Source organism: Eucalyptus grandis, chromosome 5 (genome assembly GCF_016545825.1).
Source record: "Eucalyptus grandis isolate ANBG69807.140 chromosome 5, ASM1654582v1, whole genome shotgun sequence".
NCBI classification, from domain to species: domain Eukaryota; kingdom Viridiplantae; phylum Streptophyta; class Magnoliopsida; order Myrtales; family Myrtaceae; genus Eucalyptus; species Eucalyptus grandis.
In genome coordinates this window covers 23247880-23392058 of record NC_052616.1, presented here as the reverse complement: position 1 = coordinate 23392058, position 144179 = coordinate 23247880, and the positions used below count along the sequence as shown (strand labels likewise).

The 144179-nt window shown below is 38.9% G+C and overlaps 3 protein-coding genes, 3 long non-coding RNA genes and 2 pseudogenes across 8 annotated transcripts; 4 read left to right on the top strand and 4 right to left on the bottom strand.

Annotated features, from left to right (window-relative positions):
• The first annotated feature begins 13850 nt into the window (after positions 1-13850).
• LOC120293296 lies at positions 13851-14335 on the top strand. The gene is made up of 3 exons (XR_005551049.1): positions 13851-13933; positions 14020-14118; positions 14211-14335. It is a non-coding gene; the product is annotated as an uncharacterized LOC120293296 (long non-coding RNA).
• A 419-nt stretch (positions 14336-14754) lies between these two features.
• On the top strand, positions 14755-18270 carry LOC120293743 (annotated as a pseudogene).
• Positions 18271-20086: 1816 nt separating this feature from the next.
• Positions 20087-21291, top strand: LOC120293742 (annotated as a pseudogene).
• An 8638-nt stretch (positions 21292-29929) lies between these two features.
• LOC120293184 lies at positions 29930-31038 on the bottom strand. Of its 2 annotated transcripts, none has more exons than XR_005550886.1 (5): positions 30923-31038; positions 30741-30835; positions 30605-30652; positions 30081-30196; positions 29930-29975 (listed from the first exon to the last, which is right to left on the bottom strand). It is a non-coding gene; the product is annotated as an uncharacterized LOC120293184 (long non-coding RNA). The 2 variants fall into 2 exon arrangements; XR_005550885.1 differs by having other exon boundaries at positions 30605-30655; positions 30923-31036.
• A 19906-nt stretch (positions 31039-50944) lies between these two features.
• Positions 50945-52765, bottom strand: LOC120293397. 2 transcript variants are annotated; one of them, XR_005551163.1, is made up of 4 exons: positions 52025-52765; positions 51427-51541; positions 51200-51305; positions 50945-51003 (listed from the first exon to the last, which is right to left on the bottom strand). It is a non-coding gene; the product is annotated as an uncharacterized LOC120293397 (long non-coding RNA). The 2 variants fall into 2 exon arrangements; XR_005551162.1 differs by lacking the exon at positions 52025-52765 and having other exon boundaries at positions 51427-51686.
• Positions 52766-55224: 2459 nt separating this feature from the next.
• LOC120293082 lies at positions 55225-58142 on the bottom strand. Its single transcript, XM_039311812.1, has 3 exons — positions 57470-58142; positions 56151-56251; positions 55225-55340 (listed from the first exon to the last, which is right to left on the bottom strand). The coding sequence occupies exons 1-3, from the start codon at positions 57566-57568 to the stop codon at positions 55238-55240; spliced, it is 303 nt and encodes a 100-aa protein (XP_039167746.1). The 5' UTR covers positions 57569-58142; the 3' UTR covers positions 55225-55237.
• Positions 58143-68441: 10299 nt separating this feature from the next.
• On the top strand, positions 68442-103348 carry LOC108959523 (disease resistance protein RPV1). The gene is made up of 4 exons (XM_039312186.1): positions 68442-68765; positions 68858-69944; positions 102228-102598; positions 102684-103348. Exons 1-3 carry the CDS (start codon positions 68548-68550, stop codon positions 102510-102512), a joined length of 1590 nt encoding a protein of 529 aa, XP_039168120.1. The 5' UTR covers positions 68442-68547; the 3' UTR covers positions 102513-102598; positions 102684-103348.
• Positions 103349-110791: 7443 nt separating this feature from the next.
• On the bottom strand, positions 110792-118120 carry LOC104444584 (glutathionyl-hydroquinone reductase YqjG). The gene is given in 8 exon segments (XM_039313467.1): positions 110792-111053; positions 111055-111102; positions 112419-112516; positions 112519-112642; positions 112750-112773; positions 112775-112918; positions 112999-113178; positions 118025-118120. Coding segments are annotated over 8 exon segments (813 nt in total). The 3' UTR covers positions 110792-110954.
• Positions 118121-144179: the final 26059 nt, after the last annotated feature.

The window sequence follows — 144179 nt, the reverse complement described above, 5'->3', positions numbered from 1 at the left end:
AACTGAATCCTAATTCAAATATTTTTAGATTTTTTTAATGATTCTCTAAAACAAGCCATTATCAACTAAGCGGTAAATCTAAACAATCAAGATATGCAATCATATAAAGATCAAATATGAAGAAAAAATAAGTTGTTTCACGGGTCAAATTATGTCTAACCCCATTATCACAACAAAAGAATTCAAAATAACCAAAATGCGATCAGTGCTTACGGATCAAATTAATAATTATATTGATTGACAACAACTCTTATCAATAAATAAATTATTATAATAAAAAATGATCAGAGAGATCTGAATCCAATTAGTAATTACAATAATTCTAGAATATCCTGTGGATAATGCCTACAAAATCCATAAAATAAAGATCACTCCTGAACTTAAAAGAAATAAATAAAATAAAGTAAATAGAAAAGAATAAAACTTCCTAATTTCCCTTTCCTTTTCTTTTTTGTTTTCTTTTTTCCTGTAAACGTGGGTCTCAAGGGCAGCGGGTCAATCGGTCAGCGAAGGAACTCCGGCAAGGGCGGCAGCAGGCACAGCTGGTCACGGGTCAGGGCGAGACAGGGGCGGAGCAGCAACGTGGGCAGCCGGCGTCCGGGTATTGGCGCGGACTGGGCGGCAGCAGCAACGGAGGCGCGGCGTCGGTGGCCGGCGAACAGCGGGGTTGCGGGTCGCAGCGGTGTTGTCCACACGGGTGTGTAGCGGCTCGGCGTTCAGTTCCGGCGTCGTGGGTCAGCAAGCAGAGCAGCAACGGCGACGGGGCACGGGCTGAGGCGCGGCGGCGGAGCTGCGGACGTCGTGAAGCGCGGGCGAGGCGCGGCGTGGCGAAGCAGGCAGACCAGTGGCGGTGCGGAGGCGCGGCGGAGCTCGGAGATCGACGGGCGGCGTCGCGGGCGGAGCGGTGTGCAGCGGCGCGGCGTCGGCGGCGGGGGAGCGCGGTCGTCAGGGCGCGATTCGAGGTCAAGAGCGGCGGTGGTGCAGTGACGAGTGGCGCTCGGCAGGTCAGGAGCGGCGGGCTTCGTCGGAGCTCCGGCGTCGGGGTGCGTTGGAGCAGCAACGTGGGCAGCAGGTTGGGAAGACGATGAACAGCAGGTCAAATCACCCTTTTCCTTCTGCCTTTACCCTTCTCCTCTCTGCAGCCGCACTCCCTTCATTACTATCTCTCTCTTTTATTTTTCTGCAGTTTTTCCTTTTTCTGCTATTCTTTTTGCAGAAGCAAAACCTCTCTTTTTTACTTTTCCGACGAAAACCCCCTTCACATGAACTCCGTACGCATCCTTTTATAGACGAAACAAACACAATCTTTTTGTTAATATTTTTCCATCTCTGAATATTACTACCTCTTGATCACAAAATCCTATATCATGAATATTCTTGATTTCATCATCTATTAATAAAATAAGATTAACATGGATTTTCTTAATTTTCAAAAATGCTCATAATATCTCATCAAATCTAATTTTCACAAGATAATTAATTAAACATGGGCCAGGGTTAATTTTGTCCTTTCATGGGCCTAGCCCGGCCTATTAATTTAAAATTCAAAAAATTGGCAAAGCGCATGTGGCACGTCAGTAAATAAATGCAAAAATATGCAAACTAAATGTAGCTATCAATTAATATCTTTTTTAAGGATAAAATTACTTCTAATTTTCTTTGATAAATGATAAATGGATCGCCCAAATTTAGTGTCAACATAATACAAGAGCGGTCAGACAAATCAATATCTTCTTAAAACACCATAACAAATCAAAAGATCAAACAATCGGAGAGATTCGAAACCGGACTTTCATAAAATAAAGAGAATTCACGGTGCTCATAGACTGAGGCAACCATTCGGTTTAAATAGTCACTTGCGAAAATCAAGATCCTCACGAACCTACTTCATTTAGGGATTCAATTAGATGCTAGACTTCTACTAGTCCAAAGCAGGAATAACATATGAAACCTTGGAAGATTAGCCAACCACTAAATTCAGCAGAAATATCAACTAGAAAAGGGATCAAATTCAGCATATGTGAGTGAAGGGTGAACTAATTAGTGGTAGCTCCAGAAGTAAAATTGTTACTTACTCGTCGGCGTGAGGCGAGACTTGCAGCAGCTGGCGAAGGAGGATGCAGGAATGTGTGAGAGGTGGACGGGGGTGTCTTTAGCACCCACAGAGATGACCCGTCTGTGAGCGCGATGGAGTTGCGGTCTTCAAGGTGAAATCGTACTTCCGGCGCAGTTCGTGGCGAGGTCTTGATTGGGGCGTTGCTTGTCTTAGGGACCCAATCGGGGTGTGATCTCATCGTGTGGTACAGCCAGGAGCGACACGAGCTCACGTCGGGCACCAACATCGTCAAGCCCTTGTCAGCTTGGCGGCCGTGCGTCTTGATCTTGCTCGAGGCGAGAGGCGCGAGCGTCTTGCACCGTCTTTCTCGGCGATCTTATCACCACGTGTCGTAGCCAGCCCGTGCGGCGGTGGTCGAGAAGAGACTAGGATGGGTATTTGAGGCGGAGATGTTGTGGGGATGCCTTCCTGGCTTGGTTGTGTGGTGAAGCTTGGACACAGGAGGCGGCAGCTGCGAAGCCCACCTTGCCTTGGAGGTCGATGATGTTGATGAAGCCGATGTTCTTTGGGGCGTTCCGGTGTGAGTGTCACGGGGAGGAAGGCGACGGTGGGTGAGCAAGCGGCGAAGGGCGGCACTCGGATGGATCGGCGGAGGTGAGAGCGGCAGCGTGAGAGTAAAGATAAAATGAATAGGGTTTTGGTCTTTTGGACTTTTGGTGCCTTACCGATTCTCAGCGGTTCCCAGAGCAGGTCCAGTTGATCCGATTCGAGTGGATATTCCCTTGGAACGATTCATTTGGTTCAAAGTCTGAACTTTGGGAAGTTCCGGGGCCAGTTCAGTTTGGAACCGGTTCCAACCACTTTTAGGGTGGGCGATCACAGGAGCAGGTTGGCGATCGGTTACACACCTACTAACCGCATTATATGGGAGTAGTTTGTTACATAACAAGTTCCTCAGGAATTGTAGTAAATAGTAGATTCATATGATAATTTGAATTTCGACTATCGATCTTTTTTCGTTTGAATATAGTCACATATCTGTTAATAAAAAACGAGTGTATGATGGTCTTTGATGTACCTTGATTCTAATTTTTTTTTTTGAGCTCTAGAAGTTTGCCATTTTAGGGTAACTTTGAGATTTTCTATGGATCCTGTCATGTATTATTTTGATAATGAATGAAACTTTTGAGCAAAAAAAATCTAATATTTTCTAAAAGCTAAAGTCAAAACAGCTTTTATTATTCATTATATGTAGGTTATGCAGTCCTTCACACCCAACATCAATTTTCAGATTAAATACCTAGGTAGCATGATTTTTCCTTCATCCAAGCTTAAAAGTAAATTACTTTTTTTTTTTTTGGTGGGTAAAAGATGAAGCCACGGTCCAAATATCATTGCATTTCTTCAAACTATTGAATATACCTAAGGATAAGCACGCAATTATTTGGAATAGATCTTTTAGAACGAAAAACAAATTATATGGAACAAAATGTTTGGTTTCAGAAGTTGTCAGTTTCACGTAATTCCCGCTTGAATGGACTCTCCAAATAAAGATAGGATTGATTTGGCTTGAAAATCTCCATCTTTCTCCTTGTCGATGTCGATCATATCATGTCAAATGACCAGCATTTACATAAGCAACGTATAACCAAATGAGGAAGGGCTGTATCGGTAAATTGTCAGTTTGTAACTAAATTGCGACAATTTAAGGGTTTATAATCAAATTGATCACCTTATGATAGGTTTAGAACTTTTGAATAATTTTCTTGTATTTTTCCTCTTTACATCCTAATCACTAAATAAGAAAAGTTACAAGTAGAGACTATTTTATGCTAATATGGCCAACACCCTAAGTTCCACGGCATTTCATAGCACATAGAGTTATAATTCTATGGAATCCATGCCCCTCCGCGATTGCTTTTCGCGTTAAAGTTCTCAATGTTGGGTGGCGTGGGATCTCCATGTGAGCATTTTATCGCGATGAACGTGTCTAATTGACCGATTATTCAATGCTCGAAATCCTAATCATTGCCATCTTTTCGATCGGCCTGATTGAAAAAGACAGATTGGGCACGGATTTAGTGGTATCATCGTCCATCGCTCTTGTCACGTTGCCGTTAGTGCAATCGTAAAGGCGTGATCTTAGTGTCGTGGAAAGAAATGGGTTCCCTTTTAGCGAGACTTTACAATTAGTTTCTTCAACCTTGCTCGGAGACAATTCATAATGGCAGTGAAAATCAAAGATTTGATTCGTTATTATAAATGGATTGATAGCAATTTAGAAAAAGGTGGCTCATAGTCAAGATTCATTATGACACTTAAGTGTAAGATCTTTACCCTCTTGAAAATATTCACAAGTTTGCTAGAGCGTCGATACTTAAAATTAGGCCATAGGCACCAGATTGTAAAGCCAACAATGTGGCTCATTTGTCTGCGATAGATTGAAGATGTTGAATCGCTAGCTCAACTGAACGAAGGTAGACTTAAAACCCAAAAGGGGATAAGAGGAAAAAAGCAGTTAGAAGTCTTGTGAATTTTAAATACGATGCTGTTTATCTTAAGCTTTTTATCAGATCACTTAAGTTCAAATAAAAATAAAAAAGCTACTGAGTACCTCCACGACAAATTTCGGCAAATTCTTACGTGACTTAAAAGAAAAAATCAAACGTGGCTTTTCTTTTAAACATCAATATGGAGAATGAGCTTCGGATTTTCTCTCTTGTTCGCTGTTCGCGCTCCTTTGCTCAGTCACTCCTTGTCTCTCTCGCACTCACCTTACTCAATCCGCGTCATCACTTCTCATTCGCTCACTCAATTGGCGTAAAAGAAAACTTAAAGGCTCGGCTCGGTGGTTGAAGGGAAAATTACGGCTCGGAGGTTGACTGGTTGGTGAGAAAAAGATTAGGGTTCGGTGAGGAACCCGAGCTCAAAGCTTCCCAATGAGGGACTTCCCTTTCTTTAGGAGACTTCCAAGGTGGAAGTGACTGGTTCCTTTCCATTCCCAGAGAAGTCGCCTAGATAAAAAAATTATTATTGCCCCGTAGAACACCTCACCTTTTAGAGGAGGATTCAAACTTACTAACTTGATGGTTCTTCTCGATAATCATTGTTATTCCTCATTTTTGTCTTCTCCGCTGGAATCACGATGGTGAAGGTACTGGGTGCGTTGCATAATCCGAAAAGCATAACCAAGTTGTAGCAAGAAGCATTCTACTTGTTCTTACATTCGTCTTGGCTCTGTTGATATGGACTTAAGCCACTTTTGGTTATTCTTCTCTCAATGTAAGATTTAGATCTTAATTTTGCCGCCAAAATCATCGGTTTAAATTAGGGTTTTCAGGATCGGTGAATTTTGGGATAGATCGCTAAGTATTCTACTCATTCTCACCTTCATCTTGGTTTTGTTGGTACGACCTTGAGTCAGCCTGCTTAGTTTCCTCTCCATTGTAAGATTCATATCTTAATTTTGCCCAAAAATCTTCGGTTTGAATTAGGGTTTCAAAGAGAGATGATATTGGGACAAATCAACAAACATTCTATTAGGGTTTGAAGAAGAGGGAGGCTTTCCTAATGTGTAACAATGTCATTTGGGGTTTTATCAATAATTTTGCCACATCAGATTTTTGACAAGTCACATAGGTCTGAAAAAAATGTTTAGATATTGTCATGTCGAATTTTCGGTATCCTAAATCAAAGTTGGCACTTAAGTTAACTTTTTTTTTAAGTGTCATGTAAATAATAATATGAAAAGTTTTGATAATGAAGTGAGTGTTATACAAAAGTTATGAAACTTAATGTTTTTGAAACAAAAGCATGCTCACTTTTGCTCGGACTTCCAAAATCCATCGTGATCACACCATGATAATCCTTCAACGGTCTAGAATTTGTAAACATTTTTATATCTCTAATAAATTACATTAAACATTTAGTAATAATTTGATAATCGTATTGAGCAGATAAAAAGTCTACGGATGATATGTTACAATAGGTTACGGTTTAGATATCGCGCATGAATTAAAATTTCAAAGATAATTAAAGTTCGGGTCTATTTATGCCATTATCTCTAATTTACGGCGCAGAGCAGTCGGCACCAATTCATGGGCGTGTATGGACACCGAATCGCTCCGCGACTCGCTTTCACATACGCGTCGACGGCGTCGTCGTTCCGAGGAGATTAGTCGCTTTTGTCATGTGGCTCGTGGCGCCTGAATTTCTATTCTTTTTACTTTTTTTCGTGGCTCGTGGTGCTGAATTTCATTGTCTTTTATTACGTGGCCACTATTCTCGCGACGTCCACGTCGAGGTGGTGATGCTCGGCATATGTACAGGCACGAGACAGGTTCCCTCCCCACAAACGTTTGGATTCTCGAAGAGCGGTGCTCCTTCGTCCTTGGGTGCCACGTCAGCCGTCGCGTCGTTTTCCGTCCGAGAATATTCTCGACACGGATTACATCCACGAGGGCGCGCGCGAGGTATATTCTTTTTACCTCCTTTCAATAATTTATGTTAATATTCTAGAAAAGAAAAAAACTCAATGCAAACAAGTTCCCCTTCCGGCACGTTTTAATTCCATGACGGGTATTTCATATCCGAAGAATCTCGTCCTTTTATGCTCGGTTGTTGTCCGATTGCCAATGAATGCTCCCCATCGGCGACGGTGGTGGACGCACAAATTTCCACGACTAGTGACGAAAGAATATGATGGTGGAATATATCTTCGGCAATCCACGGCGAAGTCAGGCAATGATTGTCGCCTGTGACCGGCAGTGAAATACGGCCGTCAATGGCTGTTGACCGGCAATAGGGCGGAGAATGATGACGGTGGCGGAATTGAGTTTGCGGTAGCTTCGTGATTGTGAAATATATGGAATGAAATCTCAATCTTAATTATCGTTTGATAATATTATTTTACTTTTTTTAATATTTTATTTCATGAGAATCAAAATCCATATATATGGACTTAAAAGACAGCAAAATCCGTAAATCGGAATCCACCGTACTCTGATTTGTCCAAACCATTGAAAATTTATAGAATTGGAATCGTGTTGCTTGAGGAATGTGATTCCCAGCATTAAAGCTAACTTAGGCGCAGCCAGCAGAAAGTGCACAACAGTATAGGTTCCTCTTGTCTTGTCTCCAAAAACGAAGGATATAATTGGAGAATGCATCAGTGGCGGACTGCCTAATTTCCATTACATGTCACGTCTGCTAGAATCGAGGCCTAAATCCGTCACGTTCATTTTCTTTTACGAGACTTTTTTTTGTTGAATATTATATATTTTGTTAAACACTTCCCATCGATGCAATTAGTGCAATCAAACAAATTTTGGATGATGTGAGTAATTTGATAGCATAACACAGATAGTGTCTGAAAGACATGTGATAATAGAAATAGGTTGAGAAATATATAATTTGATGAAACATAAAGTTAGTGGACTTTTTAGAGTGCTTTGATGGGAGCAGAGAGTTATGAGAATAGTTTGATTTTACATCCTTGTCCTAACTCTATAATTGGATGAGGTTATTTTCGGAGGTCATTATGGTGAGATTAAACCCATTTTTGACCTTGATATATACAAAGAGCAATATTATTATCCACTTCTTATATGATTAATTCCACTAAATTTTCACCAAAAATATAAATTTGTCCCCGATAATTCAAGTGCAATTTAAAGTGGCAAACCCCAAATTTATATACTTTCTTCCATTTTCAGCTTTTATATTTCCACGAAGGAACTAGTTGTCGAATTAAGAATTTTGCATGATTTCATTGTAGGCATTACATGTATTTAAAAGGCATTATGTTTTCTTTTATTTATTTTTATTATGCTTCTATAGAAATTAGTTTTGTTGATAAAAGAAATTTTTAAGAATCCTAATTCTTTAAATTCGTTAATTAATTGTGAAGTAGAATCCAAATTTCTTTTAACAATTTTAACGCTATCACTTGTTTATCAACTCTTGTGCACAACAAAAGTGAAAGTTTATAAACATACATTGCGCTAAAAAAGCGTCTAAGTTAAAATTTATGTAGATTCTACTCTATAATTAGTCCATAAATTTCCTCAGTAACATAGGAAAGAACTAGGTTTTTTGAAATTTCCTCTTTTTTGACAAACTTATTTCAACGGAAGTAAAACATATAAAATAAAAAAAGAAAATATAGTGCTTTTAATGTACATAGCGTGCCACCGTAAACAAAAACAAAACTAGCGAAACGTTTAATTATGACACTAGATAGAAAATATGGTATACGTCTGCATCTATTGTCAAGGTTTTATAAAAAAAAAAAAAGAGAACTGGGCCTGGAAGAGTAGGAGTTCGGGTTAGACCGGGCCAATGAAACACTGATTTATATTTCCTCCTTCATTACAATGGGCATAATTTTGCAAGCGTTCAAGCCTTTGAGGTCAAATTAGAAGGCTCGGATTGAAGATTGGGTTGCTTTCGGATTGGGCTCGCACACCGCCCCGAAGAAGCAAGGCAATACTATGTTTGCTTTTGATCTTTAACAGGGCCTGAAAAGCGTGTTCGATCAAAAATGGACGGCAAAATGTGTAATCTGAGAAGGGCGAGCCGAAAACTTTAATAGCTCAATGTAGGCCCTTGTTATTTGAGCATAGATCGCCTTATGGCTCCTTCCCGTAATCTAACAAGAGCCACCTGCTTGGAGTCCTCATGCCCGATCGAAACAGACCCGCGTGCCGTGCCCTGCCGGGTAACACAAAGTCGAACCTGTGGTTGCAGCCTTGCAGGAGTACTCTCTCTGGACTAGAAATATAACAGACATGCCATTTGGTCCATAACAAAACCGATCCGTCTTTAAGAATCAATTGTACGAGATCTTAGATGTGCCTTTGGACCGATACACTAAAGCCATTTCCATATTGTCGAGTTTCAAATTCAACTTGGCTTTGTGGCCCGAAAGGCTTTACGGCCCATTCGGTTGAGCATGGATGGGCCTTCGGATTGCCAGCTCGGTGTCGGATATCTGCACTTCTAATGCTATGCCAAAAGAAATCTCGATTTCCCAGCCTGTCCATGATTGAAGAAAAAGACATTATAATTCTGATCTAATTTGTTGGACTCGAGAAGGAAATGGTTAGCCTAGGCCACGCTATTCGCACTCGTGTATCATAATGAAACTTTCCTTTCGTGAGAAGAAAAATCAGACTTATCGGTCTGGCCCCGTGCGTGATGCTTGTATATAAATGATCACGGATGGATGATCATGGGTACGGGATATTCTAATTGCAACTCACATATAAATATTTCAAAGCCAAAGGGACGTGCTTTGACTTGAATATATCTTCCGGACCATCAACTGTTGAAATGAATAATCTGGCTTCATGAAGTCCTTATTGTATGTCTTTGGAAATTGCAATCCAACGCTTGATATTGTCTCGGCGCCATCGTGCGAGGGGTGCATGCTCGATCTGCAATAGGTTCATGGTATACCCCTCATCGAGATATTAAAAAATAAAATGTCAATTTTATCAACAATCATCATTTGAATCTTAATGAATTCAACCAATATTTCTTCAGTGGGGCAAACGCAATTTAGCAATAGGCTGGAGGAATCAATTTGGCAACTATTGGCTTTCCTAAGACACGAATTAGATTCAAGAACTTCTAATCAATTCAATTAACCTTGGGCTTACCTAAACTTAATAGGAAATCGACACGAATAGTTCATGAATGTTGACATAATATGTAATACAGTCCATGAAATTTAAATATGTAAAAATGTGGTCCATGAATTTTATATAATGTTTAAAAAGTGGTTTCTTAACTTGTAATTTGTTTAATGCAATCTTTAATTTTTGTACATATTCAATGTAGTTCTTGAATTGTATGAAGATGTTCAATAATATTAATTATTTTGAATGAATGGAAAAACAATATTGAACATGTATAAATAATTTATAATTATATTGAATAAATAAAAATTAAAATTCAGATATCATGAATTATTTCTGTCATTATCTCTAACTAAATTTCTCCTCCCTCTTCACATACAAAACCCCCAGGGCGGAAAATATTCAGCGGTTTGTTCTCACCATGTCATCAGCCGATGCAGTGAGCATTTTTGCTTCCATCCAATAGCAGCTCGACACGTGTATGATGATGCGCAATTAATGTCATTGAAAACTTCATTTCTCTCTTCCTCGGCCATGGCGGCCACCGCCCCAGCGTGATCGTCGCCGCCGCCTAAGCCTGCAACCTCCATCCTCGAGCCCTCCCCATCGTCGTGGCTGTCGCGCCCTCGCCGTCAAGGTTCGCGGCCATGGGCGATTCACGGTGCCAGATCCGTGAATGAGGGGCCTCGAAGCCATGGACAACAAAGCTTGCAGCCGTGGATGATGGAGAGTCCTTATGGCGTCGCTCGTGGTCGGCTTGAGCAGCCCCTCCAGCTCCGTCTTTTCTATTTTTCTCCAACCTCCAGATCTGGGACCGCGTCCCTTCATCCATAGTTGTCATCACTTTCCGCTGGCCTCGTTCTCCAAATCTCCATATCTAGCCATTCATAGCCGGAACGCATTCGGGCATCGAGGAAGGTGAACAGTGGAAGACGAAGTTGAAGAGAGAAACGAACGAACAAAAGGCAAAGCCAAAGACAAATAAAGGAAGACAAAGCTGAAGACCAGATTTGGAGCCACAGTGACAACAGCAAGCCAAAGCGACCAGATCTGGCCGGTGACCCGAAAGATGAAGACGAGCGGTGGCTGGGAAGAAGATGAATTGAGGAAGACAACGGAAAGGGCGACTTGGTTTGGATGTGCAGTTGGCCTGGACACGGCGTTGACGCTGGTGACGGTGGGAGGTGCGGGGTGGTGTGGATGAAGGAGGAACGGAGGAGAGAAGAAAGTGGTGGAATGAGAGAATTTTTTTTTTTTGAATTCCATATCAGCAATTATGTGTCGAGCTGTAATTGGATGGAAGCAAAAATGCTCGCCCGTCAGCTGCTGACGCGGGAGAAGCAAACCACTGAATATTTTCTCCCCAAGGCGAGACTCGCCGATCCCCGTCCCGTTCACGACCGTCCGATCTGACCATTGACCGTACCTCCCCACTCCCAATTTAACGGCATCGATCTCAACGCCCGAAAACCAAAAAGACCACATGCCTCATCGGAAGGTGAAAGGGCTCGAGGGGCACCCGCGTCATTCCACACCCCCTAGATTTCCCACCTTCTGTTCGCGCTAATTTACCCCCCTCTCTCTCATGTGCGAAATACGCGAGCGGAAGCTTTTAATCCACGACGATGATAATTGCTTCCCCAAGTGGTAATGATGGTTTAGGTTCTGCCCTTAATCGACCGCCGTTCACTCAAGCATCCCTCAGCCGCAAATCGGATCCGCTTCTCCCTAAAGCCCCAAGAGGGCCGTCATTTCGTTTCTTTATAATGGAATGTACAGTTCAAATATATCACAATCATACCATGTTAAATTTCACTTGATATACTACCGTGCATAACAGCCGCGGGGTTAGGAGGACTTCATGAAGCCGCGAATTTAATGCTCTACAGATATATTGGACCGTGGTCGAGGATGGGTGTGTCGAACCTATAATCGAAATCCTTTTTGATGTTTATGTTGTCTTTGATAAAATTGATCGAGTTTAGACAAGCCGAGACATTCTTGCCCATTTCAGTGGCGGTTTTCCAAGCCCAACCTTAGGCATAAGAAGTTTCCACACCTTGACATTGGCGGTGCGGCGATGACAGTGCAGCCTTACAAAATCGCAAAAGATGGAAACCCTCTAACATCAAGACTTTGCAAGGAGGAAAATCTATCATAGTTCGAATGAAGTATTCCTAAAGTTGGTGTTAACATTGTCATTTTACACGCCAATACCAAAAAAAAGAAAAATTGGGTCATCCACAATCACTTTATCCGTCATTTAATATATATCTGCAAACCATTCGAAGATATATAAACTAACCAAATTGGACACATTTGCAATATTAAAAAAAAAACTATCATGATTACGACGTAGCCATTAACGTGGTAGCAAATAATTTATAGGAAAAATGTCGATGATACGAGGAGAAAGGTAAAAATAAATCCAGTCTATAAAATTATGCAAGGATAATGAAAAAAAAAGTAGAACAGGATTAAAGCTAAGAACGGGGGTGCTAATGCAATTACATGATTGGGATGAGAAGGAAGGGAAGGTGGGGGAACTACAGGACAAAGGGAAGAAAGGCAGAAGAAAAGAGGAAAGAAAATGAGAAAGTCACCCTCCCTCCCCATTGGGTGTTTTCAGCTCTCCCCTCTTTCTCCCTTTTCCTTAAGAAGAGCAGTTTCGTTCACAGTCATTTGGTTTTCATCTCCCTCCTCCGATCCTCCTCCTCGATCCTCCTCCTCCTCCTCCTCCTCAAATAGCAAAAAGCGAAACCCAAATCCACAACGCCACACCACCACACCACACCAGTCGGAGTCCAGAGTCGAGTCGGAGTTGAGTCCTCTTCCGCTGGAGAAGGTTCCGTTTCCGGGGCGATTGATCGGTCGCGTCGCCCGCCTTCCAATGGTCGAATCGGAGGCTTCGCAATCGCTCCTCTGAAGTCCTCTCTCCGTGCGTGCGGGGGCGCGTGCGCCTGCGGGGTTGGGTTCCTTGCGAGTGGTGCGCGAAGGCGGGAGCTTGCTGTCAGGTGTGGCGGCGGGTGGGAGCGGATCTCCGATGCTGAGAGTGATCTCCGGCCGTCGATTCGGTCCCCGGGGCGTCGATTCCTCTCTGTTGACCGTCGGTTCCGGCGATTCCAGGCCCTTTGGTGAGGGTGAGGAGGAAGATGAACAGTGGCGATGGTCGCGGCAGGCCCACCGCAGCCCTCGAGTGGAAATTCTCGCAGGTCTTCGGCGAGCGCTCCGCCCGGCGAAGAAATCAAGAAGAGTAATTTGGACACCAAAAAGGGGAAATATCGGGGGCTGAATGTGGGCGTGTGCCTGTGTGGATGGGGGCGTGGGCGTAGGGTTTTGCCTGCTCGGATCCGATCTGCGCGGGGTGTCTTGGTGCGGATGCTGCTCGTTTCGAGCGATTTCGATCTGTTTTTGTCGAGTTTCGAGGACTGTCGAATTCGATTCGCGCGATTTGTATGGGTGTTAGTGAGTTTCTGAGGTGTGATTGATTCGGGACTGCGCATGCCCTGCTTCAATGGAGCCTGATTTAGTTTAGTTTTCTAGTTTGATTCAGATGGGAATGTTAGATAAAACTGGGGAAGTCAGTGAGTTGCATGCATTTCTTTTGCAGTCAGGATGGGTTCTTCTCAGCTCTAAAGATCCTGCCTTTTTAAATAGTTCCTGTGTCTTATAACTGGGCACTATGCACTCAGATTGGTCAGAGTTGGCTTCCTCAGTGCGTTAGAAGTTGTTGTGCAGTTCTTAACTTGTATTGGTGTATCTCTCACTGGTTTGATGCGGTGTGGCTGGATACTAGTATATGGCGTGGTCAAACGGGGGAATGAGAGGAGTACCTGAGGAGCGAGGCATAGCTATTTGGTCAGGGATTTAAGATTTCCTCTATCTATTACCTTTTGTAATGACAACTGTGCATACTATATAAGTTCCCTAAGCTTCATCAGTTTTTTGGGTATCTCCTACATTAACAGAAATGAAACTATCGGCAGAAAATATATGCTTTGGTTAGCATCAAGAAGAATGATTCATGACTGTGCATTGATGAAGGATTACCGTATTGTCTCATGCTCACCATTACACATTTAACTTGTCGATGTGTGCGATGATCATCATGGACTTTGTAATATGTCTGCAGTTGATATCATACTGTTGTATTTGAGTTTGATAAAACCGGTGATCATCTTGCCACGGGTGACCGGGGTGGTCGGGTGGTTCTGTTTGAAGGACCGATTCAAAAGATGTGAGTATCTCTGTCCTAGTGGGGTTTTGTCACTTAATTTTATCTCCGTCCTGTGCACGAAAGCCATTTAATGTAATCAATTTTAGGTTGGTGGATCCAGAAGGGATCTGGAAGGAATCGACCATACTGTTAGTAGACATCCGGAGTTTCACTACAAGACAGAGTTTCAGAGCCATGAGCCTGAGGTAGCAGTCTTTAGTACATTCTGCTGTCTCATATTAGTTTGTCTGCCTTTTGGAATTCCTGATCTGTTTGTGGGGTTGGTTTATCCTGTCAGTTTGACTATCTGAAGAGCTTGGAAATAGAGGAGAAAATCAATAAAATCAGATGGTGCCAAACAGCCAATAGTGCTCTCTTTCTCCTATCTACCAATGATAAAACTATTAAGTTCTGAAGGTAGGATTGTGGTTCTGTTGCTTCCTTCTTTAAAGTTAGGATTACTTTCAGTAGATGAGTATGCAACAACTCATGTGGGCATGATGTTTTAAGTTTTATGAAGTGAATTTTTTTTATTTGTGGGTTTTTGTTACTTGCTAATGAAGTCTGTATGCTGACTTGTCTATTCTCATTCTAAGTTCATAGAATTTTAGACAGTCACTTAGCTCTCTCTCTCTCTCTCTCTCGCTCTCGTGCGCACGTGGGAAGATGTCTCATCTAATGATCCTGCAAGAAAATTTATTTGTAAATTGTAATCATGATGCTCTTTTGGAAGTTGTATATTATGCTTCTGACTAGGATGGCTTCTCATGTGCTCATAGTGTAAGGATCTTCTCATTCTTTGCAAATTCTCAACTACTAACATTCTTTAGTAAGTGTTTGTAATGGTAGGTTCCTTACAGGTAAGCTGTTGAAGACAAACCCTGTTTTTATTGTAAACAGTATATACTGGGCATGAGTTAGAAGACATGATCTTGTCCAAATTGTTCAAATTGTTATATTATTGGCTGTCATGGTTTGAGCTTTCTTCAGCTTGGTTTTCCCCATCTGAAGTTGTTTTCTGCTGGCTTCTTTTTGGAGTTAACTTCTTGTAATTTCTATTGAGAATTGACTAGGTCCAGGAGAAGAAGATCAAAAAGCTTTCTGAAATGAACGTGGACCCTTCTAAAGCTGTAAGCAATGGTACTATTGCAAGCTCCAGCAGTTCAAACAGCCACAGAACGTGTCTGGAAAATGGTGGATCACCAGAGAGATACAATTCGCTTAGCAATGATTTCTCATTTCCTCCAGGAGGCATCCCTTCACTACGCTTGCCTGTGGTAGTTGTGCTCAACCGCTCTATTCATATTTCTGTAATTTCTGAAATTTTCTCCTTATTTTTTAGTTTCTCGTTTTTGGTGATCATGTATGTTGTTTGCTTTTGGTTGTCTCTTTGTGGTCATGTTGTTTGGAATGTTTGAACCACCTGTGGCTTGATCCCCCTGGAACTCTTTTACAGGTGACTAGCCATGAGACTAGTCTGGTTGCCAGATGTCGAAGGGTGTATGCTCATGCTCATGATTATCACATTAATTCCATTTCAAATAACAGGTATGTTGTTTTAAGGTGATACTTTGACTTGTGTCCTCATGTATATTAACTCTGCTTTTTGCATTTGATACATTATGCCCTACTCAGCTTTATTAGGGCATGAAAATAAGAGATGAAAAATTATCCCTAGTGCTTCCAATTAGAGTTCTTTTCTTGACTGATGTTGACATGGTGGAAGTGTAATGTTGATCTCATTTTATAGCAAACCTTTTAAATTTTTAGACTGGTGAAATGCTTTTTGCTAGAATATAAATGATGAGATGACATTCATTCTTCACTTAAGTTGTGAACAGCCAATTGTTTTATGACTTTAGATCAAAGTGAATCTTTCTGTAGGCATCTCTTTGTTATTGCACTGAAGCACAAAATTCTGTTTGTCAATATCTTTTTAATGGTATGCAGATTATCTATTTTGGTTTTTAGCTGGTTTTATTGATACTCCTCATTCTTCATATTGTTCAGTGATGGTGAGACATTCATATCTGCTGATGATCTTCGTATAAACTTATGGAACTTAGAAATTAGCAATCAAAGCTTCAACATCGTTGATGTAAAGCAAATAAATATGGAGGACTTGACCGGTAAGCTTTATTTAGTTTCTCTCCAGATCCTCGTTTTCTTAGTTGCCTTCGAGAATGAGATACTAGCAATTGGCAAAGGTTTTCGAATGATAAAGCTAATTGTGGTGTTGTTATTGTACATTACTATAATGAGTGATGTAGAAGTTGGTTCCATCTGACTTTTAGTAAAATGCATATAATCTTTTATAGAATTGTCTCTTGATTCTGAATGGATAGGTTGAGCTGTGAAATATTTCAGGCTTGGCCCTGAGTTATGCTTGATGATCAGTTTTCTTTTTGCTTGCTTTCACTGAATTTTGGATCTATACATGAACTTCACAGAGGTGATAACATCAGCAATTCCACCCTACACATTGTAATCTGTTGGCATTCAAGGGCTGCATCCGCCTCTGTGATTTGCGACAATCAGCTCTGATTCTCATGCCAAAATGTGAGTAATGCCATTAGTACTTTGATCTATGTACTTTACATGCATAGAACTTCTGTTATGGAGAATTGCAAACCATAACATTTTACTTAAGATGAGCTGTTAAGAGTATCATTTCTTTCGGTTATCCAGTTGCTGATTTGTTTCTTGTGGGATCCTTAGTGAGGATAATTTGAAGAATTTCATGGTCGGTCATTGTGGACTTAACGGATTTTTGTGCCTACAGATTTGAGGAGCCGGAACATGCTGGATCTAAATCATTTTCACGGAGATTATTGCTTCAATTTCAGATATTAAGTTTGGAAGGACGGGAGATATATACTTAGTCGTGACTATATGACTCTAAAGGTTGGATGGCTGTTTTTTTGCTTCTGTTCTTGTTTGGCATGGATTTTCTTTGATATGGCAGCTAGAGATCAACACTCTTAGTGTGATTAAAGCATCCCTTCATGCTTGTGTGGTTAACTCCCTGGTAATCTATATTAAGCGCATAATAAGCACGCACATGCTGAAGCTAAATTTTGATCAAAATATGGAGTTCCAGAGTGCTTCTTTTCTACTAGAAAACAAAGGATCCTGAGATGACCTGCTCTAAAGGTCAGCTGAGTGCAGCAGTTGAAGTTGTGTTCCTACATGACTATTTAAAGCTGTGTTCTCTCTTAGCGAGGTGGAAAGTGAATAGGTTTACCTACATGACTATTTAACTAGCCTAACACCATAACATCGTTGTCTGCTGCTGGGCAATTGATCATTTTGCAACTTGTATTTAGTTTTAAACTGATCTTCTCATGCTTCTGAATAAGTTGCTTTTACCCCCAGTTATGGGATATCAACATGGATTCAGGTCCGGTTGCAACCTTCCAGGTCCATGAATATTTGAGACCCAAGGTGACATTTTCTCTTTAAGAAACTAGTCAGGAAGTGATCAGTGCATTATGCTGTTTAGTTTCTAACTTACTATTTTGTCTTTTCAGCTGTGTGATTTGTACGAAAATGATTCAATATTTGATAAGTTTGAGTGTTGTCTAAGTGGTGATGGGAGTCGAGTAGCAACAGGTTCATACAGGTTTGTGAACTCTGCTCATCTCTTTCCATATGAACTGCATACATGATTTTTGGTTTTCAGATGGATATTTCTTCATGTCCAGTAATCTCTTCCGTGTCTTTGGTTGTGTGCCGGGGAGTACTGAGACAACAACTTTGGAAGCCAGCAAAAATCCAATGAGGTAAATTAAAATTCATTTAATGAATGAAGAATATAGACGGATTTCTTTTCTGGTGGCACATGGAGATAGATGTCAATTTAATGACGCTGTATTTTTGCAGAAAACCAGTTCGAACTAACTTCAAGGTCATCCAGGTCCTCAGCGCACTGTTAAGGTAGTCGTGAGTCTGTCATATTTAAACTGCTTTGTTCCTTTACTTCAGTGGTGTTCAGTCTCTTCTAATGCCCAGCAGCTGTTGTTTATTTATTGTTGTTATTGCTCTGCTGTTGTTTCTTCATGACAATAAGGTTAACATTGTTTTGGAGTTCAAAACCAGGGCAGAATCACCCTCAGTCGATGCAAACAAATTCCATGATTCCACCACCACAGTTATTGCACTGCATGGCACCCGTCTAGCTCAATTGCCTGTGCTGCCAAATAAAGCTTGTGCATATTACGCATAATGATGGGACAGTGACAAATGCTCTTGATGGTATTGGCTCGGGTTTGCTCTTGGAGAAGAAGGCTGCATTGCTGATGCGCTATTCTGGGGATCTGAATAGCATCTCGCCTCCCAAGTGCCTGTTAGATTTGTAGCATGTGGTTTCGAAAAAAAAGTTAAAGCTGTATCACAGGGTCTTTGCCTGAAATCAGTGAGGAAGCAACTCATTTTGGTCCTGCTGTGGGCAGTTTGCTTAACTTGTTTCTCCATCCACTGCTCTTTAACCTCTCTGGAATTTCCTCTTTTCTCCCCCAATTATTTGTTCTTTCTTTTTGGCACCTTTTTCTCAAAGTGAAGGTGCCTTGTTCTGTTCTAAATTTGTTTCTGAGTTGAAGTCGAAAAGGGAATGTGATTGTAGCCCTCCTGCAACCAAAAAAAAAAGGAAAAAGAACTGAAGAATGTTCTATAACTTCCACTAGGTTTAAGATTATAACTGTAGCTTTATTCAAATTCTGGTGGGAAGGAGCTGTTTAGTACACTCACTGCATCCATTTTTTAATTGATTCTTTTGTCTTGGCTAAAGATTTCATAAAAGGGCAGTTCTTGACTTTTGATGTTGTATTTTGTCTTTGTTTTTTGCAGTCCCACAGTTGGAAGCTTTCTCCTTCATTGATCATTTCTATTTTGTTTGGGCCAAATTTCTAGTCCATCAGAGTTTTATTCTAGCCGTATTTGCTCAAACCTTAGGGAATAGATATGGTCAGTACAGATACATAAGCTGAACAAAAATGTTATCTGACCATCGAGGATTCTGTCCTGAAATACCTCTTATAATGATTCAGACTTTGTCTGTAGGTGTGTGGGTTTTTTCGCTCAACTGACCCTTTGTCAAATGGTTTATTCTGCATGTTATGTGTTCATGAAATAAGGGTAAATGTTCGTGTACTGCGTGTTGACATTCATGCATTTAAGACTAAATTTTATGAGAAACTGATGATTGACAGAGAAAAGAGGACAGGGCATATTTGTGTTTATTTGTTGGGGGTGTATGTCTCCATGTGGTCTTTAGTATCTACCACCAACATGTGCCAAATCTCGTCCTTGCAGCTCTATTCACCTGCCAAAAATATGTTTCGAAATGCCTTTTTCGGCTTAGGTAAAAACACGGGTAAATCGAACTCTAAAGTCATATTAACTCGGCTTAGATGACGTGACGAAAGAAAAATATCAAACCGGTTGAAACAGATGACGCGATTGGAGCATGAGTCAGGTTCGAACTAGTGATGTTACTCTCCGGACAAATTTTGATTTTGTTAAGAATGCACGCATCAAAGTCTCATGCAACGCCAAGTAAAAAATGATACAAAGTGTCTATACTATGCTGGGTAATTATCACGGTACAAAGCGCTAAAAAGTGATCCGTGAACTGAAACGCTGCCGTTTTGTTCGGCGAAGTCAACAGTCAAAACCCTAACCCCTCTGTCGTCTCGTCGGTCTAAGCTCCGTTTTCTTCTTCTTTTTCACGTAGGGAGGAGAGAAGAGCACGCGGTCACCAAACTGGATCGAGGTAACGCCGTCGATCTCACCCTTGTTCGCTTCTTCCCATCCTCAACGCATTCCCGCGATTCCGTGTCCGCCGCCGTCCGTCCGTCCGCCCGATTCCGTGTTCCGATGATGATCTAGTGAAAAACGGTCGTCTTCCGTATGCGAATTGTCGAAATCCCGACCGATCATAGTCTCCTCCGAGCTGCGGAGGTTGCTGCTCTCCGTTTCGCCGGTCGCCGCGTGATGGCGGCGTACGGCTTCTTTGCGCTTTATTCTGATGGGTTTTTAGTCGCGACCGCGAGCTCCGGTGCCGTGGCGATTCTCGCGATGTGCCCATCTCATTTCGAATGTTCTTTTGTTTTCTATAATTGGGTGTCGGTTCATCTAAACGGCTGGGTGTGCTCATGGCAAAATGTAGAAGAAGCGATGGCGTCGAAGTTGCTTCAATTGCAGAAGAAGAAGGCAGCTGAGGCGACTGGGTATGCTGACGAAGCATACTAGGAGATACCTACTACAAGCAGTTGATGGAGCAGAACAAGCAATACGTTCCGGGAGCCGCCCACTGTGGGGGAGAGGTGCCAACTGTTGTCCCAGCCAGTTTGCTTTACGCTCGTCTTGCCAGGTCCTTACCAGAGCTTTAAACGAGTTGCTACATGTGCACTTTTGCGGTTGTTAATGGGATTTATGCGATCGAATCGGGCTTCGCTCTGCAAACCTTGGTTTATGCCCCCGCCCTTTATGTCCCTTTAGTTTGACATCTAAAATGATCGATTGTGATTTCCATCTAGGGTGTTTCTAAGGATTCTCGGGAGGGATCCCCAATCCATTGATGGTCGTCGTATGAAAGAAAGAGTAAATTGCCATTTGATTGTAAATTTTTATGTTTTTGTGCGTTACGGTTACGGCATTTTGTATTGAAGTTACGGAGAAACTCAGGTAGATATGACAAGTTATGGCTGGGGATCCATCCTGGGGACCATAGAACTGCCCTTTATCTGATCTTTTGAGAGCCAGAGACATTGATATTGAAATGCAAAGTTTACTTTTCGTGTCAATTAAATAGTCCATTCTGCCAGACCTTTCATCTATGAATAGTCCACATGTCACGGACGTGCACAGAGTACTTCAGCCTTCATCTAATATTCATGATGGGCTTGTAAAGGCTCTGATGGTGTGCATGGTATAGGATGAATTTCGAATTGTTGAGATCTGAGGCATAACCTCCGACAGCTTATCAGGGTTTAACAAGCGCTTTTTGTTAAAAATTTTCAATTGCGACATGGTAGAACTCACGTGCAGAGTCATGGTGCTAAATTCATTTGAACAGCTGAGTCACTAACATTTGGATCTGCAGTGCAAATTTGCAGAAATGTATTCTGCTTATAGCACTTGTCAGTGATGCTATTTGTAATGTTGAAATTCATTTCTCTGTACATTGTCTGCAGCATCCCTGGTAGACGTGAGGCATTTTGGAAGGAAGTGGATTACCTCAAGCAACTATGGAAGAACAAGGAGGAGCTGAACATTGAGAATGCTGGCATAGCTGCTTTGTTTGGTCTTGAGTGTTTCGCCTGGTTCTGTGCCGGTGAGATTATTGGAAGGGGTTTACTATCACAGGATATCATGTCTGAGATATTGCTTTGATAATAAAGGATCTACTACTTTCAGTTTAGATTTCCATAAGTGGGTGAGTTAGGCACCGATAGGGTTTCCAGTGCGAGATTTTTCTTTTATATACTTTGAGCTTTGGTATGGACGAATCTTTGCTGAGGCACTAACCCATAACTTTAGTCTTATGTACCCATCTCAAATTGAGTTGATTCATTTCTTTTCTTTTCTGCACGCTGCATTGATGCTAAAGACGTTACGAGTTCAATCCTAAATACCTGGCTATATTTTTACTGGACACCACGTTAACAAAGGCCATATTTCTCATGGGTCTTTATTCTGGCGAGATCACATAGAGTGGTCACCAGATGCAGATAATTGAACCATTGCCCATTTGATTGTCATTACTTACCTATTCTCTATTCCTTTCTTTCTTGAAGTCTCACTAGCTGACCTATGGAAATAGAAAACCAGCTCAACTAGACTGATTTCGTGCCCAGCCCACTTCAACTCAACTCTGTAAATCCGCACATTTTGGAGCATCTCCTCTGATTTTTGTTGTCTGAGTGAAGGTTGCCCTTGTCATTACTTGTTGCTTTGAACTCCTTGACTTGTTGAATATGGCCTAGGCACCTGATGTTTAGTTTATAGTATTTACCAATGTGGTGGCAATGACATCTTGAGGACATTATAAAAGGTGAAAGGGAAGTGATTCTGCTGCTGCTGCTGCTGCTGTGTCACCATCAAAAGCGACAGAAAGCATTAGAATTGTTGTGATTCATACTCATGGAACTTTAGCGAAGTTCGGCCGGTGCTTTCTTGGAATATATAATGGAAACTCTCTGTCGTGGTTGTCAACATGTCATTTTACACTATCCGGCAGTTGGCTTGTGGCTCTGGTATTGTGACTAGCAAAATGTTTTGGTTTCTTTTAGATTATTCCCATGTACTAAAGGCCAAGTTCACTTCGCCAGCCCAATCACCGTTCGAAAGACCCATCCATTTTAGAGACTAAAAGAGTTAATTGCAATTTCGTCCCTCGGCCTTGATCTGAAGAAGTGAATGCCGAGTCAGAATGAAACTCGGCATCTAATCTTCGGAAAGCATGAAATCCTATCTTTTTATGAGCTCGACCAAACCTGAAGGGAGTTCCTGCTATTAGAAAAGCCCCAGTCCCACACTAGGTTCTCCAGCAAAATGAAAACGAATGCATCCATGGGAAGACTAATTCTAGACTAGAACTAGGAGTATTCTCTATCTACAGAACCTGGAGAAGTGAATCTCCGAGTACAATCTTGTGCCAAAGCAAATTCAGAAGCTGAACAGAATTTGGCACGATTTGTTCCAGTTTGGTTTTACTTTTTTCTCGTGCCCTCTCTTAATATATAATAGGTGCCGGGATTTGATTGCTTTTTCGTACTGTCTGAATCTCGAATTGATGAAATGATTTAGCCTCGACTTGTGCACAAAATGTTTTTTTTTTTTTCTAGATTAACAAATTCAATATTATAATTTGTCAAAGTTATGGGATAATTCATACAAACCATTTAACATCTTAATATCCTAAATAATAGAAAATAAATTTTTCAGCAAGTCATGAATTGTGTCTGTATATGTTGTGTAAGCCTCCTCCAAGCAAGCAATCAAGGTGGAGGCTCATCAGCTTATCCCCGCCGCCGCCATATTTACACGTAAGATGATGATTACGTTAATCTTATCGAATTCGATCTACCTATCAACAAATATCACATTATTTTCTTTTTTATTTATATTTTTGCGTATGTTTTCCTTGCTTGCCTCTAAAAAGTGAATGACTAATCAAGTGGAAGCAAGTTTATGCTGGTTGTAAGTGGGCATGCATGCAATAAGGGAAAATCGTTCAAAGAGTCCAATATCTATTGCATTTTTACAAATTTAATCATAAACTTTTCAATTTTAATCAAATCATAATTTTTTTCTTATATTTCACTAATTGAGTTATTTGATTAATTTTAACAAAATTTGATAATGTAGATGTTGGCCGTCTTATGTCCTACTGCTTGCTCACTTGAGCAGCGATAGTGAGAGCTTAGGGCTTGCAAACTCAAACATGAGATATGGATTGAGCTTCAAGCTATGGCTGGCCACTTGATTGCCATTTCTCAAGCTCCTAGCCATGGTCGTGTGAGCTTAAGCCGCTATAGGTGAGGGCTGCACGACCCTTGCCTATGACAGGCAAAGGGCGTCGTGGCTTTCATCAGGTGGTCGATGTGGGTCCAGTGACCCTCTTCGGCCATTAGTAAATAAATAAAGAAGGAAAAGAGAAAAATGAAAAAATAAAATAAAAAATATTATTAAAATTGTTCATTAGTTTTTAGATTTAATTGACAAAATATGAAAAGTTTTAGGACTTAATTGGTAACATCAAAAAAGTTTAGGACCGAATTAGTGAATGTGTAGTAGATTTTGGACTTCTTGAATAATTTTTCTCATCGAATTCAAAAATGCACAGAATCTGAAAAAGACTCGGAGGAATTGGATTCTGTTGATGGATTTCATATTTGACCGACTAAATAGATAAAGTCCGATTTTGGGAAAATAATCAGTTAGTTGACTGGCGTTTAAACATGATAAAGAGGTATCGTATGGTTCCGAGTGCATTCTGACCTTTCGTAAGCATGCAATGTAAGATCATAAAGATGAAACATGGCATTCGAAGCGGAGATCCTACGTTATTTACGCAGGTAAATTCTCGAGAAGCAAGGGTATTGAGAATGAGTTGGTCCAAAAATTATTGGTAATATATCTTCTTTTCTCTTCTCTTCCGAGTCTTGTAATTTAGTAATTTCCCAACTCCTTATTCCGTATCGAGGATCAACCCCAACTAGGTAACTCTTGCCGCTCCGGCCTAAGCTCCTAGCCGGTGGGACGGCGAAGCACGCCCCCACCTTGCACTTGGGACCAAGATTAACTAGGGTTTTGGCTACTGTTCCTAGGCAACATAACAGCGTGGAAATTGCCAGTGGCCAAGCGAAAGAACATGTTCTAAGAGGGTGTTGATGTTGCTGCTTAAAGATGAAGATATCGTTGCTTCTTCCTGCTGTACTCTCTCTCTCTGTGGCTTCATGTTCTTTCGGTCAACAGAGCTTAGTTGAACAAATCTGGTGGCCGAGAATCTTGATTGAACAGTGAGGAGAGAACTGCTGCTCTCTCTCTCTCTCTCTCTCTCTCTGTGGCTTCATGTTCTTTCGGTCAACAGAGCTTAGTTGAACAAATCTGGTGGCCGAGAATCTTGATTGAACAGTGAGGAGAAGTTCTCTAAGAAACCATTGCTAAACGACGAATTTGATGATTCATTTTGTAATTTCGGCCTTAAAATATTGTTCGAGCACAGTCCTGAACAACCCCGAATTCCATCCTTTAGCATGGATGTACCATCTTACAGAAGTCACCTTTTCGTCTAGCGCTGCGCATCCAATTGAACTATCAATAATATTTTTTATGAAGCATCAAGTTGATCAAGACTAAAAAAAAAAAAATCAAGCCCATGACATCGGCCACGACAGATAATTTTGTTCTCATCTGCCTACCAGAGGAGGGGAGTGCCTTTCAAGTCAACTGGCCCGACACAGGCGCCGGTTACAGTTTGTAAGGAGGGGTCTAAATCAACGTCATTAAAGAAATACCAGAACTTCTGCGAAGTATGTTGGTCCAGTCCAGTCTTTGACCATTCGATGTGGTGAAGAAGTATCGCGAATAGAGAGAGAGAGGGGGCCACAGGGGAGACTTTCTCTCCACTTGAAGACAGATCCAGACAGTCTTAACTAGGACTAGAGGAAGAGAACAGTGGTTTGGACTCGTTTTAATACGTGCAAGAGATGATGGGGATGATGGGGACGGTAATGACAATGACCAGATATACAGAACGCTCATCGAGACCATAATCACGTATCATATGGACCTTTGCTATAAAGATTGTTCATCATGGACGAATCGCATTTCAAGAATTCCAGATCCATGACCTCTTCCTCCTCATCTTTGACTATTGTGGGATCTCACCTCCTAGATCAAAACAGCATCTTGGGCTCTCTCCGTTCGTTCTTGAGTGGAATTTGAAGGTGTTAAAGAGTCCAGATCGGTCGAACGTTCATCTTCATCTACCTTTCAACCAAAACAGTTTCAGTTCAGTATTTTGGGACCAAACCGGTTCTCTGTCTGCAGCTTGGAGCTCTTTAATTATTCGTGGTGGTGTTGAAATGGTGTATTCCATTTCCACAACTTGGACCCAGAAATATCCAAACCTCCTTCTGTCTTTATCACTTTGATCGTCTCTCTCTCTCTCTCTCTTCTCTGCCTAAGGACTCCTCAAATTCACGTGTTGCTGACCGAATTTGATCTGCTCGTCCTACCCAGTTCTCCAAATTCCCTTCTTTTCTGGTCTCCAGACTTGGCTTATCGTCAGGATCTTCACTCCTACCACTTCAAAGCTCAGTAACTTATCACTCCTCGTGATCTCAAAACCGAATTCGTCACTGCCATTCATCGCAAAGTTCCAGGCTTTCGTGGCGCTGTCAGTATCGCGACCAGAGAGATGCAAGAGACGACAGCGTTTCAGAGCACGAAGCTACTGTTCCCAGAGCAAGAGAGGCTGATATGCCCACGTTGCGATTCGACCAACACCAAGTTCTGCTACTTCAACAACTACAACCTCTCCCAGCCCCGCCATTTCTGCAAGAACTGCAAGCGCTACTGGACCAAAGGCGGCTCTCTCCGCAACATCCCCGTCGGCGGCGGCACCCGCAAGAAATCCTCCACCAAGCGGGCCTCCAACCCGAAACGCCAGAACCAGGATCCGGATCCTGACCCGAGACCAGTAAGCACGGGCTGCAGCTCCAGAGTCGGCCACAGCCGACTCCTTGCAGTCTAACGCCACAGAAGGGGCCCTGTTGGAGGGTCCGAACTCGAGCGGATTGGGGGCGGGATCCGGTGGATATGGGGTTAGCCTGAACCCGGGCTCGAGCTTGGGTTTGGGTTCTGTCATGGGGCCTGAACCAGAGCTTGACTCGCGACGTGGCGGCGGAGGGCGGGAGGATCATTTTGGACATGCAAGATGGTCTTGCTATCTAGAGTACACCAACTTCAAGACTACTACGGAGGAGAGATGGTGACGTGCGATGAACGGTAAGCTGGAAAGGAGTTAAAGTGAAAGTGCCAATTCGAGAAACAAGAAAGAAAGATTGCCTGGAGAACCGCAAAGATTGTGAACGACGACGACAGCATCCTTATCAGCAGGCTGCACTCACATTCAAAGGCCGAAAGACCGGCAAGCAACTAAGGGACGACAGATGATTCCTAGAGTGATTTCTGATTTTATGTAGGTTCTTTCTTTTCTTGCTTAGCGTGTGATTTTATGTAAGATTGTAAGATGATTATCACACGCTCGCGAGTACTCGCTTTTCAAACATCATGTGAGGAGAGCTGATTCTGAAAATAATAACCAAAAACCCGCGATGTAATAAGAACAAAATGAGTAGAATTTGTAATCCATGTCTTGTCTTTATGATCTAGACTCTACAAAGTCCATCTATGTCTTAACCTAAATGATCATGCAGCGAGTACTGTCATGAGCAAACTTTCTCCGTTGCAGAGAAGAGGGGTCGGTTCTCGGGTCGGGCGGGAAGCCTGCGCGCACGGTTTTGCTTTCTGTAGGCATGTGAACATGTCTAAAGGCTAGGACGAGTTGTCGCTCTTGGGACAAAGAAAAGACTTGTTCGACTTGAGGGACTGAAAGCCGCTACTCTTCCAATGCAATCTTGCCTCCTCACTTGCTTCCGAGGACAAGACAGATTTCTTATAGCCCTGGCTTTTTAGGCTTTTCCATCTGATTCCTCTTTTTTTTTCTTTTGAAATTTCAACTGTCCAGCAAGTATTTCTCACGAGATTGCTCTTTCATTTGCTGCGAATCTTCGAATAAAATAGAAAGAGACGGGTCTGTCAGATATGCTATAAACCCGACTTTAGGTCGTAAAGATGACCAAATTTACAAGTGATTAAAGTTGCAATGAGTAAGGTTACTGATACATAGATTACAAAGCTTTACAAAGTGTAAAGAAAATTAAGTACATTATTAATCTTGTGGAATAGTACGAACCATAGGACTTGGAGAACTCACGGCCTTCATAGGTAGAAAAAGAGAAACTTACAATCCATTTGGTGATTACCAATGCGAGGAAAATAATTTTTATATTCAATTTTAAACAGATGTCTATATTTTTGTGGAATATTATGAGTCACGAGAATCATAGAATTACGATGGTAAAAGAGAAATTATGACCGGGAAAAGAAAATTCCATAAGCATATAACCGATAAATCACTTATGCAAATGTCAAAGGAAAGTTAGGATAGATTAGGTGGGTTTTGGTCCCCATTTTTCTCGAGGGACTCTAGATGGGCCCTTTTTAATTTTGTCAATCCTTTGCATCTCGTGTGGTGTCGATTGGAGTTGCCTCTTGTTCAAAGCACAGTTTCGGCATCTCTCATATGCATCGACTTGGAAATTTGAATAATGGGCATGCCGTTTCAGTTAACTGTCAAATCAATGCTCTGCGAGAGCTAGAAAATAGTTTGGCCCGAATGATTTTTTCTTCACCTAGAATTAGAGGGATGTTCCATCGGTTGGTTGGTGGTGCATCGGATTCGACCTGCATCGTTTGGTCTTTGATTGATGTGTCGTTTAGCCCCCCACGGCTCCTCTCTCAATAGTTGTGAATTGGACCGCTTCAGGAATCTCATCGTCAGCTGCGGACCTAATATGTTTGTGGGACTGTCTATCTAGCACGAGGAGCGATAGATTTGAAGCATGAAAATTAAATATCAAATTATATCTTCATCTAATAATTTTAAGTTTTAGAATAATTAACATTAGTATTACAAAAATTTACATGATATTAGAATTGAAACTTCCAAGTTCAAATCTTTTCAGTTCCATTTGTCTCCCTAATTAAATATGTCCACGTTTATTAGGTTAAAAAAACTACAAAAGTTTACATAATATCAAGTTGGAATTCTTGAGTTTAAATCTTCATGCATCATTTGTTTCCTTAATTTAATATATTCACGCTTAATACTAGAGAAAAAGACAAATTAAGCATGAGAGGGAGTATTAAGTGATTAATTATTAAATCAATACTTCATCTAATAAACTTAAATTTTAGAGCAGTTGACATTGATTCCATAAAATATCGTGAAGAGGTAAAGATGAATGGCTGAGCCGCAAGGAGGAGGTCGTGATTGGCGATGCTGAAGATTTGCTTCATTAGAGCGCGAGAATCTTACTCTCGTTGGAAGATCGAGTCAAGGTCAGCACGCTCAACGAGGGCGACGCTTGTTTCCGTGGAATCTAGGGAGGTTTGGTGCCGCAAATGTGGTTGGACTTTGGTCTCGATTTGATTCCTGACCATTCATTTTATATCGGCTCATATGTCCGTCGACATCAGCCTTGCATTCGTCTGAAAATGAGAATCACGCGTCTATTGCGTCATAAATCAGAGCCCCACTGCACTTCCCCAGAGGGACTGTTGACTTTAGACTCTGCTGCAACATAAACCTATTTTGGCTTCTTGAAGGAATTTACTCGGAAATTGGATAGAAAACGACCATATCAGACAGCTCCCTCCAATAAATGAGGCCCTACTAGGACTAGTAGATCAAGGCCACTTGTGTTCACACGATGATGTCTGGACGCGTCTTACCTCGGTAGAAATGAGAGGACGCAATTTCATCCGAATCTTTCGCTCCGGGAGATGGACAAACTAGTACTAGACCAGGTGTCGTACGCGATTTCATCCGGATCTTTCGCTTCCGGAAATGGACAAACCAGGTGTCGTACGTCACTATTTTGCCCGTGTCGGCAGTTCCTAGTGGTTAGTATGAAGTATTTCACTGTATTCGAGCCAATCTAGATTCGTTGTAATGTGAACCAGGTCGAATAGGAGCAAAACCGTGTTCTTTAATCGACCGTGATTGTCTGCCCTAGGGTTTTGCTAGAGTAGTAGCCCTTCCTCGTTTTCTATGGTTTCACACATCAGGGCAAAGAAAATTGGCAGCCTGCTGGTCACCGTTGCGTTTGACAAGTACGTTTTTCAAGTCCCTATCAAAATTCCAATAATCAATGTCGGAACCATCCATGCATTCAAGATTTGAAACGTCTGGGTGACTTGGTGTTGAACATTTCCAGCATTCTCCTCTATAAGTGTGGATGCTACATGGCCAAACGGAGCCACACACCTTCATAAGGTACAAATAGACACCGACTGTCAAAGACTTTCTGCAGCTATTTTCACGGTTCTCAACAGCTACCACAAAGTTTTTCTAGTAATATAAATCCAAGGATGCTCGGAATCAACTGTTGGACGACAGAAAATAAATGAAAGAATCACATGGGAACAGCTCGAGCCTTGTACATGCATATGTACGCCATATGCCAGTCGCCTGAAAAGGAAGAAAAAAACACCAATGAAAATAATATCTTTTATAATCTGGAAAAGAGGATAGACCAAGAGCACCCCGGTTCTCTTTGCAATCGCACCGCATGGGCACACAAATTTAAAGACTCTGGATCAGGTCCTTAGTAAGATGGAATAATCCGGATGACCCCCCCTCCAGACAGTTTTGTGATGTCCTCTTGCTGAGGAATAGGATTGTCATCATCAAACTCAATCCATTTACCTACAACCGACATAAACCCTTGATTCAAAATTACATCGAACAGAATGAGTACCAAGAGTGTAACAGATATCTCCTGGCTGGAAAGTAAAATAGCAGATAACTAACCACTTTCTTGCTTGACCCAAGCCACATAATGTCCTGAATCAGCACTCCGGCCTTGTGAGTCAATACAGCAACCAAATCATAGATTCCAGTCAACTGTTTCTCCTCAACTGGGGCATCTAAAGGTAAGAATGAGAGAAAGGGGCATCACCAGCTGGAACTAGTACCAGGGAAACACAGAGAGAAAGCACATGTATGCACTTTACAAAGATGATCACATCTTCTCTTAGTATAATGAGGCAATCTCCAATTACAGAAGTTCTTTCTTTTGGCTGAACAAATTATAACCACAGCAATCTTTAATAGGGGATAACCACAAAGAGTAACTGTCTTGTACCAATAAACCGTTTAGAAAAATCTAAATATCTAAGCAATCAGCATCAGCATGACTTGATCCCAAAAATACAAACAGCGATTGCATGCACTAAATCACGAGACAAGTATTAAGACTGGCTTAGGTACTAAAAGCTCATATATATATATTTTGCCAGCTCATACAGATTTATTGAAGTGTCAGAAAGACTTACCATCCTGGGAAGTAGTTAAAGATGATTCCTGGCTAAATTTGATGAACCCTCCTGTCCAGTAGTTGATACATCAGACAACCAAAAGTAAACTCCCACTTATATTTATTCATTTCCATGAGTATCACCATTCACTTACATCGGCATCGGACATCTTCACGTCATTGTCTTTTGAAGTAGAGCTCTTCTCTGCTACTTTCAGACCAAGCTTTTTCCTTCTTCATTCCTAAGAAGCTGGTGCTCAAATAACAAATGAATGATCAGTAAAGATAGACTAGAACACATACAGGGATTATAGTTGAGACCAGTAACAGAAAAAACCTGGCGAGGAGCTTCTAACTTTCTGTAAATCATCTGAACAAAAATCATAAACATCCAACTCCAATGGATAATCTACTTTCTGAAAGCAGGTAAACTTTAGTTAGTCAACTTGTGCAAGAGATCTAATACACCCAGCAATAAAGGAAAGGTTCTTAAACTAATGAATCTCCAATGACACGGAAGAAACTAAGGAATCCTCCAAAAGCAAGTGTGCAGAACATCGTACCCATAATATCTTGGCCTTCTGATTTGACTCCTCTTCCAGAAAAAACGAACAAATTGAATGGTCAAGTATCTGAAAGAATGCGTTCTATTAGACTGTAGATATCTCAAAGGGCAAATTACAGCACAATACATAGTTAAAAACCAGAAATCAATTACAATCATTATATAAGAAAATCATGCCAAGCCACCTTGGTAAGCCATCAATACGAGACTCTTTCAAATAAATTGCACTCCTCCCCAGGGATGGGGAAGCCTTCTCAATTCTGATTTCAACCCCTACATGAATTAAAATGATTATTAAAAACTGGTCAGTATCTGCTTTCTCACTACTGGAAAAAGAGCACAGCAACTCATTAACATGTTAAGTTTATTACAAGTGACAATTCATGAGCCTTTTTTATTAAATCAGCAAGATCAGTCTCTAATTTGGTTAAAACTGTAAACTGTAGCTACTTACAAGCACAGGCCATCAACCAAATTCTCCAAATCTTTCAAAACATTTAGATGGAGGTATTCAAAAGACAGAAAAAGAAACTGAAGTTCTTCCAAACAATTAAGAATAATTTCCAGCTAAGTTTCTTTCAAACATTGTTCTCACAGAGTAGGCAACTAACTCTATACTATTCTTTTTGGCTTGGATGGAGTAACACCTAAGTTTGCATAGCCAACATAACAATATATAAGAAGTCAAAGCATAAATTAAAATACTATGAATTTCTTTTCTAGCTGAGTTACAAACTGATGGGTACAGTTATTTTCGAATGGAGCCAACTGTGAATATATGAAAGGTGGAACAAGACCCAAGCCCAGGAACAGGCCTAGTAACATACTGGGTGGTCTCTATGCCATACAATAATTGGAAGTGTCTACTAATAACCAATTAACGACAATTGCAAAAGAATATTCCAGATATACTGTAAACTTACAGTAAATTAAAAATCATCAAAGAGTCACATCCAGTGATCTACAAGAACAATTTTGTCTCATACTCCAGAAAGGAGGGGGGAGACCACTTACATGTCTTAGCCCTTCATGCAAATGGTTCACCTCGTGTGATATATGGCATTTAAGTGAATAAACTGTCTCTGATTCTGAGCTTTCTTCACAACTTTCTTGGCAATGGATCCTAGATATCCAACATTATAAATACATATTTAAGTTCACAATTTAGGCTTCAAAAGTGGAACAGAGGAAGAGTTGCCAAGCACTAAAGAATATCCATTTAGAATAGAGTATTAATGTGTGAATGACATAATCCACGCAGGGTACTTCCAGAGTCAAATTCAAAATAAAGGCACAAGCTAAAGCAGAAGGCGCAAAGTCTATCAATAGAATATTTCCCGACAATGGCATACTCAATGAAACTGCTAATAATGGAATACCTCAGCAAAAAATGGTGAAGCCATAAATTATATGCACAAAATATGCAATTATGGGAGCCACAAATCTTTAAGCACGAATTTATGACTTTAAGAAAGTTCATTGCATACCTGCTAACAAGTTCAACTCCAAAAAGTTGCTTCACAGAATCTGGATTCTCACTGCAACCAATGGTGAACTTATCATGAAATTATTAATAAACACCTAAACCAGTATATGCTGGTCAACAAGAAAGAGTCAGAGTGATAAATCATCTGAGTAAACATGCTGATAAGAAGCATCTTAGAAGTTGTCAAGGATGGATTTAAGAAGGCGATGGCCATATTTTTCCTTTGCACATTCCAAAGCTAATAATGTATGATATTTTTAGATACGTTAGAAACATTAATACTGGGTTCTCTGGAGTAACTCCTAGTTTTACTTTTTTTTTTCTTTGTCCAATTCTTACAGCTCTCATGATGACTTTTATCTAACGCACAACATTTGAAACCTCTTGAAATATACAAATATTGACAGGAATGATTTCTTCAATACTTTTTAAACTCAATTACATTTCTTTTCAATCTTTTGGAGGAAAGTAGAATGTAGGAATAATTACTAGTGTGGACAAACAGTAATGTCAATGATTCGATAACTCTACTTATTGACATTAATTTAATAGACTCTTATCATTAGTTAAGTGATCACAATTTGACTACACTATAAGGGTCTATTTGTTAACTGGCCAAATAGTAATTGATTTTATTCTTTTATTCCCTGGAACAAAAAAGAATAGAAATCTGTTTGGTAATTTTTGGTCCCGGGAATAGAAATCCGTTTGGTAGCTTTTGTTTCAATGAACAGATTTGTTCCCAGAAATAGATTTGAAGCAGAATCAAAAGTAGAATAAAATTGCTTCTTTATTCCAGAGAACAATTCTAGACTCTTCTTTTCTCTTCTTCTTCCTCATTGCTAGTCCCCGACCATGGCCGGTGACTGGCTAGGTGAGTTCCGACGACCTCGCCGAGCCTCCTGGGCTAGGGCAAGGTCTGGCAAAGGTTGAGCCTTGCTGATGGCCACGAGGTTGCCCAACCATCGGCCCCATCACCAGCCACCATGAGACTTGGCCTCACCCAGCTGGATGCCAGCCATTGTCGTGGCCAGCGACCAGCTAGAGAAGAAGAACAGGGATGGAAAAAGAAAAAGAACAAAAAGATAATAATAATAATAATAATAATAATAATAGCCATGCTTGACCAACTCTAGTTGGATGTCCATTAACTAAAGTTAGAAATTTGCAAAAGTACAATTATTTTTGCTTTGTACAATTTAAATCACAATCAATCGAATGTAAAGCCTATGATAAAGATGACTTCCAAGTTTTTTTTTTTCAATCTCAATAACAGGTAATAAGGAAAAATTATCAGGAAATACTTTCAATGACCACTAAGAACCTATCTTATGGCCATGTAAGATTACAACCCGAAGCAAGCTACCTACTTGGCACCTGGTGATCTAAGGGACTGAGAAAGGGTGTATAATAGTTGAGACCAGCATTCTTCAGCATCCTGTTAGGTAGAATAAAACACATTTCAATAATCTCTAATAGATTTAATAACAAGACACATATCAAATTGTTGTTGCGAATACCTGCTGCATGAAGACACCATTATGTAGCTGGCCAAATTGAGGATACTTTTTCATAACAACTGCATATATGACAGAGATGAAGATGATGCCTGTTTACTTATCCTAAGCAATGTGAAGACATACCAGCTATGTAAAGCAGCAACAGAGTTTGCATCATTCATACAAAATTAACTTTTCTATCAAACGGCAAATTGAGCAAGTACGAAAATTGTGATAATGTGATACAATGATGCTATCTCTATTTAACCCATGTTCTAGCTGTAGTAAAATCAAAACAGAGATCTGAAGAAAACTCTACCAGCATTGGAATCACTAGTTCCAGCTCTTTTTATTTTGTAGAGAATGGCATTTTTATGGGATAGAACTCAACCTTGTCTATAAAACCACAAACTCCAAAAAAAAAAAAAACAGGAAAAAGAAAAAAGAAAAAAAAAAGAATAAGAACATTTTGCCATTGTGTTATAAAAAAGTCTATCGGAGCAGGCGTATGCTTCTTTCAGTACCCTATAACTAGCTACAACACACAAAACATCATTGAAGCAATTTCTTTCACAGAAACAGATCAAGTTACAGCTCACCATACATCGCTGTTTCGTTTTCTAAAAGTATGGGTACCTATTGCAAAACATGACGGATGACGACACTCAACAGTCAGTCAAAATATAGGGCCAGAGAAGGATGAAGAGAAAATAAACCACAGTTAAAGGATCAAGTCCAAACCATCCAAAATTGCATGGGTGCAACTGCTTTGGCAGTTTTATCGAGCTCATTGAACAAATCACGGGTTGCAACAGTCAACATGTGAAGGGTGATCCAAATCATTCCTTCTTTCAGATTGGGGATACCTAGTGATGATTTACACAATGAAGAAAAGAATATCAGTCAGGCTCAGCGGTCAAAACACAGATACAAAAGGAAGAGTAAAAAGAAAATTTAGAGGAGTAGATGACAAACTGAAGCAAAGCAGACTTCAACTCTGGAACCAAATGCAGGCATTGAATGGTAGAGTTCATGTAGCAGGTGTTTCCTAAGTTGATCAAACCTGCACTATGACCCTGGAGAAAAAATATTGCACAGTTCAGGGGTAAGACCAAAATTCATGCTTATACCAGAGAGCAGAAAAGCACGCACCAATATTACTATTTTTACCATGGAAACAGCAACATGTAAATCTGGCTTAGAAAAGGAGCAAGCAGAACGATGCAAGTCCGATTCGAACTTTTCATATGAGAATATGAAGGAGCAAAGGATGGTATTCATTGGCCAACTACATCTCATAGGCAAAATGGTGGGAAGATTTAACCATCCCAACCCCCAAAAAAAAAAATATATATATATATATATATATGTATAATAAAAATAAAAAAAAGAAAGAAAAAGAAAGAACAAACAAAAGAAACCAAACCAAAAAAACACCAACAAGAAGAAGGAAAGGAAGGAGAGATGCAAAAGTGGATATAATGGTAGACAAAGAGGGTTACAGAACCATGACACACTTCTAATCCAGAAAAAGTAGTAATGGTTCCTCAAGGTCACAACGGATGCATTATAAATTTCCAAGGACATGGGATGTCATGTAAAAATTTGAAAGTGCACAAGTGATTATCATTTTGCTTAATTGCAACTAGAAGCATGCCAGCAAGCTAAAAAATTACCACCGCAACAGCTTGCTCTTCCTCTGGAAGATCTTCCATGAAAACAGGACCCTTTTCTGGGGCCTACTATCACCTCATCTGCCGTTCCCATCATCATCAATTTTTGGCCCTACAAAAGTTTTCTGACGAGTCAATAGCCAGAAAACTAATTACGCAACAGAGGCTTTTGTAAAGTTCCTTGACATGAGCTTGGGTCTTCAAATAAAGAAATTGAATCTAGGATGTGAAGACAAACATCAAAGGATAGCGAATAAGAGAGGTGCTAAATCAAAGAACTCCCGAACTAGTACACCTGCTAGTTCTCAAAGGATATATTCATACAAATCTGACATTAACGCAGCCTTTTTTTTTTTTTCATGTTGAAATGATGTTGACAGTTTATTTTCCAACTTCCCATCTTAATTTGGCTCGTCTACTCCATCTCTAAACTTGTTACCACCATATTCATAAACAACTTAACAAGAAGGAAAAAGGATACTTGGTTGATTTAAGCTATTCTACCCAAATTGATAGACATGGAAAATAATTTTCTCCATAACTAATTAGTAAAATAACATTGAGAAAGTACAACTGCTTACTTCTACTGAAATTATAGTGGGCAAACAGTCTCCAGGATAAAAAAAAAAAAATGCAACAGAAATAGAATGTGCCTTAAAGTAGCGAGAGTAATATACCTCATATCCCCATATTAGGAAACCTATTGCTTTGACCTAGATGTATGACAATAGATAGTTGTATATTCTAGAACTTTTAATGAGTGAAAAATGGAGTCCTCTTTCACCTTTAGATCCCGATTTCACCAATTCCTTCCATCTAAACAAACAAAGTAACTGGGCAGCACGCATTATCCACCAATCACAAAGAAAAGACTAAAATTCATTGGACTCTCTCATTTGGAAAACAAATCCAGAAGGAAAACATAATTAAGCTTATTACCTGCTTGAATCCTAATGTACCCCAGTCGGCATCATCCTGCATAGCAGAGTATTTTACTTTCAACCATATGTTGTGCAGGGAGTAAAGGAAAATATACATGAACAAACAGCGGATCTACTAAAATTGTATGCAAAAAAACCAAAATACCTTTAATAAACCACCCTTAACCATGATCTTCTGCCTCTCAGGTGGGACTCCTGTCAGATCATATAACTGGACCTTGAAAACATAAGGTGGCTGGCTAGTGTCAATTTCAACATCTGGGAAGACCTCCTTTTGCCATTTAACACTCACTAGAGATGACAGAAAAATTCAAGTGTCAGAACAGCGAGAGGCATTACGTTGATTGGCTTTAGTAAGGAGCTAATTAGGTGCAGATAGTTGACAAAAAGAGAATCATTAACAGCTCCTTGGATAAAGACAAATCTGACAAAATCTCAATATTCTCACCAGGCCATCTCTGATACTGTCGATCTGCTTTAGCAATTATATTCATCCATCAACTAAGTTGGGAGTGGCAGCATTTCCTTCACGGATCCTTTTGGTCAATCCGAAAGAAGAGCATATTTGTTGCTTTCGTAACAAGCAGTCATAAAATGCAGCTAATGTTACACGATCCCACTCTGGTTTCCTTGTCAGTTAATTTATGAAGAACAGTGCCGCCATTCCCACTTTTCTCACTGCAAGCTTCCTCACTAATATATTCACAGTTGGGATCAAGTTTAATTTCTAATCTCTCCAAAATTAACAATGCATTAGCAGATTCATTTTTTTACAGTATTCATAGGCCAACGTCAGTCGAAGTAACCTCACATGGGATAGTCCTTGTCTAGCATCGAGTCGTATAGTCGGCGAGTCTCCTTCAACCTGGACTCTTTGCAAAAGTCAAGCTGATCAAAAACACAGTAAGTGATACTGTCAGGAAGACATCCATGGTCACTCATCCTGTGGAAAAATTTTATTGCCAAGTTGGCATTCCCATCCCGACAGAATCCACCAATCATGTGGATGTGGGTTTTAGTGGGAACAAACCCGATTGCTTCTTCAAAAATCTTTTCGCTTTCTTTCATTCTCTTTTGCTTATAAGGCAGAAATCATTATGGTGTATGTGTATATCAGGTTGCTGCAAGTTTTATCATCCTGCTCAGAAGTGCTAGAGACTTGCTCAACGCTGGCTCTTGCACTGCTCGTTTATGAGTATACTATGAACTTCAGATCAGCTTCCAGTCACTTCGGAAACATTTTTCAGCATTTTACAAGCCTCTTCAAACCTACCTCTTACAAAAGACCATCAAAAAGCGCATTGTACGTACAGATGTTAGGACTGAAGCCCGCATCTGTCATTATGCCCATCAACTCATATTATTTCTCTTTTGAAATTCCCACCTTTACAATATGTATCAATGAGAGTGGTGTAGTATTGGTGTTAGGAATAAATCTTGTTCTTGCATTCTGCCGAATAACATCTCTGCACGGTTCATCTTGTTTTCTCTGCAATAGCCACTAATCATGGCAGTGTACGTAAGCACGTTCGGTTTGTAATTTCACTCCGGACTAAGCTCAAGGAAAAGTCTAAATGCCTTATCACTCCAACCCATCTTGCAGAGACCATCAATTAATGCCGTATGTAAGTATACACATTTGGCTTCCAACCCTTTCTAACCATTTCCTCCAGGAGCTCAAATCCTTGCTTGATGCTGCCTTTCTTGCATAATCCATTGATCAGTGAGGTATAATTCAACACATTCGTGTTGCCAAACCCATATCAGCCATCTTCGAAATACCAAGATAGCTCGAGTCACAAACCCCTCTCACAGAACGAGTTGGTGATCAAGGTAAAATAGCACTATCAATAACGAAATCTCTATCAATCAAAGTTTACTCAACCAAGCGTCGCCTCAAAGATACTCCCCATTCGACAGTAAGCAAGGACCATCAACGTGACTGTTAGGGTCAGGACGAACCCCTCTCAGGCAAATAATCAAACACGTTCTCTACATAGTCAAAACCCTTCCAATGGCGACTTCCATGACGAAATCCATCAAGCGGGTAGTGGGCACCAGACCCTGATTTACGTTCAGACTGAGGCGCGAGGCGATGCTCTCACGTGGGCGCCAGTACGCATCGCGCACCATCGAGCAGATCGATGCGACGACAGAATAGAGGCTGGCATGAACGTACCTCAGTTTGTTAACGAGGGAAAAATTCACTATAAGAGAAATTCACTACCGTTTATTCATTTCCGGCTTCATTGAACTTTTCCTCGGAATATTTTCTCATCGAAATTACCTCCACACAATTTAGGAAAAAAAAGGAATGCTCGACCAAAAAATTATAAAAATAAAATAGAAAAATGAATGGGAGAATGCTCATTCTATCCTCTGAATATGTCTTATTTTAACTATGTCTGATTATATCCATGTTTTCTATCAATCACTTCAAAATCTAAATCTTGCAAAATCTAGCCTATACATTTAAGTTACCAAATGTCGCACTCATGGGTTGATAAGAAAATGATTTTAACTCGCCAAGAAATAAATGAACAAAAATAAGGGTATGAAAGATGTTAGAATGGGAAAAAAAGAAAAGAAAAGAAAAAGATTCAATGGAAAGGTTAGGTGATCGTGTATCGTAAGGGCAAATGAGGATAGCAATGATATGGTATGCGGATTGGACCACAGATTAAGCCTGATATCAAAGTTGTTTATCGGCTGATCAATATTTTTTTCATTTTCATTAGCTTCTCCATTTGATAACGAAAATGATATGGTTACCTCCCCCCAAGGTACATAGTGTTTCGGGGTTCCTTGGATGCATCGTGCCACTTATTTTTCGCAAAAAAATAATTTTCAAATGTTTTATGTTGTTTTCTGCTTTATCCAGTACCTGCTCTCGCTGCTAAAGAAGAACAATGGGAGCATCAAGCGCCTGGTCATGGATATTCTTACTAGGAGGAAGGCTTGATAAGTTAGGACCTGGTTATGTCATCATTCTCAATTTCCTATATATCTTTACATAAATAAAGGTCATGATGAACTTATAATGTTTGGCTCAAGAATGTTTTTAGTTTTAGTACCTTAGTAAGTGGAACCAATTTCGATGTCTCCATATATAAATATACTATGGTAGTTATGCTTATTGTTACGTTACTCTAAAATTTGGGGAAATTGTCAAAGATTACAAACTTATAATATGATGTGATTCAATTCTAAAGCAACTTGTCAAATTTGCCAATGGAGTCCTTCTCATTGATTTTCATAAAAATTTTGGACTAAATTAATAAAATTATAAAGTTTAAGTTTGAATGAGCTCTCTGTACAATAAGTTTATTTTTCAACAATTATCCCCTCTTAATTCTCTAGCACATATCACATAAACCGGTGATCTACGGTAACCGGCAATGCCTATTCTAAAGTATGGGAGGGTCAAGGGTTCAAAACTTGGAACGATTTTGGTTTTGGCTAAAGCTTGATTGATCTCTTGATAATTGGTAAATGACCGTATTCATACCTTCTTTTTTAATAATAGATAAGACCTAAAGACGTTTTATTCTAAGTGCCAGATTTAAATTAATACTTTGTTATCTAATAATGGTTCTAATTCATCTCTGTGTACTAAGTCAAGCCCTCTAGTCAAATCCTCATCGAAGCTCAGACGATTCATCAAAGACACCTTAAAATTACATTATGGATACAATGATTATCCTAGAGTCTTCCATCCCTTGACAACAATATGAATAGTGCTATGACCTTTAAATCTAGATTTTTCTGTGGCACCTTAGACATTTATGACTTCTAACGTTAACAATTTTGTATGTTTGTAATCAACACTACTAAAAATGCTACATATCATTGAATGACATTGATGCTTAGCAGAAAACAAAAAAAAAACTAGATTTTAAATCAAAAACTTTTCTTTATAAAGTGTAACATATAAAAAGTGTATTTCACCCAAAAAACATATAAAAATGGTCACCCCCGGATTAAATTGCATAAAAATAAAACATTAGTCAGAAAATTAATAATAGAACACTAATTAGTTTCAAATAAAAATGAAAACCATAATTTTGAGTACCAACTGTCGACCACCCGCCGTTTAACCGTCTTTGAAATTCCACCGCCATTTCTCACTATTTAAACACTGCTCTCGACTCTTTACCTATCTCTTACTCCATTTCATCGATCGATCTCCTCTTTCCAACACTCTCCAGCGCTCTCATCTCACTCTCTCGGTCCTCTCGCCGTCATTCCGAAGCAAGACTCCTTAAGCCTTCTCCTTCATTCTCTTCGACTCGGTAACGTCCGATCCCTACTGATTGTTTCATAAACATTTTCTTTTCTGGGTATTCATCATCAATTCCATGGCTGTTGATGATTGGGGCAAAAGAATCAAGTTCCCATCCGTTATTTATCGTCATTTGGCAACGAGGACAAGATCAAGACGTGGCCATGCCTTTTGTAATCATCCGTTTCCTTTTGTGTGGTATTTTCTGTCTTGTTCAATGAACTTTGAAATATTGTGTGAACATGGCATTTCTCGCAGAATATTTCTTGTTCGTACCTTCTCAGTCCAGACTTCGTTCAACTGAACATCTTTTATGGGAGATTCCTGGCAACGCTACTTTCTTTGACTGGTGAGGAACATCGTGATGGTTTTCTTTTCTTTCATCTGCTCAAATTTTTATCTCCCTTTCACCCAAGTCAGTTTTCAAGTGTTGATCTTGTTTATATGGGTAGAATCAAAGTTTCGTCAAAGTGATCAGCATGTATTTGTTGATGACCGTATCAAGAGGACTAGCCACGTTAGCTGCTGGGCATGCACTGATGATAGTTTTCCCCCTTGATGGCTGTTGTTTATTGGGGCCAAAAGAATCAAGTTCCAGTTTGTGTTATCATTGTCATTCAGCAGAAGGACCAGATCATGATAGGCCATGCTTTATGTAATCATCAGTTTCCTTTGTATCGTATTTTCAGTCTTGTCCACGAACTCAGAAATATTTTGTGTATATGGCTATTTTCACCGAATATTTCTTGTTCATATCTTTTCAGTCCAGACGTTGTCCGTGTGAACATCTTTTTATGGGATATTCAAGCAATGCCACTTTCTTGATCCTGGGTGAGGATGTAGACACATAAAAATTCATATGCGGAAGCCAAGATCGTTTTATAGACAAACCTCCAGCCATTGTTTGCATTCACGTTCGTGAATCTCCTGAAAATCAAGAGCAATAGGCGCACTCTACTAACCAAATTTCTCACGTACCGATGGTGTATTCTAAATGAGGATTTTTTGTGTTAGACCTGATCACCCATTTAAAAATGAACGATAAAGTCTCTATTTATCCATCGTCTTCCCATCAAGACGAACGGTTGTCAACGAAAAAGGCATGAAGCGTGGAAAACTTCATGATCGAATAGTCGTAATCTTTAGGGAGAAAATTTGGGTATAAATATGGGATCACTAAAAATATAAATAACATTCTCCACTTGATCCCATCATTTTCATCATACATGAATCAACTAACTAATTTAAAAACTTTATGCTTTAAAAGAAAAGAAACAAAACACATGGATCATGGCGACATGTCCTCTAAGAGTGAGTAATACCTTCCATGTATCACAATGCATCTTATTTCTTTAATATCAACCTATATGTGACAACATATCTTAATGAATAAACCTCATGTTTATTCCAGAATCAGAGATAAATGTTATTCTCATAAACAACAAAATGTGTACACAAAAATTGAGAATCAACATTACAACCTAATAAGAGTTCCTACACAACAAAAAATTGTTCATATGTCGACAAAACACATAATGGGACCTATTCCCATACTAGTTACATGATCCTTATACTTCATCGGTGGCATGCCTTTAGTTAAAGGATCGCCTATCATCAATTGAACGTGTTCAATGACCACTTTATTCTCCTTAACACGCTCCATATGGCTAAATACTTAATATCGATATGCTTTACTTCGACTGCCACTTTGGCATTTTTAGCCATAAAACTGCAACTGAATTGTCACAATAATATATTTAATGGCCTAGAAAATAGAATCAACAATTCTAAGCCCATCAATGAAACTCTTCAACCATACACCATGTGGAGGGTAGCCTCAAAACAAGATACGAACTCAGCCTCCATAGTGGAAGTAGCGGTCAAAGTCTGCTTGGCACTTCTCCATGACACTGCTCCGCCAACTAACATGAAAATGTATCCAGATGTTGATTTTCGTGAATCAATGCAACCCGCGAAGTCCCATCCGAATAACCGATCACTTCCAAGTTGTCACCGTCTATACATAAGCATATAGTCTTTGGTACCTTGGAAGGAAGTATTTTCTTTGCAGCTCTCAAATGGTCTAAAACCTGTTACTCGATATCTTCCCAACATTCCCACGCAAAAGTCTGTGTCGTCAGTGAAAGTAACCAGCATACATCAAGCTTCCAACAAACAGAAGCATATGGAATGTTGCACATTTGTTCCTTTCTAGATCGTTCTTCGGGCATTGGTTCAAATTGGGCCACCCTTCACAATGGGTGCTATACTTGGGTGAACAACTTCATCCGAAATCTCTCAGACCTTATTGATATAGGCTCTTGAGATAGTCCTAAAATGCCTTGAGATCTATCTCTATGGATCTTAATGCCAATGACATAAATGCCTCACCCATATCCTTCATGTCAAAACTCCTAGAGAGGAATTGTTTCACCTCATGTAGCAACCCCTTTATCATTGGTTGCAGTAGTAGTATCATCCACATACAGCACAAGGAAACAAATTTTGCTCCCACTAACCTTAAGTATATACATTGATCCATGACATTCTCTATAAAACCAAATGAAGAGATAACATCATGAAACCTTAAGTACCATTACGGGATGCTTGTTTCAAGCCATATATAGATTTAAGCTTTGCACACACCAAATGCTCACCTTTTTAGAGGGAGAATCCTTCAGGTTGTTTCATGTAAACCTCCTCCTCTAGTTCTCCATTGAGGAACGCCGTTTTCACATCCATCCGATGTAATTCCATATCAAAATGGGCAACCAATACCACAAAACAATCTCAGTGTGAATCTTTTCTTAGATACGGGAGAAAAGGTCTCAGTGTAATCGATTCCTTCCTTTTGAGTGAATCCTTTGGCAAGCAAGTCTAGTTTTATATCTTTCAATGTTACCCAATGAATCTTTCTTAGTTTTGAAGACCCATTTACAACCAATGGCCTTCGCACCATTAGGTAACTCAACCAAATCCCAGATTTTGTTAGATGCCATTGAACTCATCTCTTCCTTCATGGCATTGTACCATAAATTGATTTATCATTATCCATGGCTTGTGGAAAACGCCAGATCATTCTCGCCTCCAATATTGTGTAGTCAGACTCTTGTAAATACGAAAATATAATCACTAGGAATAGCCGATTTCCTTGTTCTAGTAGATCTTTTCATGTTGATCAACATTCTCTTGAGGAGCATGTTGCTCAACCGGTTGTTCAACAGTTTCTGGTAATTGCTGAACAACCGGATCTACTGGATCAATATCACAAGTTGGAACTTCAACAATTGGTTGCTCACCCGGCTGAATCAAGGGGCATTATGAGCAACAACTAATCTTAAACTTGAGGTGGAAAGTTGAATGTGTCTTAAATGATCTTCCTTAGGAACATGATCCCTTGGTCGATCGCTCCACTTTGATCAAGTCATTTTCAAGAAATTTAGCATTTCTTGATTCCACAATCCTAGTGGTGAGATGAACAATAAAACCTCGTATCCCTTGGACCTTTCGGCATATCCAATGAAATACCCACTTATGGTCCTCGGGTCCAACTTCTTTTCTTGTGGATTATAAATTCTTACTTGACGGGCATCCCCCAAACGCGCACATGATGCAAACCTGAGTTTCCAACCCTAAATAACTCAAAAGGTGTCTTTTGGGACAGCCTTGGTCGGAACTCGGTTTAATATGTACACCGACGTCTTAAGTGCTTGCCCATAAGAATTTAGGAAGTTTGGAGCTACTAAGCATACTACACCATGTTCAATAAGGTCCGATTTCTTCTTCCGCCACGCCATTTTGGTCCGGGAGAACCAGGCATAGTATATTGGGCAACTATCCCATGCTCTTTGAAGAAATCTTGCAAATGGACCAGGTGTCATTCATCTTCAAGTGTATCTACCATAGAATTCTCCACCTTTATCCGATCTCACGATCTTAATTTGCTTATTGCATTGTTTCTCTACTTCCCGTCTTAAATACTTTAAAGGCATCTAATGCTTCATATTTATTATGAATCAAGTAGTAGAGATACATATAACGGAATAATCATCTATAAAGGAGATGAAGTATTTCTGACCACATGAGTCCATATCTGGACTACAAATATCCGAGTGTATGATTTCTAATATTTCTGTACTCCTCTTGGCACCTTTCTTTGACTTGTTAGTCTGCTTTCCCTTTATGCAGTCCACACAAGTATCACAATCAGTAAAATCTAAAGTACCAAGTACTCCATCATTTACTAATCGTTTAATTCTTTCTATGGAGATATGTCCCAATCTCCGGTGCCACAACATAGAGGAATGTTCTTTCACAACACATCGTTTCATACCAGCTTTATCATGAACATGCATCGCATCATAATAGGCATTGTCTTGTAAATTAATTGAAAAAGACCATCGTACAAAATACCACTCCCAACAATTTCAGATTTAAATGATAAACTAAAAGTTTGAATCTGAAAAGTTAAAAGAGTATCCCAAAGGTACAAGTCTTGAAACTAAAATTAAGTTTCTAGAAAAACTAGGAACATAAAAGGTCTTTTTCTAAATCTAAAACAAAACCACTATTGAGAACTAGTCTATATGTCCCAATAGCTTCCACATGCGAAACATCTTGTTTTCCAATAGATGTTTGTTCACTTCCCACTCGGCTTCCTAAGTGGTTTTGAAAACCCCGCAAGGAATTCGAAATATGGATTGTAGATCCTAATCAATCCACCAAGTGTGTGACTTACATCGGTCATATTAGATTCATAACAAACACAAGGAGGAAACCTTTCTTCTCGAGCCGTGCCTTAAATTTGACACAATCCTTCCTTATATGTCCCTTCTGCCTACGAAGAAACACTTGATTCTTTCTTAATGTCAGCTTGGGAGGTATTTTACCTTTTCCCTTATGCTTTGCCATAGCCCTTATTCTTTCCTTTGTGTTGCCAAATGAGCACTTTCTCCCAATTCCATAACCAGTCTTTCTTGCTCTCTTGAACACACATGGTCATGAGTTCATTAATAGACCATTTATTCTTATGTGTGTTATAAGAGATCTTGAAAGGTGCATATTGATGTGGGAGAGTGTCTGTAATATAATACACAAGGAATGATTCGTATATCTCAACCTCAAGGTTCTTAAGCCGAGCCGCAATGTTCCTCATTTGCATGATGTGCTCACGCACACCTCTAACACTAGTGAGCTTCAATGATGAAAACTTCATAATCGTGGTCATGGCATGCGCTTCTCGTCGGTAACTTTCAAACTGCGCATCTATGGCCTCCAATAAAGCTCTTAGCATTGTTATGCCGAGCAACTGAACCACGAATACTAGAGATATCTTAGCTCTTTATAAACATGGCACAAACGCGGTTGGACCGCTCCCATTGGTTATAAAGAGCTATCTCACTGGAGTGCTCAATCAAGCAGGGAGTGTGGTTCTTCCTTATAAAGCATAGTCAATGTCCATCCACCCCAATTGAAGAAGAACGACTCTTCCAAACTTTATAGTTCTCACCATTAGTATGGGAAACATCAAACTTAAAAGAGAAATTCACTGTGTTGCGAAACCGCATATCAAATAACCATGCTTATGTCACAAAAATTTGAGGTAAATAAATCATGTTTTTTACCAATGTAAACATGTCACAATATGAATCACATAACATAAAACTACCCAGGCTAAGTTTTTAATTTAAATAGATTCATAATTACATCATGAAGAAACTACCATATTATATGCATTTTCTTAATCCCTGGAGGTAAATTAAGAAAATAATATGATATTTCATCCAATTAATCATATTAATATAATGAAAATTCCTGTGGGATAAAATTCATCATATTAATATAATTAATTACAATCAATGTCCATTTCTAAATATGATCGGAGGCTTTTAATATATAATTTAATTAATTAAAGATGCTGTGGCCACTCCCTAATTAATTAAATATATGGACCATTGGACATTTAATTTCATGCATAAAATATTCATAACAATGCATGAAATGATATAATAAATAAATACATCAAGGGCAGAACAGTAAATAAATAAATTGGCCAAGGTTATGATTGCAAAAAATTTTAAAAAATTGGGGCAAAAGCGAAAAAAAGACCGCGGAAGAGGGGACGTCAGGCGCGTGCCGAGCACGTGCGTCCAGTCCACAGGCGCGTGCTCGGCACGCGCTAGAACCGCGCGAGGCGCGTGCCCCGCACGCGCCGTTCAGCGCGCGGGCGCGTGCGGGGCACGCGCCCGGCAACTGCCGCGCGCGTGGATCCCACGCGGGTAGCGGTTGCGCGCGTATAGCGCGGGGCGCGTGGGTCCACGCGCCTGCAAACTGCAGCGCGAGCGTGGAGCCCACGCGCCTTCTCCCTCGCGCGAACAGAGGCCCTCCGCCGGTTTTTCGCCATTTTCAGCCGCCATTTCTTCTCCGTTTTTTTCCGGCAGCCCATCTAAGACCGAAATAATTTATGGGTTTTGAAGAGAACGTCGGCACGACCACAAGAGTACAAGTTTCAGCGAAAATGATAAAGAATTGGCCCCAAAAGCAAACGAAAAACTCCACAAACGAAATCCTCAATCACCACGACTTCCGCCGCCCGATTAGCCTCCGGCAAACTCCGATATACCGGAAAACTCATGGCTAACGTTCCTTATGGCGGTGCGACCGTAATGGGTCCGAAATCAAGGGGTGGGTAGTGCGGATTTTGCCCGGAATCGTTGAGTTTCTCTCTCGGCCTCAAAATCCGAGTTACTGTTCATGTACATAAATGGCCGAAAATTCAACGAAAACACACCGAAAATACACCAAAATTTAACAAAACAAGGCAGAGGCTATAAACATGCTCTGATACCAAATGTAAGACATAAAAATTCATATACGGAAGCCAAGATCGTTTATAGACAAACCTCCAGCCATTGTTTGCGATTCACGTTCGTCGAAACTCCCGAAAATCAAGAAAGAATAGGCACTCTACTAACCAAATTTCCTCACGCATCGATGGTGTATTCTAAATGTGAGGATTTTGTGTTGCACCTGATCACCCGTCGAAAAGAACGTACGTCTCTATTTATACATCGTCTTCCATCAAGCACGAATCGGCAGTTTGTCAACGAAAAGGCACGAAGCGTGGAAAACTTCATCGAATAGTCGTAATCTTTAGGAGAAAATTTGAGTATAAATACAGGATCACTAAAATATAAATAACAGAGGAAACATCGTGATGCTTTTCTTTTCAATCGTCTGCTCAAATTTTCTTCTTCTTTTGCCTCAAGTCAACTTTCGCGTGTTGATCTGATTCTTGTAGGTATAATGGAATAGTTTGTGGAAGTGGTCAACAGTTGTTTCTTGACTACTGTATCAAGAGGGCCTTATTTTATGTTCTTGCTGGTGGGCATCCGCTGACTATGCTGTTAAAATTGTCTTCAGCGACAATACAGACATAGGTAAATGATATACCTTGTTCTTGGTAATTCTCGTACTCTCCCAGGAGAACTTACTCTTTTTTTTTTTCGGTATCGGAGTAGGACTTACAGAATTCTTTTGTTCATTATGGATTTCTCTGGATTTCAGCGTATTAGGCTTGGGATGAGTGCAAATTGAACGATTCCAAGAGCAGTAACTATCGGTGGAAGATCACCATCTATAAATTATCAAAATGTTTCATCTTCTCATGCCTTTTGAGTCCTGCAAGTCTCACTTGGTGAAATATCCCAGAATCAGGTGCAATGCTCTCTGCAGTTAGAATCTTCTTTTACATATTCTTCTTTATGGATGACTATTATTATATCTTGCATTAGCACCAAAACTTGTTGACTTGCTCATAAAAATGAATTAATTTGTCACAAGCTGCCCGCATCAGCAAGTGTATGAATGTTTGGAGTGAACACTGGCGTTGGGATTCCCAAACAGTTGTTATCTAATTATTATGTAAGTTCTACCAGAAGTCAAGGTGGCCTGAACTATGTTTGCATATAATGCTTTTCAAGGTGTTTCCCTTCCCAAAGGCATAGGGAGCCACTAAACCAGATACACAGCTGGTGTTGTACCTGGTACCGGATTCAATCAATGTATATGGCAGCTACACAGGCAGCCAGGAGGTGGTTCAGCATAATGACTCTGTTGTGAAGGACTGAGGAATAAGAAGTGAACAACTTGAGCTGAAGTCAATCTTGGATTTATGAAGGAGATCAGATCAAGTCATGACTGGAAGGCTTGTCATTTTGCGGTGGTCTCCAGACCTTGCAGGCTGTGGAAAGAATTTACTTGGTCACCATGTCCCTTGGGCCAGTCGACTGACCCCATTTCAAGTGAACTGACTTTGAAGCTTCAGTGGCTAGCTCTTGTTTAGTTTGTTTCTGAAGATAGTGAACTATATATTGAGTATCTTTAAGTGGTCAGAACACATGTATTCTGTCAGATTGCTGAAACATTTTTGAAAATGGTTTGCTAGTGTCTGTTGAGAGACAATTACTTGTGCGGGTTATGAATTCAAGATGTACCGGAGTGTTTGGCTCCTCATCAACCAAACTGTAAATTTTTTTTGAGGTAGTGGATTTAAACTCCTAGCAAGGCTCGGGGAGTGGACGTAGGCACCAAGTTTGGGCTGAACCACTATAAATCAATTGAGCAAATTCTCTATCCCTTACTCCTATAATTTGATTTACTTCACTGGTTTATATACGTGTGCCTAGTCTTGCATATCATTTCGACATATTTACTTGAGTGTTTCCTTGTATAGTTTAGGAGATAAGTCATGAGTTTTTGCTAGAAGGAAAATACCGATGTTGGCTAAGCCATTCAATAATTCAGCTGCTTCCTGTTTTCTTTACACCATTATAAGACAAGCCAGTAGCTTGTCTCCCGCTTTAATATTTAAGAGCAGACGTTTCAATAGAGTTCTGAGAACAGGATGCCTGCTCTTTTATGTAGGTGGCACACGTAGGAGAAACTCCAAATCAAGAACTTGGGAAATGCCCTAAGGATTTCTTCTTCTGATCCTACTTGTTTCCTTTATACGTAAGTTAACGTAGTTTGTTCAACATATTTTTGTGATACTAATCCGGCTTTGTGCTTCTGGATAGATTCATCTTTATTTCACTTTGCCTTGCAGATCCATCATAGACCAAGATCTTTCTCCTTTAGAGATGATCAATTGATAATGGTCACTTCAGCCAAGGAAGATATATTTGTGTCTGTACAATAAGGGCGTGAGAGAATAATAAATGCAACCCAACGGTTTTGGGATTCTGCTTCCGCCATGCCTCATAAGGAGCTCTAGGGTTGCTCTGGGGTGATGAGATCTACAGCGAAGATATACTAATGCACTTCTATTTTTATTAATATCCTGCTTCTGCCATGCTTATGAACTCCTGCCATAATCAACTTCTGTTTTCTTCATTTCTGCATCAGACCACATGACTAGTTTACTCCGACAACTGTGGTAGTCCAATCTTAAACGCAGGAGACTTCAAAATAAAAGAATGAGCTCATTCAATGCTAAAAGAAGGGGATGAGGACGATAGAACATAAATGTAATTAATCCAAGCACAGTTTCATCCCTGTTCTAATCTCTATTATCGGCATGAATCCAGTTATAAAAATGATGTCAACAGTAATAAGCCAGCTGAACAACCTTAAATAACGATCTTTGTACAAAGGAAAATCACTATGCAGACACCAGCAAGACCTTCACCCAATACCAGCATGACCACGCAGCAAATAGCAGACCAACGATCTCACAGGATTTTTTTAACTCGGAGAGTCCTCTACCCAATTCATCCTAATCAAAGTCCAGCGCCTGTGAATACTAGTTGCCTGAAAATTTTTGGCTAAGACCATCGAACCTACTGGAGTTTGTCTTGTTCAAACATTCTGAGATCAGCAGTGACAAACTTGCAGGTTAGCAAGAAAGATGATCCCCCTTGCCATCAATGACAGATTTGCTGAATGGATTCACTGGATTATCAGGATCTCCATCTGCCGGTAAAAAACCAAATGGTCAGAGAACATGGTTAAAAAGTCCATTTCGTATTTATCCCGTGAAAGCAGCTAAAGCAAATGCAGTTTTGAGCTCTTTACGATTTACTTAACAAACTTGGACACGAATGTAGTTTTGAGCTCCTTAAAATTAACTTATCCAATCAGCAAAACGAGAGATAATCCCGATGCTCACAATTTCAACTTCACTGCAAGGTCAAAGGTTTCTTCAATTTGGCTGCCATGCAAATTGATCAGCAGCCATTACAGCACCCGATGCCACTCCAATTGAACCATCATACCTGTCACAGATGAGGGAAATGCATGCTGAAGCATTATCTGCAATATCTGATTGCTTAAAACTGCATAGTATGCTTTCACTGTAGTCCTAAACCAATTCTATTTGTCAACATCTACGCTCACAGTGCCACCAAGATGAAAGCCGTTGTCTGCATGACAATAGCTCCTTCACCAGCAGAATTTGATGTGCTCATGCATCTTGCACTGAACCAATTCTCATGGATTGATGTGACAAGGTCTACCATCAAAATCACATACACCAAACATTAACCAATATATATACAGCAAGCCACAGCAAAGTGAACATCAAAGTCTAGGCTGTGCATTTGATGCTTGCTAGAAAATGTGAAATTTGGATTTAAAAAAACAACTGCAATCTTTTATCTCTTTTCTTCCTCCTTCAGTGAGATATTTTGGGGTGTGGATAGAAGGTACACAACCTCATGCACAGTTCGATTCACATAAGGCACACACTCAAGTAACTTGACTAGAGAATTGACAAAAAAATGAGCAAGAATAATGACTTCTAAAATACTGTAACTTTTAAAATCATATTATAATGAACGAGCTTCTCTACTCTAGCTTCAATGGAACTCATAGCCCAACCCTTTAAAAGCCTAAAAAGTAATCACACTCCCTTAAAACAAAGAACCAGAGGTACAACGCTTGTAGTTGAGTAATGAGAAGGTGAGAAAGAGATGACAGAAAGAGATGTACGTACATTGGTTTGGCCCAATAAAGAAAGTCTCTGTCTGGAGCTTTCTACATTTAAGAAAATCAAGAAAGTGCCTCAATTGAATGGGATCTGCCTTTATTCCTTCTTGTTTGGCACTACAATCGTCAAATCAATTTTCAATACCTCAGCTATTATATAGAGGGACTCATCAATGAAACAGGCTCATAGAGGCCCTGATTCAGCTGATTTTTTAAAGAATTAAAGATGGTAAGACATGCACCTATCAACATAACATGGATATCTCAACAAGAGCATAGTTTCTGCTATAGTCAATACCCCAGGCATAACTTTTGAACTTTGTCCCTATTCCCAGACCCTATTCCCAGATACAGGATGCAGAATAATACATAGACAAAGATCACAGGCACCCAAATCTGTGTTATCCATACAGAACATTTACAAGCACGTGTTTTGTACAAAAGGCCCTCCACAACACATAAGCCAATACAGCTATATCTACATAGATTTACTACATGTCAGTATAAAACGACTTGTTTCCTTCTCTCCCACAAGCGGCGAGTACTGAATGTGCTAGTTCATCATAAATTTTCCTCAGGACTATTCACCTAGACAATTTACAGACTGGCAAACAGAAGAAAGATTTCACTTCATATCACATCAAATTCTGGTCCATGATGGACAAGCATATCTCATTTCAACAAGCGACCTATATTCAGAGAGCAGCAAGAGTGGATGGCATTGTGCCATTAATACAGCAGTCCACAAGCTTACCTCCAAATTGGTACTGGCAACACAAATTAAGCAATAAGCAAGAATAAACATTAGTCCACACAATCAAAAGCCACAGAGACAATACGAGAAGAAAGAGGCTCAAACAAAGCAGCACCTACACTATTGATTCATCTGAAAAGGAGCATAAGGAATTCACATATAGGTCACTTCTCATGTGCAAATTTATTACGAGGAAACTTCCCTTTCACCACGTTGTGCTTAGAAAGTGGTAAAAATTAGAGCTCTTCCATTTTGTCATGAATGCTCAATCCCCTTGTCAGTGCTGGAATCCAATGGTCAAAGGATCCCTGAAAGCATTCTGCCAAAAAATGTACTGTACTTTCTCATGTCTTTTTGTAGATGACTTTCTTTTTTTTTCTTTTTTTTTTTTAATGCAACAGAGAGAAATGCAGAAAGGATGAAGAAAATGCTATGTGACTACTGCATAGGTTCAGGTCAGAGTATAACTCTCCAAAACTTTTTAATGTTTTTATGTTCAAATGTCAAGGATGAGACTTCAGGTGTGTTGGGTGTAGGACATACAAATAGTCCAGGAAAATATCTAGGTCTCCCCATTGGGCAGGTCTAAGGTGGAAGCTTTACAGTTCTGTCAAGATCCAAGGAAGTTGCAAGGGTGAGAGGATTAATGCTGTCACAGGCAGCAAGAGAAGTATTAGTGAAGGCGTGGCTATGCAATCCCCCACATACTCTATGGCATGGTTTAAGTTTCCCAAAATAATCGTAATGAGGTTGACAGGACAATAGCTAATTTATGGTTGGGTCAACAGAAGAATGGAAATAACTCCACTGGAGGAGTTGGGATCTTATGTCTGAGTCCCAAACTAAAGAAGGGAAGGGATATAGAAATTTGATAAATTTATAGCCCTACTTGCAGGAATAGCATTGAAAATACAGCATAATCCTACTAATTTCTGGTATAAAATTTTAAATGTGTCTACTTTACCCATTCTGATTTTTAAAAGGCTCAAATAGAAGGAGAGATTCTTGGGTTGGTCTCGTATTGTGCAACGGATAGAAGTGATTAAACAGGGCTCCATGTGGCAAGTAGGTGATAGAGAAGTTATTGAAGTGTGCAGAGATGCATCAGCTCCTAGAAGTCAATCACAATCGAGTTTACCGGAGAAGGTGAAGTTGATCCAAATTTGAAGGATAAAGCCTTAATTTGTCTTTAAGTCACTCTGGGGATTAGAAAGAGTGAGGAATAATACTTCTGAGGAAGCAGAAGCCAATTGGAAATCCCTGTGTGCTAGAATGTCTGAAGAAGGACTCAATTGCCCACTAGAGAAAAAAAGGAGAACTAAAAGTAAAAACTATATTATGTATACAGGAGGAATGATTAGAGCTAAACACAAAGGCCCATCTTCCTCCTTGTTTAATAGATAATAGAGTATGGAAATGATTTGGAGCCTTCAATGCCCACCAGAAGTGTAACACTCTTCATTTGGAGATTGTACCAAAATGATCTTACTGCTAGAAAAGACTTAGTTATCAGGAGAATTAAAGAAAACATGGCATGCTCGTTTGTAGGTAGGAGGAAACTGCAGAGCACATGTTTTTCCTTTGACCATGTAGTCAATGTGTTTGGTTACGTCTGTTGGTTGGGTCTCAAAATTCAGAATGAGGTATGCAAATCTTTGATTGATGGTTTAAACTTGCTCAATTTGGACAAAAGTATGGTGACACAACTTGAGTCACGTGAAGTGGACTGTTTGTTTGCAAATCATTACATACTCAAACAGATGATGAGCATCAAAGGGAAAGGAGCCACAATATCTTTTGAAAAGTAAGGGGAGAAATAATAAAATAATAGGAGCTTGTGCAGATCAACCAAAAATTCATGAAATCACACTACTGTGGAAATCTCCATCTCATGCGAAATGCAAACATAGAGACTTGCAAACGGGCAATTCCCCACATAGTCACATCCTACTATAAATCATGATCGAAATTAGAGTGAATAAATTTGTACACGTGTTGATTTATAGTAAAATAAAATAGTGCACATCAACAATAAGTCCAAAAATGGAAAAAGAATCTCCTCAAGCAAGCATCAAGAATAATCCAAAGTCCATCTGTCACCATTAAAATGTAGATGAGAGGAAAACTTACAGAAAATATGGAAGATCCTTGCATGACTTAATCTCTGAAATTCCATTTTCCAAAAAGCAAAGGCCCAAGGCACTGATATTGTTTCCCAATGGAAGAATCTCTCTCCTCATCATGCAGTCCAACCTTTTAAAACTAAGCAAGAGCATCAGATCAGATACATTTTCCAAAGTGAATGCATCCAAATTATAAAATTAAAGTAACCGCAAGATATAGATAATCAGAAAAATCTCAAGGTGCAAGAGACATTTCAGTTAAACATATCAGTCAAGTTTATACGTCACAAACTTACAGGATACTCACGACCAAAAAGTGCCTGAAGGAATGTAAGGAAGAACATTAATCGGCTGCAGTTGGTGAGTACTGTGGTAAGAGGTAGCCGATCCCTTGCCCATCCATGTTCACAACAACATAATCCGCTGCTGGCCACTGACTGCCATCACTGAGTACAAAAAGAACTTGCAGTCATACTAACAGAGGTAAGCAAGTCCAACAACTAAATGTGTAAGTTGATAAGTGACTGCTCTCTTCTGACGCATCAAAGCAAAGTTTCTTGTCGTGCATAGTTATGACCATCGAGATCGGGAAAAAGTGTTACAGAAATTAATTTATAAAGGCAATATCAATGAGATGATCGTATGAAAACTTTTCTTGAGAAACCTTCAGTTCTGTCGGCCAAGGAGGAACCTTTGACTTCTAAAATCTCAAATCTCCAACAGACAATGCGAGAAAAGAAGCATAATAACCGAACGTTCAAGACTGAAATACGAAGCCCTGAAAGTTGTCTTATATCTCTCAATATCTTTAGATTCACCAACTATACAAGTATATAAATGTGAGGAAAGCAATAGCCTCCCTTCTCCCATGATATAACACATCAACCTTTATCTGCTATCGAGAAACTCAGTTCTTATGAAAGAATAGAACTCTCCCTACCTTTTAATTTGGATAAAGTACATACTCTGTTGTGCACCTTCTAGTGTTCAGGACATGAACACCATGTGATGTCCCATGGCAACACTAATTTTGACATGCCTACCATCACAATTATATGTAGTCTCCCAGACATTTCCAGTGCCAAAGGCAAAAATAAAATGGGATATAAAACCAGGAGGTACATGGTTCCTAGCTAAAGACAACTATTATGTAGTGTAATCCCACTCAAAGAACGAGTAACATAAACTTTTATAGCAGCTTTCCTATGAAATATAGCTTAAAAATAAGAACTAACTTCTGGAACAATTCCACTTACTGTTCTTGGAGATGAGGATTTTTGTTCCTGCAAGGATCTGATAAGAAAGCCTGTAGATCCAAAGTCCACCAGGAAAATCCCTTCCACTCATTGTATATGCACTTCATAATGAAAAGAGAAGATCAAGCTTATCAAAGGATCATGCAAGACCAAGGTAAACAGGACTAAATCCATTTCAGAAAAGCCATGATTGACCTGAATAATTAAGACATTTTAATGCATGAACTGCAACTTGCTGAATTACGCAAATTTCGCAAAACTAAGAGTGGCTGACTTATCCAATCATTGATGTTATAGTTTTCCAAAGAAAGAAAAAGTACATAAGGGAAATTACTGTATAGTTGCAGTGAGATCCACAGAGCAGAAAACAGGATATGTGGACCCACTCAATTGGAACTCACAGTTAGGCTAGAGAAGGGTGTAGGCACCTGGTGCATGTAAAATCCCCTCAAATATGAGAGGACACCAAACAGCAGGGAGACCCTGAATCCTAGATTTCTTTTCTCTACTTTCTCAATATTGATCTTCTTATTACTTATTCTGTAGGTATGTACACCAAATCAACATTGTGATTGTGTCTTCCCATACTGGACTAGTATATCCTTCCTAAGGCCCAAAGGCACTAGTGCATCCATCTCCAACCCATGTTGATTCCCCCAATAAGAATACCTTGAAGAGAAAGATGAAAGTGGTGCATCTATCTTGCTGCAACAAGTCACTCTGTTAAAATCCTTATCTTTTCCTAAACCATCATTATTTGCTCTAAGCTAGAGAACTCTTGACTTTCAAAACGTCAGGTTTACTTCCCATCATAAAAAAAAAAGAAGAAACGAAGTGACACAACCATACTAGCAGATGCACTTACACCAGATAATGTAGCTAAGTCATCAATGCATCCTCCCCAAAAATCACAAAATTCTCCATTGTCTCGACATCCACTCATATCAAGACCAACCATTCAGAAAAAAGAAGCAGTAAACGACTATGACATTTCCAAGACTACCTACATACACCAAATTCACTAGGGCTCCTCGATACTTCAACGGTCAATTCACTTCCCCTTCCGCAGTCTTGTGGTATCGAAAGAGAAGACGAAACATCCACCCGCTGAAGTTGGCAACACAAGACATGACTTGCTTACACTGATGTAAAACATGCGGATAGAACATACGAACATGAGACATACATCTAGCCCATGTACACACCAAGTGAACACATCTTCATAGTAAGTCCATCGTCACATGTAACAGAAAGCATACCAAATTACATCGCGTACTCAAGTAAAACTAATCCATAACAGTGCGTGTACACACACTTACATTTTGAGTCCTTTGTACGATCACCACCCCATCGCCGGAGTCCTGCGAGACCAAGATATTCCGCCTCAAGCATTTCCACGTCTCCCTTCGACGGCCCATTTTCGCCTCCACGAGCTCCTCTCCTCCCGACGAACCGCCCTCACGAGAGAGCACGAACCGGAAGTCTTTGGACAGCGGCGTAACGCAGGGTCAGGCCGACATGGTGCGGTTTTGGGGATTTCAGTGGTGGGAGCATGGTGTGGGGTTCCTTGGCGGCCACGTGTGAGCGGAGCGCGGTGGTAACGAATGCGATCCAAGTTGAGTCGGCGGCGTGTGGGGGCAGAGGGAATGGCTCTCGGCGGTGCGGAAAGAGAACCCGTCTTCACATTAGAAGAGCTAATCGACATTCGGGTCATGTCCTGTTGGTTCAATGCCGAAGCAAAAGGGCTCTTTTTGAATTTTATCAGAATCATTTGTAATTTAGGAAACTGATGAGAAGATTCAAGATGACCTTGAAGGCTATTGTTGTTCATCTAAATTGGATTAAAAGTCTGATCTCAAGCCATACAAGTCAAAAGAGAAAGTTAGGAACCGAAAGTAAGAAATAGATGCAACTAAAAAACACCATGAGCTAGGGCGAGCCTCCTGCCATAATCTGTCCAATGGCAAACTTCTCAATGTGTTGATAGAATTTGAGCTTTTCAGTTAAGTTATCGATGGTTCCTCTTATTCATGTCAACCCATGCAAGGAGTTCATCCCTAATTTGGTGCAGCAGACGTGGAACTTCGCTGATACTTACCCGTCTTTGTGGTACTGGTACTTGAGACGAACAAGCAACTCCAATTTTATACACCATAACTAAACATTTTCGAAATATCTTCTCCCTTTCATAAAGCAAATAACAACTACTATCCTCCTTTTCTTGAAGCAAAAGATGTCTGTAATTTCTAGAACTCGTTCAGGCAGAGCTTCTGCGACAAAATTATGAAGAGTCAAATTGTCTCCGAATGTGTGATCTGTGGGACTCAACCCCGTGAATATCTCCAACAAGAGAATGCCGTAACTATAGACATCGCCTTCTTTTGAAGCCTTGCATCCCATTGCATACTCTGTCACCAATTTGGATCATAGTACGAATCAAATTAAATTGCGAATCATCGAATCAAAATTTAATGTGCGTAAGACTATAAGAGTTACCATTAGCTACCAAACTTAACACAAGAAGACCATCAATAATTTTTTGGTATACAAACTCTCTTGCTTAGAGAGAGAGAGAGAGAGTACCTGGTGGAATATAACCCGTTGTCCCTCTTGCCATTGAGCTCATTTTATTAGTTAAACCATCAAGGAATTTCGCCAATCCAAAGTCGCCAACATGCGCGACCATCTCAGCATCTAAGAGGATATTACTTGGCTTTAGATCACAATGTACAATGGGGATGGGACACTGGTGATGGAGATAATTTAGTGCAGAAGCAATATCAATAGCAATATTTATCCTCCAAATGAAATTCAACTTTTTTTAAAGGCTCATTCCCATAAGGTGATGTTCTGCATGGGTGTATCCAGCATTTCAAGCTTCCATTTGCCATGTCTTCATAGACTAAAGCCTTAAAATGATTTCCATGATGATCTTTAGAAGAACAAACTGTTAGTATCTTCAAAATATTTCGGTGTTTGATGTTTTTTGATGCTGTACACTCGACCATCAAGCTATTCAAAGCACCTTGACGGGCTAAATGAAGTACCTTCACGGCAACAAATGTTCCATTATCCTGAAGTATCCCTTTGTAAACAGAACCATAGCTTCCAAAACCGATCAAATTCGTCGAAGAAAAACCCTCGTTGCTTTTAAGAGTGTTTCATAAGATATTTTCGGATATAAATCATCATAGAAACTTGGAAATGGTACATTTACATTCTTCTTCACGCGAAAAGATATATAAGAGCTGCATTTAGAGCCATCCCAAGAACTCCCCGGAATAACAAAAGCGAAAAAATATTATTATATTGATCCTTGTGCTCTTGAAGCTTTTGAAATGCAGTTGGGGAGGTGAAATTCTTGCATGCCACCACAAAGCTCATTGTTGCCAACAATAGAAGTAGCAGTAGCATTCTTAAAGACTCCTTCACGTGGTAGCATGCCTTCAAACTTGTTGTGTGACAAATTTAGAAGCTTTAAGGAACGAAATATCGCTAAGAATTCTGGAATTTGTCCTGATAAATTGTTGCATGAAAGATCTAGTTCTTCAATGCCTCCTAATAATCTAATTGATTGTGGAATCGACCCACGGAAGAAGTTGCCTCCCATCCTCAATGATGTCAATGCAATGCAATCGCCTAAACTACTTGGGATTTCACCTACCAACAAATTGTCAGAGATGTCCAACACAGTCAAATTTCCCAAGTTGCCAACTTCGTGGGTAAAACTCCGGATCCAGATGATTTTGAGACAAGTCCGTAATGATGGCTAACGACAAGTGACGGATAAGCTGTGGGGGTATGACACCACTGAGATTGTTATTAGATAGGTCAAACTAATCAATCAACTGGCAATTTGATAGATATGAAGGAATATTCCCATGAAAGTTGTTCCCACCAATAAATAGTTCAATCAGTTTGGTTAGATTTCCAAAAAAAGATGGGATAACCCCTCCTAGGTTATTGTCACTTACCTGTAGAATCCTCAGGTTTTGTAGATTAGCAAAATTTGAGGGGATAACACTCGAAAGATGGTTGAAATTCATAAACAATACTTCCAAGTTGACAAGATTTCCTATTTCTTTTGGAAGCTCACCGGATATTTGATTCATGGTTGCAGAAAATACTTGGAGAGTGGTGGATAAATTACCTAGGCATTTAGGTAATAGCCCACCAAACTTATTCTTGCCGATACTCACGTACTCTAATTTGGTGCTATTAGTTAACGAACAAAGGAAGCTCAAGTCTTCAGGTTTTCCACTTCCAAGTTGATTACCAAAGATTTGAAAGCGAAGCTTAAACAAATTTTCCCAAGAAGGTACTTTCCCTGAAAACTTGTTACTTCCAATTTGAATGACATCTAGCTTAGTGCAATTTGATATCGAGGGAGGAATCGGTCCCTCAAGTTGGTTCTCGTAACACTAAAAATTCAAGATCTAGAGTTTGTGTACTATGCCCACTTTGGAAGAGTCCCTTGTATTTGGTTGCACACAACATCAAACATAATTAGAGAAGAGAGATTGAGTAAGGAAGATGGAATTGTACCCGACAATCTATTAAAACTGATGCCAAGGAGATGCAAGTTTGACAGGTGGCCTAGAACTTGGGGAATGCTCCCACCGAAGTTGTTTTGGGTTAAATAAAGGATCTCTAGTGAAGATAAGTTCCCAATAGAGGAAGGCACACTCCCAGTTAGATTATTGGCATACAAATTCAACCGCCGTAGCTTTAGCAATGAACCAAGTTCTTCTAGAATTTCTCCAATTAGTTGGTTGTTCCCAAGTGAGAGCATGACCAAATTCAAGCAACCCGATATGTTTTTGGGAATTTCTCCAATCAATGAATTGTTGTGCAATCCTAGGATACGCAAGCGACACAACTGGCCGACTTGTGGAGGGATTTCATGATCAAAACTATTGTTTTGGAGCAGCAATTCCCTTATGAAGCTAAGGTTTCCGATATGAGGAGAGATTGACCCAGAGAGCCCTTGGGATGACAAATCCAGGACTGTGACCCTCCGGTGCCTTCGGCTGCACGTAACACCATACCACTGGCAAAGCCCAATGCTATTATTCCATGAGTTGAGCACACCAAAAGGATCTCTGATTATGCTAGCCTTGAATTGGAGAAGCACAAATCTATCTGTTTCATTGGTGGTGGAGACTTGGTTAAAACCCAGTGCAAGAGCAATACAAAGAAGCAAATGGCATGCTTGAAACTCTGCAAAGCTAATGCCCACGAGTTTCATGACTCAAAGCTCAAGGAAGTGGGTGGATATGAAAGCCAAGCAGGAAGAAACAAGAGGCAGGATCAGTACTAATGGAAACTGGGAAGAGATTAGCAAAGAGGAGGGATTCTTCGGGACAACTTTTGTAGGGTTTTTCTTTTCTTTTCTTTTTTTTTTTTTAGCGCTTTTCTTCTATTCGAAAGCGCGTTTCTGCCTTTGAGAAGACTTTTCTGGTCTTCTTCCTGTATTGTGGGGGCGGAATGTTGCTTTCCTGCCTCTCGAGAAGAAATTGTCTGGACATTGACCTGGGAGACATGGGGCTGCGATTGCTTTTCTCGAAAGCGCGTTTCTGTCCTTCGAGAAGATTTTGATGGCCATCTGCCTGTATTGTGGGGGCAGAACGTTGCTTTTGCATATATATAATTTCTCTATGTTGTTCCTAGTTGCTTTAATCCTCAACCATCAATATCAATGGATTAGGGAAATTTATGGCATTGTAAATTTGTCATTTTTAATTATCAATTTCGTTTTTCACTTGTTCAAATGAGCAAATCCCTATTACATTTAGATGACAAGAAAGAACAGAAAATACATACAATAACCTTAATCTTCTGTGGCATCCTAAATTTCGTAACGATCCTTAGATACACGGTGGTCCAGGATTAAATGATGAGAGTATTGCTGGATTATGATATTGGCGTTATATACGAACATTAGTTTGTATCATCGTGGGACAAGTGCATTATGTTTATCAATGAATCCGATTTTCATATAAGTTATAGTCTCATCGGAAATCTTTCACGTGAGACCAAGACTCATTCCAAATGATTTTCAGCCCTACCAACTCAGGTACGCTAATGAAGAAACATCCGAGGATCGGCCATTGGAAGCTGTCCATTTACTTATAGGCGGCTAACAAAAAGAAAATTCGATGATGCATGAGGATGGTTCAAAAGCATGTGGGCAGATGTGAAGAATTATAACCCCAAACGTGCGATGACCATGACTAACAAATAGGAGTACCGTTGAGGATGCCAATAGTGTCCTGTGTGGACATTACTTTATAATCACCATCGGACCAATGGATCACATATGGGAATGATCTAATCGTCGACAAGGATTTGCCTATGTACCATTACTGGCGAGACTGAGATTTGCTCCATGAGAAAGAATAGACAAGATATTTGGCCGTCTAGTTGTGTGCCCTATAAATTGACCTCCCTTGATTATTGTTGCGACATCACACGGCCATGTAAGTAGACTACATTTAATTCACCCATACGTGGAGACTAAGGCCAATAATTAGAGAAGATATTGGGCCGTGTAATTAGAGTAGTAAGTGGCAAACCACCGGCCCAAAGCCACTCCACATTGTCGACACTTGAGTCAACAAATGAGGAGAAATGCTGACCGAAACATGGCCAGCAACGGCCACGTTGCTCCTGGAGTGGTGGCCAACGCATGAATGAGGTGAAGCATGGTGGACACTTGTCTCCTCCACAATTACACTTATCCTTATTATACCTACACCTGTCCTCCATGCATGCATCCACCGAAAATCCCCCTCTTTATTGGCTGGTTTTTAGCAAAACCAGCAGCTAATCTGCTCGTGTAAGTGAGCTAAAGGGAGTGACCGAGCAGAACCGAGAGAGAGAGAGATCAAGCGAGGAAATTCGCGAGTGAGCAGCAGGTGGGTGAACGGCGAAGAGGAAGAAGGGACCACCTTCTGCCGTGCTCGAGCTGCCGCCGCCTCGCCACCGGTTCTCGTCGCCGACCGGCCAAGCCGCGACCCCCGAACCTCCATTTTCGGACAGCTACCGAGTGAGAGAGTTTAAGGCAAGCAATTGTTCTTCAATCTATGTTGTTGCAAGCTGTTTTTCCTAGAAAAGAAGTGAAATAGGTGAGGAGAATGGAGTACTTGAGCTGCATGTGGAGTCTTTGATATGTAGGAGGGTGTTAGATCAAGAAAACTGGTTGTGGATGAGGTGCATGTGCTGGATTTCGAATTTCATGAAGTGTGAGTGCTGGATTCTTGAACTTGCAAGTGAAACCAAATGAATTTGAGATTCTGACCATGAGGAATCTTAGTGATAATCATGCTGTGGTAAGGTGTATTGTGTGTATGGACAAAGAGTATAATGACGGGAGGTCGAAATCTAATATATAGGAGGAGTTTTGTGAACTTGCAAACTGTTTTTGTGAAAATCAGTGTGACCTCAGGCGACATTTTAAATTTTCTGTAATTATCTGACAACCATTTGATTTCGAACCCTTGATGAAAGTTTTAGAGAACATCTTCATGAATAAAATATCCAAAATTCAGAGAAAACGAACAAGGATTGACCCTCGAAATAATTTTCCTACAAAAATATGAATTCTGGAATTTTACAGAATGTTAGGTAGGTAGAAAATCGAAGTTTTACCCTCGGTGCCTATCGAATCTGACTTAATCTTCTTCTTGAGATTTGTTCCTCTAGGTCTTATCGATAACGTGTCAAAATTTTGTAATTTTCTGAGCCGGTTTAGTAATTAATTCGGAATTGTTGCTAAAACTGCGCAATTGTAGAAATTAAGTTACTGTTTCGAGATTTCTATAGAATTGTCCTCTATGAAGTATAGTTCTCGAATTGCCATGTGACTTAGTGATGCTGATGGTGGAGGTTTGTGACTTGATGACGCTGATGGTGGGATATTGTGATTGATAAAAATTTTGTGAGATGTCTTGTTTGACATATGATGATGCATTTGTGAATTAAAATGCAATTTGTTTGATAAAAGGGTTCATGAGATATCTTGTTTGACATATGATGATGCATTTGTGAAATTAAAATGCGATTTGTCACCCATTGAACCCTCGGATTAATGATGCCCGGGAGTCGGGATGCCCAAAGGATTGAGTGAGTCGATGCCTTGTGGATGCTCGGTGGCCTTAAATGGCTGAATGCCGGAGGTTATTCCCCGGGAATTTCGGGATGCCCGGTAGTATGCTAGTCGGTACGTAAATCTAGATGGCTAGGGATGCCCAAAGGATCGAGGTTCCTCGTGATGCCAGGTGGGGTACGAGATGCTTGGATGCGTGATTCGCTTTAGATGCCCAGTGGCCTTAAATGGCTGAATGCCGAAGGCTTTCGCGATGCCTGGAAGGATGCGAATGCCAGAGGGACGCAAACATTGGTCCTCCGGGGGATGAAACCTTTTGAAAAATAAAATGAATGATTTGACTATAAATGTGTGGGGTTTGAATATGTTGTCATCACATTGAAGGGTTTCATGATTGTGATCTAATTATGTGGCATATGATTCTTATAGAATTTGCAATTGCTTTAGTATCGAAGAATTCCATGATATTGATATCCATTTATCCTTTGTCTCCCTGCCTTGTCTATCTTGTATGAAATTGGACGCCGATTGTTATGCTCAATATAGCTTGTTGAATCTTTTGTTACTGAGTGATTGTACTCACCCCGTTTGGGGACTAACATTTCATACTAGACAAGATACCTCTGCCGCCACCGCCACCAGCAGATGGACCGAGTGGTTGGATATGGCCGCGAGGAGGAGCACAGCAAAGGAAGGAACTTTTGGACGTCGACACTGATCGATGGACTTTAAGTATATGACTGTTGGAAGAGATGTCGGTCATCTTTTGAAATATAGTCGAGTATAGAAAACCTTGGCATATTGATGTACCGACGAATGATGTCCATCAAGTTATGTAAATAAAAGTGTACGGCTTTAACTTACATAAATGTTTAGTTGGTGTGCACCGTTTTCTGAATATAGGGAAGGGAGTTGTTGGATACGCTTCCGCCATATAAATTGCACAAGGACCGACCTAAAAGATATAAACCCCAGGATTGATGGACCTTTAGGTCACGAAAGAGAAGGTAAAGCGAACTGGGCGACCCTGACAAATCGAGGGCCGTTCAGGGGGTGCCACATCTTCACTATCATCACAGTCCATGGAAAAAGCAACAAAAATTCAGTTATTTAACAATCGCAAATACCAAAAATACATCATACACTTATTAGCTATGTGGATCTCCAAACCTTCAAAATTTGGTTTCGAGCACATTAGTGTTTGAAAAGCGCTTAAAAAGCCTTCAATATATATATATTTTGAATCACGGGACATTCAAGAAGAGAACCAAATCCTTTATCTCCCTGGGGCATTTTGGTGGTGTTCTAGCGAGAGACACTAACGAATGAGGACAGAATAACGAAAAATAGGGCTCGAGAAAGCTGCGACAAGGCAAATGATAGAAGTCCCTACTGTGGCTAGACCAGGCCGCTCGGGCTCGTCGGCCAGTCGCTGGCCGTGGCCGAGGCCTGCAACCGGCCAAAAGGAAAATAAAATAAAGGAAAAATAGAATACAAATATTAAAAATTAAAAGAAAAAAAAAAGAACACAAATTTACCAAACATTTATTCTTTTTTTATTCTAACGAAAGTTTACAAACGCGTTATTCTATTCAAAATCGCTCCCATAACAAAAATAAACCGAAACAATTTTTTTAAACGTTACCAAACGCACCCTTATTCATGTTTCGCACTCCCCTGAGTTTCAGTCTTTGGATACAACATCCAATAATGATTATCTTTCTCCGTTTTATTTCGTGTCGTGTGGATTCCTATATCCCCTTACATATCCTTTCACACCATCTGAATAAAGCCGCTCTACGTGGATATAATCCTGGAAAAATCACCAATTCAATTTGAAGTATGAATGGTGACAAGGCAACCACGAAGATATGCACTAAAGAGCAGAGGAAAATCAACTATTGGGTCCCCTTGATTTTGTTTTGGTCTGCCCATTTTCCTTTTTCTGTAATTTTATCTAAGCGTGTCGTCTTCGTGTCCCTTTCACCTCATTTTCTTAGCCGTGTTGGTAGGGTCTTTGACTCTTTCGGTTAAGTGAGCGTGAACGTGGGGGCATGGACCATAATCGACAACGCGCTGCGTATGCTTCACGAGAAAGCCTATTGAGACAATAGTTAGTGGTGAGATAAGAAATTTACAAAAGCAAGAAAGAAAGGCGAAGGAACTGCTTTCTCGTGTGAAACCAAGTAAGGGAATCATTTCCACATTTCCTCGTCGGGTCCACATAAGAAAGGGATGTTCCCCTCTTCTTTTCTCTATTAGGCAGTACTCAAGAAACATTTTCTTCACTCAAGATCCATTTCGTCATTGTTTCTTAGTTGTTGCCTTCATCTTATTCAGGCTCGCCACTGTCGAATTCTGTCCTTCTATATCACCACTACTTCTGGTAATTTTGCTCCAGTTATTCGCCATGCTTGCATCGGTTTATTGTTTTATCAAGTTTAAGATCAGATCTTTATTGTAATCAGTGATTGATTCTCGCTACCTGTAAAGGAGTTTAACGCCTTAAATCTTGATTTACGTTGGGTGGGATTAGTTGATTTCATTCTGCTCGATTCTTGTTTATAGTTGGGGGTACATAAGCAATTCAAGAAAAAAGAATTATCACAACAGAAGTACACGACCCTAAAACTTAAGCACACGAGAGATAAAAATAGAAGAGGCCAGAATAACATTTGATTTTGACGCACACATTCTTCTGTACGCCAGCTATGGCTTTTATATTCATCACATATTCATCCGCAACTACTCGATAACTTTGACTGTGTCTCCCTATGTTTGGAATTGGTTGCTTTGGAGTGAAAAGGAGAGCTTTTGCTAGTCACTAGGGAAAAGAAAACGAGAAAATAATGGATCGGATTTATCCCGTCTATTTGTGCACTTTCACATGCTTTGATTCCTTCAAATTTTCGCAGCTTCAACTACACTTTCAAATCTTCTTTAATATTTCATGAGCTAATTTGAGCTCCGTCAAAGCTGTTGACTCTGTATGTAATTGCGTTATCAAGTCTATCAGAGTCTAGCATTGCTCGAGAGGAATTCGCACAACGACATCTCTTCTTCAGAAGGGGATATAATAGTCAAGGATTCACAAATGATTGGTTTACTTCTCTATCGTTAGTAATTAAGTGATACTTGATTTCACTCGTCAATGCACTATAATTTTTTTAACCTTTTTTTTTCCCTTTTTTTGCAATTAATAGCTTTAACCGAAATATAACCAATTTTCCATCAAAGTACTAACACACCGGCCTCCTTTTAGCGGCCATCGGTAGATTTTTACTTTTTTGGGGGGTCTAATCTATCAGTAGATTTCACTCCACTAAAAGTGGCTACATTGAATTGAACACCCTTGATTGCGAAACTTTCATGTTATATTCAGCAGTAAATTTCTGGAATTCGTCGATCATACATAAATGAGCCAAAAGAGAGAAGCGAAGATAACAAACTAATAGGGAATATAAGACAAATGTTAACCGCAAATGGAAAACTCTACATAGTTAAGATTGACACTCATTATCTCCCTAGAAAATTTCCGCACAGATTTGCATAGGCAACAACACAAGAAAAGTGACTTGTGAACCATAACCTGTAATTGAGCATTCTTCTCAATTTCCTTCCTATGGGTTTTAGACTAATCAAACTTTCGTTGCTATAGTGTCTTAAACTTTGCCATGAAAAAGCATATGCATTTGTTGATGGGGTTTCATTCTAATTACTTAGAGTAGATCTCTACATTTGAATCTAATAGAAATTAGCCACAACGTACCCTGTTAAAGTGACTTTGAACTTATCTCTACTTTTGCTTCGAATAGAAATTAGCCTCATCATCCTGCATGTGGTCATCATTTTTTTCGGGTAGCATTTCAAATCCTTGTTGCACAGACAAATTGCACCAACCTTTGTGGTTGAACTTTGCATTGACAGTAATTGGTACTGGTCTTCTGTCTTTTGTACTAAATGCAGCCTTATAAGGAGATCGTGTACAAAGACCAAATAAACATGTTGAACGCCTCTTCTAATAATCAGGAACTAGAGAAATTATCAGGATATGATTATGAAGTATTTTTGAGCTTCAGAGGACCAGATACCCGTAATGATATTACTAATTACCTTCACACCAGCATGATTGATGCTGGAATTCGGGCATATATAGATGATGAAGAGCTCCGCATTGGTGAAGAGATCAGTAGCCAGCTTCTCCAAGCGATTGAGCAGTCAAAGATCTCAATACCAATCTTTTCCAAAGGATATGCACATAGTACATGGTGCCTTAGGGAGTTGGTCAAGATGGTGGAGGGCAAGAACACAAGGAGACATAAGATCATGCCCATTTTCTACAATGTCACACCATCCGAGGTAAAATACCAGACTGATCACTACGGCAATGCCATTGTTTCTCATGCAAACAAGAAGCGATTCGATGATGAGACTATCAACAATTGGAAGGCTGCTCTCAATGAGGTTGGAGCACTAAAGGGATGGGACTTCCAAAGCATGCCAAACAGGTATTTGATTATATCATGGACGGTCTAGTTGTTCTAGATGCATTTTTCAGCTAAACTTGATGTCTTGATGCTTTTTCCTCCAATATTTTCAGAGGTAAAGGTGAATTTGTGAAAGAAATTGTCAATAATGTTTTGACTGAGTTGAAAACTGCCTACTTGGAAGTATCTGATTGCTTAGTCGAAGTAGACAATCATGTGGATGAAATCATGAGGATGATATGTACACATAATCATGAAACAAAGATCATTGGAATCCACGGTATTGGTGGCATGGGAAAGACGACTCTTGCCCAAATAGTGTACAATCAACTTTCTGATGATTTTTCTAATTGTTGCTTCCTTTCCAACATTCGAGAAACAGAGATTACACGCTTGCAAAATCAGCTCATATCAAACATCCTGAAGAAAAGATGGCCCGATATCAACAATATCATGGAAGGAAAAAAGGTGATTAAAGAAAGGTTATGTTGTAAAACAGTGCTTCTTTTGCTTGATGATGTTGACGAAGCAAGTCAACTTGATGCGCTTGTGCAAAAGCGTGAGTGGTTTGGCAAGGGAAGCAAGATTATCATTACAACTAGAGATCGAGGAATTCTCAATGTGCCTACACTTGTTGATTGGACTTACGAACTTATTGGCATGGATTTTGATCACTCTCTTCAACTTTTTAGTAAGCATGCCTTTAGAAGAGATTATCCCATAGAACAATACATCTTTCACTCGAAAAGAGCTGTAAATATTTGTAGCGGTCTTCCTTTAGCTCTTGAAGTTATAGGTTCTCTTTTATCTGGAAAAAGCATAGAGGAGTGGGATGCCACATTAAAGGAGTTAGAAGAATTTCCTCATGAGGATGTTCAAAAGAAATTGATGATCAGCATTAAGGCTTTAAATGAAGATCAAAGAAATATATTTTTTGACATTGCTTGTTTTTTCATTGGGATTGATAAAAGAATTGTGATTTACATGTGGGAAAACTGTAAGTTTCTTCCTCAACAATCTCTTAACACCCTCCAGCAAAGATCTTTGATAAAGATTAAAGAAGATAATCGACTGTGGATGCATGATTGGTTAAGAAATATTGGAAGAAATCTTATACAACAAGGAAGTGGTTGGCAACCAGAGAAGCAACGATGGGTGTGGACTCATGCACAAGCATTGGAAATTATGGAGAAAATGCAGGTAAAATCATATAGCTTCATTCCTTTTTAAGGAGATTAATCATAGGACATTCAGTTTGATTTTTTTTATATCGGAGTTGATTTATTTCTTGTGCATTGTTTATCAATTGTTTTCAACAACATGAGAAAAGATATAATTGCTTTCCCCTTGAAGAAGATCAACACGGTAAATCGTATTCTAACTTTCATTTTCTATTTCTATTTTGGCAGATGGGAGGAGTTCATGGAATTGAAGTATCAAGCAATATTTCTCAAGCTTGATGAAATATCTCAATACTCCTTGATAAAAGAATGCCTAGCAAGTCTTTCAAATCTAAGGTTCATTCAAGTGGATAGCAAAGACTTTGATGGAATCACAAAGTCTATCCTTACTCGAGTGAGTGGTTTTCTATGTTACCAGTGCCCAAATTTTGTTCAAACCACATTTAGTAGTCTTATCCTTCCAAAGTTGAGATGGCTTTCATGGAGATACTTTCCTCTGGTTTTTAAGCTGACCAATTTCTCCATGAGGAGGCTACTAATCCTTGATCTGTCAATGAGTAGAGTCACCGAAAAATGGGATGGATGGAGCCACATCAAGGTATGAATTTCGATAAAATCAGTGTGAATTCTTTATTTCGTGTGTAATCTTAATTTATTTTGAAGACCAATATGTTGTCTTCTTTTCAGTTGGCTAAGAATTTGAAGGTCCTAAATCTGACTGGATGCATGAAGTTGCGTGAAACCCCAAACTTGTCTTTTCATGTGAATTTAGAGCGACTAATCCTCGAAAGTTGCGAGAATTTGGTTCGAATTCATAGATCAATTAGTCAGCTTAAGAATTTAGTCTTCTTAAACTTGAAGGATTGTAATAATCTTCGAGAGCTACCAAATGAGATGGGGGCACTAGAATCTTTGAGGGAACTTCTTCTTGACTCTACGGCTATAGAAGAGATTCCCGAATGGAGAAGGATGAAAAACTAGAAATTCTTAGCTTGGACAGGTGTGCATTATTGAACAAGTTCAGCCATTGGTTGCATAGCCGCAAAGAACGACCCTCTCATTAGTGGATAGCCACTTAACTCAATTGCCTAAGTCGATTGAAAATTTCAACTCCCTAATTCAGTTGAATCTATTGAGTACAAATATGCGGGAGTTACCTGATGTAACTGGGAACATGAAGAATTTGAAAGTTCTAAAGATGAGAGGCCCCTTGAGAAAACTATCTAGCACCATTGGAATGTTGGAGAAGCTCGAAGAGCTAGAGGCATGGGGTACTTTTAAAGAAATTCCAGAAAATATTGGGAATCTACCACTTCTAAAAAAATTGATATTGGGTAGCCCTAGAATTTCGATGGTGCCTCGACTCCCAGAAAGTCTAGTCAATCTATGTTGTAAAACAACCTCGATGGAGACTTTGCCAAACTTCTCGAATCTAATAAATTTGAGAAATTTGAGGTTGACTTTGTTGCTTAATCGTAGGGGTCCTTCTAAACTTGAAGCAGCTCCGAGTGCCTGGTGGATTGGAACATTACAAATGCTCGAGTTCTTGAAGTTGTCCTCTCCTTATATCGCCACCCTATCTTCCGATCTCATTCTCCTTTCTCAACTAAAGAAACTCAAGCTCCAACGTTGTCATTTGCAATGCCTACCTAGGCTTCCGACAAATTTGTCATACTTAAGTATCAAGTCTTGCCGAAGAATGGAAACAACCAATGATCTTTCGAATTTAAAAGCATTATCAGTTTTGGTCATTGGTAGTTGTGATGAGCTAACAGAGATTCGAGGCCTTGAAGGTTTGGAGAACCTAAGAACATTAGAGCTTGTGGCACTTCCATCATTGGTGAAGTTGCCTGATCTAACTAACTTGAAAAAGCTCAAGAAAATTCATTTAAATGATTGTATTAAGCTGTTTGAGATTCTAGGTGGTCCGGAATCGTTGGAGATACTTCACATTGTCAACTGTTCAAATTTGCAAAAGTTTCCTAATCCATCGAGCTTGAAGAATCTCAAAGTTTGGAATACTGAAACCAAGGAATCAACATCAGATCTTGTTTTCCAAGAATTCATTAATGTCAACACATGAATGTAGAAAGTTATTCTTTTGTGTTGAAATAATAGGCGTTCGTTTTTTTTGTTCACCACTTTCTCCTCTTAAAGTACAATGAGAATGATTAAATGTGTAATTTTACTAGCCACGGACTAAATGACCATGATTTGCCACAATTTAGCTTGTGAGTGCTTTTGCAGTCATAATAGTAGAGTGAAAAAGACAAGGGAGGGGTGACCAGCCACTAGCAAACTTATCTGGGCATTACAATAATGATATCATACCCATCATAAAATGTTCGATTTCAATGATAACTACTCTATACAATCACTTAATCAAAGGTCTAAGGTTGGCGAACCTACTATTCCAACCAGGAACCCTCTTCATATGAGATATGCCATAACTAGGCAGTACAACAGGAAAGTACCACAAAAGAAATCATGGAAATACTGTAAAAATGAGCCCAAAGGGAGTTTTGTGGTTATAATATTTCCTTATCATGTAACATAATCTAATCATCTATGCGGTCCCATAGAAAGATAAGTTCATCTTCAGCAAGGTTGACTTTAAGCCCCAAATATGCCTCTAAGCAAGAAAAATTGATCTATTCATCGCATCAATGATGCCTCAGGTGCATAGGTTTTGCGACCTCATCGAGGCGGGTTGGACCACCTAAGGGTTCGGCTAATGGACTGCTAAGTCTAGACTTAGCTCGAGCTTTCCCAATCCCATACCAATTCGCGACTTAAGTTCATGTTTTTAGCATGCAAATGAATTTTATCTAGAAGTCGCCACTAATTAGTTTTTGGTAAGTCGATTAGAAATCTAAGTAAAATAATATAAAAAATTATTTTACTCCTACGAACTGCAGACTTTGGGTACGGGGACTTGGTTATACTAGACTTTTCTAATGTCCTTTCGGTACTGTTATTTTTATTCTAAAAAATGTCTTTGCAAGTAGTTTGGATTTAATTTTAATATAAATCACTATCATGCAATGAGGTGATCCCACGGATTCTCAACCATTATTAAATAATAAAAAAATTGCAGCAAAAGATATAAACGCATAAAGCAAGCAATTATTTTTGGGTTTTCTCTTATCTTGAAATTAGAACTTTACTATATAATATGCACTTTAATTATATGACTTAATTAGACTAACAAGCAATTTCTAATTAAATGAACATAACATGCAACTATTTGACACGCACCTAATATTTTTGTATTTTTTTTTATTGAAATTCGTGAAAGAAAAAACTAATAAAATTGTTTAGAAAGAATAATTTTCTTTTTATGTTTTAGCGGTTAATTTGACTTAAACTCTATCATACCTTAAAAACTATTTTTTTAAGAAAACGAGATTATTAAAATGTGCAAACATTATCTACCTTATCTATATATAAAAAAAAGTTATTTAGATCCAATCCTAATCTATTCCAAAAAATTATCTAAATATGAAATCTAAAAATGCAATCCTAGGGTGTGTTTGTTTCACGAAAAACGAAATGTTTTTGCAAAATGTTTTCCAGGAAACTATTTTCTAGGAAAACGGTTAGTTTTCCTTTGTTTGGTGATACGTGACTGAAAGTATTTTCTAGTATTTGAATTGCATTTGAAAAATGATTGAATGACATTTGACCTAACAATTGACAATAGTGTGCCTCTTACTTCCAAATTAATTTGTCGAGTCCATATTACTTAATAAATGGATTTTTCTCGATTAGTTTAGTAAATCTAAAATTTGAGCCTGCAAAATGAATTTACGAAACTAACATACTCCAATGTAATATTTTTTTAAATTTTTTTATATTTTCCAAAAAACGAGCAATTTCCTAATAAACGCTATATCTAACCCACTCAAGATATTTATCAAATAAAGGATTAAAACAATCGAAAAAATAATCCGTCGTCTCACGAATTAGATTAATGATTATTTTAACCCTAAACATCACAACACATGAGAAAGTTAAAAATAGTTAAAAATTTGATCCGAAATCTTACGGATCAAATTAATAATTATAATGATTTAAGAGTTAAAATATCATCAAAATGCCCAAAAAATCAATATAATTAAAAAAAAAAAATGATCCGACGTCTTACGAATCAAATTAATAATTATAGTAATTTTAGGCAAAACCCTACGGATAATGCCTAAAATATTCATAAGATGAACATTGACGTCTAATGTTCCAATTTGAGCAATAACAACGAAACTTGATTAAAAAATAATCATAAAAAAAAAAAGACTACGTTGACTTTTTTAAACTAGACCGGCGCTCGGGATTCGCAACCGAGGATTCGCGCCGGGTCGAGGACAAGTGGCGTGGGTGTTGGGTAGTGAGAGGCACAACGACTAATGGGTGGACCAAGATCGATGATGAGTGAGCAGGTCGCGGGAGGAGGTGCTGCTGGTGTTCGCGGTTGTGGAGGTGCTGGTGGTGGTGGTACGACAGCAGTAATGCGGCAATCAGAGGCTCGGGGGCACAAGCTATTGGTGCAGTAGCGAGCTGTTGTGGAGGGAGGCAGCAGTGGTGGCGGACGAGTAGGGGCGGTCGTCGGGAGAAGGTGCAGGCGCGGGTGTTGGGTGCTTGCTGCGGAAGTGCTCGGGTGGAGGCGCTTGGTGACGACGGCGCTTGAAGCTCCGGCAAGGAACAACGGTAACGAGCAGCTGCAAGTGCAGGCGGCTTGCACTCTTTTTTTCTCATGCTTTTTTTTGCCAATTCTTCCCTCGGTCCTTCTTTTCTCTTCACGAATTGTTGCCCTCTTTATAGCAAAATCCTCTATTGACCTTTAGAAAGTTACGCTTCGTTGATTGTGGGGATTACTGAATTTTAGCCTCGATTTGCCACCGTGAATTAGCACTTCGATTCTTTTCTCTCATATTACCAAAAATGCATCCAAGTTCATTTTTTATTTTTGCGAACAGCTCACCTAATGAGTATAACTCCTCGATACTTTCCCTTCGATTTAGCAATTTGGCCGTTATTCTCACCAATATTGGGTTTGGTTTCCATTTTGACTTTCTATTCACTTGATTTCTTGATCCTTGGCTAGAAATTTGGCTCCACATTTACCAAGAGTGAATATCTAATTGAAGCAAGAATAGCTAGTCAGAATTCCCACCTTCCATGCATAATCTATCAAATTGATTTTTCCTTTGTTTTCTTTTTATTTTTTTTTTATTTGCTATGATGCAATATTTTATTTCTTTAGGGTCGTCAAAATCTAGGTGTCAACAGCTACCTCTCTTTAAAGGTAAGCTCATAGAGGTTGCTTTCAAAGACAAGTTGAGACCTAAATTTTGATCATGCACATGCATTGAATGACTTTTTTTTTGGAAAAATGAATCCCATTTTGAAATGTAATTTGCATGGAAACACTAATGTAAATGATAAGGGAACATACTTGGAATGACTTAACTTTAAGGAGGTTAGAGCAATTCAAGATAATTGGTGTTACATATCTAAGACCCGTACTTTTCTACGGTCGCCTAGAATAGTAACAGGGTTTTGTAAGAGAAGGTTTCCTTCCTAGGACTTGGTCATCTAGTATGATAGTAGTTGGTTGTCTAGGACCCAAACCTTTCTTCGGTCGCCTTGACAAAAAGATTGTTTTTTCAGGACCCGTATCTTTCTACTATCGCCTATTAGAGCAACAAACATTGTTTAGGACCCATACCATTCTATGGTATCCTAAACGGGAAATCACTTTTCCAAGACCCATACCTTTCTACAGTCGCTTGAATGGGAGATAGCTTTTTCAGGACCCATACCTTTCTACGGTCGCCTGAATGGGAGATAGCTTTTCCAAGACCGGTACCTTTCTATGGTCGCCTGTTAGAGCAACAAACATTGTCTAGGACCCATACCATTCTACGATCACCTAAATAGGAAATCACTTTTCAAGACCCTTACCTTTCTACGGTCGCTTAAATAGGAAATAACTTTTCCAAGACCCGTACCTTTCTACGGTCGCTTGCTAGAGCAACAAACATTTCCTAGGACCCATACCATTCTATGGTCGCCTAAACGAGAAATCACTTTCCAAGACCTGTACCTTTCTACGGTCGCCTGAATAGGAAACGGCTTTTCCAGGACTCATACCTTTCTATAGTCACCGTTAGAGCAACAAATATCTAGGACCGTACCATTCTACGGTCACCTAAACGAGAAATCACTTTCCAAGACACGTACCTTTCTATGATCCTGAATCAGATTGAATTTGGAAAAAAAATCTTTGGGGGACAGCTCGACTAAGTCAAGTGTCGATGCACTTGAGAGAGAATACCTAGTGACATCTCTTATCCTTAGGGGTATGTCTCCTGTAAAGCCTAGTCATAAGTGAGGCAACATGCATTTGTGGTCACCAAAAAAAAACATGCATTAACTCAAGTGAGGTTCATGTGTGATAATGTCTATTATTTTTCGCATTACCCAATTTCCATTTCAAAAGAATACTCCAATCTGAACACATGAGTGTCATAGATGTGTCAAATGAGGGATTTTTTTGGTCTGAAATGACTTTTCACTCATCCTCATTAAAAGGCTATTTCGTCCTGACCTTTGATGCAGGAATCTAACAATCACTCTATCTCACTATTATCATGCCAAACAAGAGTTTGAGTAATCTCGCAAGTGGTACGACCTTACTAATCTAAAGGGTCTTTAACAGGGACCGTGATGTAGGCTTGATCAATGGCTTAACAAAGGGGACTCTTTAAGTCGAGGCTATTGAAAAATGAATGATATTCTGCAATCATTTATGGGTTTACAAGTCAAGAAGCATACGGAATGAGGTAGAAATTGTCTTACTCATACTTCTTTGAGTGCTCCTTTGAACATATGAACTTTTACGTTAATTCAAGTGTCTTAATCTGAAGAGAATTTGCAAGGGATGTAATGCAGGCTTGGTTCATTGGTGAGAAATGAAAGGATAGTTAGGCTCAAAAAGTGTTTAGAGGGGCCACGCTTGGTGATCATCTTGACATTTCCAACAATTTTCTTCTTTGCCATCAAGGATTTTCCTGATATCAAAGTTCCATTGATTGAAACATCTCAGCATTTGAGTTGTTCAAGTATCTATTCACTGGGGATACGACTTGCCACAACCAATGTTTGATTTTTCTCTATGGGCATTGGCCTTACTTTTATCAAGCACGCTACTTTTTCATGCCCCTTGCTCTTCACACTTATATTCTTTGGACTCACAAAGTCTTCATTTTTTATTAGCATTCATGCTACTTGAATGATAGTATTTCACTTTGCTCAGTGTGGGGGATAATCACCAACTGGGTTTAATATTAAATGAATTTGAAGGCTCAAGTAAGCTATGCAATGGACAAAAGTGTGTAAGATAAAGAAAGAATTGCTCTTCGTCATCCTAAAACACTTAAATTACTGCATAAGTTGCACTGCAAAAGTAATAATCGAAGATTGATGCAAGTGCAAGCAAGAAAATTCCTACAATTCATTTCAAATTTGCCCAAATATGGGATGATCCTTGATAGGGATAATTTTAAATTCTTCACGTGTGTGAGCTCAAAAGGGTTAAATGATGGGTATACTTGTAGCGTTTTGGACAGAGAAAAGAATGCCTCTCATCACCTAGGTTGACATACCCTTTGCGAGATAGCCCTTTTCCTTGTGGGCATGAAATTTTTCCACCCAACTCACTGGGGATTAGTGTATGAAACAGTGTATGATATAAGGCTTGCCTTTCATCACCCCAAAGTATTCATTTGACACATTCAATTTATCTCACACAATTCATTAGGAAAAACATGCAAGATTTGTAATAAATTTGGACAATTTAATTTGCAACTTATTGAGGCAATTCATTCATCACAAAAAAAAATGTTTGCAAACACAACAAATTCTATCATGGGTAATACTTCTTGACAGCATCAGAGTTAACAGGATTGGAAAACTCACGACCATCAATTTCTGCTAGGATCAAGGCACCTCTAGGGAATACCTTCTTCACTACATATGGGCCACTATAATTGGGAGCGAACTTGCCCCCAGGATCCGGAAAAGTCGGCAACAGCTTCCTTAAGACTAGATCATTTACTTCTAAATGTCTTGGCCGTACCTTTCAGTTGAAGGACCTGGCCACTCTCTATTGATAAGTTTGGCCATGACAAAGAGCCTTCAGTCTTTTCTCATCAATCAAGTTCAACCGCTCAATTCTTTGTTGCGACCATTCTGCCTTAGACAACTTCGCTTGGGATAAAACCCTCAGGGAAGGAATTTCCACTTCCACGGGCATAATTGCCTCCATGCTGTATACTAGAGTAAAAGGAATTGCCTAAGTAGAAGTGTGGATCGATGTCTAGTATGCCATTAGCGCGAAGGATAACCTGTCATGCCAATCTCGATAATTATCGACTGTCTTAGCCAAGATCTTCTTAATATTCTTATTGGCCGCTTCAATAGCCATGTTCATTTGAGGGCGGTAAGGGACGAATTCAGATGCTTGATCTTGAATTTTTGAACAACTCATTGTTGACACCTGAATTTTTGCCAAAAAAATCATTTCCAAAAAAAAATGGGAACTTGTTTTCCCACAAAAATATTTCATGTCAAACTATTGCATATAGATTATATAGGTATTTAGTATAGTTTTTTTAATGTAATATGTTTTTCCTATAAAAAAAAGAAAAAAAAAGAAAAAGAAGAAGCAAGTTGGGGCCAATGATCTAAATGTAGCCAAGCCTAGGAGGTCAAATTGGAATTAAAACGGGAAGTTGGGGCCAAAATGCAATTTTCAAAAGTTGAGGGACCACCGCAAATTTCGCAAAATTTCGCCCAAACCCGTAAATCATCATCTTGGTCACCAATTAAGTTGAAATTGAATTTGGGCCAACTCGAATCAATCAAATTAGGCGAAAAGGACCAAATTTGCATTAAATTGGGTATTTTCGGATAAGAAAATGGCCAACTTTGAGGGACCTTTTGCAAACTTGGGTGGGAAAAATTGCAAACTCCAGTCCAGATCTTAAACTACTATACATGAGCTTGCTAATTGATCAAAAATCGCAGCCAAATTCATGGATTAAAGCACCTAAACCAGCTGACAAATCCCAGCCCACAATTAGGTCTTAATTCGGAGCTGCTAAGTAGGCATACTGGTGGCCCCACCATATCCTCCTCACCTGCCCAACCAGCCCGATCTCTGCACGTGATGGAAGACCATCATTGGTACTGCAAGTGGACAAACATTGGTCAGAGATAAGCTGCTGCAGGCACGGGAAAATCGCACCAAATCCGGACACTCAACATATGCAAGATTTGAAAATTCTGGCTAAGTCAGAAAGTGGGTGGATAGCTCAGTTGGCAGGCTTGGTAGGTGGACAAAAAGCCGACCAAGAGATTGATGAATCCGGGGGATAAGATCACGGAAGCAAGGTCTTTCGAGATATGAGAGATATGAGACGAGAGGGAGAAGAGAGAGCTCGGAATCGTCCCCCAAAGAGGCCCTCAGAAGCAACTCCAGAAAGAGGAAACCCATAAAATCCAGACTGACCTTGAGAGAGAAAAGTGGGATTTTCACATACCTGCGACCAAATTTATCCAAAACCTTCAACTAGAGAGTGAAACTTCACTCAAATATCTTTCCAACCATAGGTCACACGTCCAAAATGGAGATTGGGAAGGCCTCCTAAAGCCCCCGAAACAGTGCCCCTGGCGGGCCAAGAAAGTCCGAAAAATTTTCTAAGTAACGAGACTGGTTGGTCACGAGTGAGGAAAGCCAGTGTTTTTGAGAAATTTGAGAGACAAATGAGGAAAATATTGAATTTTAACCCAAACTAGAATAAATATAGTTTGGGTTGGTGTCAATATTTCCAACAAAAGACGTCTCGAAGTCTAATTTCAGAGGTCAAAGAAAACCTTCATTGTCAATTCTTTTTCTTTGCAGATCTCATTTCCAGTTGAAGAAGCCAACTTCCACAGGCCCCCAAGGATAATTTATCGGTTTCATCGGCCAAGAACTACTTGAAAAGGAAACTAGAAAGCAAGTTAAGCATCCTAGATGTATTTATTTTCGAGTTTGAATATGTTTTAATAGTGAACAATTAAGAGGAAAACTAGTCCAAGAAACTGATTTTGAGGCTGGAATTTTTTTAAGTGTTGAAATCTCTTCGAGAGTTTTTGCATGTGTGCTTTTTGAAGAGGTTGTTTTGATGTGTTCGGTTGGTCATTTTCTATGATGTTTGTTGCATTTGAAAGCTCATGTTATCTACTTTCATTCGGATCAAGTAATGTTTCCCTTAGATCTCGTATGTGATGGGTGTCGGGGCTTGAATATGGGCATTCAACCTGTTTGCTTGACCTGGGTTCAAACCCAGATTTGCAAAATCAGATCAAACCTGCATATTTGATGACGATTCCAGCTTGGTTTTCGTGTGTTTTAAGCTGTGATTTCTATCTAATCTTACTCCTTGCATGTGGTAGTTTAACCTTGATGTTTTAGCTCCACATAATATTGCTCATGCGCTGAGATGGAAGGCCGCAAACATGGCTCGAGGAGGCTATTGGGGCTAGTTTAATGCACACCAAGCGTTCAACAAAATGCCCAAACTAAGCTTCGATCTTGAAACGGTCGATTTGAGCTTGATTATTGTGATATTCATGTGCTGTGTTACTCCATGTTAGCATAGATCGGTTTAAAGAATTATTATTATTATTATTATTTAAAAAAATTTAAAAAAAGAGAAAATATGAAAATTTCAAAAATATCAAAAAATGTTAGATAGCATCAAATTAGGATATAAATGACATATATGAAATTTTCATAATTTTAAAAGGTCATTTTCCTAATTTAATGCTATTTTGGTATTTTATAACCATTTTTTGTAAATAATCCATTTTGCGTAGATTAAAACTATTCAAAGTAATTTCATGCATATTTGAATTCTTATTTTGCTCATGGGGGTCCTATCCCGGGGCGTGATAACAAGGCCATGTAATATTATTTGCTCGACTTGTATCGGGTTTACCTTTTCCGCGTTTATTTTCAAGTCATTTCAATTTCTTGAATGTTAACTTACGCGCCGCTTTTCATTAATTTGAGTGTAAATTTCTCTTCTAAATTATGTTAGGATTAGTCTAGACATAAAAAAAAAACTACAAAAACATTTGCATGGACACTTAGTGGTTTCATAAAGATTATAATTGGTAATCAAGAATGTGTGGCCATTTAGATAAATAACTTTCTAAGTTAGTGGTACCGCAAGGGCGCTAATAGAAACATTGGCGTAAACAAGTCCCCGTTCCTAGAAATCTCTGGTTGCGTAGGAATCGAGACACCACTCCCGTGTCTCGATTGGTTTCTAGCCGACCCCAATAGGCTAGTGGCGACTCCTATAAATATTTAGGTTTTTAAGAATTGAAATATGAAATCCAAAGTCGCGCGAGGTATGGGCTTGGGAGAGCCCGCGCCTAATCTAGGGCCATTGGTTCACCTCTTTAGGCAAATACCCCTAAACCCTCTTCCTTTTCCCCCGGACGGAAAAAAAAAAAGGTTGTGACACTCATCAACAAGTTTGTCATTCAAATTTGTCCCGTTATCGTGATGATTGCTTCGGGGACGTCATAGCGAGCAATTATGTCATGTTTGATGAACTTTGCAACATTGTGAGCAGTGACAATTGCAAAGGATGTAGCTTCAATCCATTTGGAGAAGTAGTCTATTGCCGCCAAGATGAAACGATGCCCATTTGAAGCCTTGGGATTTATCGGGCCAATCACATCAATGCCCCACAATGAGAAGGGCCATGACTCAGAAAACTAGTGCATCTCCATTGGAGGAACATTTATCTTATTTCCATGAATTTGGCAACGGTGACAACTTCGAACATGCTAGATATGTGGCATCACAAAATCTCATGGCAATTCTTGGAGGCATTACAACATATGGAAAGATGATGGAAGTACCCTTAAGTTGAATTGTAGCCATTTAATCCATAATTTGCAATAAGATTTATGGCCAAACTTTTAATGGATAATTATTTGATAGGAAAGAAAATTCTATTATTGGCCATGCGTGTTATAAATTGGAATTTATGGATTTATGACTACAAGTTTTATGCCAATTTGAACTTGAATTTGAACAAGATTAAAATTGCTATAGGCTTCTCTTCCAAGAGTATTTCCTTGAATCAAATGCTTCAAGACATTTATCAGATTTACAAGACACTCACAAATAGTTTTGTCAACTTTCAAAACTCATTAGGAAGTTTTCTCAACAACTTAAATCACCACCTCGCTAGGTGTCTTTTTTGATTGGTTACTTGATGTAGCAAGTGAAGTAGGATTAAGACTTATTTCTATAGCTTGAGATTTGGTCTCTATAGCTTATTTGGATAGTTCGCGAGAGATTTACAAGCATGAAGGTTGTAATGAGGTGACTAGAGATAATGATTGATTTTCTTCAACCATTTCTGCCCATGTTGTGATTGGCAATATGGATGACGTTTGGGCTTGTGATTTGGTTTTTGGTTTTTCTAATGAAGTGTCAATGTTTTTGCCTTTATCGGCTCTTGAGGGTTTGGAAGGCATTGTATCCCTACAAGATTTCTCTCTTAAGAAAAATCAGTAATGAATTTGAAATTTTTTAATAAATTCAATATTAAAATAAAAAACTGATAGGATGGTTTGCAATCTTGCAGAGATTTATTTTGATGCAATATTTAATACATCTTTATGTAAAACTTCTTTCATTGATTTGCAATCGATTCACAAAAGAATTTTTGCTTTAATAAATCTCTGGAATTTGGAAATTGTTAGAACAATTACTAAAATCTCTTTTTTATTAGTAGAGTAATTTGTTGGGTTGGATTCCATTGTGTTAGGGAAATCCTTTATGATGTTTTGAAGATGACAAAATAAATCAAAGGCTACTAACATGATTAATGGTTAAGTAATAGACCATGCAGATGATAGAACATGTAAAAGATATTGTCAAAGTCAGAAGACTGCCAGAAGACTGAACGTAACACATGTCCAAAGTATATTATGAAGATTTCCAGACTTCTGTGTCAAAGTCTGAAGATTGTCGACTTTAGTGTCAAAGTCTATTCTACATCGAAGTCTGCTCACTCGACAAAACCAGATTGAACGTAAATGATGAACCGTAAGACGAGACTCTATGCTGAAGCTAAACCGTAAGACAGACTCTATGTTAGAGCTGAACTTATTCAGACGGTGTTCAGACCTTAAAGCTAAATTTGTTCAGAAGCAGAATATGTTCAGACCCAGATTGTAAAGTCTATTGCACTCAGACTCAGATTGTAAAGTCTATGGCTCTCAGACTTTACATCCAGATTCGACAGAACGTAACTCAAGCCCAAATGTACAACGGCTAGTGATCTGGTTTGGATTCCACATCAAGATTGATTTGATTGGTTCAATCTAATTGATTGACGATTGGATCTTGAAGACAAGAACTTTCTATACAAATAAGCTTTACTTATGGAAACCAAGATTCCGTTTGTATGGGCGATCAGAATCAATTTGGGATTCTACCTTTGTCACTTAACGGCTACCAAATCTTCTAGATACAGAGCTGTCCAATGGGTATATTGGAAGACAATCCTCAAGATACTGTCCAACGGGTAGTTTGGAAGTGGAGGAGTATTTAAGGAGATGAAGGACCGATGAGCAAGTAAGAGATAGAGTGTAGAATTTATAATTCCAAAGTCTGAGCGACCTTCGATCATACACTTGTGTTTGGAGAGCTTAAACGTTTGTGATCGTGAGAGAAATACCAAAAGAGTGACTTAGTGAGATAGTGTGATCTACTAAGTGTTTGCACTCGAAGTTGTAATCTCTTGTTGATTGCATAGTGGAATCCAGCCAAGAAGGCTGTTAGCGTGGGAGAGTGGACGTAGGCTTGGATTAAGCCGAACCACTATAAATCTTGTGTTCTTATTCTCTTCCTTAACTCATTTGTTTGAAGTTTATTTTATTCCGCATATATTTGCCAATATTTATTTTTACACCTATTCACCCCCCTCTAGGTGTTCATACTAGCACTCTCAATTGGTATCAGAGCCAAGTGCTCGGTTTATAAAAGTGTTTTTACTTTTGAGCTAAAGATCTTTTATGGCTAGTATCTTGGCACCAGGACTTATGGAAGGACAAAGCAATACAAGGCCACCATATTTTGATGGAAAGGAATACAACATGTGGAAGAACAAAATGAAAGCATTCCTAAGATCCAAAGATCCCTTGCAATGGGATGTTGTGGAAAAATGAATCAATCCTACTGCTGCGTCTACATCAAATAAGAATGGCAAAGACAAAAAAAGCAAACCCCCCGCTCCTATGTCTCGGATGGAGATGTCCAAAAGAGAAGCGCTTGATGCAAAAGCCATTTATTCTTTATATTGCGCATTGTCTCATGCTGAATATAATAGAATCTCTTCATGTGAAACAACAAAAGAAGTTTGGGATAGACTTCATGTTACATATGAAGGGACCGATCATGTAAAAGAGACAAAATTAAACTTCCTGCTCGGCAAATATGAATCCTTCAAGATGAAGCAAGGAGAGTCAATTGGAGATATGTTTAGCTGTTTTACAGAAATTGTAAATGGTTTAGCATATCAAGGTCAGCCTATTTCTTCTCCAATGAAGGTCAACAAACTCTTGCGAGGTCTCTCAAAAGATTGGAACCATGTCAAGACCTCCGGGAGACTCAGAGGATTATGCCACTCTCCGTTGATGAATTGATCGGCACTTTTCAATCCTATGAAGTGGAACAACTCAACGATGAAGATCCCGAAGGTAAGAAGACCATTGCTTTAATATCTAATGCTGTTTTTGATGAAACAGACTCAGAAAATGACATGGACAACGAAGAATTTGCTTTTATGATCGAGAAATTCAAAAAGCTGAGTAGAAAAGAAATGAAGTTTAGTGAAAGAAGACAATACAAGCAGAATGGCCAGAAAAGAATAATGAAAGAAGGTGATGAGCAAGGAAATATATGCTTGATGGCACATTCAGAACTGAGTCGACTGCATACGTACTGTAATCCGATGAGGAAATCGAGGTAAGCCATTCAAAAATTCCTCTCAAAGTTTCAAAGTATATAAATGAGCTTTGCTTAAATCTCAAATCTTCTCTTAAAAGAATCTTTAAACTTAAAAAGGAGAATTCTCGACTTAGGCAACATGATCTTTCTCAAAAAGAAAATTTTGAAATTTTGCAAAAAGATTTTCTACAAACAAAAGAAAGTCGAGATTTACCTGTCAAAGAAAATGATTATTTGAAGAAAGAATTTTCAAATATTTCGACAAGATTTTCAAATGGATCAAAAACATTAGAGCATATCCTTTCTATACAAGTTCCTTACTATAATAAGTCATGACTTGATTTCAATAAGGAAAGTGATTCTCTAATTGATTTTCTTAAAGTCAAGGAGAGACTTAAACAAAGACCTCCTAAGGCATTTTACAAAAATCATTTTCAAAAAGTGTTTGTAAAACCTGTTGGTGAAAATGACGTCAAGTGTTCAAATTGTGGAGATTCGGAACACTTTGAGAAAGAATGTCCTAAAGTTTGGAAACCTATTAAGAGAGATTGGATAAAAGCAGCATATTCTACTAACTCTCATGGACCCAAGAAAAAATGGGTACCAAAGAAAAGATGAGTTATTTTTGCAGGATATAAAGAAGAAAGAAGAAAGAGGATTTGGTAAGGAATTTTTTATTCTCAATTTGATTTGGCTAATAATTCTCATATTCGATATATCCTTGGTTGATTGAGATTTTATAATGATCATATTTTGCTTTATGGAAGAAAGAATCGTACGATTTGTTTTTGTGATTTGTGAGTTGAGATTTGATTTAGTATGTGTGATTAGTGTGATTATTTGAAATAATTCAGATTATTTTGTCTAATTTTATACTTCAGATTTAATCATATTTTGCAAAGTGAAAATCTGTTTTACGTGATGATGCAAGATATTCTTAGATATTCAAAGATTTCATTCTCCCTGATTTTATTGTGCTTTGACTAAGTGAGAATTTATTTTTCAAAATATCATTGTGCATAATATTCTTTCTTTGAATATTTTGTTATGATGAATTAAGAAAGAATATTTAATTATGGAGATTTTCTATTTTACTCTAACGTCAAGGAAGGATCCAAATTGATGGATACCAAAAAGGGAAATGAGTTGATTGCAGGAAATTCAATAAGGCAAGAATGATTGCGAATCTATGCAAATTTTGGGGCAATCAGAAAATATCTCCTGCGACAATTGGTAATGATTTTTTTAATCAATGGTATATTGCAAATATATAGCTTGGGTAAGAGAATATTTTTTATCATCCCGCCTTCCAAATTTCTACGTGTATTTATCATGATTTTGGATGATTGTTTATTATATTGTGAATATCTTTTGTCATAAATATAAGGTTTGCAATTTTGGCATGTGACAGAAATATCTATTTTCCTTTTGCAAAATGCATATCTGAAATTTATGCTCAAGGAAATCTCTGTGATCTTGAAAGATATTATTGCATATTTATGGATACTCTTGCTATATTCTTAGAAGATATATTATATCTAGCAAGTTTGATCCGCAAATCAAAGGAAGATATTACGTGACATTTTTGCAAAGATGATTATCTATTATACAAGATTTTGCAGGTGACAATAAATCTTCCATATGAATTTTTGGAAAACTCAAACAGAAAATCATGGAGATTCTATATTATCTTTTGGAAGTTCAAAAATTCTATTCCTTGTGCAAAATTTTTGCTTATTGAGGAAATCCCTTATGCGTCGTACAAAAGGTTGAATAGTTTTGAATATTAATATTTGATAATTTTATATATGCTATTCAATTTATTTATTTGAAGAAAGGGCATTATATGTTACGTGGATATTATTTGTGGAAAAAGTTTGTTAAGTTGATGCAGGTTGAATTCAAGAAGAGCTTGATTGAAGAAAATAAATTTTTGCCTCAAATTTCAAAATGCAAGTGATCGTTATGATGTTGTTGCTACAAAGGGAATAATGGAAAAATATTATGTTCAACATGCACAATCAACAATTGTTCTATTCGCAAATATTGCCATGATCACAGGGGGAGAAAGCAAATCCAAAAGAAAAGGAAAAGAATCGTGATCATCTCAAAAATGCAACAAATTGAGGGGGAGCATTGATCAATTATGGAAAAATCTTTTTGGATTGATCGTGATCTTATTATGAATGTAAGGAAAGGTAAATGTGTCAGAATTTGTTCAAAAAAATCAGGTTAGTGCATCTTTTATTACCTTTTGTCATTAATAAACTTTGTATTGATATTATCATGACAAAAATGGTACGTGCATTTTATTATGCATCCGTGATTTTTATTGGATATTTCCTGATATATATATGATCGAAGTGAGCTATATTGCATATCTTTAATATTTGACTTGCTTTATAAAAGCTGATCTTTTTGGAAATTGTATGTCATGCAAGATATATTTATCATTTTATATTCTCTACGCTATACTATTTTCATTGTTATCGCTTTTTGATTATGACAAAAAGGGAGAGAGAATATGAATATGCATATGTGTTAATTGGTTGATATTATCTATGGCATAATATTGAGCTGAGATTATTTTTCTATATATTGTTATGCTCAATTTATTTACTATCTTTTGATATCCTTTTATTTAAATTAATATCTTTAAAAGCATGTTTACAAATCTGCATATTCAGAGATTGTTTTGTCATCATCAAAAAGGGGGAGATTGTTAGGGAAATCCCTTATGATGTTTTGAAGACGACAAAATAAATCAAAGGCTACTAACATGTTTAATGGTTAAATAATAGATCCTGCAGATGATAGAACATGTCAAGGATATTGTCAAAGTCAGAAGACTGCCAGAAGACTGAACGTAACACATGTCCAAAGTATATTATGAAGATTTCCAGACTTCTGTGTCAAAGTCTGAAGATTGTCAGACTTTAGTGTCAAAGTATATTCTACATCAGAAGTCTGCTCACTCTGACAAACTCCAGATTGAACGTAAATGATGAACCAAAAGACAGACTCTATGCTGAAGCTGAACCAGAAGATAGACTCTATGTTGGAGCTGAACTTATTCAGACGGTGTTCAGACCTTAAAGCTAAATCTGTTCAGAATCAGAATATGTTCAGACCCAGATTGTAAAGTCTATTGCACTCAGACTCAGATTGTAAAGTCTATGGCTCTCAGACTTTACATCCAGATTCGACAGAACGTAACTCAAGCCCAAATGTACAACGGCTAGTGATCTGGTTTGGATTCCACATCAAGATTGATTTGATTGGTTCAATCTAATTGATTGATGATTGGATCTTGAAGACAAGAACTTTCTATATGAAGAAGCTTTACTTATGGAAACCAAGATTCCGTTTGTATGGGCGATCGGAATCAATTTGAGATTCTACCTTTGTCACTCAACGGCTACCAAATCTTCTAGATACAGAGCTGTCCAATGGGTATATTGGAAGACGATCCTTAAGATACTGTCCAACATGTAGTTTGGAAGTGGAGGAGTATTTAAGGAGATGAAGGACCGATGAGCAAGTAAGAGATAGAGCGTAGAATTTATAATTCCAAAGTCTGAGCGACCTTCGATCATACACTTGTCTTTAGAAAGCTTAAACGTTTGTGATCGTGAGAGAAATACCAAAAGAGTGACTTAGTGAGATAGTGTGATCTACTAAGTGTTTGCACTCGAAGTTGTAATCTCTTGTTGATTGCATAGTGGAATCTAGCCAAAAAGGTTGTTAGCGTGGGAGAGTGGACGTAGGCTTGGATTAAGCTGAACCACTATAAATCTTGTGTTCTTATTCTCTTCCTTAACTCTTTTGTTTGAAGTTTATTTTATTTCGCATATATTTGCCAAGATTTATTTTTACACCTATTCACCCCCCTCTAGGTGTTCATACTAGCACTCTCACATTGTTCAAAGATTGGATGACTTGTTCTTCGCTGTTTTTGACATGTTTAAGAATTTCTTCGTATCCTATTTCTTAAGCATCTGTTTTTACAATCTCAAATGCAAATGGGTCAGCTAACTGGAGGAAGGAAATTTCTTTGATATGAGTTTTAATCTGCCTAATGATATTAGTAAGGACTGATGACCAAGGTGGAAGGGTTTTTTTAATCATTGGTGTAATGGTTTACAGAGGATATTGATTTTGGGGAAAAAGTATAACACATAATTGACACTTCCTAAGAATCTTTGTAATCGATTTTTGTCTTTAATTTCATTTGGAAAATTTTTGGCAAAAAGTTTTGATCTTTCAATGGGAGTTATTGTTCCTTGATGGGTATAATGTCCAAGAAATATAATTCTGGTTTGGAAAAGTGATATTTTAGTGAGGGAGACTAATATCCCATTCCTTATTACTACTTTTATACAAATAGATATATGCTTAAAATGCTGACATATGTTGGAAGAGAAGATGAGAACATTATCTATGTAAACAATGTAAACCATTCTTACCTTTTACCAAAAAAAAAAAAAAAATCAAAGGAGGGATTGAAAATTTTGTTCATAATTCTTTGAAATTCTAAAGAAGCCTTCTTTTAATCCAAATGGCATGGCATTCCATTCATATTGGCTAAATGGTACGATGAAGGCTATTTTACTTTTTATCTTTACTATGTATTTGGATTTGCTAGAATCCTGATTTCATATCAAATTTCAAAAATATTTTGTAAGAATGAAGTCCATTAGGTATTTACCAAAAAAAAAAAAAGTCTATCAAGTAGATTTTTTTATTTGGGATTAGACACCGTATCCATTTTAGTGCTTTGTTTAAAGGTGTTGAGAAAATTCATATGCTATTTTGAGGATGACAAAGACAATCAAACACTATTATGTGTATTAGTCGAATAGTGACAGGTGTTATATATACAAACCAATATGCAGATAATGTTATAAACAACACTCGAGATTCTAATATGAGAAGTACTCTACCACTGTCAAGATTGCTCTACCAATATTGAAATGAACAAGGTATTGGGAGTTGAAGATATCCACGAGCTAGAAGGATCTTCAAAGAAGGTGAATATCTTGAAGGACCTTGATGCAGTGTCAACAAGCCGAGAAGAATGGGGATGTTATTGATGGCTTGGAGGTACAAAGATTGGGTTAAAAGTTGGATGGACCTTGATGATGTTGAACAAGCCTAAAATGAGGATGTTTGTTAAAGCTTGGAAGGACAATAAAGATGAACAAATTGACAGAGTCAAAATTATTAATATGCTTGGAAGGACCCGAAAGATCACCATTGTTATCGAGTTCAGTGAATTATTATCGAAGGAACAAATTGTTGGCAAAGAGTAGCTGTCTTATACAAATGAGGTGCAAGACTATGACTATACGAGTGATCCTAAGCAAAGGACAACTCAAGTGCCACAATTTAGCATAAGAGAATAAATAAGTGCCAATACTTCTAAAAGATACACTTAAATAGATTTTTTTTTTTTTTTGGAAAAATGGACAATTAAGTGTTAACTCTAGCAAGCTTGCCGAAAATCTAACGTTATGTGACTTGCCAAAATATCCACTCAGTAATCATTGTTTAAAATGTTGTCCTCCATACTCACTTAAGTGCCAATCATGGTTAAAAAATGATCATTTAAGTATCAAGCTATATATAACTGATTACTTAAGTGCCACTCATGGTTAAAGTGAATACTTAAATGCCAAGTTTTGTAAAAAGTGATCACTTTAGTGCCAAAGAGACGTCACTTAGTGTTGTTCACGTAGTTTATGTGGATAGTGCCACGTCATTCGCCTTGTATACATGGATAAATTTTCACGTCATTTGAAATTTTCGCCCAAAAAAGCCATGTTAGTTGTTTGGCTGGAAATTCTCATCGTTGGCACTTAAGTATACATTTTGGTCGTTTTGGTAGTTTTAGCACTTATGTGACCCTCCATGCTAAGTCATGACACTTGTGGTATTCTTCTGCCAAATGATCCTTTTGAGTTCAGTGAAGATGAGGAACCAGCATGTGTATATAGTGTCCTTAGAGATATTTGGAAACTGACTCATTCAAACCAGTGAAGATGAGAAATCAACGGGAATGTTAATATCCTAAGAGATCTTTGGAAATTGATATGGTTATTCAGCGAAGATGAGGAATCAACGTGAATGCCGATATCTTTTGAAGTTTGCTGAAGAAGCTAAGGGGAACATTGAATGATTGATCGCAAGTCATTTCACATGATTTGTCAATGAACAACATCAACAAATTAAAAAAGATTTGCCTGTCTTGATTATGGGTAAGGGATCATGAGGAAAATTGATCCTAAAATGTGTTGATCACTTGACCACCTACTAAGAACATTAATTAAGATGAAAATAACCATTGCAATGCTTGGAATTCGTAAAAAGATTACCAAAGTTGATCAAGAGCAGTTTTTGCATTAATGAGTAAGTCTAACAAAAGTATATTGACATTGCTCTAAAATCAGCCACTATTAGAGAGCCGTTCTGATGATCTTTAGTAATAGTCCATTGTTGGCAATGGCTAGAACCAATGGTTATTTGAGGATTTCGATAGGTAACAATCATTTGAGGATGGATGACCATATATTGAATCCAAGAGAAATAGTTGAGTTGAGTAGAACTGAATAAGACGAGTCATGTGCTTTGGATGTTTTTCTTTGTTCTATTTTTGTTGTTGGCTGTTATTTGTTACTAACGTCAATGCCTGGGTGATGCTAATGTTTGTAATTAGTGACAAGAGCAAGTATACAAGAGTGATAACAGTACAATAGTCTTGGTAGTGTGATCTACTTGGAAAGGTAGTACTTGCTGATTGTAACTTGTCTTGAAGATTATAAGTGGATTCTGGCCTTATTGTGACTTTTAGTATTGAGAGTGGACATAATCTTGGAGATAAAGTCGAACTATTATATTTCAACTTGTGAATCTTCTATTTCTTCATTATTAGCATTACCTGATCTTTATCATCACTATTTGTTAGATAACAACACGTGCACCTGATTTCTACAATATATTTCTGATGATGTTTGAAGTTGAAATTGTTATATTTCACAAAAGTTTTTCGTGGTTCTCAAATAACCGATTCTCGTTTGAATTGCTACTTACTCTTATTCATTTAAGTGTCATCTATTCTTTCACTTGAATAGCATGTGATATTTGAAACACATGCTTGATCTGATTTTCGTGGTAATTTTTTTATTTCTGCAAGATCGTTAGAGTTTATTGAAACAACCGATTCACCCCTCTAGTTGCATTGTTAGCCCCAACAAAAAGGTGATAGGCATTTTGTAATAAGTTTCTTCTGCAAGAGATCTTATATTTCCTCTTGACAAAATCGTTAGACTTTTTGGTTCATTTGGGTAGGTCTAGCCACGGTGGGGATTTGTTTGTCTTAAAAGTCTGTTTCGTGGGGTAATTCAACTATGGGGGCGTTTGGTTCAGCTTTCCCAAGGGGCTTTGAGCCCCCAAAGCCCCTTGGGAAAAATTTTAGGGTGTTTGATTCGGCTTTCAAAGGCTACTTGGCAAAATGTTTGCCTTTGGAATGCTGAAAGCCCAAAGCAGGTGGGGACCTGCTTTGGGCATTCAGCATTTTCGGCATGCTGAAGGGGGTTTAATGATTTTTTTTTCTTCCACTTTTGCCCTCATTGATAATTTAGTTTTCTTCTTTTACCCTAAAAAATAACTGTTCATCGTCTTCCTCGTCTTCATTGTTTCTTCAAGATCGAAGCTTTAGCCGGCGGAGCTCAACCAGCTGGAGCTGGTCGCCCACGCACCGCCGTCGCCACGCACTGCCGTCGCCACGCACCGCCGTCGCCACGCATCGCCGTTGCCACGCACCGCCGTCGCGTGGGTTGCGGCCTCAGTGTGGCGTCGCCTGGGTCGCGCGACCCACGCAACGGGCTGAGCAAGGTGCTCGGAGCACCCGACAGGTCGGTCGCCGGTCTCGCGCGAGCCAGCGACCGGCGAGGCTGATCGGCCGTTCGGCGGCCAGATCGGCGGTCTTGAGGCCGATCACGTGGTCCGGCGACGGCCAGATCTGGCCGTCCGGCATGTCGCCGGCGGTTGGCCGCGGTGGCCGGCCGCCGAATTTGATTTCAGATTTTAAAGAAATTAAAAATACCAAAGCTAATTCCAAATGCAAAGTTTGCCAAACGGTGTTTATGCCAAGTTGCATTTCAATGCTAAAATTTACCAAACGGTCTAACATTTCCGAAAGCCTCTTTCTCTCAAAGATATTTGCATTCTCCAAATGGCATTCCCCCAAAGCTCGAACCAAACGGGCCCTATGTGTTTTTGTCTTACCAAAATGCAATCGGTAGAAAAGAACATATAGTCAATGGCCCACCTTTAACTTCTGGCTAAATCCACGTGGAAGGACTCTTTATGGACCCATTTACACGCAGGACCGGACCCTAAAGAACCGGAACCGGACTTTGATGATCCCTCTCCAGTGAACCGATGAATTTACTCGGAGAATAACGGAAAGAGCTACTAAGTTCTCTGAATTCGTCCCTTCTGTCGCGCCATAATTGCCCTAATTCTTCTCATCCGCTAGAGAAGCTGGAGTTCGAAGCTTGCCTGACGTTGGGCGATGAGAAGAGACACCATAGGCCATTGACTATCTTTTGCGACGAGGAAGAAGACAAAGATGTCGCCGATGAGGTGGCCTGCGATTATCTGGAGTTTAATTCGAGATCGTATGAGGCGTGTGCGTTGATCTGGTGGGCGGAGCACACGCCGCTCGGTGGACTCACTTGCAAAGCTATCGTCGGCTAGCCATTGAACTCTCGAGCTCAATTTCAGCTCTTAGTGTTTCAGAGCAAAAATCAACTTCGATGTTGAGCTTCATATTCTAATTATTTATTAAAAATAAGAGCTAGCTGAGTCTTGTCAAATCAAAACGCATCAACAAATCTCAATTTCAGTTCCCAGAAATTCCCAAGTGATCACTGCGGCCGGAGTATGTTCCATCATAATTGCTTAAAAAAAATTAAAAATTTATTAAAAGTAAAAAAAAAAAAAAAGTGAATAATAGTAATTATTAATTTAAAAAAAAGATAAAAGGGAAAAGCAAGACCGGGCCGAGTGCAAGCTGATCCAACGTCTCTCTTTTATTCTTCCTTTTCTTTTTCTCTACGTGGGCCCGTCCAGCCCATTTCCCTTTCTCTTCCAGGCCCGTCTCTCTCCTCCTCCTTCCTTCTTTTCCTCACACCTTTTGGTATAGTGAAGGTTGCTAATACTAGGGTTGAGCAAAGGAATTGCCCAATTCCCATACCAAACCGATCAGTGTGGTTCCATGTTCCAAAGATAGAACCAACCACCCGGATTAGACCAACTTCTCATTTTTTTTTTTTTTAAACTTCAATTTACTTCCTCAAAACATATTTTAATTTTGAATATTGAATTTATAATAGCATTGAAAGCCCTTCTCAATGCTGTTATAAATCCAATAGAGCAAAGGACATTGGCCAAGAGACTAAAAAAATCGCCTACTTATCCGTCGTTATTTATAAAGACCAACGGCTTGTTAGTCTCTACTACATGCTCAATATGAGACTAAGCCTCTCCCTCCATCCCTCCTTCCCTCCTTCCCTCTCTCTCCCCCCCATCTCTCGTTACCTCTCACGCAAGTGACTGCTCCAAGTCACCAAGAATCCCACATTGAACGATTACTCAAAGTGCATTTGAGAGATTGCTTATAAAAACCAAGCCAAGTAGCCTCAATAAGCATACCGTTTTTGGCCTTTTGGTTAAAACTAAGTGAAAGTCTTAATGGAGAAGAAGATATTGCTCTCTTAAGTCTATTTTGAATATTCTTAGCATGAGCGGTTCATTCCATTGGATTGCTCGGGAACTAGACTGATCGATCCCTTTGGTCTATACTCAATTTTGGCCTTCTTTGGTTCGATCCTTGGTTGATCCTCGGTTTTAGCCTTCTTTGGTTTGGTCCTTGATTTCGGAAATGACTTGGTCCTTAGTTCCGGTAATGATGGAGTGTCCAATTGGAGTTGGTGGTCGGGACAGTTTGATAATTATCGAGTGACATTACTTCTTTGGCCCAAATCAATGAATCTCTTAGATATGATGCAAAATGGATCTTGTTCTATTGTTGATCAAAAATTTCTCTATGAAAAATACAAATTGGAGTTTGAAGAAGGGGAATGAGGAGTCCTTGACCCGCAATAGATAGAGGACTTATTTAATCGTATAGTCCTATAATATGGCGCCCTTGACGCTTTCTATTTGATTGTATTGAAATACCTAATTCATTGGGATTTCCCTACTAGGTCAAGTCATTTTGGGGTAAGCAATCATTTATGATGAAAAAGAAGAGTTTTAAGAGAATGATTTGGAGTTTTTGGAGAGTAGAACCATGGAGGTGTTTTTGGGGTTGGAGATTGAGAGAATTTGGTAGGGAGAAAAAGAGTTCCTCAGAGGTGGTTTGGGGTTCAGAGATAGAGAGAATTCGGTAGAGAGAAAAAGAGTTCCTCAGTCGCCCCCTCGGCGATGCCTGAGTCCCGTTCGACGACCCTTGGCCGTTATCCTCGTCATCCCGACCTCGCCTTGGCCGTTATCCTCATCTTCCCAACCTCGCTTTCCTGGTATGCGCATCTCCGGTGAGTGTCTTTTTGGTCCGAACTTCCTTCGCCCAGGATCTCGACTCAGGGACATCACAATGCGGTCAGCCATAGCTCGGCTAGTCTCAAGCTCACCCTATAACCGCCGTCTCCGAGCGGGGTAGGGGTCTCCGCTATTAAATGCTCGTTCCTACGTACCTCTTTGGCCCCGTTCGGTACTCATTGAAGTTGAAGCCTAGATGTAGCTCTCTATGTTAACATGAGTTTTGGGCTGGGATGAGATGTTTTACTCGCTGATCTCGTCTTGGTTTGATGCTTTGTCAGAGTCAACCCTTGAATCTCGTCTTTAGATAGTTTCGTTTGTTCCAGCCGGTCGCACATAACTTGTTTGACAAAATGTTCACGAAAACTGTACAAGTGAAGTTAGTTTGGTTTCCTTAAGTCATCCGAGAGCATTTATCAATCTTCAAGTCATTCCTATGATCAAATGCTTTTCTACACCACCATTTTGGTTACTTTGTCTTGCGTTCCTTGCGTTGTGGCTGCGAAAGGCAGTCCGGTGGTGATGGTCTGGCAACGGCGATGGTGATATTATTCGTTGATGGTGGAAGAACTGCTTGGTGATGAAGTGTATTATTCTTGGTTTAAAACGAGATAACAAGGGCGTTGTTGTTAAACTTGCTTTATTCTGAAATTGATCTGGGATATTGGAGCTTCTGGGTGGCTGTAATTATTCGGAGAAGACAGACCATCTGGCGTGCAGAGGAGGAAATGAAAGTCGATGTGAGTTCATGTTTCTCTTGTTGAAGTTGAGCTGGGCTTGATCTAGTCTAGGTATTTTTTCAAGTTGAACCCGGAATAGCTTTGAAAGAATGGAGTTTTTTAAGTAAGGGCTGGGTTTATTTTAGTGAAATGGGCTAGAGAATTTCAGAGGGCTTGATGCAAGAGGCCCTAATTGAGTCCACGGGGCCAGATTCGTAAGACCAGTCGCAGCCCGCGTCCCTAATTCTGGAATTAAAACTGTTTTTTATATATTTTTTAAAATAAAAATTCGAAAAAATTGAAAAATTAAAAAAAATAGAAAATGCTTTGAAATAGGTCTTCATTAAATTTTTAAGTCTTAGCATTATATGTGGCTTGGTTTCACTCGATTAGTATATATGTAGCTTAGTCCAAATGGACTTATAACATGGCCATATATATTCTTTGCCCAACTTTTATCGGGTTTTCTTTTCCGTGTTTACTTTAAAGTCATTTTGATACTCGGGTTTTTACATAATGCACTATCTTTCAATAAATTGGATGTTTATCGCTTTCTTAGATTAGATTAGGATTAGTTTAGGCTTTGATGAAAACGACTCCTACAAAAATGCTCACATGATCATTTAGCAACTTTGTTGCCTTTAGGACTATAATTGGCAATGAAGATCGTGTGACTACTTAACTAACAAGCTTCACAATTAGAGGTAGTGAAAGGGCGCTTAGTGTAATCAAATCCCCGACTCTAAAATCTTTGAATGCGTAGGAATTATAGTGACACTCTTGCGTCTTAATTAGTTTCTAGTTGATCCCAATAAACTAGTGGTGACCCCTAGAAATATTTAGGTTGTTAAAACTTAATAAATGAAATCTAACGTCCCACGAAGTATGGGTTTGGAATAACTTGGGTCTAATCAAGGGTTGTTGGCCTAAATTAGACAATACCTCTAAACTTATGTATTTCTTTTCCCCTCTGGATGAAAAAGGTAGCTTGCGACAGTACTTAAAACTTCTTCCTTGTGTAAAAAAAAATAAAATATTGCATTAATGGATTTAGGAAAATTACAAAAAAAAAAAAGTCATTAATCTATTATACTTGTGCAAATTCATCCTAAATTTTTTAATATTGTTAATTTAGTCTTAAACTTTTTGTCAATTTACCAATTTAGTCATAAATCATTGTGCTAATCTAGTCCTAAATTTTTTTATGATTTACCAATTTAACCTTTCAATCAATTGAAAATTTTAGGACTAAATTATTTATAAATTATTTATATTGAAAGGTCTATAACCAAATTAGCATTTGTACAATAGGTTTATAACTTTTTTGGTAATTGTGTATACACTATTAACAACAATAGTTTAACAATATGTTGTGTCAAGTTTAGAAATGCTTTTTTATTATCAAGCTTGCCGCTTAATTTGTGGGTAGTGATCATACTGATTGCTTGTTAGCAATGATACTCGCTCTATTACTATCATGTTTAAGCGCGAAACAATAATTGTAGGAAATGTGAATTTTTTTATGGAGATTTTAAATTTAATTCAACATGAATGGTCTACCTAAATGTCTTTCTGCTTGTAATCTAAGATTCGTGGACGGAATTGGTAATTTATTGACGTTTCACACTCCCCCAGAGTTTCCATCTTTGGATACAACATCCAATAATAATTGGCTTTCTTTGTTTTCTTTCTTGTCGTGTAGATTCTTATATCCCTTTGCATATCCTTTCACACCATCTGAAAAAAGCCGCTCTACGTGGATATACTCCTTGACTAATCACCAATTCAATTTGAAGCATGAATGGTGACAAGGCAACCATGAAGATATGCATTGAAAAGCAAAGGGAAAAATCAACTATAGGGCCCCCCTTTATTGTATTTTTAATTTTGCTGATGGTCTGTCCATTTTCTTTTTTCTTTTCTTTTTCTGTAATTTTATCTAAGCGTGTCGTCTTCCTTTCCCTTTCACCTCTTTTTCTTAGCCGTGTTGATAGTCTTTGACTCTTTGGGTTGAGTGAGCGTGAACGTGGGGTATGGACCATAAGCGATGAGAAATTTACACAAGCAAGAAAAGTCAAAAGAACGATTTTCTTGTGTGAGAGCAAGAAAGGGGTATCATTTCCCACATTTCCTTGTCGGGTCCACATAGGAAAGGGATGTTCCATCTCTTCTTTCTCCATTTGATGGGCAACAAAAATAAGTGCAGGCAGCACTCAAGTATCATTTTCTTCACTCAAGATCCACTTCGTCATTGTTTCTTAGTCGTTGCCTCCATCTTATTCAGGCTCGCCACTGTCAAATTCTGTCCTTCACTATCACCACTACTTCTGGTAATTTCGCTCCAGTTTTTCGCCATGCTTGCATCGGTTTATTGTTTTATAAAGTTTAAGATCAGATCTTTAGTGTAATCAGTGATTGATTCTCGCTACCTGTAAAGTAGTTTAACGCCTTAAATCTTGATTTACGTTGGGTAGGATTAGTTGATTTCATTCTGCTCAATTCTTGTTTATAGTTGGGGGTACATAAGCAATTCAAGAAAAAAGAATTATCACAACAGAAGTACACGGCCTTAAAACTTAAGCACACGAGAGAGAAAAGTAGAAGAGGCCAGAATAACATTTGATTTTGATGCACACATTCTTCTGTACACCAGCTATGGCTTTTATATTCATCACATATTCATCCACAACTCCTTGATAACTTTGACTGTGTCTCCTTATGTTTGGGATTGGTTGCGTTGGAGTGAAAAGGAAGAGCTTTTGCTAGTCACTAGGGAAAAGAATAGGAGAAAATAATGGATCTGATTTATCCCGTCTATTTGTAAACTTTCACATGCTTCGATTCCTTCAAATTTTCGCAGCTTCAACTACACTTTCAAATCTTCTTTAATATTTCATGAGCTAATTTGAGCTACGTCAAAGCTGTTGACTCTGTATGTAATTGCGTTATTGAGTCTATCAGAGTCTAGCATTGCTCAAGAGGAATTCGCACAACAACATCTCTTCTTCAGAAGGGGATATAATAGTCAGGGATTCACAAATGATTGGTTTACTTCTCTAGCGTTAGTAATTAAGTGATACTTGATTTCACTCGTCAATGCACTATAATTTTTTTAACCTTTTTTTCCCTTTTTTGCAATTAATAGCTTTAACCGAAATATAACCAATTTTCCATCATAGTACTAACACACCGGCCACCTTTTAGCGGCCATCGGTAGATTTTTACTTTTTTGGGGGGTCTAATCTATCAGTAGATTTCACTCCACTAAAAATAGCTACAATTCATTGAATTGAACACCCTTGATTACAAAACTTTCACGTTATATTCAGCGGTAAATTTCCGGAATTTGTCGATCATACATAAATGAGCCTAAAGAGAGAAGCTAAGATAGCCGCCAAAAAGTAGCTTTGCATAAAGACAATCTTTCATGGCATAACAAACTAATAGGGAATATAAGACAAATGTTAACCGCAAATGGAAAACTCTACATAGTTAAGATTGACAGTCATTATCTCCCTAGAAAATTTCCACACAGATCTGCCTAGGCAACAACACAAGAAAAGTGACTTGTGAACCATAACCTGTAATTGAGCATTCTTCTCAATTTCCTTCCTACGAGTTTTAGACGAATCAAACTTTCGTTGCTATAGTGTCTTAAACTTTGCCATGAAAAAACATATGTATCTGTTGATGGGGTTTCATTATAATTACTTAGAGTAGATCTCTACATTTGAATCTGATATAAATCAGCCACACCGTACCCTGTTATAGTGACTTTGAACTTATCTCTACTTTTGCTTCGAATAGAAATTAGCCTCATCATCATGCATGTAGTCATCATTTTTTCGGGTAGCATTTCAAATCCTTGTTGCACAGACAAATTGCACCAACCTTTGTGGTTGAACTTTGCATCGACAGTAATTGGTACTGGTCTTCTGTCTTTTGTACTAAATGCAGCCTTATAAGGAGATTGTGTACAGAGAGACCAATTAAACATGTTGAATGCCTCTTCTAATAATCAAGAACTGGAGAAATTATCAGGATATGATTACGAAGTATTTTTGAGCTTCAGAGGACCAGATACCCGTAATGATATTACCGATTACCTTCACACCAGCATGATTGATGCTGGAATTCGGGCATATATAGATGATGAAGAGCTCCGCATGGGTGAAGAGATTAGAGGCCAGCTTCTCCAAGCAATTGAGCAGTCAAAGATCTCAATACCAATCTTTTCCAAAGGATACGCAGACAGTACATGGTGCCTTAGGGAGTTGGTCAACATGGTGGAGAGCAAGAACACAAGAACACATAAGATCATGCCCATTTTCTACAATGTCGCACCATCTGAGGTAAAATACCAGACTAATCACTACGGCAATGCCATTGTTTCTCATGCAAACAAGAAGCGGTTCGATGATGAGACTATCGACAATTGGAAGGCTGCTCTCAATGAGGTTGGAGCACTAAAGGGATGGGACTTCCAAAGCATGCCAAACAGGTATTTGATTATATCATGGACGGTCTAGTTGTTCTAGATGCATTATTTTTCAGCTAAACTTAATGTCTTGATGCTTTTTCCTCCAATATTTTCAGAGGTAAAGGTGAATTTGTGAAAGAAGTTGTCAATAATGTTTTGACTAAGTTGAAAACTGCCTACTTGGAAGTATCTGATTGCTTAGTCGAAGTGAACAATCATGTGGATAAAATTATGAGGATGATATGTACACACAATCATGAAACAAAGATCGTCGGAATCCACGGTATTGGTGGCATGGGAAAGACGACTCTTGCCCAAATAGTGTACAATCAACTTTCTTATGATTTTTCTAATTGTTGCTTCCTTTCTAACATTCGAGAAACAGAGATTACACGCTTGCAAAATCAGCTCATATCAAACATCTTGAAGAAAAAGATGGCCCGATATCAACAATATCGTGGAAGGAAAAAAGGTGATTAAGGAAAGGTTATGCTCTAAAATAGTGCTTATTCTGCTTGATGACGTTGACGAAGCAAGTCAACTTGATGCGCTCGTGCAAAAGCGTGAGTGGTTTGGCAAGGGGAGCAAGATTATCATTACGACTAGAGATCGAGGAATTCTCAATGTGCCTACACTTGTTGATTGGACTTACGAACTTACTAGCATGGATTTTGATCACTCTCTTCAACTTTTTAGTAAGCATGCCTTTAGAAGAGATTATCCCATAGAACAATACATCTTTCACTCGAAAAGAGCTGTAAATATTTGTAGTGGTCTTCCTTTAGCTCTTGAGGTTATAGGTTCTCTTTTATCTGGAAAATGCATAGAGGAGTGGGATGCCACATTAAAGGAGTTAGAAGAATTTCCTCATCAGGATGTTCAAAAGAAGTTGATGATCAGCATTAAGGCTTTAAATGAAGACCAAAGAAAGATATTCTTTGACGTTGCTTGTTTTTTCATTGGGATTGATAAAAGAATTGTGATTTACATGTGAGAAAACTGTAAGTTTCTTCCTCAACAATCTCTTAACACCCTCCAGCAAAGATCTTTGATAAAGATTAGAGAAGATAATCAATTGTGGATGCATGATTGGTTAAGAGATATTTGAAGAAATCTTATACAACAAGAAAGTGGTTGGCAACCAGAGAAGCAACGATGGGTGTGGACTCATGCACAAGCATTGGAAATTTTGGAGAAAATGCAGGTAAAATCATATAGCTTCATTCCTTTTTAAGGAGATTAATCATAGGACATTCAGTTTGATTTTGTTTATATCAAAGTTGATTTATTTCTTGTGCATGGTTTATCGATTGTTTTCAACAACATGAGAAAAGATATAATTGTTTTCCCCTTGAAGAAGATCAACACGGTAAATCGTATTATAACTTTCATTTTCTATTTCTATTTTGACAGATGGGAGGAGTTCATGGAATTGGAAGTATCGAAGCAATATGTCTCAAGCTTGATGAAATATCTCAATACTCCTTGATTAAAGAATGCCTGGCAAGTCTTTCAAATCTAAGGTTCCTTCAAGTGGATAGCAAAGACTTTGATGGAATCACAAAGTCTGTCCTTACTCAAGTGAGTGGTTTTCTAACTTACCAGTGCTCAAATTTTGTTCAAACCACATTTAGCAAGCTTATCCTTCCGGAGTTGAGATGGCTTTCATGGAGATACTTTCCTCGGCTTTTAAGCTGACCAATTTCTCCATGAGGAAGCTACTAATCCTTGATCTGTCAATGAGTAGAGTCACCGAAAAATGGGATGGATGGAGCCACGTCAAGGTATGAATTTAATAAAATCAGCGTGAATTCTTTTTTCGTCTAATCTTAATTTATTTTGAAGACCAACGTGTTGTCTTCTTTTCAGTTGGCTAAGAATTTGAAGGTCCTAAATCTGACCGGATGCATGAAGATGCGTAAAACCCCAAACTTGTCTTTCCATGTGATTTTAGAGCGACTAATCCTCGAAAGTTGCGAGAATTTGGTTCAAATTCATACATCGATTAGTCAGCTTAAGAAGTTAGTCTTCTTAAACTTGAAGGATTGTAATAATCTTCGAGAGCTACCAAACGAGATGGGGGCACTAGAATCTTTGAGGGAACTTCTTCTTGACTCTATAGCTATTGAAGAGATCCCTGAATGGAGAAGGATGAAAAAACTAGAATTTCTTAGCTTGGACAAGTGTACATTACTGAACAAGTTTAGTTTTGTTGGTTGCGCAGCTGCAGCAACGACCCTCTCATTAGTGGATAGCCACTTGACTCAACTGCTTAAGTCGATTGAAAATTTCAACTCCCTAATTTACTTGAATCTATCAAGTACAAATATGCGGGAGTTACCTGATGTAACTGGGAACATGAAGAATTTGAAAGTTCTAAAGATGAGATGCCCCTTGAGAAAACTATCTAGCACCATTGGAATGTTGGAGAAGCTCGAAGAGCTAGAGGCATGGGGTACTTTTAAAGAAATTCCCAATAATATTGGGAATCTACGACGTCTAAAAAATTTGATATTGGGTAGCCCCAGAATTTCGATGGTGCCTCGACTTCCAGAAAGTCTAGTCAATCTATGTTGTAAAACAACCTCGATGGAGACTTTGCCAAACTTCTCAAACCTAATAAATTTGAGAAATTTGAGGTTGACTTTGTTGTTTAATCACAAGGGTCCTTCTAAACTTGAAGCAGCTCCAAGTGCTTGGTGGATTGGAACATTACAGATGCTCGAGTTCTTGAAGTTGTCTTCTCCTTATATCGCCACCCTATCTTCCGACCTCGTTCTCCTTTCTCAACTGAAGAAACTCAAGCTCCAACGTTGTCATTTGCAATGCCTACCTAGGCTTCCGACAAATTTGTCATACTTAAGTATCAAGTCTTGCCGAGAGAATGAAAACAACCAATGATCTTTCAAATTTAAAAGTATTATCAGATTTGGTCATTGTTGGTTGTGATGAACTAACAGAGATTCGAGGCCTTGAAGGTTTGGAGAACCTAAGAACATTAGAGCTTGTGGCACTTCCATCATTGGCGAAGTTGCTTGATCTGACTAACTTGAAAAAGCTCAAGAAAATTCATTTAAATGATTGTCCTAACCTGTTTGGGATTCTAGGTGGTCCAGAATCGTTGGAGATACTTCACATTGTCAACTGTTCAAATCTGCAAAAGTTTCCTGATCCATCAAGCTTGAAGAATCTCGAAGTTTGGAATTTTGAAACCAAGGAATCAACATCAGATCTTGTTTTCCAAGAATTCGTTAATGTCGGATACTTCAACGTAGAAAGTTATTACAGATACTTCACATGAATGTAGAAAGTTATTCTTTTGTGTTGAAATAGCAGGCGTTCATTTTTTTTGTTCCTCACTTTCTCCTCTTAAACTACAATGAGAATGAATAAATGTGTAATTTTACAAGCCACGGACTAAATGAACATGATTTGCCACGGTTTAGCTTGTGAGTGCTTTTGTAGTCATAATAGTAGAGTGAAAAAGACAAGAGAGGGGTGAGCAGTTGCTAGCAAACTTATCTGGGCGTTACAATAAGGATATCATACCTGTCACAAAATGTTCGATTTGAATCATAACTACTCTATACAACCACTTAATCAAAGGTCTGAGGGTGGTGAACCTGCTATCCCAATCAGGAAGTCTCTTCATATGAGATATGCCATAACTAGGCAATACAATAAGAAAGTACCACGAAATAAATCATGTAAATACCGTAAAAGTGAACCCAAAGGGAGTTTTGTGGTTATAGTAGTACCTTATCATGTAACAGAATCTGATCATCCATGCGGTCCCACAGAGAGATAAGTTCATCTTCAGCAAGGTTGACTTTAAGCCCCAAATATGCCTCTAAGCAAGAAAAACTGATCTATACATCGCATCGATGATGTCTCAGTTGCATAGGATCATTTTGTTATCAGCAAAAGTTGATAAAATCATTGTAACATGGATTATTTAGAAACACAAACCTGTTCTGAAAGACAATCTTTGCAGCCTATCTGGATTAGCATGGCATTTTGCTTGATACATCCATAACTAGAGTAAAAAGTATGGGGTAAAAGGGGTAGCCTTGTTTGGGTCCCAGAAAAATTGAACAGATCATCTGCGACTCCATTCATCAATTAGGGCAGAGAGGTTGAAACCATTGTCCAATGCAATGTTTACTACCATTTATAACATTTTTCAAGTAGCCGTCTGAGAATTACCTTCAGCAAGTTGTTTTCACCTCATTCATTTACACATTATCACTCTTTCATAGAACATATTTGACGTTCCTATGGATGTCATTAAAGAGTAGGGGAAGTATGTCCCACCTTGTCATTTGCTAGTCTATATGTTGTCAACCTCAAACAAGAGGGATGTTCTACCACTGTAACGAGAATAATTAAAAGGCACACTAGTTGCAATCTTTTACATATAACACTAGTGACAATTCACAGTTGTGAAGTGTTGGTTTTTTGATGTATCAGATCTTGCTGTTTTTAGACTAAAGTTTCTCTGTTCTGTTTTTATCTTGTTCTAGTTTATTTTTCTCACTTAGTCAATTATGTTATGCAGTTGTTGTTGTGTTATTTAGGAAGTTAAGCACTTGTTCAGGTGCAATTACAAGCTGAACGTGTGTGTGTGTGTGTGTGTGCAGTTATTTTTTTGGTTTAAGTCGTGTTCGTACTTGACTTTTTCATTAGAACTGCAGAAGACAGTTTCCATGCTCGTTCTCTCTGTTTCCTCTGTTTTTTTCATCTTTCTTCCTCGATATCTATAGTTCTGGTTTTTATGCTTCTTTGCTGCTTTAATCAGAATCAACGGTGGTATCGAGCATCAAATGATCTTGAGGGACTGTGAAGTGAAGCAAGTATTGTAGTGCAAAGAGGTTAGAGGGTGATGGAGACAGTTCAAGTGGTTTTTCTGCGATGGCTTCTCCGGTATTTCTTGGAGAGAATTATCAAGCATGGGCTGTTAAAATGAAAGCATTTCGGAGGGTCATGATCTGGTGGGAAGTGTGGAGGATGACTATGAAGTTGCTCCACTTCCAAATAATCCGACCATGAATCAAATCAAGCTTCATAAAGAGAGAACCACAAGGAAAGCCAAGGCAAAATCTTGCACGTATCTTTGCTGTCTCGCCTACCATCTTCACCAGAATTATGAAGTGTGACTCTGCGAAGGTCATATGGGATTTCTTGAAGGAAGAATATGAAGGAGATGAGAAGATAAGAGGTATGAAGGTGCTGAATCTCTTGAGAGAATTTGAGAGACAACAGATGAAGGAATCTGAGTCAGTGAAGGAATACTCGAGATAGGCTAGTGGGAATAGCCGATAAAATCGAGTTTTGGGAACCGACTTGAGGGATGATAGGCTTGTTCGGGAAGATCCTAGTGTCTCTTCCGAGAAAAATTTGAAGCTACTATAGCTTCTCCGGAAAACACAAGGGACTTGGGCGATATAAAACTTGCGAGTTGCTGAATGCTTTATGTGCACGGGAGCAAAGAAGACTAATGAGGAGAGAAAATCATGTTGAGGGGGCATTGCAAGCCAAAGTAAAGAAAAATGATGGAGGCAAAGGGAAGAAATGGATTCAGTTTAAGGGAAATGTTGCTGATTCGAAATTTTTACCAAAAGAAGGAAATGCTGGTGGATCTAGCAAATGGAAAAATAATAAAAGGCCATGTCGATCTTGTGGTGGAACCAACCATCAGTCCTTTAGATGCTGGAAAAGGCCAGATGCGAGGTGCGAGAAGATGCCACAAGTTGGGTCATATGGAAGCTATTTGCAAAGGGAAAGCTTATCAAAGCAAACGGGAGAAGCACAAGTGGCGGTGAGTGAAGTTGATGAAGAGCACTTATTTGTTGCTTCAGCTGGTGAATATTCAGTCGAAAATAGTACATGGCTGATAGATAGTGGTTGTACTAATCACATGACGGCAACTTAGAGCTATTCAAGAGCATAAACAAAACAAGTAAAGTCCAAAGTCGAATTGGCAATGGACAGCATATTGAAGTTCAGGGTAAAGGTGTAGTTCTTTGTTAAAGGAAACCGGGGGTGAAGTTAATCGGGGATGTCCTCTTTGTGCCAAACATTGACGAGAATCGTTAAGTGTTGGTCGGTTAGTGGAGAAGGGCTATATAGTGAAGTTCGAAGGAAGGGAATGTCTCATTAAAGATACCGACAGCAATGAAGTCTTGAGAGTTCAAATGAGGGATAAAGTTTTGTGTTCAAGCCAAATGAGATGGAGCAGATGGCTTTGAAGTGTACAGAAGAGAATATAGAGCTGTGGCACAAAAGATTGGGGCATGTTCATAGGAGGAGTATGCTGGTTATGCAGAGAAATGGCCTGGTAGATGATTTACCAAACTTGAAGGAAGAGCTTCCACAATGCGAGAACCTGCCTTCTTGGAAAACAAACCAGATTTCCCTTCAAAGGAGGAGTCTCGAAGACATATCAAAAGCTGGAATTAGTTCACTTTGATGTGTGTGGACCTATGTCTGAACCTTCTTTAAATGGAAGCAGGTATTTTATTACTTTTTACGATGATCGACTAGAATGAGCTGGATCTATTTTCTGCAAGCTAAGACTGAAGTAGCTGATGTATTTATGAAGTTTAAAGCATTAGTTGAAAATCAAAGTGGGAAGAGAATCAAAGCTCTCAGGTCAGACAATGGATCTGAGTATACAGCTAACAAATTCAAACTGATTTGTGAGCAAGCTGGAATTGTACAGCAATTTACAGCCCCTTACTCACCTCAACAGAATGGGGTTAGTGAGAGGAAAAATAGAAGCATTATGGAGATGGCCGGATGTTTGATGCGGGAAAGAATTTGCCTAAAAGTTTTTGGGCTGAGGCAGCCAACACTGCTGTATTTCTTTTAAATAGATTACCTATAAAAGCTTTAGAGAAACTAACACCTCTCGAGGGCTGGCAAGACACTAAACCTTCGTGAAAAATTTGAAGGTTTTGGAAGTTTGTGTTATACTCATATTCCTGATGTCAAAAGGGATAAGCTTGATAAAAAGGCTGAGATTGGAATTTTTGTTGGATATAGCTCTCAATCAAAAGCTTACAGAATTTTCTATCCAAAGACAAGGAAGATTACTGTGAGCAGAGATGTTATGTTCTTAGAGGAAGATGAATGGAATTGGTTAAATGGAAGGAACACCGAATTGAAGCACTTTGAAAGACAACCTGAAAGCGATGTGGAGACTAATGAAATTACAGGGGAAATGGAAGAAAGTATAGATGATGAACCTGTAAGAGGCACAAGGACACTTGCTGAGATCTATGAAAGGAGTAATGTGGCTGTGCTCGAACCATCAAATTTTGCTGAAGCCAAGGAAGATCATAAGTGGTTTGCAGCAATGCAGGAGGAGATGAAAATGATTCAAAAAAATCAGACTTGGGAATTGGTAGACAGGCCATTAAATAAGAATGTAATTGGAGTTAAGTGGGTCTTTAGGAAAAACTCAATCCCGATGGCTCTGTTAACAAGTATAAAGCAAGGCTGGTTGTTAAAGGCTATGCTCGGGTATGGGGAGTAAACTATTCTGAAACTTTTGCTCCAGTTGCAAGGCTGGACACAAGTAAGACTCTTGTTAGGCTCATTGCAGCCGAGAAGGGTTGGACTATTTTTCAGCTTGATGTCAAGTCTGCATTTCTAAATGGTGAGCTTGAAGAGGAAATTTTATTGAACAACCTGAAGGGTTCTGTGTTAAAGGGCAAGAAGAGAGTGTATACAAATTGCACAAAGCTTTATATGGACTGAAGCAAGCTCCAAGAGCCTGGTATGGAAAAATTGATCGATATCTACTGGATTTAGGTTTTAAAAGGAGCTTGAGTGAGTTCACTCTTTATATTAAGAAAGTGAATCATAGTGTGGTAGTTCTGTCTCTATATGTGGATGATCTTTTGGTAACAGGAAATGATGTTCAGCTGATAGAAAATGTTAAGCAAGGCTTATTTGCTGGTTTTGAGATGACAGACTTAGGAAAAATGGCTTACTTCTTAGGTCTGGAAATCAAGCAAAGTCCTTATGAAATCTTCATTTGTCGAGGAAGTACTTAAAGGAAATTTTGAAGAAGTTTCAGATGGAAGAATGTCGAAGTGTCGGTACACCTATGGCAGCAAAGAGAAGTTGCGAAGAGTGATGGAACCGAAGCGTGGATGTCTCGATGTACGAAGTCTAATAGGTTGTCTCATGTACCTCACGGCAACCAGACCGGACATTCTATTTGCTGTAAGTGTTCTGTCCAGATTTATGAGTGATCCAAGTCAGCTTCATTTGATTGCAGCTAAAAGGATTTTAAGGTATTTGAAAGGAACCATGTTTTTTTGGAGTGAAGTTTCGAAGGAGTCAAGAATTCAATCTACAAGGTTATTCTGATAGTGATTGGGCTGGCTCGATGGATGATATGAAGAGTACATCAGTGGTTGTTTCAGTTTAGGATCAGCTTGTTTCACTTGGTGTTCTAAAAAACAAGAAATTGTAGCTCAATCTATTGCTGAAGCAGAGTTTATAGTTGCTACTGCAGCAGCAAATCAAGCCTTATGGCTGAAGAAGATAACGAAAGATCTTTGGCTGAACTTCAATGAATGTATCAAGATCAATGTGGATAACCAAGCTGCAATTGCAATATCTCGAACCCAGTTTTCATGGCAAAACTAAGCATTTCAAGGTCAAGTTCTTCTTTCTACGTGAGGTGCAACAAAATGGTGAGGTCATGCTGGTTTATTGCAGATCTGAAGATCAACTTGCTGATATTTTTACTAAACCACTTCAAGCTGGAAGATTTGAAGCATTGAGAAAGAAAATTGGGTATGCAGTAGCTACCGATCCAAGGAGGAGTTTGTTGGTTTTTTGATGTATCAGTACTTTGCTGTTTTTAGACTAAAGTTTCTCTGTTCTGTTTTTTATACTGTTCTAGTTTATTTTTCTCACTTAGTCAATTATGTTATGCAGTTGTTGTTGTGTTATTTAGGAAGTTAAGCACTTGTTCAGGTGCAGTTACAAGCTGAACGTGTGTGTGTGTGTGTGTGCAGTTATTTTTTTTTGGTTTAAGTCGTGTTCTGTACTTGACTTTTTCATTAGAACTGCAGAAGACAGTTTCCATGCTCTGTTCTCTCTGTTTCCTTTGTTTTTTTCATCTTTCTTCCTCGATATCTATAGTTCTGGTTTTTTCTGCTTCTTTGCTGCTTTAATCAGAATCAACATGAAGATAGTACCTCTTCGTAAGGCACCTGTTGCTTAGCAAACCCACACTTATAAACACTATTGTGTATGCCATCATATATCCATGCCTCTTTCCCTACTCAGATAGACCAATATACTCATCCCTAATAGACGATCCCCCCTTCCCTTCTCCTCTCTCTCTCTCTCTCTCTCTCTCCCTCCCTCCTATTCCAATATTAGTAAGAGTGGTCCAGTTTCCAGCTACAAGAAAGGAAAAGGCGTTTGTCTCTGCAGTGTGAAAGACCAACACAAGCACACTTCAACAGCAAAAAGAGATCAAATGAAGCCTGCCTTATAGATGATAGAATTATTGCAGAGAGCATGCTGATAGCTCTCACATACATCAAGAATCAGAGACCCCAAGAGACACGGCTACACCACCTAAACTTTGCCACAGTGACTTCAGCACATGTACTTACTTTTATTCAATACTAGTTCATCGACTGTAAAACCACATAGTCCAAAGCATCATGTCAACTTGACCAACAGACAAATAGCAACAAATTCCCAGGTAAGGAAACTGTTCTGCTCAAAATAGAAAGGTTTTCTCTAAGCGTCTAACACAACCAGTGACTTCTGCATATGTACTTACTTTTATTCAATACTGGTTCATTGACTGTGAAACCACATACTCCATAGCCTCGTGTCAACTTGATCAACAGAAACAGCAAAATTCCTAGGTGAGGAAGCTGTTCTGCTTGTTATGGAAAGATTTCCTCCGACTTTCATCTCGTGTTTCAATATTATCTTCAATAGAAAGGGTTATTTTTGTCGATAGAAAATCTAAATATTTCCCAATCCAAACCAAACGATTCATAGGTGCATCCTGAAAGTTCTGATATTTATTGTTCAATGATGAAACTACTGTATTGTATGCATTAGTAAATCGAAAAAAAGAGTGCATTGGAGAATCAATCATACCTCATCAAATCTTATGATTGTGACGAACAACCGGATATCCGTCTTGGTTAGTATATTGCCACAAATAAAGCGCTGATTGCTAAATGGAATCAACTAGAACGTTTCTTCCTTTGGCCAGAGCTTTGTATAACTTCTCCCCAGCCTGCAAGAATGGAATGGAATCAACTAGAACGTTTCTTCCTTTTTCTTTTTCTTTTTTCATAAAGAAGTAAACCCTCACACGAGTGCACCAAGGAGGGGGCAGCCCATATATAGAACTTGGTTTAAGATTGCGCTCTTCAGATATTTTATCTTTTAATTAGAAAACAGATTACAAGGAAAAAGGTCCAAAAAGTCCAATAAGGAAAGTGTATTAAGTTAAGAGATATAAAAGACCCAAGGAATCCAATTTCACCGAATTCGAATCAATTTGCCATCAGAATGAATTATTTGAGGAGGTTTACCTGTCTTGGAAAGAAAGAAGAAAAATTATCTTCACAAAAAAACAGATTCTCGAATGATGTTTCTTTTGTAATGATTTTTTTTTGGGTCAAATTTTGTAATGATTAGGATGCTTGATTTTTAATTGAACTTTTGGTTTAGTTGTCGTACTACCCAAGACCTTTTCAATGCTTGAGAGGTGTTAGAATCCCTCTCTCGCAAGGGATTGTTTTAAGTTTACCAGCCTTGGTGCTCGATCAATTAAGCATTAAGAATCTGATCATCCATGCGGTCCCTCATAGAGATAAGTTCATCTTCAGCAAGGTTGACTTTAAGCCCCAAATATGCCTCTGAGCAAGAAAAACTGATCTATACAACACATCGGTGATGTCTCAGGTGCATAGGATCATTTTGTTATCAGCAAAAGTTGATAAGATCACTGTAACATGGAATAATTAGATACACAAACCCATTCCAACAACCAATCTTTGTAGCCTACCCAGATTAGCATGGCATTTTGCTCAATATATCCATAACTAGAGTATAAAGTATGGGGTAAAAGGGGTACCCTCGTTTTTTTTTTTTTTTTTTTTTTTTTTTTGAACAGGGGTAGCCTCATTTGGGTCCTAGAAAAATTGAACAGATCATCTGCGACTCCATTCATCAATTAGGGCAGAGAGGTTGAAACCATTGTCCAATGCAACGTTTACTACCATTTATAACATTTTTCAAGTAGCCGTCTGAGAATTACCTTCAGCAAGTTGTTTTTCACCTCATTCATTTCCACATTATCACTCTATCACAGAACATATATGAAATTCCTATGGATGTCATCAGAAGAGGAGGGGAAGTATGTCCATGATGTCATTTGTTAGTCTATATTTTGTCTATGTCCACGATGTCATTTGCTAGTCTATATGTTGTCTACGTCAAAAAAGATGGATGTTCTACCACTGTAATGAGAACAATTTAACAGCATAAGAGTTGCTATTTTTTACAAATAACATTAGTGACCATTCACAGTAGTGAAGATAGTACCTCTTCAAAAGGCGCCTGCTGCTTAGCAAACCCACACTTATAAACATCACTGTTTATGCAGTTGTATATCCATCCATTAACTTCGTCTATCTGGGCTGCAAGTGAGGAGGATAAAGGTCAAGACTGGGAATCTAAGCTAAACCATTGAACTCAGAATTAAGCATGCGAATGATCTCTGAGCTCTCATTGTTCACGATTGTCTTCAGCTTCTTATCCCATAAAACCTATCATAATGCACAATACATCTGTTGTGAGCTTTGGCAACTTGCAATCTTAAAACACATATGGCACTAACAGAAATAGAACAACACTTCACAGAAATGTCACATACAGGAACTGAATATTTTCCAGAGTAGATTGGACTCGTAAAGTCCTCTCACACCTCCTGCTCCATTTATAGGGTCAGGCTCTGCTCCAGGTTCTTCAGCATTGGAAGCAGGGAAAACCCATCCGATAATTGTGTCTCCATCTTTTGTTCTCCCCCACTTCGATTTGACTACCTGACATGAAATAAATTAACTAAAACAGATCAAATAAAATAGCATGAGATAAATAAAAGCACTTTTACTATGCCCGTTACCATATGCCCAATGATCTTGTCAAGTCCTTTAATCTTCAAGTATGCAAGGCACCAGGAACAGGCAAACGACAAATAAAGATGGTATCTTCCACATTCGGCAGGCAAAGGAGAATTTGGATCCCTGGAAATAAAATTACAGAATCCAGAAGCGCTTTTAACAAAAGCACCAGATTCAGAGACCTATTCAATTGAGGAATGAGCATTCCTATTGAAAGCTGAAGAAGAAATCAGAAAGAGGACTGTGGCATCCCAAAATTCAAGTCAAGTTATAAGGTGTGTTAAAGCCTCTAATTAGGTAATGAAATTACCTATGGTTTATGCTTTAGCCATTTGTCTCTTTTTAAGATTAGGTGATTTGTGCTTGTGTTTATGAGATTCTAAATTAGATAGATTAATGATGATAATCTATGCTTGGTCATGCACCTTATGAATTAAATTCCTATAAATAAAATGTCACAAGACTTTGGCCATGTGGAATTTAAAATTTAAAATCCATAGAAGAAATTATAAAAAAGAAAAATTTAAATTTTATTAGGATGGGCCTTAGGCCCATTGGCCTAAGCTTTAGTGGGCCAAGCTAGTCGGCCCAATAGGAGCCCACGGTGGGGCTGTCGACCGGCCCATTGAGGCCCAAGGAGGTGTGGCCATCGACCAAGAGGGGAGGCCCAAGAATGGCCGGCCCAAGCCCAAGCCCATGCATGAGCTTTGCCAAGTGGCAAGAAGGAGCTCATGCATTGGTCAATTGAAAGGCAATCTCATGATTGCAAATGATGAGGTTTGGGGGAGATAAAAAGGGAAGAGAGGAGAGAGAATGGCCGGTTAGCCATTCGGCCAAGGGAGAGAGAGATACCGTGCGAGAGAGAGGGAGAGAGTGGCCGAGAGAGGAGAAGCCGAGAGGAAGAGGAAGGAGTCACCGTCCGTCCGCCGTGTGCCGCCGTGATCGCCGCCGTGTGCCGTCGTCCGTCCGGTCTAGAGGCAAGTTGGAGTCCTCTAGCTGCTCTTGCATGTGTGTGTGTGTTACATGTATGTCGAATTTTGGGTGATTAGGAGAGGAAAACTTAAGCTTGGATGGCTTGTTCTTGAGTGGTGTTGCTGTTTTTGCTTGAACAGTTTGAGTCAGAATGTTGTGTGAGCTTGCATGCATGTTTAGAGTCCGATTTTGGCTTTAATATTTTCATGAAAGTTGTATCTAACATCTTAAAATACAACATACTAAAATTTGGTGGAAAATTATGGAGATTTGAGGGGTTAAACTCTCATCCTACGGAGACCTCAGATCTGGAAATATTTCATTGACCTTTTGATGGATTTGCGGTTGCATGTTGATTTGTGCTAAGAATCTCTCTTCGATTTCTTCATGAAAGTTGTAGGGGACATCTTAAAATACAACATACTCAAATTTTAAGTGAAATGAACAAGTATAACCTAGTAAATCGACTAGATCTTGAAGACGGTAATTCTGGAGAGGTATTACAGGACACCCGACACTTCATGGACCTAAATGACGACTATACTTTGAATATTTGACTTGGATCTCTCCACTAAACTTGTAGAGAAAATCTTGATGTAGAACATATCCAGATTTCAGAGGAAAAGAAGAAGAATAGGTAGGTGAAAACTCAGTATTTCGGAGAAGCATGTACTGGAAGTTTCGGTGTTGGATCCAGAAGCTTCGTGAGACTGTAGAAAATAATCTAAAAATAATCTGACTTGGAAGTATTCATGAAAAATGTTCTTTAATTTCTTGGCTATAACTCTGTAAAATTGAGTAATTCTTGGAGGTCTTATGGATATTTAAATCGAATTTCTTCGGAAACTGTGCATACTGATTTCATCCGAAAATTATATGCTGTTTTGTGTGATTTATGAAATTATGTGAAATTTTATTTGGCCATGTATTTTACATGAAATCATCATCCTATTGTCTTGTTTATCACTTGCCTTAATTTTTATGACTTTTGAGATTATATAAATAATTAAATTTAATATTTTTGAAAATGGTACAAGCTGGAATTTAAATAAAAAAATATATAAAAAGGGGCATGATAAATGGATTATTTTAATTGGCATAAATTCCATGAATTTTATTTTATAAATAATTGCACCACATAGTATGTGTGATGAGGTCTTGATGTATGCATTGAGATGCATGTGTGAATTCAAATGCTGAACATGATTGTTGATTTCCAATACATCATATGCCATGCTAAATTAAGACCGAAATTGGTGAACATGAATAATGTTAAATGAGGAGATGGTTGTGGTGGATGATGATGCCCGGAATGTATAGAGATACATTGCCGATGACCCTAGGAGATTCGGGATGCCGGAAAGTTGGGGGTGCCGGAAGCCCTGTCGGAGGTCTTTGCCCGAGGGGAATGCCTCGCAATGCCAGGATTGGGGTGCAGGATGCCCGGCCAGGGAGTGTAAACGCCGGAAGCCTTGTCGGAGGTCTTTGCCCGAGAGGAATGCCTCGTGATGCCAGTTGGGATGCGAGATGCCCGGAATGTGGGGGGTCGGATGCCCGGTGGCCTGGAATGGCTGAATGTCGGAGGTTTTTCTCGCATGGGATGCAAGTGTATAATATGAGATGAAATTGATGATCCGAGGAAGGGTGATGTGGTGATCGACTTGAAAGTTAAAAGTGGAAATTGAACCATGCATGATGATGATGTGTGGTGTGATATGATGATGATCACCCATGGCATGATGATATGCATGATGATGATGTGTGATGTGATATGATGATGATAACCCATGGTATGATGATGTCATGTATATGATGATGATGATGATATATGATATGGCATGATGATATGCATGATGATGATGTGTGATGTGATATGATGATGATCACTCATGGCATGATATGATATGCATGATGATGATGATGATATATGATAAGGCATGATGACATGTGTGATATGATGATGCCATTATGATGATGACATGTGTATGGTATGATGGTGTCATGTATATGATGAGGATGACATGGGTAATATAATAATGTCATGATGACGACTATATGAGTGTGACATGATGGTATGCATGTATGTGTTATGATTGTGATGACGATGCATGATAGTCTATGCATGGCTTCAAGGTAAGTAATGCCTGCAATGCATGTATGACTTGTATGATGCATTGAGTGGTCATTGGATTCATTTACCTGCTGAGTGGTTGTACTCACCCCTTTTGGGGACCAACATTTCAAATTAGCAGCATGCCGCTCCCTGCCGTCACGCGGGGTGTATTTTACGGTCTACCATCCGATGTCGAGTGCGAGGAGTTCGGCTGTCCTTCTGTGCCTGGATTGACGTATATACGAGTGCGCTGTTTTGTCATGTATGACATAGGCCTAGCTGGGGGCTCGATTGTCCAGAAGTTCGTCTCCGTCCACGTTCGTCGCAACGGGGTGATGAGAGGGATGTTGCCACCGCCACCGCCTGATGCACCGGATTGGGTGTGAGGCCCGTGCGTGACGAGTAGGAGCTGTTTTTTTTTTTTTTTTTTTTTTTTGGGATAGTAGCCGACACTGATGATGGGGGTTGTGCACGTGAGATGTAGAGGGTCGAGGGTTCTTTTTGGGGTTTTAGGCCGGACGTGGCTGAGTCCTGGCTTTTCCTTTTGATGTATCGACCCAAAGAAGTCCCATCTTGAAAATATATGTAAATAAAGTGTGATGGCTTGTCTATAAAATCATGATGATTAGTGGTGTGTATTTGTATCATGGTTGGTAGGGGGAGAGATGGTGATGTTTTATTTTGCTTCCGCTAATGAGTCGTGCTGGGACCGTTTAAAAAAAAAAATGTCTATGATTTACGACGTTTCGGCTAAGAGATGTAATTAGGTGTAACGCCAGGTGCCTGTGGCAACCCTAGGTGGTTCGGTGTGTCACAAGGACATTAGTTGCTTCCATCATTTTACAATTAAGTCAAGGCATTATCATGCAATATTATCATACTCAGATTCAAACAGCAGATCAAGTGCGTACCAAAGGAAAGAAAGAAAGATCAGTTAAAATTTTTATTAGCGGAGGACTAACACACTATGAGGGAAGGATCCCACTGTTTAAGTTGAACCTTATTGACTCGGAGGAAAAGAAAAACATTAAGAGGATGAAAATGGAAAACACAACATAAGTAGTACCGACAGATGTTAACCAACCGAAGAAAATCTAACAAGGAAAGGCCCCATGATTCATGCAGCGGAACACCTTCACTTTATAGAGAAGTAGCAGGGTTAGTAATATGGTTCTTCGTGAGATCAAATCGATCTTGGATACTTAGATGAAAGTGACCAATAGTTTCACATCGGCATCATCATATCCCAAATGTGCCAATGAGTATTTATTTACTGAGGGCTGCCTGGATTACATTGCCATCTACAGCCTAAGTACAACAAAAAAGAAAACAAAAATTTCTCCAATCGAAGTACTGACTGAACATTGCCACACTGCAAAACAGTAATTTAAATTGGATTAGGGTGCAAGAATGACTCGAGAAAGCCATTTTTGCAAGGAGGATCCTTCCCATAGACAGAATCACACTTCCTAACACAGGATTCGCACATTATAATTATTCTCGAACCATTCGAACTTCTCTTACACATGTAACTAGAACACATCTAACATGTCAAATTGTCAAAGAATCATGTCTGGAGGGTTCGAAGTTAGAAATCTGAACCCAAGATTATCAGCTGACTTTGCAGTGTTCTTTTGTGTTTTTTCAAGACTCACGAGTGGTTAAAAAGTGAAAAGGGGAAAGAAGCAGAAAATCTCAGTAACCAAACCTTCGTTTCGAAAATTCATAACCAGAAAGACCGGAAGATGATAATAATGACCAACCAAAAAAAAAAAATGATTATTGCCCACCAATCGCAAAACACCATCAGAAAGATTAATCAATCTTCTAGAATCAACACTGCATGGAAGAGGCACATGAACTTGTACATCAGTTCAAAGGCAGACAAAAATACTGGCAATATAAAGAAACTGAAGATAGAGAGAGAGAGAGAGAGATGAGACCTTATTAGGAGATGGCGAGAATACGAAGCGTCTCTGCTTGCGACTGCGAGCAGCTGGAGGGAACAAGAATGTCCTGGGAAGGGCCGACAGAGACATGGTCCCGTTGTCTCCCTCTGTTTTTCTGTTTACCAGGCTTTTGACTCCAAATACTTCGGCGTATTTCCCTTTTCCTTTTTTTCGCGGTTAGATTCTTGAACTATATAGTATTTTTTGTTCGAATTGGACCTTTCATCGAAATTATGAACGAAATTATTACTGATAAATGCTGACGGATATCTTAAGTGGCATTAAAAAAAAAAATCAAAAAACCAATTCAGAAATAAGAAAATGTTAAAAGCAAAACAAATATTAAAAAGAAAAAAAAAGAAAGAAAGAGCAGAGACAAGGCCGGGGCAGTAATGGGAGAAGGAGGTGATGCTCCACCGGGCTGTGCAATCTGTGAGGCTACAGGCCAAGGGCCGCGTAAAGCCCTGGCTACGACCGGTAGGAGCTCTCACCCCCCAATCGGTGCTTGGACAGGCCCCCACGTCCCCCTTTTATCTCTTACTCTCGCCTTCGGATTGGTTTTACTTTTTCTTTTTTTTTTCTTTTTTCTAAATATTTTATTCAAATGCCACAAGAAAAATACATGTAGCCACTAATTTGTCTCGAATCCACTCTGACGTAGAACTAATGTAAGAGTACACATCAATATTTTCATTTTCTTTTTAACTGAACAATTAACTCAAATAAGAAGATATGAAATTTAAGGATCTAAATTGAACCACGGAAATTCAAGAACCAAGTTGAACGTTGTGTGATTGTTTAGGGATCTCTACTATTTCTATCCCTTCTACCTACGACTGCCATGAAAATAGATTTGAATCCATGACCTTATTTATTATTGATTGGAATGATATAAGGTGAATTTATGGTTGATAGCAGTACTTTGATTTGTCACAAAAATACTGACAAATATAATGAAGTTACTCGAAATGAAAAATATCATTGCTATGTATACCATAAAAATCAATAAGCTTTTAATTTATTATTTTCAATATCATTCCCTAGTCCGGACATTAGATCTGATGATTTTATTGGGAAAATTTTTTCCTAAACAAAAGTTTAACCTGGCTTTCAATTCTAAATGAACCAAAATTGATTTAGTGAATGATTAAAATTTTTCTATTTATCTTAAATGTTATTCAAATTTGTCTAAGACAAAAGATTCACTTCTTTCATTTTTTCATCCAATTTGCCTTAGATGGAAGATTAAGTTTCTTCCATCATCTTTTTCCCCTTCTCCCCCAATAGTAATATTGAATTAGTCCGTTGCTCTTAATAGTTAGGTTTTTCGTTACATATTTAGGCTTTACAATCTCTAATTTTGTGAAACTTGTGAAGTATAAAAGTTAGTGGGATCGAAGCCCTTAGTTTAGGAGTTAGGATCCACATATCATGATATTCATTAAAAAAAAAAAAGGTTAATACAAAATGAAGAAATGTAAAGTTGGATCCATGCGATTGCATCTCTTTTTAATCTACAAAGAGCTGTCCCATACTAGTAGACGGTTTCTTATTTTGAAAACTTTTACTTATCATGTGAAAAAAGACTATCTACTACCAGTGAGGTGATGGGCCTAGTGATAAAGGAGTAACTGTCGTCTATTAGATCACTAGTTCAATTCATATCGGGAACAAATCTCTAAAAGATTCATGCTTTTTTGCTTAGCTACAGCATATCTTGTGTGGATAAACTTTTTGATTGAGACAACTTGCTCACCAATCTCAAACATTTAGTCACTAATGGTGTGGAGTAATCATGACTCAAATTAAACATTCTACGAGAGATTTTTATTGTGATGCCCATCGAACGTCGTTAGAAGCCGGTCTTCTCCCCCCACATTTTTTCACTCATGATAGAAAAGGCTATATCTGCTCAAAAAATAGAAAAGAAAAGAAAGGGCTATCATTTATGTAAAATCCTATATAAAACTTCAATAACCAATTAAAGTAATCTATTGTTTCAAAATTGTGTTCAATTCTTTCTTCCCCCACATTTTTTCACTCATGATAGAAAAGGCTATATCTGCTCAAAAAAATAGAAAAGAAAAGAAAGGGCTATCATTTATGTAAAATCCTATATAAAACTTCAATAACCAATTAAAGTAATCTATTGTTTCAAAATTGTGTTCAATTCTTTCTTCTTCTTTTTTAAAGAAAAGCCTAACCCAATTATTACTTGGATGTCTTTCGTCAACAAGCGTAAGCGAAGAATACAAAATTGTGACAAGCTCAAATTATGGCACAATGGAATTGGTGATGATGAAAAAATAAAATTTGAATAGGATTAGATTGCCAGAAAAGAAGTAAAATTATTTAGTCTGTGATCCGAAAAATAAAACATATATTCATTTTCATTGTGTTCACTTGATGATATATATTTATATCAATAATAGATTCTCTTTCATTTTGCCAGAAAGCAAGATTGATTTATTTTTCAGTAACGAAAATCACATCACAAAGCCAGAGAGAACACACTTATTAAGGGCCTCAATACATATATAATCCGAAATATTCAAAAGAAAAACGTGAACATTACAAAAAGAAAATGATTGTTTGTAAATTGCAATCAAGTCCGTTTCCTTTTACCTAGAAGTGGAACTTTCAGATTCTTGAAGCTTGATGGATTGGGGGCTTCTGTAGTTTGTCACATCTCCCAATATCCCGTCTCTCCAATGATTCTAGACACTCTGGAATCTCAACCAACTCAGTACAATACATCAAACGAATTTTCTTGAGCTTCTTCAAGCTAGTTAGATTAGGCAACTTCACCAACTGTAATGACTCGAGCTCTAATGTTCTCAGGCTCTCCAAACCTTCAAGGCCCTCAATCTCTATTAGCTTCCAACAATGATGTATTTCCAAACGTGACAACGCTTTCAAATTGGAAATATCATTCGTTACTTTTATTCTGTGGCATTCCTATAAATGTAAGTATGACAAATTCGTCAGAAGCCTTGGTAGGCATTGCAATTTTAGGCAACTGATTTGGAGTTCCTTCAGCTTAGAAAGGAGAACAAGATTAAAAGATAAGGTGCGGACATGAGGACAATACAATTCCAAGACCTCAAGCATGGATAATCTTCCAATCCCCCAAAAACTTGGATCTACTTCAAGTTTTAAAAGACACAGGAATCTTACCCACAACTTCAAATTTCTCAAATTTAATAGGTTTGAGAATTCCAGCATTGTCTTTATTGAGTATGCATCAATGGTTAGAGTAATCAGACTTTCTGGAAGCCTTTGGCATTGCTGGAATTTCACCGATTCTAACAATAATTTTCTCAACATTGGCAGCTTCCCAATATTACTGAGAATTTCTTTCAATTCTGTTGGATATTACCCACTTGCCTCTAGCTCTTTGAGTTTCTCCAACATTCCAATGGTGTTGGGTAGTTTTGTGAGGCGGCAACGCCATATCTTTAGCACTTTCAATTTCTTCATATATCCAATTGAATATGGTAACTCCTTTATACCAGTGCTCGATAGATCTAACTCAATTAATGAGTTGAAATGGTTACCCACTAATGAGAGCTTCACTGCTGATGCTGAGCAATCAACGAAACTGAATTTATTCAATGATATTCATCCGACCAAGCTGAGCATTTTCAGATTCTTCATCCTTCTCCATTCAGGAATATTTTGTATAGATGTAGAGTCAAGAAGAAGTTCCATCAACGATTCCAGTGCTCCCATCTCATTAGGTAGCTTCTGAGATTTTTACAGTCCCTCAAGTTTAAGAAGACCAAGTTCTTAAGGTGACCAATGGACGATCAATTTCAGTCAAACACTGAGATCCTTCGAGAATCAGTTGCTCTAACTTCTTATGAGAAGACAAATCCGGATGTCTATGAAAATCGCATCCAGTCAGATTTAGGACCTTCAAATTCTCAGCCAACTAAAAACAAAACATATTGCTCTTCAGGCCAAATTAAGATAACTTGCCACAAAATGCATTTATTCTATCTGAATAATCGTACCTTTATGTGGCTCCATCCATGCCATGTTTCTCGGATTTCACTCCTTGAGAAATCAAGGATAATTGGCTTCGTCATGGAAATATGAGACATTTTAAAAACACTAGGGAAGTTATTCCATGAAAGCCATCTCAATTCTGGAAGGAGAAATCTTGACTCTGGAAGGATAAATGGGCCAAATTCATCTTGAAAATAATTTTGGTCTTCAAGAAAATTTGACCTCCAAATATTTTTCATATAGAGCTTACCTAGAGGAAACATATACCTTGATGTGGGTTGAGGGCCTAACTTAAAGTCCCATCGAAGGAACCTTAAATTCGAAAGACTTTCTAAGAATTCTTTCATTAAGGAGTATCTAGATAGTTTAGTCAGCTCAAGACATATAGCTTCAAAGCTTCCAATTCCATGAACATCACCTCCACTCTACCAAAATAAAAACATAAAATGGAACTTAGAAAAAACCATGATTTACCGTGTTGATGTCCTTCAAGGGAAAACAATTAAATCTTCTCCTAACATTCAAAACAATGGATAAACCGCATCAGGAAGTGCTATATAATAATTAATCAATGCTATAGGAACGAAAACCAAACTTCTCTTCAAAGAAGGATTGAAGTTGTATGATTTACCTACATTTTCTCTAAAACTTTGAATGCTTGCGCATGAGTCCACACTCATTGTTGCTTCTCCGGTTTCTCATCACTTCCTTGTTGTATAAAATTTCTTCCAATATCTCTTAACAAATCATGCATCCATAGTCGATTATCTTCTCTAAGGGATTCCAAGGGATAGATGAGGATTGTATTTATAGCTTTCGAGATGTGAATCACAATTCTTTTATTATATCCAATGAAAGAAAGCAACATCAAGAAATATTCTCTTTGGTTAACCTCTTTTCAACATCCTCTAGAGGAGATTCTTCTAGCTCCTTTAATATGGCATCCCACTTCTCTACTCTTTCTCCAGATAAAAGAGAACATCACCTCAAAAACTAAAGGAAGACCGTGACAAATATTTATTGCTCTTTCAAAGTGAGAGATGTATTGCTCTAAGGGATTATGTCTTCTAAAGGCATGTTTGCTAAAGAGTTTAAGAGAATGATCAAAATCCATGCCAGTAAGTTCATACCCTCATCAACAAGTGTAGTCTTGCAAGTCTAATCATTAGGTGTGGGCACTTTGAGAATCCCCCGGTCTATAGTGGTTATGATGTTCTTGCTTCCCTTGTCAAACCACTCACACTTCTGGACGAGTGCATCAAGTTGACTTGCTTTGTTGGCGTCATCAAGTAGAAGAAGCACTTTTTTATTGGGTAACCTTTGCTTAGTTACCTTTTTCCCTTCCGTGATATTTTTGATATCAGAACATTGTCCTTTAAGGATGGTCAATACGAGTTGCTTCTGCAAGCATGTAATCTCTCTTTCTCGGATGTTTGAAAGGAAACAATAATAAGACAAATCTATAGAAAGTTGATTGTACACTGTTTTGGCAAGAGTTGTTTTTCCCATGCCACCAACACCATGGATTCCAACTATTTTTGTTTCAAGGTTGTGTGCACCTATCATCCTTGTAATTTTATCCACATGATTGTCTACTTCTACAAAGCAATCACATACTTCCAAGTATGTGAATAATAATTGGAATGTGTGTTAAGTGCGACTGTGATTTATATGAAAGTGATGACGTTCCAATTGTTTGAATTATTATTACTACCGAGCGTGTAATACGAATTGTGCTAACTGCGGGGAAGGAATTGAGGCGAGGTAAGTTCTCGTGTGACGTGGCTAGGCCACCATTGGGCGTATTTTCTTTCTAATAGGGGTTTAGGGGGTTGAACTTGCTGAGACATTGTCTCATCCCGATCGTGGGATTAAAATTTCAGGTCCCTGGTGGACGGAGCGACCAGATAGCTTTGGTTGACCTTGAGGAGTTGCAGAGGTGAAGTCATATGGATTGGAGGACGTGTCCGACTTGTAGGTCGTAGGACAGTTCCTTTTTAAGGCTGGTCTTTTGTAGACTTTTGGCTGTAGACCTCTGTATGTAATTATGTTGAATCATGAAAGTGTTGTGTTGTGATTTTGATTCCTTCTTTTCTATCCCGTATTTTATTGTCAGGGGTTTTATAATACGTTCCGCTTACGCAATGATAAAATAATGGGGTCGGCGACACTATCTGGGAATGTCGCATTTGCATGACCATGGTGGGATGTTGGCGCGCTCGAGGTTCGGGGCGTGACAGGAGAGATCGTGGAGGAGGATGACCCGGAGTAGATTGGAAACCCCCACCCCTGTCTGCAGACTTTGTTTTCTGAAGTAGTTGAGTAGGACCTAACTTGGTAGTTCGCATTGTATATATATGCACTATGGTTTGCCATGTATATAAGTGTAATTGCTTTTCAAATTCAAAATTTACGGTCATACTTTCCTATCCTATTGTTTTGTTATCCGAGGATTATTTATATACTTCCGCATGTGTATTAAAATGAATGGGTTGGCGATGCGTCCTGGAACATCGCTATTTAATCGACCAAGCCGAGATGGACGCGTGCCCGAGGGTCGAGGTGTGACACCTATTGTGACATCCCGATTTTCCAATTCTATTTTCAATAAATTGAGACGAGCATTTCATCTCCACGTATATAGTTCTTTTCCCTGAGTTGGCCGCTCATGTGAAAATTAGTATATCATGTGAAGCCATTAAAAGATTCTAATGCATTAGACTTGATAATTTGACTAGGAAGCGACCTTTCGACCGAGCTAATCTGCAAGGGTCAATACAGCACAATTAAAAATCGATTAGAGACCGAAGATAGATCGACTCGACATAGACATGTGTCAAGTGTGGGTGATTCCACCAGATTGCACAATTCTCGTCGATCGCCAGTAGACCGACTTTTCTGTCGATTGAGTACCCTATGTCCGTATTTAAAACCTTGAGATTACTCTGACAACCGATAGTCGCCAATTTGTCAAAAATGTACATTGTGGCTTGAATTGTTCAACCACAGGTCAAATGCATAAAAATTTCTAAAAGCTACCCGGTAGATTAGAACGCGCTAATATCGTGCCAGAGTGAAATTAACCATAAAATTGAGATCGAATTCAGAAATTGGAAGTCCTAGTGTGTCACAAATCATTTTAGGATCATTAACTCATCTTCGGAGGATTTTTTATGCAAACCAAGTTTTTCGGCAAATTAATCAAAGTATGATTAATTTGGCTTGAGAAATTAGTAGGTCCGCTTTTGATCGTGCTTTTGGGACTCAAGATGGTTCTATAGTCAAGTAAATATGTGAATTGAAATGTGGTGACATTTGATTAATTTTTTGGACTTTAATTTGGTTCAATTAGAAGATAATTGAAGAATGTGATGTACGAGATTTTCAAATTCGTGTGCCATGGCGGAGGAAGCAATTGGACCCATTGGAGGAAGGTTGTGGAGGATTTGAGTTAATGGAAAGTGATGTCACATGAGGTCATAGTTAGGGCCAAAGTGAAGAGGATTGTGACAAGTGTAGGGTGGGGATTTGCTCTCAAAAAGGTTGGCTATCAACATCATCTTCTTCCTTGAATTTGGGCTTTTTTTGGAACTTGGGAGAGGAGAGAGAGGGTGCGACTAGCAGCTTGCCCAGCCCGCTCGCACGCCTGACTAGACGCCCCTCCGCCCGCTCACCGTCACGGTCGTGGTCACTGCCCACCCGTGTGTGTTGCTCGCACGCCAGCTTGCCTGCTCGCCAGCTAGCCTTGCTCCGCCTCCGCTCAATCCTCCAGCAGCCATCGCCTTGCTCGTCCTCGCTTCCAGGCAGCTGTTCAGCCAGCTCAGGCCGCGAATCAGCCACCTTCGGCCACCATATGGGTCCCGCCAAGGTCCAATTCAACCCCTCAACCCTCTCCGGTCCATCCTCGCCTCAACCCGAGCTTGATTCCTCCTTTTTCTGGCCAAGATCAGCAGCTCGCCGAGTGAGTATCTCAGCCCGGTTTTGGCACGTTTTGGCCACCTTCCTAACCCCGAATACTTGGCCCACCTTGAGGAAAGTCAATCCCCACGATGTCCCCATCATTTTGGTCCGATTGGTTCGTTAATCGAGTGAGTTTAACTCACTAAACCTTGATTAGAGGGTTAATGATGCTTAGGGTATTCTTAGTTTAAGTTAAGTAAGTTTAGGTTGTTAGATTAGTTTATTTAGTTGGGAATTAGATTAAGGTGTTTAATTAATTTAAAGTGTGTTTAATTTAGGGCTAAGTGGACGTTTATATTAATATAAGTCTTAATGTGACTTAAAGGAATTTATTTTTGATTAAATAAATATTTCGTGATTATTTAATAATTTAATAATAAATTATTGTTCGAGATTATTAAAATATATTATTTAATTAATTTTCAGAATAAATTTAATTATTTATTAAATTCCTAAGAATTATTTCGGGACCTTATTTTCTCATAATTTCATGCTGATCGCTGTTATGTATTCAGATTGTGAATTTGATGAGTGGATATTACAAATTGAGTGTTGATTGTGAAAATAGGGATTTTATTCAGAAAATCTCAGGTGTTGGGTTTTGACATCAAAATTGGATTTTAAGGATTGTATTAAATAGTGGGGTTTGAAAAAGGTGAGATATTGGTTTTCTGGTTCAAAATTAACGTGCCCCCACACACACGAATAATTTTTGAAATATTTTTTAATATGAAGAAAATAGGCCGGGATCAATATTTTAAATTGGAGCATTGAGTGAAATGCAAAGTGTCTTGGGTCGAGTATGGATCGATCGTGTGATAATTATGTGGAAATTATCTTGGGCTGTTGAGCAGGACTTACCCCTATATGAGATGCCCCTTACAACGGGCTCAGGTCGCAGTTGATTCTGGGTCTATACTCCTTCCGGAACGCCGTTGACGTAGTGACGAAGCCACGCTCCAAAGTGGGGAGGCGATGCTTAGCATTAATGTCAGTAGATAGCCGAACTCCGAGTAGGTTATGCCCTTGTGTGGTAGTGAATATCAATTGGAACGTATGCTGAGTGTTATTGATGCGTCGGATTATGGGACGAAATTGTGTGGCATGGTATGGGACGTGTCATAACGGTTTGGTCTTATAATCCAAACTCCTGTAGTTGTTTGAAGTGAGATTGTTGGCATTCCAGTTGTTTAAGTTCTTATTACTATCTGTGATTGAGTGATATGAACATGATTGAGTAATTTAAATCGTGCTAACTTGCAGGAAGGAGCTGAGGCGAGGTAAGTCCTCTGTGTGGTGTGACTAGGCCATCCTTGGGTGTATTTTTTTCTAATAGGGGTTTAGAGGGGTGAACTTGCTGAGACAATATCTCACCTCGTTGTGGGCTTACATTTTTCAGGTCCCAAGTGGACGAAAAGGCCCGTTCGTTATGGTTGGCCTTGTGGAGTTACAAAGGTGAAGTTGAAGGATTGGAGATCGTGTTTGACTTATAAGTCGTAGGATGGTCCCTTTTTTACATGCTGACCTTTTGTAGACTTTTGGTTGTAAACCTCTATTTGTAAACTCCGTTGGTTTATGTAAGTGATTAGTTGTGAAATTGCTTCTTGCTTTTCTATCCGGTTATGTCATTGTCATGGGTTCTATAGTACACTTCTACATGTGCATTAATAATGAATTGGGTCAGCAACATGTCCTGGGAACGTCGCATTTGCATGACCATGGCGGGTTGTTCGCATGCTTGGGGTTCGAGGCGTGACACCTATGTTCTTGCTCTCCACCATCTTGTCCAAGTCCTTAAGGCACCATGGACTATCAGCATATCCTTTAGAAAAGATTGGTATTGAGATCTTTGAGTGTTGAATTGCTTGGAGAAGCTGGCCACTGATCTCTTCCCTAGTGCAGAGCTCTTCATAGTCCCTATATGCCCGAATTCCAACATCAATCATGCTAATGTAAAGGTAATCAGCAATGTCCGTATGAGTATATGGTCCTCTAAAGCTCAAAAACACTTCATAATCATATTCTAATGACTCCTTCATTTCTTGATTATCAGAAGAGGCATTCCACATATTTTTTTGTTCTCTGGACATGCTTGCCTTATAAGGCTTCATTTATTACAAAAGACATGAAATAGTAGCAACTGCTGTCAAAGCAAAGTTCAACCACAAAGATTCGTGCAAATTCTTCGTGCAACAACAATTTGAGATGCCACCTGAAAATAATGACCACGTGCAGGTTGATGAAGCTAGCTTCAACTAGAAGCAAATGTGAAGATAAGTTTGAACTCATTGTAACAACATATTGTGAGGCTAATATCTTTCCAAAACTTGATGCTAAAATAAAATAAATAAAGCACCTATCAAGGAAATAGTATTTTGAGTCTTTTGCTCAAGTCAAGAAATTTTTCCATGTCTAGCTAAGCCTAGCTCCAATAATGCAGCATCTTCATGTTGAACTAACAATGATGCTGGTAATTAATACGTAAATGACGCTTATTGATAGAAAATACTAGAGCATGAATAATTTACTTAATGCATCACTACCCAACGGTTAAACAGAATCTGATGTTGCTGCCAAAATGAGGAAAGTAAATATAACAAATGTCGAACACACAGCGAGTTAACTCTCTCCTTCTCAAATTGTGCATAGAATAGTGACCAAATATTCTGACCATACAGGAAAAATAAGTTGAATCAATGAAGCTAGCTCCACCCAGCTTCTAAATAAAAAGTAACAATAAACATCAAAGAAACGAAAACTAAAGAGCAACTTGACTGGCCCGACTTATTTTGAGAAAAGTAAACATGTAGAGGAGGAGATGGAGTTCCTACTTTCACTCATCCACTTCAAAACAGAACACTGACTATAGAATGCACTTAGAGCTTACGGGGGTTTCCGGTAGGGAATAGAGCGAGGCAGTTGAGCACGATCGTCGTCCTCCTACACAGAGCTTACGAAGTGCCTTGAGTTATAGTTGAAGCAGGGCTCACCTGGACATAGAAAAATGTCCTGATTTGAGCAAAAGACCCATAGCACTATTCCCTCGAATACGTGTTATTATTATTTTTTTGTCCTATATGATTCAAGTGTCTCGCTGTTGGAAATTAGCCTGTTCACAAACACATTCTATTTAAATGGTCAACTTTTAGACCCACTAAATATAGGACAAAAAAAAAAAAAAAACACGTATTCGAGGGAATAGTGCTATGGATCTTTTGCTCAAATCAGGACATTTTTCTATGTCCAGGTGAGCCCTGCTTCAACTATAACTCAAGGCACTTCATACGCTCTGTGTAGGAGGACGACGATCGTGCTCAGCTGCCTCGCTCTATTCCCTACTAGAAACCCCCGTAAGCTCTAAGTGCATTCTATAGTCAGTGTTCTGTTTTGAAGTGGATGAGTGAAAGTAGGAACTCCATCTCCTTCTCTACATGTTTTATTTTCTCAAAATAAGTCGGGCCAGTCAAGTTGCTCTTTAGTTTTCGTTTCTTTGATGTTTATTGTTACTTTTTATTTAGAAGCTGGATGAAGTTAGCTTCATTGATTCAACTTATTTTTCCTGTATGGTCAGAATATTTGGTAACTATTCTATGCACAATTTGAGAAGGAGATAGTTAACTCCCTGTGTGTTCGACATTTGTTATATTTACTTTCCGCATTTTGGCAGCAACAGCAGATTCTGTTTAACCGTTGGGTAGTGATTGCATTAAGTAAATTATTCATGCTCTAGTATTTTCTATCAATAAGCGTCGTTTACGTATTAATTACCAGCATCATTGTTAGTTCAACATAAAGATGCTGCATCATTGTTAGTTCAACATGAAGATGCTGATCTCTTGTGTTGCCTTCCTAACCGTCAAGATTCGTTGTTCGCAGCCCTTTTCCATCGCTATTTGTTGTTTGCTATCACAACAATCACAATTGCAGGGCGAAACGCTTTTGGTGGGTTCCAAAACCGGCACCATTTGCATTGGTTATTGCTATGACTATCCAAGGTTGTCTACTATCCATGATCTAGATTTAAAAAAAAAAAAAATGCTTATGCGACTATTCTTATAATGCATTTGATAACCATTCTATTTCCGAAAACAATTTTAGTTCAAAAATTATTCTTTTTTATTCAATTTCTGAGCATTTGAAGGCGTTTGGTAACTGTCCAAAAATTTTATTCTCGAAATAGATATGTATTTGGTAGAACTATTAATTTTTTTTTTGTTTCTTTTGGTTTTTTAATACTTTTATTATATTTTTCTTTTTTCTCTCTCTCTCTTTTTTTAATTTTATTTTCTCTTCTTCTTCCTCCTTCTTTGGGCCGGTTGTCAACCAGGGCAATGGCCGATAATTGGCTATGCGAGGTCCGGCGAGTTTGTCGGAGGCTCGCCTCGCCATCAGTGAGGCTTGGCCTCATCTAGATTTGTGAGGCTAAGGCTCATGGTGGCCAGGTGATCCTCTAGTGAGCTCACCGAACCTTGCCCTAGCTTGGCAAGCCTTCGACAAGCTCGTCGAACCTCGCCCAGTTGGTCATCAACAATGACGGCGATGGCCGGCAGTGGTCGATGACTGGCTAGGAGTAAGAAGAAGAGAGAAGGAGAAAAGAAAAAAAGAAAAGAGAAAAAAAAAATTGAGCTTGATTCTGGAATTGTTCTCTAGAATAAAGAAACAAATTGTTTTTTACTTCTTGATTCTGTTTTAAATCTATATTATCGGGAACAAAAAAATTACCAAATGGATTTATTGTTCCTTTTTTGTTCTTGTGAACAACGAAACTAGTATCAATCATTATTAGTCACTATTGTGGAAGTTAACAAATAGACCCACAATCTACTATGAGAATAACAACATGTTTTGGGCACAAAAGAGAAATAGCACATAATCAGAAATCGTAGTGGGGTCCGCTCCTTTAAAAACGTGTACCTCACAACATACATGCTATTTTAACAATAGCCCAAAAAGACCCAAAAAGACCCAAAAAATAAATTTATTTTTTTAATGAATTTTGGGCGTAGCAACGAAGTCACGCCTGAATTTTGACATCGTGCGTAGGATGTGGGGGCAGCGTCGGACTCTGTGTTTTCGATTCTAGATGGACTTTCTTTGGTAATTGACTCGTCTAGGACAGTATAGAACAAGTTAATATCCCAAACCCAATTCTTTTCGTCTCATTCATCTTGCATACAAACAAACGTCTGTAAAAAAAAACAAACAAACAAACAAACAAACAAACAAACAAACAAACAAAAACAAAAAACAACAACAACAACAACAACAACAACATATCAATATTTAATATTACGATGACATTCACAATTAAAAACAGATGTTTCAGTGGCTTGTCAAAATTATGAATCAACTCCACCCTATCCATTTTTAATAAATAGCACATCACACAGGTATTAATATTATTTGCATTGACTAAGTTTTAATTTATCTTCCTTTATTTAAGATAATTTTTTTTAAAAAAATTATTATTATTTAACTTTTTTAGAAAGAAGGGCTTGGGGCTGGGCCTTTGCCCCAGCCCTTTTCCTTTTTTCTCTTTCCACTCGGGCCAGGTCCATCCCTTCTATTTCTTCCTCGGCCTGACTGGCCTCCTTCCCCCGACCTTCTTCCTCCTCTCTCTCTCTCACACAATTGGGGACGTTGGAGAAGAGGAGCAGAGAGGGTAGGTGGGCGACACGATGGGAGCAGTCGGCTAGACATCCGGCTGGTAGCAGGCCCACCTTCACTGGGGTACGGGCAGAGGTGTCGTCTGATCCAATAAAAGAAGGGGGACAGAGTGAGTCCGAGGGTGGAAAAAACCAGGGGACGTCATGAGTGGAGAGAGCCGAGTGAGAGACTAAGAGTGAGGGAGTGTTCTCCATCAACAAACATATCAACAAACATACTTGAAACCCGACCAATGACCCATTGACGTTACCCCTCTTCCTGAGCCGAACCCACGGTAGGATCTTGTTCGTTGTTCTTTTGGGTTGTCACGACCTCTTTTTTTTTTCTTTTTTTCGTCTGGGGGAAAAGGAAGAAAGTTTAGGGGTATTTGCCTAAAGAAGCAGACCAATGGCCCTAAATTAGGCGCAGGCTCTCCCAAGCCCATACCTCGTGTGATGTTGGATTTTGTTTTTTAGTTCTTAACAACCTACATATTTCTAGGAGTCACCACCAACCTATTGGGGTCAGCTAGAAACCAATCGAGACACGAGAGTGTTGTCTTAATTCCTACACAACCAAAGATTTTTAGGAATGGGGACTTGTTTACACTAATATTTCTATTAGCGCCCTTGCGGTACCACTAACTTGAAATGTTGTTTATCTAAATGGTCACACAATCTTGATTACCAATTATAATCTTTATGAAACCACTAAGCGTCCATGCAAATGTTTTTGTAGGTTTTTTTTTTTTTAATGTCTAGACTAATTCTAACCTAATTTAGAAGAGAAATTTACACTCAAATTAATGAAAAACGATGCCGTAAGTATACATCCAAGAAATTAAAATGACTTGAAAATAAATACAGAAAAGGAAAACCCGATATGAGTCGGGCAAATAATATTACATGGCTTTGTTATCACACCCCGGGACAGGACCCCGTGAGCGAAATGGAAATATAAATATGCATGAAATTAATCTAGATGCATAAAATTACTCTAAATAATTTTAATATACACAAAATAGATTATTTGCAAACATGGTTATAAAATACCAAAATATCATTAAATTAAGAAAATGACCTTTTAAAATTAGAAAAAATTCCTAGATGTCATTTTTGCCTTAATTTGATGTTATCCATCATTTTATAATTTTTTTGAAATTTTCATTTTTTATTTTTGAAATTTTTATTTAAAATTAATTCCCTAAACCGATATATGCCGATTTTTGTTACGAGGTTCTTAGGAAGCCTCAAGCTTTGGTGGAAATCAATTTCAGAACAAGATCAAATTCACTTTCTGATGTCACCTGATTTCAGCCATGCCATCACCATCTTATATCATGTCTTTGTGGGAAAACCCACTGACCTCATAGAGATGAAAAGAAGAGAATTTTTAGAAAGGAAATGTTGCTCCCTCTAAAAGAAATATCTTGATAAGCATTATCGAATAATGCTTCGGCTTTTCTATCAGATTAGAGCTGATCCAAATCTGAAACATGTTCTCCTAACTTCCATCCTTAAAGAATTATCCCATATGGTCGAAAGATCTTTCTTTGGAAGACAAAGGAGAATACAAAATATTCCCCTGGGAGAAATACAACAAGAAATCCATCTATGCCTTGAAGAATTGTGCTTAAAGCGCCAGATGGTCCGTACTTACATCACAGATGACAGAACCCTCGAGACAGCTTGCTCTCGCCAAAAGTTAAAAATCAAGTGTTCAAAGCAAGACTGTGATGGTACTTGTGGTAAGTTTTCTCAAAAGAAGAAACACTTCAAGAAGTTATGGATGAAGAAGTCCAAACATGGCCCCAAAAACTTCCGGAAAAAGAAGAAATGGCGATACCTACGCAAAAGGAAAGATCGCACAGGCCATAAGAAATCAAACCGTTGCTTCATCTGCAACCAGAAAGGACATTTTGCCAAAAACTATCCTCAAGCGAGAAAAGGTTAGAATCATCTAATTCACCATATTGAGAATGAAACAGATATTTCTCTTGAAAATGATGATATTGAATCCTTATTCTCTACTGATGAAGAACCATCTGAACAAACTTTTTGTGTCATTCCCTCTTACCAAACTTCCAGTGAAACTGAGTCAGACTCAGAGTCTGAAGACATCTTTCACATATCCCCCACCTCTCTAGAACCAAGCCTTGACATATTTTCAAGTCAAACTCACTATCCCCATTTCCCTGTAAAAATCCTCACTTCAAAGTTTGCCAAACCAATCACTGTTATTGCTCTCATTGATACCGGAGCAAGTTGCTCAATACTAGACATCAAAGTTCTTCCTGAAGAATATTGGACTCCTTATGTCCGATATATCAATTCTGCTTCAGGAGACACTTTCTCCACAAATGTCAGAATTACTCCGGTAACTGTCTAGTTCTTTCCTCAGTGTTCCATAACCACAAAGATTTTTGGATCAAATCTCCCCAATAAAGACTTGATAATTGGGTGGGATGTCATGGCTCAAATCTCTCAGCTCCGTATCATTCTTGGAAAAGGTCTTAGGTATAAAGACCAATTCTCTGAGTTCGTCAATAACTAGAGACTTTTTTCCATTCAGATGAGTTTATTAGATCCAATCATTCAAAAGTTGTAAGAATTTTGTTCGGAATCCCATGCGGAATTTGCTCAGAAGTGTTCCTATCATTTATGGAAAAATCCGAGTTCTTTGTTCGCCTTCCTTTCAAGAAGAATGAAGATATAAATCCAACCAAGGCGAGTCACATAGGAATGAAGTCGAACATCTGGCATTAGCTTAAAGGGAATGCTCAGAATTATTGCAACAATGCCTTATTGAAATCTCAGATTCTTAATAGGCCTGCGAAGCCTTTTATGTTAATAAGCGTGCTGAGCAAAACAGAGAAAAAATGAGACTAGTAATCAACTATCAACCTCTCAACCTTTTTCTCCAAGATGATAAATTCCCTTTACCATCTAGAGACTCTCTCTTTGCTAGTCTAACCAAGGCCCATATCTATTCCAAATTTGACCTCAAAGCCGGATTTTGGCAATTGGGCATCCATCCTGAAGACAGATCCAAAACAGGATTCTGTATCCCAAACCAGCATTTCCAGTGGAAAGTTCTTCCTTTTGGCTTAAAGGTAGCACCATCCCTTTTCCAAAAGGCCATCGGCCGACCCATGGTTTCATTTGTAATATTATCAATTCCATGTGCTTGGTAGGTGAATCCAGTGCTAAGAAGATCTCCTTACATCATGTCTACAAAACCAGAAATTCTTGAAGCACCCGTTTCTCTTACTCCTTCATCTTCAACTCCTCTAGAATTTCGTGTTTCCAATGCTTCTAAGATGGATTATCTTTATGAAGTCTCTCTTGGTGATGAAACCAAGATTTCTAAAACTTAGCTTCCTCTCATGAACCCTTACTTCGCTTTTGCTAAATCCAACTCATCATTTTCACCTATCCGCTCCATCTGTCAACTTATTCACCAAACCCCAAAACAAGTAAAGGAGTACGTCCAGTCTTCCAAATTCGACCAGCATCCCATTCCTGCCACTGAAAAAGAGTACTTTGTTACTCTTCAAATCCCTCAAGAGTTCCCCAGACAATGGGCTAAACAGGGATATACTCATGTCCATTATGGCGTTGTTCGTCTTGCTCTCACCTTTCATAGTCGTAAAGGTTTACCAGTTATGGCAAGAATAACATTGTTGGACACCAGGTTTTTACAATACCAGCATGCTTGCATCGGTACTGTCCAAACTACTTTAAATGCCAGAACAGTCTTTGTGACTCTATATCCAAACTTCAACATCGCTCTTTCAAACCCCCAACTACTCTCTTTTCTAAAAGTTCAAGTCCAGCTCACTGGAGCTCCTCAAATTGCTGACTCTGTAGCTGCAACACTACATTACCAGATGGTCTATCGAGTGCAGAACCATGCCCTTTATCTCAACTTCAATAATGGTAATGAAGATGCTTTGTTTATCTCCATGCAGAATGACCAGGCATCCTGTATCCATGTTCCTAGACAGATCCCGAAGGATATGTTGGCCAAGCTCCTTCCAAAGACTTGGATTACCAACTACGAAAAGCTACATCAACATAACAAGCCTTTCCAATCCATGGACTCTGAGTTCGTCTGGAAAAAAGATGGAACTGTTTCCATCAAATTTGGCAAGGAAAAGGAAGAAAGTCCTTCTATCTTCCAGACCCTTTTCATGATCGAACCATGTGTTCCTCAGACAATTTCCGAGCTAGATCTAAAAAAGCTTGTTCAACACTTCAATAGTGATGGACATCTTGTCCATTACTACAAAGACAATTATGGTCATTGTTTTTGGGATCCTTTTTGCCAATGTTCCTATTGTACAAATTCCCCCCACGAGGTAGATCCTTTTGCAAAACCTCCACCTTGAAGGAAAAGGCCAAAGGATAAGGTGTACCAAAGGCACTTAAACGGAGATCCATCCGTTGATACTCTTGGTGAGTGTGATAAATACCAGTTCATGGTTTCTTATGCACAACCTCCACCACAAGAGTACAGTACTACATCCCAAGTTTCACCAGATCCACCAAGATCACCCCCACCATCTTCTCCTCATAAAAAAACAAGCTCTCTCCCCGTTTTATAAGCCAATATTAAAATGGGCTAAGAAGCATTCTTACCCACTCGAAGCCCCAGCAGAAACACCACCCACTTCTTCCATTGCTATGTTCTTGGATACTGATTTTCTCCCTCTTGTCAGAGAAAGTTTTAAACTCTCGTTTCCCGCCTCAGAAGAATTCATTGATCCACAAGGCAAATATCGCCGTGTTCCTAAGATAGCTACCCCCACTGATGTGGATGAGCATGGAAGACAGAAAAGAACTCTTGCTGCTGAAGCTGTTCTAAATTGGCAATCAGAGATTCTGTTAGCACAAAACAATGCCTTCAAGGCAATTGATTCCAAGATTGGAAATGTGCAACAAGATCTCCGAAAGTATGATGAAACCACCAAGAAAATGGTTTCTGAATTCCAGAAGAGGCTAAATGCCTTGGAATCAGGACAACATCTAGGGTATCATCATCTAAAGAGCCCAAAGCCAGAGATAGAAAAACTCAAGAGGCAAATTCAACTCCTTGAAGAAGGAAGGTTTAGACCTTTTGATCCTCTTGCAACTCCAGTCAGAACTGGGTATGTGCCTCCACCACCCCAGGCGTCCATTTTTGTCGCCATCTCAGCAGATTCTTTCAGAAAAGAACCAAATATGGCAGAATTGCGAGATCGTATCAAAAAATTACAGAAAGACAAAGGAAAAAAAAAGATGCCTACACAATCAAGTTCGGTTGTTATAAGAGAAAAACCAGATTAGATGATGTTATCCAATCCATTAGAATCTTTTCTAAAGGATTTGGGTACTCAGGAAACTAATCCTGATATCCAACAGTCTGATCCTGCCATTCCGGAAAATCCGATTTTGTTCCCAGCTGAACAAAATTCTCCTAGCATCTTTAATACTGAATCAGAATTAGTATCCCTTTCGTCCTCTTCATCCTTCTCAATTCCTACTATTGATTCCCTCCCTATTGAACCAATCACTTCATCAATATTCATGGCTGATCCTTCAGATTATGAGATGGAATCAAACTATTCTGAACCAGAAAATGTTCAGACAGACAATCTCAGAAGACATGTGTCCATGGCATCAAAACAGTTTTTCACCATTGACGATATTCCTTATCACAAATGGCCTAAAAGACTTGAAGAATTTCATACTTGGTTGAATACTCAGTCCATCACCAACCATGATATGAATGATGTCCTTTACAACTTTGTTATGAGGTTCTCAGGAAGCCTCAAGCTTTGGTGGAAATCAGTTTCAGAACAAGATCAAATTCACTTTCTGATGTCACTTGATTTCAGCCATGCCATCACCATCTTATATCATGTATGTGTGGGAAAACCCATTGACCTCATAGAGATGAAAAGAAGAGAATTTTTTGAAAGGAAATGTTGCTCCCTCCAAAAGAAATATCTTGATAAGCATTATCGAATAATGCTTCAGCTTTTCTATCAGATTGGAGCTGATCCAAATCTAAAACATGTTCTCCAGACTTCCATCCCTAAAGAATTATCCTAGATGGTCCGTACTTACATCACAGATGATAGAACCCTCGAGACAGCTTGCTCTCGCCAAAAGTTAAAAATCAAGTGTTCAAAGCAAGACTGTGATGGTACTTGTGGTAAGTTTTCTCGAAAGAAGAAACACTTCAAGAAGTTCTGGATGAAGAAGTCCAAACATGGCCCCAAAAACTTCCGGAAAAAGAAGAAATGGGGATACCTACGCAAAAGGAAAGATCGCACAAGCCATAAGAAATCAAACCGTTGCTTCATCTGCAACCAGAAAGGACATTTTGCCAAAAACTATCCTCAAACGAGAAAAGGTCAGAATCATCTAATTCACCACATTGAGAATGAAACAGATATTTCTCTTGAAAATGATGATATTGAATCCTTATTCTCTGCTGATGAAGAACCATCTGGACAAACTCTTTGTGTCATTCCCTCTTAGTAAACTTCCAGTGAAACTGAGTCAGACTCAGAGTCTGAAGACATCTTTCACATATCCCCCACCTCTCCAGAACTAAGCCTTGACATATTTTCAAGTCAAACTCACTGTCCCCATTTCCCTGTAAAAATCCTCACTTCAAAGTTTGCCAAACCAATCACTGTTATTGCTCTCATTGATACCGGAGCAAGTTGTTCAATACTAGACACCAAAGTTCTTCCTGAAGAATATTGGACTCCTTATGTCCGATATTTCACCCCCCGTCAGGGAGACACTTTCTCCATAAATGTTAGAACCACTCCGGAATCGTCCAATTCTTTCCTCAGTGTTCCATAACCACAAAGATTTTTGGATCAAATCTCCCCAATAAAGACTTGATAATTGGGTGGGACGTCATAACTCAAATCTCTCAGCTCCGTATCATTCTTGGAAAAGGTCTTAGGTATAAAGATCAATTCTCTGAGTTCGTTAATATCTAGAGACTTTTTTCCATTCAGATGAGTCTATTAGATCCAATCATGCAAAAGTTGTTAGAATCTTGTTCGGAATCCCATGCGGAATTTGTTCAGAAGTGTTCTCATCATTTATGGAAAAATCCAGAGTTCTTTGTTCGCCTTCCTTTCAAGAAGAATGAAAATATAAATCCAACCAAGGCGAGTCACATGGGAATGATGCCAGAACATCTGGCATTAGTTCAAAGGGAATGCTTAGAATTCTTGCAACAAATCCTTATTGAAATCTTTGATTCTCAATGGGCCTGCGAAGCCTTTTATGTCAATAAGCGTGCTGAGCAAAACAGGGGAAAAATGAGACTGGTAATCAACTATCAACCTCTCAACCTTTTTCTCCAAGATGATAAATTCCCTTTACCATCCAGAGACTCTCTCTTTGCTGGTCTAACCAAGGCCCATATCTATTCCAAATTCGACCTCAAAGTCGGATTTTGGCAATTAGGCATCCATCCTGAAGACAGATCCAAAACAGGATTCTGTATCCCAAACCAGCATTTCCAGTGGAAAGTTCTTCCTTTTGGCTTAAAGGTAGCACCATCCCTTTTCCAAAATGCCATGTGCCGAATTTTCCAACCAATCTTGTCAAGTGTAGCCATATACATTGACGACATTCTGCTCTATAGTCTAACGAGCAATCACACTGTCAACTCCTTGAGCAATTTGCAGAAATCATCAAAAAGCATGGCATTATGCTTTCTCAAAGAAAAATGAATATTGCCCAAACAGAGATTGAATTTCTTGGTATGCACCTCAACAAAGGTACGTACTACCCAGGGCCACATATTGCTCAAGAATTATTGAAGTTTTCTGAAGATAACTTCACTACAAAACAAGTTCAGCAATTTCTTGGGATAATCAATTATCTCAGGGATTTTGTCCCAAACATTGCAAAGCTCCTGATTCCTTTGCAATCCATGCTGAAAAAGAATCCCCTACCTTGGGGGAAAAACTCAGACCAAAGCAGTCGCTGAGCTTAAGGAGATTATGCATAATCTCCCACCATTACAAATACCATCAACAGGAAAAAGAATTCTTCAAACTGACGCCGGTGATGAATATTGGGCAGCCATCCTGTTCGAAGAAATTGATGGTAAGAGACACATTTGTGCTCATAAAAGTAGAAAGTTTTCTCCAGCTGAAATGCATTACCATTCCACTTTTAAAGAAATCCTAGTAGTAAAAAATGGAATCAAAAAGTTTGAGTTTCATCTCATTGGCCATCACTTTCTAGTAGAATTAGACATGGCATCTTTCCCTCAGATGACCAAGTTTAAACAAAAACAGATTCCAAATTCCCAACTACTTCGATGGGCTGAATGGTTTTCGAAATACTCTTTTGAAACCAAACATATTCCTGGAAAGAAGAATATGCTTGCTGACTTTTTGTCAAGACCAAAAGCACCAGCCGAAATCAACATGTACATTAAGAGGTTTGCTTTCCATATACTCAATCATGGAGTGAAATACAAGATTGAGAAGATCAAAGATTTGCAAAGCTGGAAATATCCCCAGGAGATTATTCAGTAAATCCAGAATGATAGCCTCTCTGAGAACTTGGAGAATCTCATGTGGCAATGCCACACAGATCTGTTCAGATTTAATGGAGGTTCGATTCTTTATCCTTTTGGGTTAAATTCGAATTATCCATTTATTCATCCTCTCATCTGGAAGGAAGATGATTTCCCAGATCAACTCAAAACATTATTATGGTACTTAACCAATAAGTATTTAATAGCCATTGAAATTCCAACCAAAAGATTCATTGCCAACCTCGCCAGGATATTTTTACTCGGAAGAAATGTTGAGAAAGAAAGTGATAAGAATCTCTTAGACTTTCTTAATTGGTTCCACCATCCTACTCACTGGAAATATCTATTGGAAAAAGAACTGAGAACCATGACTCCAAATCCTGAAGTCCATACCATCCTATTTTTCCAACGTCCATGGTATTTTTTCACAAATAATGGCCACATCATCAATGCCCCACAGGAAATAGGAACCACATCCTATAAACTTCACTTGGACAGCCGAGAAGCTCGGATTCACAAATCTTATCCATGATCTGTTAGATCTTGTGAACACGAATACCGAGAACTCCAGAGAATCCTGTGCCAGGAAAACAAAACCATTCTCGAAAATGTTTGGAATAATGTACCCACTACGTGGGATCATTATGACCTAGCACCAGAAGCTAAGGAAGCACTCGAACAATACAGACAAGCTACATCGTCCCAAGAGCATGAAATGACAAGTGAAGATGACATTGTCCAATCCACCCAAGACCCAAATGCACGCTTTGGAGATCCCTACGAAGGTCCCTGTTCATAGGGATCCTGGGACAAAGGACCTCCAAAGCGTGCATAAGGGTCCTGAGTGGATTGGACAATGTCATCTTTGCTTGTCATTTCATGCTCTTGGGACGATGTAGCTTGTCTGTATTGTCCGAGTGTTTCCTTAGCTTCTGGTGCTAGGTCATAATGATCCCATGTAGTGGGTACATTATTCCAAACATTTTTGGGAATGGTTTTGTTTTCCTGGCACAGGATTCTCTGGAGTTCTCGGTATTCGTGTTCACAAGATCTAACAGATCCTGGATAAGATTTGTGAATCCGAGCTTCTCGGTTGTCCAAGTGAGGTTTATAGGATGTGGTTCCTATTTCCTGTGGGGCATTGATGATGTGGCCATTATTTGTGAAAAAATACCATGGACGTTGGAAAAACAGGATGGTATGGACTTCCGGATTTGGAGTCATGGTTCTCAATTCTTTTTCCAAGAGATATTTCCAGTGAGTAGGATGGTGGAACCAATTAAGAAAGTCTAAGAGATTCTTATCACTTTCTTTCTCAACATTTCTTTCGAGTAAAAATATCCTGGTGAGGTTGGCAATGAATCTTCTGGTTGGAATTTCAATGGCTATTAATTACTTATCGGTTAAGTACCATAATAACGTTTTGAGTTGATCTGGGAAATCATCTTCCTTCCAGATGATAGGATGAATAAATGGATAATTCGAATTTAACCCAAAAAGATAAAGAATTGAACCTCCATTAAATCTGAACAGATCTGTGTGGCATTGCCATATGAGATTCTCCAAGTTCTCAGCAAGGCTGTCATTCTGGATTTGCTGAATAATCTCCTGGGGATATTTCTAGCTTTGCAAATCTTTGATCTTCTCAATCTTGTATTTCACTCCATGATTGAGCATATGGAAAGCGGGCCTCTTAATGTACATGTTGATTTCGATTGGTACTTTTGGTCTTGACAAAAGTCGAAGCATATTCTTCTTTTCCAGAATATGTTTGGTTTCAAAAGAGTATTTTGAAAAACCATTCAGCCCATCAAAGCAATTGGGAATTTGGAATCTATTTTTGTTTAAACTTGGTCATCTGAGGGAAAGATGCCATGTCTAATTCTACCAGGAAGTGATGGCCAATGAGATGGAAACTCAAACTTTTTGATTCCATTTTTTACTGCTAGGATTTCTTTGAAAGTGGAATGGTAATGCATTTCAGCTGGAGAAAACTTTCCACTTTTATGAGCACAAAGGTGTCTCTTACCATAAATTTCTTCGAACAGGATGGCTGCCCAATAATCATCACTGGCGTCAGTTTGAAGAATTCTTTTTCCTGTTGATGGTATTTGCAATGGTAGGAGATTCTACATAATCTCCTTTTTCCCTAAGGTAGGGATTCTTCTTCAACATGGATTGCAAAGGAATCAGGAGCTTTGCAATGTTTGGGACAAAATCCCTGAGATAATTGATTATCCCAAGAAATTGCTAAACTTGTTTTGTAGTGAAGTTATCTTTAGGAAACTTTTCTTGAGCAATATGTGGCCTTGGATAGAAAGACTTTCTTCTTTTCCTTGCCAAATTTGATGGAAATAATTCCATCTTTTTTTCCGGACGAACTCAGAGTCCGTGGATTGGAAAGGCTTGTTATGTTGATGTAGCTTTTCGCAGTTGGTAATCCAAGTCTCTGGAAGGAGCTTGGCCAACGTATCCTTTGGGATCTGTTTAGGAACATGGATACAGGATTCTTGGTTATTCTGCATGGAGATAAACAAAGCATCTTCATTACAATTATTGAAGTTGAGATCAAGGGCATGGTTCTGCACTCGATAGACCATCTGGTAATGTAGTGTTGCAGCTACAGAGTCAGCAGTTTGAGGAGCTCTAGTGAGCTGGACTTGAACTTTTAGAAAAGAGAGTAGTTGGGGGTCTACTGCCGAGCACATGAATATAACAAGAACCAAGCTCAAATCGGCCGTTTCAAGATCGAAAACTTGGTTTGCGCATTTTGTCGAACACTTGGCGTGCATCAAATCATCTCGAACCAGCTTTCTCGGGCCATGTTTGTGGCCTTCAATCTCAACGCATGAGCAATATTATGTGGAAATAAAACATCAAGGTTAAACTACCACATGCAAAGAGTAAGATTAGATAAAGATCATAGCCTAAAACACACAAGAACCAAGCTGAAATCGTCCTCCAATATGCAGGTTCGAGCGAATTTTGCAAATTTGGGTTTGAACCCAAGTCAAGCAAACAGGTTGAATGCCCATATTCAAGCCCCGACACTCATGACATACGAGATCTAAGGAAAACACTACTTGATCCAAGTGAAAGTAGGTAACATGCGCTTTCAAATGGAACAAACATCATAGAGAATGACCCACCGAACAACATCAAAACAGCCTTTCCAAGAAGCGCACATGCAACTCTCTTGAAGAGATTTCAAACACTTAGAAAAATTTCAGCCTCAGAAATCAGTTTTCCGGGCTAGTTTTCCTCTAGATTTTCATGATCAAAACATGCTCAAACTCGAAAATAAGTACATCTAGGATGCTTACCTTACTTCCTAGTTTCCTTTTCAAGTGGTTCTTGGCCGATGAAACCGACAAATTATCCTCGGGGGCCTGTGGAAGTTGGCTTCTTCAACTGGAAATGAGATCTGCAAAAAAGAACTGACAACGAAGGTTTTCGTTGACCTCTAAAATTAGACTTCAAGATTTCTTTTGTTGGAAAACTTGAACCACACCAAACTATATGTATTCTAGTTTGGGGTAAAATTCAAGCTTTTCCTCATTTATCTCTCAACTTTTTCAAAAAACACTCGCTTTCCCTCACACGTGACCAACCAGTCTCAACACCTAGAAAAATTTTCGGACTTTCTTGGCCCGCCAAGAGGGCACTATTTCGGGGGGGCTTTAGGAGGCCTTCCCGATCTCCATTTGAGACGTGCGACCTATGATTGGAAATATCTTTGAATGAAGTTTCACTCTCTAGTTGAAGGTTTTGGTTAATTTTTGCCGTGGGTATGTGAAAATCTCACTTTTCTCTCTCCAGGTCGATATGGAATTTCTAGGTTTCTCTTTTATGGAGTTGCTTCTGAGGGCTTCTTTGGGGATCGATTCCGAGCTCTCTCCTCTCTCTCTCCTCTCCTCTCTCTCCTCCCTCAAAGTACCTTCCTTCCGTGTTCTTATCCCCTCAATTA

What these genes read in the sequence shown, in the direction of transcription:
- LOC120293082 (XM_039311812.1), bottom strand. Translation starts at nt 57,568, where the DNA reads ATGGGCCGTCGAAGGGAGACGTGGAAATGCTTGAGGCGGAATATCTTG. An exon ending in TCGTACAAAGGACTCAAAAT is followed by an intron (nt 56,252 to 57,469) that starts GTAAGTGTGTGT and finishes TTCATTATGAAG; the next exon opens with TGCATATACAATGAGTGGAA. An exon ending in AATCCTCATCTCCAAGAACA is followed by an intron (nt 55,341 to 56,150) that starts GTAAGTGGAATT and finishes TTTTGTACTCAG; the next exon opens with TGATGGCAGTCAGTGGCCAG.
- LOC108959523 (XM_039312186.1), top strand. Translation starts at nt 68,548, where the DNA reads ATGGTGGAGGGCAAGAACACAAGGAGACATAAGATCATGCCCATTTTC. An exon ending in TTCCAAAGCATGCCAAACAG is followed by an intron (nt 68,766 to 68,857) that starts GTATTTGATTAT and finishes CAATATTTTCAG; the next exon opens with AGGTAAAGGTGAATTTGTGA. An exon ending in AAATTATGGAGAAAATGCAG is followed by an intron (nt 69,945 to 102,227) that starts GTAAAATCATAT and finishes CTATTTTGACAG; the next exon opens with ATGGGAGGAGTTCATGGAAT.